This window comes from Barbus barbus, assembly GCF_936440315.1.
Source record: "Barbus barbus genome assembly, chromosome: 34".
Classification (NCBI taxonomy): Eukaryota; Metazoa; Chordata; class Actinopteri; order Cypriniformes; family Cyprinidae; genus Barbus; species Barbus barbus.
In genome coordinates, this window is record NC_136762.1 from 19251715 (window position 1) to 19395893 (window position 144179).

The following is a 144179-nucleotide window of genomic DNA, read 5'->3' on the forward strand; positions in this document are numbered from 1 at the left end:
ATGGTCCAGAAGCGCCGTTGTGTCTTATGGGCCAAGGCTCATTTAAAATGGACTGTGGAAAAGTGTTCTATGGTCAGTTGAGTCCAAATTTGATATTGTTGTTGGAAATCATGGACACCGTGTCCTCCGAGCTAAAGAGGAGGGAGACCTTCCAGCGTGTTATCAGCATTCAGTTCAAAAGCAAGCATCTCTGATGGTATGGGGGTGCATACATGCATACATCATGGGCAGCTTGCATGTTTTGGAAGGCACAATGAATGCTGAAAGGTATATAAAGGTTTTAGAGCAACATATGCTCCCCTCCAGACGACGTGTATTTCAGCAGGACAATGCAAAACCACATACTGCAGCTATTACAACAGCATGGTTTTGTAGTAGAAGATTCCGGGTGGTGAATTGGCCAGCCTGCAGTCCAGATATTTCACCTATAGAGAACATTTGGCGCATCATTAAACAAAATACATCAAAGACGACCACAAACTCTTCAGCAGCTGGAAACATATATCAGGAAAGAATGGGACCAAATTCCAACACCAAAACTCCAGAAACTCATAATGTCGATGCCCAGATGTCTTCAAACTGTTTTGAAAAGAAGAGGAGATGCTACACCATGGTAAACATGCCCCGTCCCAATTATTTTGAGACCTGTAGCAGGCATCAAATTTGAAATGAGCTCATTTTGTGCATAAAATTGTAACATTTCTCAGTTTAAACATTTGTTATTGGCTCAATTTTATTCAAATTTAAAAAAACATCCCAACATTTCCGGAATTTGGGTTGTATTAATAAACGTATGTAATTTAACTATATATAGGCTTATAAGCTTACATTGTCGCATCTCATGCAAAATATGTTACTTTAACAATATAATATCACATTATTATGGTAAAATCATATTGTTTAATGACAATCTCGACAATCTCATTATTACTTGAAAATGTATTGTTTTGTAACAAGGAATAAAAATACAGATGTTTTAACAACATAACGAGATTCTTTTTTCCAATATATTTTCTCATAATAACTGTCACGGTGCACACAACGGAGAAGAACGAGGAACACGAGACGAGGATAAACTCAAAATAACAGTCTTTAATGTAGACAAGGCAGGGCAGACACACAGGAACACGAGTAGAGTAACGAGTAGACCAGAAAAAAACTAACTGAACAGACAGGACTATAAATACACAGGATAATATTAGATAAATACTAAAACACAGCTGAACAGAATTAACTAATAATCACACTTAACAAGGGCAGGAAACAAACCAAATATGGAAACATGAGGGCGGGAAACACAAGACACACGACACAAGGCTGACAATAACAAGATTCTGTCATTAAAACATGTTTTGTTTTTATTGTCAAAACAATGCATTTCATCATAAATTGAAATGCTATGTTGTAAAAAAAAAAAAAAAAAAAAAAACACAAACAAACAAAAACAAACTTGTTACAGCAATATATTGTCTCATAATAATGCTATTATGATAAAATAACATAATTGAGAAAATGTTAAGATATATAATTTTATTATTATGAGAACGTACAGTATATTGTTTAACTGATAGCGTACTCTATGGCCTACTCATTGGCTATTTGTATTCCAAAATTTTTTTATTTCTATCACATAATGTTATCAAACACAGTACATAATTTGACATATATGGTGGAAATTACATTTGTATATTTAGAAACAAATTACAAAAATAATAATTTTCCTGTGACTGTATGTCTAGAGGACGTTATATATAAGATAGTGAGAGTGTGAAAATCTGTTTTAAGATTATTTTGTCCACAGGGCCAAAAGTGGCCATAGTTGAAGAAACACCCAGTAATAGAAATAGTTATTCAAGGAACAAAATGTGCACACCATCGTGTCTGCACAAAATCATACGATATCTGAGTAAGATGATTTTTTGACTTGGCTTTCTTCCCAGTAAGGGACATACATGTCTAATTCAGAAGTTCTAATTAGGTTCATGGAGTGGAGAGATCATTGGGGTGGGAAAACAAGAGTAGGAGAGAGAGAGAGAGAGAGAGAGAGAGAGAGGACCTGCAAATCTTATTGCATATATTAAGAAAAACCTTTAGCCATAATTCCAAACAGCCACAATAGCCCTTTTATTTTTGTTTTATATTTTTTAATAATTAATCATTGCCTTCAGACTAAACAGTATTTTGACAAAACTGCACATTTTAAAAACCACCTGGAAGCATTTGACAGCTTAACATGAAACTTGTGAAGTTGTGAAGTAGGAAGTTAAATGGATAGTTCACCCAGAAATAATAATTAAAAAAAAAAAAAAAAACAATATATAAAAAATATTGAAAATTAACTCACCCTTGAGCCATCTGGTGTGTAGATGAGTTTGTTTATTCATCAAAATGGGTTTGGAGAAAGTTAGCATTACATCACTTGCTCACTAATGGATCCTCTGCAGTGAATGGGTGCCGTCAGAATGAGAGACCAAACAGCTGCTAAATACATTACAATAATTCAAAAGTAATTCTAGTCCATCAATTAACATCACAATGGATTTGTTTCTTACAAACAGGCAGATATTTACTTCAGAAGACATTAGCTAATGGTTTGGAGTCATGTGGATTACTTGTGGATCATTGTGATGTTTTTATCAGCTGTTGGACTCTCATTCTAACGGCACCCATTCATTGCAGAGGATCCATTGGTGAGCAAGTTAATGATACATGTATGTATGTACGTATATATATATATATATATATATATATATATATAGTTTTGCATTCTGACATTATTTCCATGACAAATTATCACAAATTATAAATTGTCATTTGAAAATGCTGTTACATTTGAGTCATCAGATTTTTTGCCATTATATTTAATGAAAATTTTCATGAAAATAGTCACAATGCAAAAAAAATCTTAATGGTCCTAAAATATTATTCATATTTTTGTTGTGGGAATCAAACACAAGCTCAACAAGCACCAGCTCAGTTTGCATAACTCCTACAGCATGTTCACTCTGAAAGAAGTAATTAAAATGGTGCAATCGACAGAAAAACCTTGTGCTGGTTTAAGCTAAATTTGTTTGTGCAGTGGCATGAATTTAGAGAATAAAAAGAAAAAACTGTAATTGTTCCAACTGTCCAGTGGGACAGCTATAACCACCAGCAATGCAAGAGGCAGACAACTGTAAAACAAACACTTGAAATAATAACAAGGATTTGTTTCCAAAGAGAATGGAGCTAAATGTATTGCGTATGGCAGTTATTATCAAGAGTGATGGTAGGAGCGTTCAAACAGCGTGACACTTCTGGGTCGTTATTAATGTCCTCGCTCTTGCCGCATTCCATTTTCTTTTTCATTTCATTTGTTTTGTGATGTGAAAAAAAGGGGTGCAAATTCGCTGTCTAGCTCTTGTTTTTGTCCTGGAAATGCATTGGCCTTCTTGTCCCAAGAGGCGAAAAATCCAGACAGACATGCTTTGTGTCTCGTGTAAATGTCCCTCCTCCCTTTCTCCTTTCACAGGTGGATGGAGCTCCAAAATCTGCAGCACTGTCAGTCGTGGCTCTGAGTGCCAGATACTCTCATGTTCCTCGGCCAATGCCTCGAGTATCTGCTCTCTGCCAGCCTGTCCACATGTAGCAGCCCGAGTCTACAGCTATCCTCAGCGCTAACGCCGCCAGTGGAGCCTTCATGAGCATCTCCAGCCATTCTACGCTTCTCAGATAGAGGTACATTTCAAATCACACTGCAGTGAGGAGTTCAAGGAATAACGCACCCAAAATGATCTTATCATTTACTCACAAACCAACAGGAGATATTCGGCACTGTTTTTTTTTAATTGAAAGTGAATGGTGACCACAGGCTGTCGAGTATCAAAAAGCACCATAACAATACATTGCTGGTCAAAGTTTGGAATAATTAGAATGTTTAATTTTTTTGAAGAAGCCTCTCAAAATAGAATAAAAACAGCAATACTGTGGGATATTATTACAATTTAGAATAAGTGTTTTATATTTTAATACATTGAAATTAATTTATTCATGTGAGTTGAATTTTCAACAGTCATATATCTTATGCGATTTATTTTAAGTTTTCTGAAACTAAACAACCAATATTTCACGAGTTTGTGTGCCCAAATAATCAGAATAAGTGGTAAATGGATTTAGCTTGATGTCTGAAATGGAGGGCTCAGAAAGACTATTCTACTCGAGCTCCGATAGCCCCCCATAGACAGATAAATTAAATAAATATGCATAAAGGAGGAGATGGGGAGGTGGAGGGATGCCGAAAGAACAACAACGGAAGTGGTAAGAGGCTGTTTTTATACTCCAATATTATTTGGAAGATTAGATGGGCGTACTCCTCCCGAAATTACGTTAATAACTTCACTTAAAAATGTTCCTTTGCACTTATTTGAATATACAAAATATACTGCAAATTAGATTTGAAAGCTGCACTTTAGATTATTAGTGTGAATAATTACATTTTTGTTCTTTTTCTCTAACAAATCCATCAAATGGTGTCCAGTGTTGGGAAGGTTCCTTTGGAAATGTAATAGGTTACAGATTACAAGTTACCTTATTAAAAATTAAATAAGTAGTGTAACTATTTCAGTTACTTTACTGTAACTGATTACATTCGACTAGTATACTTTTTTTAATTTCTATCGAATTTTCTCACTTGTATTCAACACTGATTACTGTCCGACTTTCAAAATCCTTCATCACTTGAATTAACATTATAATAATTGAATTTTAAAGCACAGCCAGCAGAAAATAAGACTTTAGACCCCCCCCCCCCCCCATATCTTTTTAAATACAGATTTTAAATCATAACAATAAAGTTTGCTAGATATTGTTTTTGAAATCAAATATTTGCATAGCTATGACAAGAAACACTAAATAAATAAATAAAAAACAGTTCATCTTAAAAAAAAAATAAAGCATATAGATAAAACCATATAAGAAATAAAACAGTTATCGAATAAGCACATGTCCTATTCTGTGTCCTAAAGTCCTGAAATACTGGTGTCTCATATTTTAGAGCTGTCAATCAAAAACAGGCAAAGTAACAATTTAATATTATTCAACTGTAGCTTTTTACAGAAAATATTCATCTGTAACCTTTGTAATCATTAACATTTTCAAAAGTAACTGTAAATTCCACATTGTTTTATTTATTTATTTTGTTACTGTAACGGATTAGTTGCATTTATTTTGGGTAACACTTTATTGTTATTATGCTTTATAACAATAAATTATGCATAATTAGACATACCCTAATCCTAACCATATGTAGTTAATTAATATTACTTAATACTGAAATGTTTAATTACCCTGTAACAAGTACACCTTAAAATAAAGGGTTACACAGGGTTACATGTAACTACATATAACAACACTGATGGTTTCAAAAGACATTAAAATATAGCGCATTAATCATGGGGATCACTTTTATTGTGCTTTTTCCGCTTATTGATAGTCCCTAGTACCCATCCACTTTCACTGTACAGTAGCAACCTGAGCATTATTTCTTTTGTGGTCTGTGGAAGAAAGAAAAAGTCATATGGGTTTGGAAATACATGACTGTATTTTCATTCTTAGGTGAAATATCCCACATTGTCCTATATATGGAATTTCACACCTAAAATGACAAAGCAGCACAGATGTTGATGTTGGCAGCTGCCATGCCCTAACTTGATGAGACTCTGAGTGAGGTATCTTTGTGAACATTCTTTGAGACATTTAGGTTTTATTCAGGCAAACAACAAAATTAGATTTTTTTTTCTGTCTCTCTGTTTTTGACGTATTTGACTCAAACCCTTTAAGCAGTTCATAGTTTTTTATAGTTACAGCACAAACTTTGGGGTAAGGTTTTTTTTTTTTTTTTTTTTTTTCAGCAGTCAGTTAATAAGTGACATTTAATAAGTGACATTTATAATGTTATAAAATATTTATATTTCAAATAAATGCTGTTCTTTTGAACTTTCTATTCATCAAAGAATGCTGAACAAAATCTGAGCAAATGTTTTCAACACTAATAAGAAATGTTTCTTGAGCAGCAAATCAGAATATTAGAATTATTTCTGAAGAACCATGCGACACTGAAGACAATGATGCTGAAAATTCAGCTTTGAATCACAAGCACAGGAATAAAGTGCCTATAATATATATTACAATAGAAAGCTGTCATTTTATTTCAGAATACTACAGTTTTTACTGTATTAAATGAGAACTAGTACTCTCCTTTTTTTTTGAACATTGTGGTCAGTCTAGATTTGTATAGGACAGAAGTAGTTTTTTTTTTTTTTTTATGGGTGCAACGTCATACACAAATGTCATAAATTGCAAAATGAAGCAGTCATTAAATGGAAAGCATGTACTGTATCGGATATTGACTACACCGTCTGAACAAACCCATCTGATTTCACTACTTGCGACATGACAATGCAGATATAGCCAGTCCTAAAGATCAAAAATGTTTTTCTCATAATGTATTACTTCATATCTGAAAATGACAGATTTGTGGTTCAAAACACATCAATGTCAAACACTGCTTCCTACTGTCTAATCATCTGGATATGATGTGTTTACATAATCAAGTTTTAAGGCGCACCAAGCTCTCCACACATGATTAAATTTAGATTTCATGCAGAGTGTAATGTTGTTTTTGAGTGGGAATATAATGTAAAAAAGACTAAGATATGCTGTTAGAGTTTACTTTTTCATTAAAATAAGAATCTTGTAAGTTAATAATAATAATAATAATAATAAAATCCTCCTCAGCTCATATTCTTGTACTTAATGGTTTTCATTTTTTTTTTTTTTTTTTTTTTTTATATATTTGCATGTTATAGAACAGTCATGTATTATATTCAACTCAAAGTGCTAGATAATTTTCATATTTTTGTTATTTAATATCCTCCCACAGTTGTTTCTGACTGTTATTGTGCCACAGTCATTAGTCATACTTAGTAGCACAAAGACACATATTTTTTGGCTGTCATAGTCTCATAAGAAAAATATAAAACTGTAAACAGACCACAGTTGCTGGCTGTCCAGCGTGCGTGAAAAAGATCCATTCAGCACAGCAAAGTCACAGCTATGGGCAGAGGTCAACTAAAGGAGAAAAATTAAATACAGCAGAAGTATGCATGTTCCTTCTGGAAAACAGGCCTGCCACAGACTAGCGCATACCCTACCTGGCCTAATTCAAGGTGAAGGGTACTTTAAAGCTCCAGAAACATGATGCTTTCAGAGCTGACTGCTGAGGCCCTCTGGGTAATAGCCTTAGTCCAAAGCATTTCAGTGGGAGCTGACTCTAAATGTCACATCATTAGTCAGAAACATAATTTTTCTTTGGGAATGATGAATTTTCACCGACACACATGAAGCCGATGCTGGTGCTTTTAATGCATTGGGTGAATGACAGAACTTAAATGTTATTCTGTTAATGTCCCTACAAAGCATGTTCTTGTGATTGCATATTCTTAAATGGTCATGTAAAGGACAGAAATTGAAATGAAACTCCCTGATGTTTTGTGAGTTATAGTGCTGTACTTTTTTGGTACAGTGCTCAGCATTGTTTTGTGCATTTATTCCTTAAGGGGTGGAATACATAACTGTGACAATACAAGTGGGTATATACTGTATAATAGGGCTGTGATATTATTAAATTATATAAAACAAGTTATATTTCCCATAGTATAGGTTAATATTATATAATATAAATACAGTGCCTTGCGAAAGTTTCCAAACCCCTTCATTTTTTTCTTGTTTTGCTATGTTGCAGCCTTATGTTAAACTGCTTTAAATTACTCTCTCCCCACCCCACGTCAATCTACACTCTAATGACAAAGTAAATAACAGGTATTTTAACATCTTTCCAAATGTATTAAAGATAAAAAAACTTAAATGATTCCATTGCATCTTGGACAATTTAAATTTAGCTCAGGAGCATTCATTTGCTTGTAAATTTTACCACACATTGAGTGACGTTAACCTGCAGCAAATTCAATTGAATGGGTATAATTTGGAAAGGCACACGTCTTAATAAAAGGTCTAACAGCTTAAAATGCATATTAGAGCAAAGACCAAGCCCTGGGGTAAAAAAAATAAAAAATAAAAAGCACTGCCTGTATAGCTCAGAGACAGGATTGCATCAAACCACACATCTGGGGAAGAGTTCAGAAAAAAAAAAAAAAAAGCTGCATTGAAGGTTCACAGAAGCATGCCTCCATTATCCATAATGGAAGACGTTTGGAACAACCAGGACTCTTCCTAGAGCTGGCCTCCTGGTAAAACTGAGCAATTGATGGAGAAGGGCTTTGCTTAGAGTGGTGACCAGCAACCTGATAGTCACTCTAGTTGAGCTCTATGATCATATGTGGAGATGGGAGAAACCTACAGAAGGACAAACATCACTGCAACACTCTACCGATCTGGGCTTTATGGCGGTGTGGCTAGACTCAATCCTCTCATCAGTGAAGACACATGAAAACACACTTGGAATTTGCAAAACAGCATCTAAAGGACCCTCAGACTCTGAGAAACAAGATTATCTGGTCTGATGAACCTCAATTCTAAGCATCATGTTTGAAGGAAAGCAACTCTGCTCATCACCTGCAGAGTACCATCCCAAAAGTAAAGTGTGCTGGTAGCAGCCTCATGCTGTGGGGCTGTTTTTCACCGGCAGGGACTTAGGGACTCATCAGAGTAGAAGACAAGCTCAATGCACCAAAATATAGAGATAATCTTAATGAAATCCCAGTCCAGAGCATTCAGAACCTCAGACTGGGCAGAATGTTTACCTTCCAACAGGACAAGGACCCTAAGCACACAGCAAGAGTGGCTTATAGACAACTCTGTGAATGTCCTTGAGTTGCCCAGCCAGAGCCTGGGATTGAACCCAATCAAATATTTCTGGAGAAACCTGAAAATGTGCGTCTGCCCCCATCCAACCTGACAGAGCTTGTCGCATCATATACAAAAATATTTGAGGCTGTAAAGGTGATCCAGCTAAGTACTGAGTTACAAAACTTATGCAATATACTTATATCAGTTTTTTTCTTTTTTTTTTTTACAAAGTTGTGACAGTTCTGTCTTTACTTTGTCAATATGGTGTATGGAGTGTAGATTGATGTGAAAAAAAAAAGTAATTTAAAGCAGTTTAACATAAGGCTGCAATATAAAACATATAAAAATAAAAAATTTATGTTGCATTTTGCTTTATTTTGTTTGGTTGTTTTGTTTTGCTTTGTTTTGATATATAAATTGTGTTTTGTTTTTATGTTGATTTTCTATGTTTTGTTCAGTTTTATATGTTGCTTTGTTTTGTCATTTTTTTTTCTTCTTTTCTTTGCATTGTGTTATTTTGCTCTGCTCTTTTTTTTGTGCTCTTTGTCCAGTATTATTGATCGATTGATTTTTTTGTTTGTTTTTTTACTTTTTTCTGCTTAGTTTATGTTGCTGTATTGTTCTGTTACTTTGTTTTGTTTTGTATTTTGCTTTGTAGCGCTTTTTTGTTCACACACACACATATAGGAGCATAATGTGTGACAAGTAAGAGTGGCAACAGGGGCTTTATCACAGTGTGGGCAGCGGATGAATAGCAGTGGGGGTCTGAAAGGTTGTCTATGCTAACCAACGGTAATGTGTCAAGACCACATCTGTCTGGCTGACCTCATTCAGCAGTGGAGCTTCACACACTCGTCCAGACACTACGGTAGAGGGTAGATGATGACAGTATCTGGAGAGGGTGGGTGGCAGAGCGATTCAGGGTCATTTAGGCTGTAGAGGCTGACTGATATTATATGTTCGCTGACTGAGAGAGGTTATCTCACAACTGAGCAAGAATCAAACCAGTCGCTCCTCGGCCAAATTTATTTTCCTCAGGGTATCCATGCGGCGCTGCACTAATTAAGGCAAACATCAGCAGAACGCCCAGCAGAATTTTGTCATTTAAGGGCACAGAATTCTTATTCGCAGGTTACGTTTTCCTTATGTTGAATCTCACTACAAAAATACCATGTCATGAGTAGTTAGACAAACCGAGAGGACGAATGAACACTGAGTATGTTGGTAGGGCAGGATTAAGCATTTTATGATGGATTATTGACTTGAAAAATACATCTTGAGTTCAAGACCTAGAAAAATGAATCACACAAACTGGGTCAGATTAAATTATCTCAGCATTTTTGATGAAGCCGTTGTGTTGATATAATTATCATTCCGTATAGAGGCTTGTTGTCTGAGCACACTTATATAAGTGATCAATCATAGCAATGATGCGCTTCATGCAGTGATTTTCTAACTGCGCAAAACCTCTTGAACTCATTTGACAGTGATTTCGAAATGAAGTTTGAATAGACAATAGGTTTTGATTCAGATGCATTAGTATAAATCACTGTGGCTAAAACACACGTCCCATTCAGCCATACATATTTAGATGAGTCTGTTGTGTCTGTGCAACAAAAAAAATAAAAACCCTCATTTCAGTTTGGAAAGTACTTTTGAAAGGCATTAATGGACTAAATGGATTGGTGTTTATTCAGGGGCATAGCACACTTTTTTTAGCAAATGTCTGTGCCAGTCCTGCATCACTTGGTGTACATTACAAGACTTCATAATAATTTATATAAGCTACTACTACTACAACCACTACTACTACTACTAATAATAATATCAGCCAATGATCAGAGCAGATTATAACCCTTTACTTAAAAAGGCCATGAAAAAAGTGTCAGACTTCAAATGTCTCAATATAGGGCTGCTATAAGTGATTCAATGCAATAATAATAATAATAATCATCATCATCATCATCATCATCTCAGGTTCTGTTTGACCCTATACATTATCCTGTAGATAGGGTTGTCAGGTCTGCAGTTTTCCTTCACTTAATATTATTTGTACAACACCAAAGTCACAGCTCTCGTATAATGTCCATTTTATCGCAAAATTCAAGCAATAAATGATAACGTCTCTAGGTTACGTATGTAACCCTAGTTTCTCGAGGGAATGAGACGCTGCGTCCGAAAAACGCTAGAGGAACGCCTTCAGCGTGAGCAGCTCTGAATATCGTGTGCAACCTATCCAATGGATGGGTGAGACGGCACGGATGGGGTGACGTAATGACCAGCTGGTATAAAAGCATGTGCGGTGAAACCGGCGTCAGCTTCTAGGAATGAAGCAAGCACTGGCAGGGATGCCAGAAATGTGGCCTCGAAACGCAACGTCACGTTCCCTCGAGGAACTAGGGTTACATACGTAACCTAGAGACGTTCCTATTCAGGAACTCGAGCTGCGTCCAAAAACGCTAGGGGAACGAGATACCCACGCTGCCAGACTTTCAAATCCCTGCCCAGTGTGTATCCCTGCGGAGCACATCTAGGGCAAGAGGACGGAAGAGCCTGGAGTGGCCCGTTTGTCAAGGCCATAAAACCTGACAAAGGTCAGGGGCGTAGACCAACCCACAGTGTTGCAGATGTCCTGTATTGGGACACCTGCGAGAAAGGCCTTGGAGGCCACCACACTTCGTGTCGAATGAGCTCTGACTCCCACACTGTAAAAAAAAAAGTTGACCTAACTCACAAAAATAAGGCAACCTATCACATTCAACTTTTTAAGTTAACTCAACAAGCAACCGACAACTTAAAAACTTTAGTTCATCTAATGAATAAAAGTCAGTTTACTGAGTGTTAAAAGATCTGTTAGAGCAACTAAAGATGTTTTAGCATTTAACAATGCTAATCTTTTTTAACAATCCTCTTTCTTTTAAATATATGTTTGTTTTCAAAGCCTTCTACATAATATGGGTAGCATTTGTCTCTTAATACTAAAGGCAAACATGTATGTTAATAGACAAATATAATTAACAAGTTGCAATGAGATGCACATATACATATACATATACCTCAGCACACGATTCTCAACCATGGTGAGGATCAACAAATTTTAAATCAGTAAAATAAGAACTCTAATCCACATGACAGCTAACTGACAGTGACAACAGCAGCAGGAGCATAAATTAAGCCAGTAAAATGTAAAACAATTATAATATTTTAGTAATAATTAACATAAAATGTTTTCAAGCTGCAATGCATGCTGGGAACTTGTGCAATGTTGTTCAATGTAAAAGTGTTTGTTCAGATGACTCAATTTGAAAAGTTGGGAGAACATTTGGATATGTTGTGAATACTTACAACAAATACTTGAGTATCTAAGTAAGGTAAACAAAACAACTTTTGTTAGCGACATGCTTAGAGTATTTTTGTTCAGTTCACACAAAAAATTAAACTGACTTCTACTAAAAATTATTTGTTCAGGCTACTTTTTTACATTGGTTAGTAGAACTTTTCGAAAGTTGGATTTTTTACAGTGCATCGGTGAGGGGAGCTGAGAGAACTCATAGGCAGTATTGATAGCATCCACAATCCACCGACTGAGGGTTTGCTTTGTAGCAGGCAGACCCCTCTTAGGGGGACCGTAGCAAACTAGCAATTGGCCTCAGCGGCAGCGGGACCAGCACCGCTGGGAATACTAGTGAGGGCTCCACTCTTATCAAAGAGAGCCTTCCGGGAGCGAAGCATGTGCTTTGGAAAAAAAAAAGATCGCAATGCGGACAGCTGGCGTTTTTTTTTTTTTTTTTTTCGCCGAGCGCCGACTGTGCGTGCTCCGCTCCCAAGCAGGACGCATACAAGCTGTGTGTGTCACATGCAGCCACACTGCTTGTACTGCGAGCTACTCTCACCATTATCTCGCGGATATCTGCTTGACATACCTAATAGCTGTATGCAAGGAGACATCAGGGAGCTTATACAGTAGTTTTGGACAAACAACACTAAATAACATTTCACTGCTGTTTATACTCTGTATAATTGTGTATGTGACGAATAAAAATCTTGAATCTTGAATAATACTCACAACAGATAAATATCAGACAGATACATTCAGAGCGCTTTGCTGAATGACAGAAAGCTGATGCCGGTTTCACCGCACATGCTTTTATACCAGCTGGTCATTTCGTCACCCTGTCCGTGACGTCTCGCCCATCCATTGGATATGTTGCACACAATATTCAGAGCCGCTCACACTGAAGGATTTCCCCTAGCGTTTTCGGACGCAGCTCGAGTTCCTGAAGAGGAACTGCTGTTTTGTCGCTCTTTAATGAAGCATGATTGCTTGTAGTGCCTCAGTTATAGCAATTGCAGTCAGTTATATTCATACAAGTTATAGCGCGGAATAAACTTGCATGAACATTATGATAAAGTACAACTTATAAAAACTGATGTCTCATGTCTCATTTTAATCACTCAATAAGTGTTTCAGCTGCAGAAAGATGATGTGATAAATATGTAACTTACCTATTACCAGTATTTAGAGCAATTAACTCAGTAAAGCTATTCAGTGTTCACAGCTGGTTAGTTTGCTATAAAACATTACTATTATTATTATTATTGATAATTAATTAATTATTTTTTAATTGGAAGATGTTTATTTCCTTAAGAATAGATAATTATCAGCATCGGTAGAAGTCATTATTATTATTATTGTTGTTGTTGTTGTTTATAATAATCTACATTTTGAATAATAGTTAATAGTATTCGTCCACTTCTAACGGCACATGAGGTTTCATTCATTCATTTATTCATTCTTACAATTTGTTATATCTAAAATGAGTAATATAATTGTAATAGTAATAATACATACTGTATTCTGTTTTAAACTTCTTTGGATATTGCTTTATGTCTCTTCTGATGATGTAATGTCCTGTTTACTGTAAATATCAATGATTTGGTAACCGTTGTTTAGGAAAAGATTAGTGCGCTGGAAGAGGAAGTTCTTGGGCTTTAAATCAGCGTGCGCTGTGGAGTGTTGAATTACTGTCTCAAGAGCTGATAAGATCTTATTTGTGTGTTTGTGTGTGCAATGAAGTTTGACCTCCATTTTTAATGGCTGAACGAATGCATGACTCTTTAATAGTTTAGTTTTAAATGCTAACAGTAACACTATATCTACACCATCATGCCCATGGTCAGAATGCATTAATAGACTTCATTACATTAACATAATTTGTAATCACATGCTTTTCCCCAAAATAAGCACTTATACTCCATATTTTGTGTGCAAAAAAAAGTCTGACCTTATATAACATGTAGGAGCTGCTTTATTTCACTGTTTCATGTTTATGTATCAGGTTTATTTAACAATGATGGATTTGCAGAGCACATGGTTACAGCATTTATTGTTTAGTTGAAAACAATGAAAGTTAGTCCATTATGGAATTGTATAATTTAGATTAGATTAGATTAGATTCAACTTTATTGTCATTTATGCAGAGTACAAGTACAGAGCTAATGAAATGCAGTTAGCATCTAACAACAACAAAAAAAAAAATCATCTGGAGGACTGAATAAGATGTGACAGCTGCAGCGAACAGGCAAACTTCCTTTCTAAATATGATTTTTGCTGAGGTTTGTTTGCAGCTCATGATGTCAAATTATGAATCTTGTGTTTATGGCAGTTTTAGGTTTGTTTCTAGTCTAAATAGGCCTCTGTCTTTAGTTTGCTATTCAGAATAGTGAGCTGAGGGAACAAGTTAGACATCAATGACAAAAAATGAGGGCACACGAAATGTGCATTAAACAGGATGTTGAATATCACTCCAAAACAACCATATTTCAGGCAGGCCGAGTTCATTTGTATTAGCAAGTTGCATTTGTAAGTTTGTCTTCAAAAAGTGCTTTAGAATTTTCGCAAGGCCATGGGGAAGGAATTTGCAAAATCTTACATATTAAAAAGCTTGAATTATGGAAATATTTGCACAGTTAACACATGTGGGAATATATGTTTAGGGCCTGAGGCAGTAGGTTTGGCAATCAATGAATGCAGCTGCTAATGAAACCTACAGTACAGAACGCTATACGGTCACATGAGCATTCTGCAGGGAAGGCCATTATGCTCAAGCATAACAAAAAAAATGGATTTGCTTTAGAATGTTAATTAAAACTGCCTCATATTTTGGGAACTTTCTAAGGAAAGCCTTTATAATGGCTTAATAAACTTGGGGCATTTAGTAGAAACTCTTTTTCAGAGAGTTTTATTTAAAGAGCAGGTAGTGGTTTTAATTGGCAAATCAGTCTAGGAGATATGCAAGAGATAGATTAAATCATAAATTGGTCAGAAATATTATTATTATTACTATTATCATTATTATTATTCAGTAACTGGTAAAATTTTGTAAGGTATACATTAATATTTATTTGTGTTATGAGGATGAACAAGCAGGCATAGGCGAGGATCTAAGTGCAGGGAGTGTTTAATGAAGAACAGTGTTGGGAGTAGCGCGTTACAAAAGTAATGCATTACAGTAACGGATTACTTTTTGCTGTAACGCAGTAGTGTAAGGCATTACTAATCAATTTTCAGTAATATTTTACTCGGTACATGTTCAGTAATGCTTGAGTTACAACACACTTTTAGCCCAATTTATTATTTTTTTTATTTAAAGTCGGGCTCCGACTTTTTTTATGTCCCTAGGCCCGAGCTTCGGGCCAATATTCACGTCATAGTTCAGACGCGGGCCTGTTTTAGGCTTCTCCTTATCTTTATATTTTAGACATCCATCAATTATTGATGAAACAAAAATTGCCGCGCTGGTGGAAATAACATGAGTCTGTGCTTCCGCGACTGTCAAGAGCGGCTCGACGGTGTTTAGCCATCAGCACAGCTGAAGAGTTCTGCTTCAAATACACACAATAAAGCAAAATCCACAGCAAAAGTAATTACCATGAATGTGTCCGGGGAAAATAGTAAGGATTCGTCATCTCCTCGTTAGACGCGCCTTTAGAGAGAAGTGCATCTTCACGGATAACGATTATATTAAATAATTTTTGTTTTAGTTTTTATTTATTTCGTTAAGTATTAATTTAAAGCTTTCTATAGATATATTTATCATGTCTGTGAGGCATGTATTCGCTGACTTTCGGTTAATTTTTGTGAAGCACTCCTGTTCAAGATAAAAGCACGACGTTTTGTTGACATTGTGAGTGCACACAAATAAAAGTAGACCCTTTACAGTTCAGAATGATGTATTACTCTTACTTTTATGAGCAAAAATTACGGTTTAAATAGTTTCCACTGAAAAAATATTGCAACTGATTGTGCTGGTGCCTCCATGTCCTGCGCTTTAGCTTCCACTCTCCGCACAAACTGGATGCAGCTCACATTTATCTAGGTTTAACGTTTAAACATTGTTATATGCTTGAACTGTTTTAGTATATCTATAGATTTTATTTTAGGCAAGTCGTGATGATTTGAGAAGGCTAAATTGATCAAACATAAGCTATGATCAGCCTGCCGGTCTGCTGCTTGGTCGTTACTTTAAGAAAGAAAAAACTTATTTAATGAACAAAAAATGCTCCAAATGTTTTTTTCTAAATGAACTTAATAAAAAGCCGGAACGAAATATAAACACTTTGCCATTAGGGCAGGGCTCTAGTACATTTTGTCATTTTAGAATGTTAAGTTCTACTTCTGTAGTTATTTTGGTGAAAGTAACTCAAAAGTAATACAGGAGTCATGTAACGCATTACAATTCTGAGACAGTAATATTGTAATGTAGGGGATTACTTTTAAATAACAGTAACAAGTAATCTGTAATGCATTACAGTTTGGAAGTAACTTACACAACACTGATGAAGAAACGGCAAAACATACAGGAGACTAGGAGCTGACGAATGAACACGAACACAAACAACGACTGACAAACCACGAGTGGAGGCGTGGTAAATGGGAAACACCTGTGGAACCTAATCACAAGCAACCAGTATGCGAATGGACTACAAACAGATTACAAAAAAGGCACAGGAAACAATTCAACATAAAAGTCCAGACAGAGCACAGAGAAGATGTAACAATTTGTAGATAGTTGCAAAAGGAGGAGTTTGTGTATGTATACATACATCAGTAATATATTTTAGATTATTTTTGCTCTGAAACACACAAGTGAAACTCAAAAAGTATCAACTGTTATATTATTATATTATATGCATGTATGTATGTATGTATGTATTTATGTATTTATTACTATTCTTATTATTAAAACTATAATATTACAGCTTTTGCCCTCTCCATTAGGGCTGCCTACCCCCCCCCCCCCCCCCCCACACACACACACACACACACACACACACACACACACACATCCCCCTAAACCCAGACGCTTACAGTATCTTACAGTCACTGAGAAAAAAAAACAGAAAAAAAAAGCAACAGGAATATTTCCAAATGCATACGGAAAGCTATCTTCAAAAGGCAGCGTATATCTTTAAATATTTTTTCTTATCACATCAAAGAATGTGGCCTAGAGGGACAGCTGCATGCAGGGCTGCTGAATAGAAGCCTGTCTCACAGAGTACGGCGATGCTTTTCATGTCTCCTTGAAACCGCTCTTTTGAAGAGCTGCCCAGTTCTGCGGGAGCCCTGCGCAAAGGTCACGGCCAATTATGTGTTTCTGTATGTGTTGTTGTTTGTGTGTTTTCTCTTCCTGCAGCACTTTGCGTATTAAAGAGCTCTTTAAGAATGCCCTCTGTAATTCACATTGGGTCATCAAACCAAACTGCCACTTTTCCTTTTTTGACCAAGCTTTACATTTCCATGTGGGATTTGACATCTGTGAATTAATGGAGCTGAATTCAGAAAACTGCCATTACTGCAATATTTGACAAATAGTTCAATAGCCAACAGTTTTATATAGGCTGTAGCTGGTATGTTAATTCTTACAATCAAAGCAAAATATGTATCTTAGATATGTATTAATTGGCTAGACAGCAAAGGTGATGGATTTTGCCTGTAAGCATGCAACATGTAATTATCTTCTCAAATTTGATTTTCTTTTGAATATATAACATTGATAGATTCGTTAGTAATATAGACATAGAATAGTAATAAGGTTGCTCTTAAGGGAAATAAATAAATAAATAAATTTAATCAGGAAATCTCTTGGTGCTTTTAGCATAATTTTACTAATCAGGATCCCAACAGGAAGTAAAGATGCTTCAATTTAAAAAGTGTTTAGGTTTTACCTCCTTCTACCATTTAAAATCGCAGTGTTTATGTGCACCTGCTTCCGTGTTCATTTATTCAGTGTCCTGCAGAGTGACCTTTAACAATCACAAAGTATACCGATTGTCAGCATTAATAAGCAAAAAGTAGGTTAGAATTGTACTTATGTGTGTGGACATTAGCATATGAGCCCATAAGTGTTGGCAACAACATGTCAGAATAGCTTAGAGTGACAGCAGTGTCCTGCAGTGCAGTACTTGCAACATCTGCAATAATCCAATTAGAACTGCTTTAAACCACAGTTTTATTATTATTATTATTATTAGCAGCAGCAGCAACAACAACAACAATAACACTACTACTACTACTAATAATAATAATTATTATTATTAATGTTTTATTATTATGCATGCAATTTTATGTACTAATATATAAGAACATAGAATAATTTTCAGACTTGAATGCTTATACTTGTGAACATTTATTTATCAGTGTTAATCTCAGCAAAATGTAGGTATATACCCAATATTTTGGTATATTTATATTATATATTTATATTTTAATTGACTCATTTTTCACATATTTTTGTCTAATCCAATGCTCTACCTTTTAGCATTGATTGATTGATTGACATTCTAATTTTAGACCATCTGATTGGACAAAAAATATAGTGCAAAATGATTCTTCAATGAGATCTCACTATAATAATTTACGATTACAATGTTCAATTACTTTTTAAATGTTTAAGATTTCATTTGCATATAAATGGAGCATTTAATGTTTTATGAACCATTTGTGAATAGTCCCATTACTTATTAAATTCATTTCTATGGATTCATTTCTATGGTTAACTACACCTTGAGCTCATGCTATCGATTACCACAAATTAAACAAATGAAAACTGTTTTTCTATAAAGGAGCTGTGAAATCAGACAGGTTAACTGATATTGACTAATTGCATCTCATTAAATAAAATACTTTGAGCACTTTACAGACCACTAAAACAAAAATGTTATCACATTTGAAACAAGTTTCAAAGATATTCAGGGCATCGTCTCCCTCTGAGACTTAACACCGAACAACAATAAACAGCTCATCCTGCATCAGTCTGTGATTAAAACATCTCAATTTTCTTAGTGAGGAAACGCTCACAGTGTGAATATATGAATCCACTGCATTTCATTTGAATACTCAAGCCATGTTAAATGGACCAGTGAACATCTGCAGTCAAATAACTAGGAGGATTGTGATAGGTACACAGGCCTCGAAACGGCTAACTGCTGTTTTTTTAATACATCTGCAAAAGCATCTGTTTTGGCCCAGAAAAATGCCTATTTTTACACACACACACACACACACACACACATAACATTACATAATAATGTTAAATATAACATAATTGCTAAGCATTGGATTCTCTGCAGTGAATGGGTGCCGTCAGAATGATGGTCTAAACAGTTGTTAAAAACATAGAAGTAACCCACAAGTAACCAAAACAACAGTTTATAATTTAACATCCTGTGAAGTAAAAAGCTGCATATTTATAAGAAACAAATTAAGATAATTTGAATTCAAACCGTTGCTCCAGGACAAAATTCAATTTTTTTTTTGTTTTTTTTTAATACTGCTTTCAGTAGTGAAATTATTGTCTCGCCTGAATCAGGAGAGAAATATGTGCAGATCAAGCACTGTTTACAAGCAAAAACAGTTCTAAACAAATATGTTGTTTAGTTTTGATGTGAGAGGACAACAGGAGATGGATGCACTCGAGGTTAAAATGCTTTAATGATGGATTTGTTTCTTTGAAACAAACAGCTTTTTTACTGCAAAAGACATTCATTAATGGATGCTTTTTTCAGCTGTTTGGACTCTCATTCTGACGGCACCCATTCACTGAAGAGGATCCATTGGTGAGCTAGTAATGTAATGCTAAATCTCTCCAAATATGTTTCAATGGAGAAACAAACTCATCTACATCTCGGATTTGTTGGGGTGAATTATTCTTTTAAGTGAAAATTTCACTTACTAGTTTGGTTTAACAATTTATTTAAATGGACCAGGGAACATCTGCAGTAAAATGAGGCCTACAGTAACTAGGGGAATTGTAATGGATTTGGAGGCCTTGGAAAGAATAGAAATGGACAACTGCTGATATTTGAATATATTATGTATTTGAAGCATCTGTTTTGTCTCAGAAAAAAAAAATTAAAAAATCACTATTTCTGCGGATTGTCACTGTGTTGATATAATTCAGATCAGTGTTCAATACTGAGAAGCAAACCACAGGCCCACTGTTAAGATAAAATGCATGATAATGGGATGTGATTAATGCACTCTCTGTTTTGGATTGTCATAGCAACATGAACTAATGGGCATAATTTTACCCGAGATGAATGAGTGCTGGAGACAGCTGATATCCAGGGTAAAAAGCTTGGGGTTTGTGTTTCAACTGGTCTCTGAGTTTAATTTTTAGGTTTTTTACTCTGTTTCTCAAGCCAATTTGTTGTGCCCCAAAGGGGTCTCCATCTTTGATGACACCCGACTGGGCCTCCATTGTGCCGAATTAAATCCATTGTGAATTTTTAATTGAAAAGCTCAGAACAGTCGCTTTCATTCAGTTCATAATTCTGCGCATACTGTGAGTGACAGACAAGTATGACATCCGCCCTGCGGGTCACGTCTCAAATCCCAAGGCAGCATATGATTACTGTGATTGCTTGATTCTAGAGCTCTCCACTGGATGACATTGATTGAAGCACAAAGGGGTTTGAGTCACATGATGATGCACAACAATGCATTGCAGCAAAGTAGTTGCAACTAATATGCAGCCTCTTTGAATAGACGGACAAAAACAAAACAAACAAGCAAAATAACGGAGCAGCTAGTCGGAGTTCTTCAAAAAAAGGATGTGTGAGGTAGCTATTTTTTGTTTGTTTTTTTCAATTCCTTCCAGGAAAAGGAAGTTCAGATCGATTTACCACGCTTTTACCTCACAGGGCCCATGGGCACTCTGGTAGAAAGCAGACATGGACGTGGTAATCCATCTCCATTGCGTCAGAGCTCTCCGGGCCAGGAATTCTGTCAGTTGCAGAGGCACGAAACGGTAGAAAATCACTTACTGCCTCTCACTGGCATCAGGGTAAAGTGGAAGAGAGTCACTCTCTCCTTCTACTTCAGGTGGTTTTATCCACCAGTCAGTCTTAAAACGTAAGCTTCTTACAGATGGAGAGGTTTAAGGAGAAGGATCGGCTACTGTTCTGAAGGGTATTTGGGTTTGTATCTGAGTATTGCCATGAACTAATCTTTCACTAATTCCCAGTGGAAAGTTATATATACTGTATATGATGTGGCTATAGCTTAGTTCAGTGACTGAAGAATCAGCAGCATTATATGTTATTTCTTGATGTTTAAATACTTTCTTCTTAGTTCAATGCGCAGATTCAACTGTGAGTCTGTTATTTGTAGGTCTCCCTAAAAATGTACTTTTTCACATTTAGTTTTACGGTTTTCTGCTTGTTTGTCAGATTCATGACAAATATATAAGTTTTAAAACATAATTCAATTTTAATTGCTAATATGCTAATAGACTCTACCAGTTTGGGGTAAGTATTTATTTAATACAATTTACAAGTAGTATTATGAAATATTATTACAGTTTAAAATAAGTTTTCTTGCATATATTTTAAATTGTAATTTATATATGTGATGCAAAGCAGAATTTCCAGCATCATTCAGTCTTCAGTGTCACATCATCCTTCAGAATTATATTATTCTGAGTTATTTGCAGCTCAAAAAAAACATTTTGTTTTATTATCAATGTTAAAAACATTGCAAATGCGTATTTATTTATTTATTTTATTTTCATTGTTGCCAATCAATCAATCAATCAATCAATCAATCAATCAATAACCTGCCTCCAAATTCTAAACAGAAGTATAAATTGTGGCTTTTATACACTGTTTATAAAAGCAGGTATTGAAACCTGTTAGTTAAATAAAGCTGCTTTTGTTCAGGTTTGGGCTTACAGACATGTTGCTATGACAGCAACTCCGAGATGAGCTTTGAAGAACAAAACAATCCAGACTCATGTCAAATCATCAACAATTAAACAACGATAAAATAGCAATAAAGTACAAAGAACAGCAAGTTGTTTGGTGAAGCCAGTGGTACAGAAAAAACTAAAATTTTACTGGATGTCAGATCAGATGGATACATCAGAGATAACTTTCTATGAATTTGATATTAAGAGCAGTCTTTAAACAAACCTCATGAGAGTATTTGTCTGATTATCCCCTTTTTTGGTACTTTTTTTTACATGGCTGTGTTGTGATGAAATGCAAATCCTTTGGCTCGCTCAAGGCAATTACAATCAAGTTACTAGTCCATGGATACAGTGGATTCAGTCTTTGTTCCTTTCTAAATACCAAATAAATAGAAAACATGGGTATTACATCACATTCTTCAAAATGTTATTACATACAGTGGCATGGCTTTTCATACTATTTATTTTTTCCAAATTCACATACTAAAAACATTTAATGGCCTATAATGAGTCTCACGTAGATCATTATGTAGTAAAGCCAATGGCCAGAGCAGCAGAAATTACGTCATAAATAGGCCTATTGTCAACCAGAGGGGCAGCTTTATGATGACATTGCATAACCACACAATAACAGCTATAAATCTATTAAAGAGTTCATCAGATGCATCTCAGCAAAACAAAGACTTTGCCACAGTTTTGTTTAAGCAGGACAGATTTGTTTCTGTGATGTTGTTGTTTAAATTCTGTTGGCATCCTAATATACACAAATATTAATCTCTATTTTATCTCAAGACCTGCTGAGATGCACTCATTTCATGAAGAACAGATACTTTAAAACAAACCTTATCTGTAATATGGGAATTGGTTTTATTGTGATTGACGAAATCGGAATACAGTATTTAAGAATTGTTTGTACTGATCTCTTTTTTTTTCTCAGAGGTCTCTAGTTTGATTTTGAAAACATGCAGTATATGTATTGTTGCAGTGTGGATATTTAATGCAGTTTCAAGAGGTTACATATTTCTGCCATCTTACATTGTCTGCATACAAACTTACTTATAATGAGTTGATTCTACATTACCATGTAACCGTAACAAGGAAAAGCCACATTTTCTGTTACCGTTGTACAGGATTCTTACTTTTTGTTATCAGTGTATCTAGTAAGCTGTGATGCAGTGATACAAAAAAGGCGGTTACACTTTATTTCGATAGTCCACTTTAGACATGCTACTAACTATAAATAACTTTTTAACTACATGTCGACTAATTCTCATTAAATTGCAACTACATATCTACTAACTCTCAGAGTAGACTGTTAGGGTTGGTTTAGGGTTAGTAGAATAAGTTGACGTATACTTGCAAAGTTTCTGATAGTTAGTATATTGTATGTTGTGGACCCATAAAAATAAAGTGTTAGAAGATATTAAACAGACAGTCTACAAATACTCTAATGACTGCTAGTTGACATGTAGTTGCAAAGTTACTTACTGTTAGTAGAATGTCTAAAGTGGACTATCGAAAATAAAGTGTTACCAAAAAGGCATTTTTAAATAACTACATTTCCATCAAATGCTTCTAATATCACTCTCTGACCTAGTCAAAGCCCAGAGTGAGTATCTTGTTAATAGCGAGAATTGGACCTTCAAATAAAGTGTGACTGATTTCTCTAAGACCCCAAATGATATAACATGTATTATGCAGTACAGCTGAACCTTGAAATTTAGTTTTTAATCAATTCACATAAGATTACAAAAAGTCATGAAGTATCAACCAGATACTTCGATGTTAGGCATATTTTCCAAGGTATTAAATGAACCTTGGAATTTCAAAGACCACAAACAGAACATGAGAGTTGAGTGTGGATTTATATACGGAGCCCAAGAGCGACTTAAAATACTTTACAAACTACTGTCCTTACACTAGGCCACTGTCAACAACATGATGTTGTTTATGCTATCCATCCAATACAGTGTGCATTTTTCAAAGTCATTGGCTTTGAACGTTCAAGTGGAGAGTGCATTTACATGTCATCACATTGGTACACTGTGTTTGCTTGTTTGCAGTTCCCCTGAGAGATGGAGTGGCTGATCTTCTCCCTGCTGGTGTTGGCTGTGTCTGTGTCAGGACAGCTGTGCCCCAAGCGTTGCATGTGCCAGAACCTGTCGCCATCTCTAGCCATCCTCTGTGCCAAGACCGGCCTGCTTTTTGTGCCAACAGTCATTGACCGGCGTACAGTAGAGCTGCGCCTCACCGAGAACTTCATCACGGTGGTAAGGAGGAGGGACTTCGCAAACATGACCAGTCTCCTGCACCTGACACTGTCCCGCAATACCATCAGCCAGATTATGCCTTACACTTTTGCCGATCTTAAGCGGCTGCGTGCACTGCACCTAGACAGTAACCGCCTGAGCGTCATCGCGGATGACCACTTCCGAGGACTAACCAACCTTCGGCACCTTATCCTTGCCAACAATCAACTTCACAACATCTCCCCACATGCGTTTGATGACTTTTTGGGGACTCTTGAGGACCTGGATCTCTCGTACAATAACCTGGTGGACTTCCCGTGGGAGACAATAGGACGCCTCACCAATGTGAACACTCTCAACATGGACCATAACCTCATAGAGAACGTCCCTCTAGGAGTATTTTCGAACCTTCACAAACTAGCCCGTTTGGATATGACATCCAACAAGCTAAAGAAAATACCCCCTGATCCCTTGTTCCTTAGGATACCGGTTTATGCCAAGTCAAAAGGGTCACCCCTTTCCTCCCTTGTCCTAAGTTTTGGAGGGAACCCACTACATTGTAACTGTGAGCTACTCTGGCTCAGGAGGCTTACGAGGGAGGATGACCTGGAGACTTGCGCCTCACCTCCCGACCTTACGGCAAAGTACTTTTGGACCATCCCAGAAGAAGAGTTTATATGTGATCCCCCTGTGATAACAAGGAAATCTCCCAAAACCTTCGCCATGGAGGGCCAGCCCACCAGTCTGAAATGCAAGGCCAATGGAGACCCAGACCCAGATGTTCACTGGATCTCCCCAGAAGGCCGTCTAATTTCCAACACCTCCCGTACTTTAAGCTTTAGCAATGGAAGCTTGGAGATCAACATCACTTCATTGAAGGATACAGGAGTCTTCACCTGCATTGCATCTAATGCCGCGGGGGAGTCTACAGGCACGGTAGAGGTGGTGGTCAACCCACTACCGCACTTAGCTAACAGCACTAACCGAATCCGAGAATCTGATCCAGGACCATCTGATATTTTAACCTCTGCAAAGTCGACTTCATCCGTAAGCAATGAGACTAGGTCTCAGGAGAGGAAGGTGATACTTGCTGAGCTTACGGCAAATTCTGCACTCATCAGGTGGCCTTCGCAACAAAATTTCCCTGGAATCAGGATGTATCAGATTCAGTACAACAGCTCGGCAGATGACACTTTGGTCTACAGGTAAGAAGCCTCATTGTTTTGTGAATTGAAAATCGAATTACATTTATAGTAGTACAACTGGTTGTGCTAGCGTAGCAAGGTTCTTATGGTGCAATTGCATATCCAAGAACAAATCCAGCCTCCTATATGTTTGTTATAATGATATGTTGTGCATGTTGTTAAATATAAATCTCTATTGATTTTACTGATTGGACTTACTCTAAATATTGCTTCTGTATACTGCTGATTATTTACTCAATTATTTAATGCAATAATCAACGGCCTTCATCTCTATGGACCTGTTTTATGCTTCAGGTTTCAGAATGACAAAAAAAATAATAATGGAGTAACTTCCGCTGTATTCCACCACAGGATGCCTTTGTCGTGACAAAAGAGAAAATCTTTGCTTCATCTGTCAGAAGTTGAACTGTTTATGGGTCATGTATTCCCAGAGCACTTTCTAAAGCTGTGGGATATCCACAATTCAAAGTGTTTGTGCACAATGTTCTTTTGAGCCTCAGAAATCCCATTCATGAAAGAAGACAGAAACATCAGAGATGATGACTCTATGGTCACGCTAACAGATGATTCTTTTTGACATGAACGAGCAAAAACAAAATCTGTGCTGGGAGAGGTGGGCACAAACCAGGCAAATTTGTCTTTGCTAATGGTTAGAGTCCACACGTGATATCTACTCATTCACAGATGTTTGGTATGTTTAATTAGTCTGGGTGCTGGGGACGACTGTGAATTAGTATCCATCTCACACCCTTGGGTGGTCGATGGTTGTTTTACATTTAGTTAGAAAATTAAACGTCTCGAGAGTGGAAAAAAAAAAAGTTAAAAGAGTAACACCTCAAACAGCCTCTCCAAAAGAACAGACAAATAGAGACAGACATTCAGTATCAAAATAGGTTCCTGTTTCTTTTCACACTAGAGGACAGCTGGAGGGGACAAGAACTCTCTGAACCAGAAAACTTGTCTTTAGGCATTGTTATCCCCTAAATGAAAGGCTGTCTATAAGACTTTACTGTAGGTGTGCAAGTATGAATATGAATATGATGAAAAGGCAACACAGAGCCTGATATCTGATTTCCTGTAATACACTGTAAGGTAAACTGCACTTTAGTAATGTGTTAAATGCATTACCAGGTTTAAATGTGTTTAGTGTTTACCAAGGTTTTGCATCATTCACTGAACTGACGTCATGCCTTTAGAATTTAAATTCAGTTAAAGCAATTGAATAAAAAATGACAGTAGAATGTTATAAAAAAAATAAAAAAAAATTTGAATGTTGCAAAGTCAAGTTTTAATAGCCTTGAAGTTGAATGGACGGAGAGAGGGAGGGAGGGATGGATGAACAGACATGCAGGTGGATGGATGGAGGGATCGATAGATAGATGGATGGACAAACAGGAAGGAAGGGTAGATGATGGATGGATGGACATACAGATGTATTGATGGATGGACAAAATGGATTGATTTATGGGTGGACACATGGATGGATGGGTGGGTGGATGGATATTTTGATTACATAGATAGGTGGAAGTATGGATGGACAGACAGACAGAAACATAGATGATGGATAGATGGAAGATGGAACATGGATGGACAGTTGGATATATAGATGAAGGTTGGGTGGGTGAATGGATGGATGGATGGATGGATGGATGGATGGATGGATGGAATGAAGGAAGGAATGAAGGATAGATGATGGATGGACGAATGCATAGACAAATCATGGATGGACAAGATGGATTAATGTATGGGTGGACACATAGATAATGGATGGAAGGAAGGAAGGAAGGATAGATGATGGATGGACGAATGGACAGATACATGATGGATGGACAACATAAATGGACACAGATGATAGATGGGCAGACATACAGACAGAGAGATGGATGGATGGATGGATGGATGGATGGATGGATGGATGGATGGACGCATGTACAGAAAGATGATGGATGGACACAGATGATGGATGGATGCGTTTTTTGTTTACATCAGAGGTGGGTAGAGTACTCAAAAACTGTACTCAAGTAAAAGTACTTCTAGAAATATTTACTCAAGTAAAAGTAAAAGTAATCGTCTGAATAGTTACTTGAGTAAGAGTAAAAAAGCATCAGATAAAAAACTACTCAAGTAGTTAGTTACTAGTTACTTTGGATCATATAGGTACTGAATATAGTCTATTTTTATTTAGATATATAGATTACATTTATGTAATGTGTGTGTGCCGTTCAAAATATTTTTATTTTTGTTCTATTTTTTAATGTAATTTATTTCAGTGATGCAGATCAGAATTTTCATCAGCCTTTTTCGCCAGTCTTCAGTGTCACATGATCCTTCAGAAATCATTCCAATATGTTGATTTATTATCAATGCTGCTCTTTTTTCAGCTTTTATTCATCAAAGAATCCTGAACAAAATGTCACAGGTTCCAAAAAATATTAAACAGCAAAACTGTTTCCAACACTGGTAATAAATCAATATATTATAATGATTTCTGAAGGATCATATGACTCCGAAAACTGGAGTAACAGCTGATGAAAATTCTGATTTGCATCACTGAATTAAATTATATTTTAAAGTAAATTAATTATGTATTATTCTATAATCTCTGACACTGAAACCTCTGAAAACTCCTCACATGACTGCTCTGATCACAATGAAACAAATGCATATTGACGGATCTTCTGTTCTGCAAAATGTAAACAAATGTAGCCTATATTTTTGCAAGCGTAAATATTGTAAAAATGTGAATATTAATTGTGTATAGAACAGGCCGCGCGCCGCTGCGCAGAGCTATCGCGGGTTCCGCGGGTGTTCATGTCATACTCTGTGACAGCTTAATGTATAAATTATACATTGTATTTAATGTAAGGTACATGTACAACAAACTGGTAATGTCATAGTGGTATCGTGGCCTATACCTGTGCAACAGTAGACAGCACACGCGGTGTTCATCTAATAAAGATCTTTATATAGCTCTAGCAAACAAGCCTTTGCAGATTTGCTTTCAACTGACTGTAGATCCAAAGCCACGTCTTCAGCGCTCTTGATGTTCTTAAACTCTCTGTTATCTGAGTGAGAACCGCTTCAGAGACTCAGCGCGTGCGGCAGGGAACTGAACGAATCATTCAAACTGATTCGCGAACCGATTTACTGGTTTGCCAACTGGTTTGATAAAGCCTTTAAACAGAATCGACTCAAAAGAATGAATCATTCGCGAATGGGCATCGTTCATCGCCCAGAGAAAAGTAGACGGTGCGTTTGGAATAAACGGAAGCATTTTTAACTTGTATTTCATTAAGATACAGTAACGAGAGGAGAGTCGCCCACAGTAACGAAGTAAAAGTACCGTTTTTTCACTAAAAATATACTTGAGTAAGAGTAAAAGTACCCATTTTAAAATATACTCTAAAAGTATTAGTTACCCAAAAAATGTACTCAAGTAAATGTAACGAAGTAAATGTAACTCGTTACTACCCACCTCTGGTTTACATACATAGGAAGAATGGATGGATGGACAGACGGACATATGGATGATGGATGGGTGGATGGATAGATGGACAAATTGACACAGATAGATGGATGAATGGACAGATGCACAATGATGGATGGATAATAGATATTTTTTGATGAGATAGATAGTCATTAGATATTCATCCAGGCCAGTAGGTGTCAGTAAAATATCCAGGAATGTTTGAACAAAGTAGACACTGCAAAATTTGAACAAAAGCATACTGAATTCACATTTAAGTAGGCTCTTGTCTAGGTAATCCAAGTCATATTCAAAGCTATCTTTCAATAAAACGTAACATTTTGTGCTAGTACAGCGATAAACTAATGTGTACAGGAGATTAATTAAACCTGCTGGAAGAATAATGCAAATGTGCTGTAATTGTCATTGAAAAGCATCTGCTAGAAAGGACTGATTAAGTGGCTTTGCTTATAGATGTGTCTTTTGGGAAGAAAGCGTTCACATCTATCAGCGAGTGCAAATTAAGTTCAGTTGCAATTTTTCATTGTGGCAAAAGAATGCGCTGAGCAGCAGCATGTGCCTGGCTTTGTATTTAAAGCACATCTTGTGAGGGTGATACTTTTATTCTGTGAGTGTTTTATTCTGAGGAAGAAAAGAGCACAGCTGTGTTCCTTAAATAAAGATCCTTAAGAAAGCCTAGTGTACGACTGCAGAAAATAAGCTTGGTAGCGCATGGTAAAAGTGGTTAAAAGCAACTCCTCATAAATCAGAAGCTTTTTTTTTTTTTTTTTTTTTTTTTCTGTTTCCATTCCATCTTGTAAATTCTACTCAAAGCACTCTTCAGACAAGATACATTTTTCAAACTTTGGAAAAGGATTAATTTACAATTAGCATGAGATGCCCGCAGAACTAGATCCACCAATTATTTAAAAGAGTTAAAATATCTAATGAAGGTGCACCAAGTAGTGAAATGCTAAATTTAGCTTTAGTTACACACTTGAGGAAAGTGAAAATATATTAAAAGTGAAGGAAAACAGACATGTTCACTTCTGACTGGATTAAATGGGATTTTATGCAAAACACCAAAGTCCTGAGCATAGGGCTAAATACAGTGTGACAGAAGAATACATTGAATGACGTGTTACAATTCACAGGTGGGGCGGGTCACAGCTGCATAAGTGTTATGGGTATGTTCACGTGCAATATTGGTTATTTCTACACCACCGGATGAATAGATGATGGATTTTCAGTATGTTTAGTGATATGTTAAATTAGATAAAGAAGCAAAGTGATTTCAAATTACACCAACTACATGTGTGTTTTGAATGAAATAAGTACCTATCAAAATTGTGTTTTTTTGTATTTTTTATCAAATATAAATAAAATAATTAATACAGTTAATGAAAATAACTCTTCTAAAGAAAAATAGAAATGTCTAGGCAAACAACTGATAGAATAAATGTAAATTTAAGCTAAAACTAAAATACAAAACAATGTATTATGAATATTAAAATTAAAAAATGACAAAAGCACATAAAATTACTAAAACTTAAAGAAAAATACAATATTGTATATAAATAACATCAAAATAATACTGCCTGTAAATATTATAACTAAACAACTAAATCCAAATAGCTGCTTGTTGAGTGGGGGTAAAAAAGCTCCTTGTTACTAGCAAGACTGAAGCTACTACTTTAAAAACAGCTGAGTAATTTCATGCGACTCGATATAAGTAGCGTTGCTACTTTTAATTAGTTACCACCCAACACAGGGACAGATGGGTGTTCTGCTAATACAAATGGCAGTAAGGTTTTACTCTTATAGCAATCTGCTAATTGCTTTCCTAATTAATATTAAGCCAGCGTCAATCAATTCAGGGTTTTATTTTCACTGGGCCCGCAGTCAGATGCTTTTAAAGAAACAGCAATTATCCACTTCACAGCCAGACAAAAGCAAAGTCCAGAGCTTCCCTGATATCTTAATTAGATCAGATATTGTGTGCTTTAAAAGCAGGCAATGTAAATTGTGCCTTTGGATGAAAAAGGTGGATTTGCTTGTTATTCAAACAGTGGGACAGATGGTTGGTGCAACCTGCCCATCTCGTACCCCCTTGTGTTAAATAGCTGCGTGATTGTACCACCTAAAACCTCTTTTATGACACTTTTACTCCAGGTATATTTTTCATGAACCCACCATTAACAGGAGTGTGTTTTCCCCAAAATGAGCTCAATTATTAGTAATACGGGGACTGAATTATTGAAATTAAAATGTCCCGTCTAAAACTAGCATATGCAGATATTTGACTGGACCCAGATGTCCTGGTTGTTCTAAAATCATTGAGCACACCTGCAGCAGCATCTGCACTGATCGCACGAGTAGCATGTTATATAACCTCCACTGTTTAAAGACCATGCACCTGGTATATGAATATATACAGTTTCTCTCAGTCACTTTGGTGCATTTCTCAGATCAGAAATTAAATTCTCAAAACTACTTGTTCAACCTCCACATCATATAGTCACTTGTGCACATCATTCTTTTGAACAAGTTGCGATTGCTTTGGTACATACATGCAACTGATTATGTACATTTGTCTGCAGTTTCCAAAATTATCAGTTGCTATTGTCATGTTGCTCAAAATGTATTATATACAGTTCTCTGTGCAATACCCCTCAAAACATCTAGTCATTAGTCCATCGTATGAGTCATTAAATGCAAAATGGTTGATCTAGTTGTCATAAACTGTCAAGCATGTGTTCTATACATTTCTATTAGACTTTTTTGTAAATTTGCCATTAATTTTAGAGGTGAACCTTGACTTTCACTAATGAAGAGAACGTAGATCAACCAATGATAAACCAGTTGTCTGAAATAGCTCAAAGGTACATCTAATGAACCTCCAATTGGAAAGCAGATAGACAGAGGACAACACAAGAGTTACAAAGTCTGACAATGGATGAACATCCAGGAAACAATCAGAGTCGAGAGAAAAAAGAGGAGTAAGGATGCATGGTGGAAGGGTACAGAGACAAAACAGAGGAAAAGGCAGAAGAGGCCAAGGACTTAGACGCATCTCAGATGAAATAGGGGCCACTGTTGTGGATCATGTTGTCAATCATGGCTTACAATGGCTGAGGTGGGTTTCCTGTGTCTAATTTTGTATTTTCACCTTTGTGCCCATATTCTTTTTCTTTTCTATATCACAATGACGTTGCACTGTGAATCTTATCCAGTCTCAGTAAATTTGTACTTTTGAAATGGATATATGGCACACATAAGAAGTGCAGCCTTCTGCATTTCAATACACTAACTGTCATCCAAACAGTTGCCATAGTTTATCTTAGGTAATACTAACAGAGTGCACTGTTATATTGACATCATGAGATGGCAGAGCAAGTATTTTGTCAGAAGACTAAGAAACTACTAGTATAAGAAATAAGGATATTACCAATATTGTAATGCAACTTGGCAGAGGATGCTGTATTTATTTATTTACAGTAACTGACAGTATATTCCAGTGTGTTTACTGTATTTTCTGTTGCTTGGTTTTTAAACTTTTCTCTTCCAGTGCTTTTCATCTGCTGTAAGATCACTTTACAGTAGTGTAATGAAAGTAAACGTTTTTTAAAAAAAGTTTCTTGCTGAATTTTACTGTATTTGCACCCCTCGATCTATGCTGCATACTGTAACAGACATTGGCTAGCAAAAGGATAACTGTTTCCCGAAAGGAGGTTTTTGTAACAGTGTTTTGAATTGATCTCACTAGTGTTCTCTAAGCAGGGAAATAGCCTGTGTTTTTGTCAGGTTTGTGTGTCATCTGAGGCCAAAGTTTGAGTCTGACAAAAGAAAATGTGTTTTTGACTAAAATGTTTGACTTTCACCCGGAAGTTTGAAGTTTGCACAAGTTGTTGTGTAGTTTTGAAATTGTGTTTATAGTTGTGAGAAAATGGTGAATTGTGTCATGATTTGTGTGATTAGCAGACGAGAAAAACTGTAAGAGATGAACTAAAGATTTTGAGAAAGTTACAGGCTTTAGCAGGTAATCTATTGTGTGGGGCTGTTTGTATAAATTGTTTTGAGAAATGCACATGCTTGCACCAAAGCAACTGAGAAAAACTGATTTACTCGATTCTAATTGGTTGGCAGGTATGCAATAATACTGTTTAATGCACAGGTAGTTTCAAGTCAGTTTAATCACGCTCTATATGCACACAACACTGTGATTTTGTTACAGTAACAGAGAGCCCTGTTATATTGACAATATGACTAAGCATTTTGACTATCTTGTTTGTGAACAATAACACAAGGACTTTTCATTCTGATGGGACTGATATTTTCATTGACGTAAATACTTTTGAGAGATGAACTATGGATTTTGTAGAGGTAAGAGAAAAAAATGAATTCACCTAACTATTGCGATTCTAATTAAAACAATATAAAAATCGATTGGTTTATCTCAGAATCGATTTATATTTAATTATTTTTACTTTTCCTAAGAGGTGGTGGGGAGAAGTTACCGCTTTTATTCCAACAGAGGGCGAAATGTATAGGTGTGTTTGACTTGAAACAGCACCGCGCAAACCGATGGCGTATGACATCAAAGTAACGCGAGAGCGATTCGAAAGCATGCAGAGATGTCTGTTCTCTGTAGCTCTCGCGGTGCTTTGATGTCATACAACAATCGTTCTGCCTGCGCAGTAGGGGTGAGCGCGAATAGTCAAGGATTCGATGCTTCGATAGGAGGAGCCTGATTCGACTCCTAATCTCACAGTAGAATATTCGCCAGGTGTTATTTTGGCTATATGGGGGTGCTGAAATGTCTGATTTCACATAGAACTACCGGTTTTCTCCCAAAAAGTTAATATACAGCCTATTAAGATAATGCTGTAAATAAGAATCTGAAAAGAATGAAGCTTTAAATAAATATTTAATGTGCATGAATAAATCCAACCACCCCTATAGATTTAAGTTTCACATTCCATAATCGTGAACAACAGAGGAGCATCTTCGCGGCAGGGATTTAAATCTTAAATTCAAGACTAAATATTTTTGTATCTGTGAGGCGTCCGATACACATTTTCCCTGTGTGTTAACGTCAGTAATTATGATTGTCGAATGTCTGACTTGACTCTTGGTAATGTATTTTGCCCGACCCCCAAACATATGATTCGACTGCCAGTCAACTATCGGCAAGATTCGAAAATTCAGATTCGACTACGAAAATCCTTAGTCGGGGACACCCCTTGTTCATAGTAGATGCATTAGATGTAGGTGCATTTGATGACGTTGTTTACGTTTCAAGCCGGCATGAGAAAGCAAAACCATAACGGAGGCAGAGAATTAAACCTCTTCGAGAATTCTTTCTGCACCTTCACGTTTTAAATCTGAAGTGGGGGAACAATTTGGATTTTACACACTGCTGGTAAAACATGACTAAACATAACTAAAACAGTATGCAAAGTAACATAGCACTTTATTTTGTTTCAGAAAGTATTTTATTTTTATGCTTATACTCATTTGAACATTTGATTGTTAAATCCATGTGCGAGTTCAGGGTTTTGCGTCTTGAAAGTTTCATGGTTCAAGGTATTTAATATATTTAAAATATACACTGTGTATGTGTATCCTGCTGAAATAAAAGTTCAGAAAGATGTGATACATTGTTTTGTTAATATGACTCATCATATCTCTTTAACGTATGATCAAGTATTTTTCATTGTCTAGTCTTTAATAAGCAAACAAAAATCACAATAAATTGTAATATTGAATCTACACAATTAGGTGTTGGGTTAGGGTAAGGGTATAGAACATACATTTTTTACAGAATAAAACAAAAACAAAAACAAATAAAAGGTAACACTTTATATCGATAGTCCACTTTAGATATTCTACTAACAGTAAGTAACTTTGCAACTACACGTCAACTAGCAGTCATTAGAGTATTAGTAGACTGTCTGATTCATATCTTCTAAAACTTTATTTTGATGGGTCCACAACATACAACATACTGACTATGAGAAACTTTGCAAGTATATGTCAACTTATTCTACTAACCCTAAACCTACCCTACTGAGAGTTAGTAGACATGTAGTTGCAAATTAATGAGAATTAGTTGACATGTAGTTATATAAAGTTACTTCTAGTTAGTCGAATGTCTAAAGTGGACTATCGAAATAAAGTGTAACCAAATAAAAAAATAAAATACACCTATGGAGAGTCCATGGAACATGGGAACCAATGTGTGTGCGTTGTTAGATTTGAAGCAGTTAATCAAATTACACAATTTATTTTTTAACTCTCTCTCTCTACACTGGAATAGTGTTGCATGCTAAAACCATACCATGTCCAGCTCAGATCTATTAAGAAATATTGACTGAAAACAAAGACTACCAGAGAGGCTTAACCCAGCTTCTCCGGTTTATGCACAAGGATGACGTTCCTTCCATTTTTTTGTTCACTCATTCAGTCAATTGACAGTCAATGCTAACTGCAGAGCTGCATCATTTGTTGTGCTCTGAATGCAGCATAGGACGTTTCCATTGGGTTTATTATTTTAACCAGATTGCACATGCAAACAAACACAGCCCACATAGCCTACTGATAATGACTGATGACTGCTGTGTTGGAAAAGTACATTCAGGAGGAACATATACATTGCAGTCATGTTTCCCTGGATGAATTTAAGAGTAGTAGTGCCCAATCAATCCTGATTAGCAGATGGTTAATGTGTGAACTGGGAAGTGGAGAAGGACTAATGTTCCATTCATCATGAATGACTGATGAGCTGATTAAATGACTCTCAGCAAGGGCATCTCTGGCCTGCAGTAGTAAAGAGCATGAAGTCTGCGTTATCTGCACCATTTCTTCTCTTGTACATGCCAGGTTCTCTTTATGCTGCTATGGAAGTGCGAAACCACTGCTTGGTTGTGACGAAAGACCATTATCAGTGTAGATTACAGGCCGTAATCTAGATTACTGCTGGTTTACAAATCCCCATCCAAATACTGCATTTGTGCATACAAGATCAGCAACTTGTCAGTGATCTAGTCATGCAATTATTTTATTGCCATTGTTTCTGGTAGTGCTATTACATACTGTAACAATTAGAAGTGTGCACATTTATTGATTGATTGATTTATTCATTCATTCATAGAACATTAGAGTGAAATGTTTGACGTTCAAATATGAGATTTATGAAGTGTTTATAAATCCGACTGAAAGTTTTCTGAAAAGTTTCCTCCAAATTCACATGTTTCATGAATGAGGCGATTATTGCTAAATATATTACAAATAACTGACAAATGATTGAATATGTTCATGATATAATCCTAATCTTTTTTTTTTTTTTTTAGGAACTGTAATACAGTTTCATGTTAAACACATTCTAATTTGTTAAATAGCATGTCATTAGACTAGTTTCATAAAACATTTCTGGTCGCAAATGTATAATGTATATATATTTTTTTTCTTTCTTTCTTTCTTTTGAACTGTTTTAAGTGTCTATTCATCAAAGAATCATGAGGGGAAAAAATATAAAAAAAATATTATGTAGCACAACTGTTTTCATATTTTATCATAAGAAGAAATGTTTATTGAGCAGAAAATCAGCATATTTATTTCTGATTTCTGAAGAATCATGTGAAACTGAGTACTGGAGTAATGATGATGAAAATTCAGTTCTGTATTATAGGAATAAATTAGTTTTTAAAATATATTCAAATAGAAAACTATTACTTGAAATGTGTAATAATATTACAATATTATTTAGATTTTTGATCAAACAAAAGCAGCACAATAGTCTTCTATCAGTATTATAAAAAACAAAAAACAAAAAAACAAATACAGACTCCAAACTTTTGAACAATAGTGTATGTGTGAAAAACAATGCATAAAACATGCATTGATTTTTTTTTTTTTTTTTAATTATCCAGATTTTACTGTTTCTGGAATGGAATCCATACCCTTATATGGGACCCAAAGCTGCATACTGTCAAAATGTTGAGTTTGCATTTCGATCAACCATATCTCCTCCTCCCTCCTCTCAGGATTTCATCCTTCCTGCAGTGCCCCAGATCAATTTTTAATTATGGACGTCACTATGACTCCCCTCCCTCTACCGGAGAGAGACAACACGCTTTAATTAAAACGACGTGCCACAGCCCTGCAGATAAAACAGCTCTCCTGGCCTAGATAGTGATTTTAATGACAGCCGACAACAGGTAGCCTTAAAGAAAAGATGCTAATCTAGCAAAACAAAAGAAATTGGAATCACTGTTATGAAAGAGAAGAATTCTCCATGCCTCAGACCATATTGTCGTCTTGAATACAAAGTGGTTTAATAATTTAAAAGTGAAATTTGTAATTTCAGCGCTACTGCAAAAGTAATAATAATAATAACTGTTTTCAAACCAGGAAGGTCAGTGATACCTGCAGAAAGCTGCTATTTTAAATATAGATGTTACTTTTAATGGCTACTCTATTTGGTGCCTGATTAGAATTGAAAAAAATATTTCTAGTATTTTATATAACATTATATTTCTAAAGTGTTTAGTAAAGTTAAAACATTTCTCTTTCTTTGTGTTTTTGATGGCATCACTGAATGTTTCAGAGGGAAATTAACTAATGAAAGAAATGAAAGGTGTACTAATTGTTGTCTGTCCTCATTAAGTTGAGAAAGGAAAAGGTATTTTAACATCGAAGCAATTACACACTTCACCTTGCAGTTAAACATTAAACATTGCTGCACGTCTTCTTTATATATTGCATTTAGTTTACATTTCTGGAGCATTAGCCATTTATTAAAGATGCCTTTGCTTCGTTTTTCATGTCTTTTTCATCCTCTATACCACAGTCATTCTAAACGAAGCATAAAATGAATTTTCCTTGTGGGGGTGTAATTAGCATGTATTAGTAAGCTGTGACACTGGGGATGTATTCTATATTGGGTGTGCAGTGTTCTGAGAGAATGTATTTAACCCCTATTTTCTGTTTGGCATTTTTTTTTTTTTCTGTTTGTAATTTTTTGGGGCTTTTATGCCTTTTTTATTGTGCATAGGACAGTAGAGTGGCAACAGGAAAGCATTGTGTGGAGAGAGGGGAGCAGGATCGGCAAAGGATCTCGAGACAAGAATCAAACACGGATCGCTGTGAGCCCAGTTGCGCTGTATGTCAAAGCACTAACCACAAAGCTATTGTCGCTGCTGTTTGCCATTTTTAAATCATAAATAAAGAAAAATGTTACTTTTTTTTCTTTGTTTTCTAAAATGATTTGGCCCAATTGTGCAGCATTACAAATAGCCACAACAAAATTATTATTATTATCAAGTATCAAATTAAATCACATTTTAATTGTATTCACGGATTTTATTATGAAAAAAAAAACCTTAAAGTAATGCAGCCCTAGCAGTTACCTTTCTAAAGGTATTCTGGGAAAATTGAGGGATACAGCTACAATAAAATCTGTCTCTCTTTGATTAGGTCAGACGAACATCTAAAATAAATTGAAGGCAAAATAACAGGTTACTTTCAAAATAACCATTATATGGGGTCCGGAACCTCAAACAAAACCATAAAATTAATTTTAACAACATAAGGGGTAAACATATTTGCTTGAGTGGTCCATTTCAAACACGATTTTCCATAAATAAGCAAGGTTGCGTCACGGGGGTCTCGATATCAAAGCTTTCCAATTCATAGTGCAGCTCAACGATCAAAAGAGCACCATGTAGGCCGAAATGCATCTGTTGTAATGTAAGCACACCCCCTCCCTTAAGCTAAACAGCAAAGCCCTTTAGCTAGCATGTGTGACTGAGGTTTCACTTTAATGCAATAAAGGCATTTTCTGAGCCAGACCATCTCCTCCTAGAGCTACTTAAAGTCCCTGTGCTTACAGTGAAACCAGGCAGATTTGAAGAAGTGACTAGCACCACCATATTTTTCCCCGTTTATCAAATCAATCGATCCTTAGAAGGAAAGAGGAGAGATTTATGAGGCCATGCTCTTCTGTTGAACCAGCTTTTTGCTCTCTGCTCTCTATCTCTCTCTCGATATATTTCTTTTTTATTTCAGAATTTAGTTTATTGTGCAACTTTGGCCAGCAAATCTTTTCCACTTCTTTTTTATGAAGATGTGGTGAAAGAAAAGCCTTCAGCGCTCTGAAGAAGAAGAAGAGTGAGTGAGTTTCTTTTGAGGACATTCACATAGAAATATTCAAGGTGACTGGGAATCTTCTTTCGGACCGGAACTGATGGATTATCCAGGCAGTTTGCGAATGAGCCTAGTTTGTTGAGCGTTTGAGCTTGACCTAAATCCAATTGGCCATTCATTTTCACTATTCTGTGTAAAATTATAGCTATTGCTTTGGCAGATATGACTATAAAACAGTAAACCATCCTGTGTTGCCCACCTGAGGCCTACACAAGGTCTGCCAGTTGAAAAGACATATTGTGAAACTTAACGAGTTGTTTGTCGGACACCGGCTTTGCTACAAAAAGCCCTATCTCTCCATAACACTGACATTGGAAGCTGTTTAGCCGACAATGTGAAACACAATTCAATCCGCCTCCCCTCCAGTCTGTCAGGCAGTTACCACAAACCATTTCCTCCTCTGGCTAAGCACAAGATAGCATTCAGAAATGCAGCTAGGAGTCGGCAGGACAGTTTAAGCTTGCACCGATTTAATTGCAGGAATGCATCTTTCCCAGCGTGGCCTGATCGCCCATGGCATTTACACGGAAAGATGAGAAGCTGCGGTGTGGCTCCCTGTGTTCTCTGGGCTTTCTGCTTCTGGTATATTTTCCAATTTTGTGTTTCTTACAATTAAGACTAGCTCAAATGTCCATGGCTGATAGGAAAAAAAGAGACCTATTCGATTCTGCTGCTGAGACGTGAAATACAGTAAATTTGAACCGCTAATATTCAATTAAGGCTTATACATGGGATTTAAAATACATTTTATTAAATAAGAGGAAACCTCAGTTGGATGTTTAGCCCTCTGGTGAGGATTTCTTTGCATTCTGGGTAATGTTGGAATGAAGTTACATTTGAGGATGTAAGATTTATATGATTTACATCAATAAACACACACACACATGTTGGTTTTTGTGGTTTATGGGGACTCTCCATAGGCTAATGGTTTTTATACTGAACAAACTGTGTGTGCTATTGCCCTACACCGACCCTTCACCTAAACTTAGCCCTCACAGGAAACTTTGTGCATTTTTAGATTTTCAAAAAAACACCATTTAGTATGTTTTTTAAGCCTTTTGAATTATGGGGACATAGGCGGTGTCCTCATAAACCACCTTCATATTGTAATACCTCTGTCATACCCATGTCATTATACAAATTTGTGTCCTCATAAACCACATAAACATGCACACCCATACACACACACACATACATTCAGTATATAACAGTACATATATTTCTTCTTTGTTTTATTTTTATTTATTATGTAAGGTTATTACATATAATATTAATACGTAATTTAAACAAATAGTTTAATTTAGCTCAAAGGGAATCATTTATGATTTTATAGGGATTTGAACAGAATCAGTGTTACGGCGATTCACTGAACGAGCCGTATGACAAACTCTGTACTGGATATTAAAATCCAAAATATAGTGAAAACACTATTAAATAGCACAGTAACGAAATCGACAGATTAAGGCATTAACTTGTGAGCAGAAAACACAAGATACTTCTCTTTTAAAATATAAATCAGATTTTATTTATATAAACCTAAGACATAAACTAATCTAACACATGAACACAAGCATTCACACGTTGCAGAAAGAGAGAAAGTAAGGAAAGGATGAGTTTAAGAGAATGAAAATGTGAAATCCCAAGTTTACAGCAATATGTGCTATTGCATAGACCTGAACAACCATCAATCACTTATTTAACCCTCGCTTTGAGTTTCTCAATGAGGCTAAAATTTATATTAAATACACCAATTAGAACCTGTTAGAATCTGGAGGTGTGTTGCTTGTTTTGCCTGTGTAACGGGGTTGTGTCCTCGTTGCAGACAGGGGGGGTTCCCCGAAGTGTCTGATTGGCTGGAAGTTCAGTAGTCTTTGAAGTGATGTCTCTTGGGCGTTGTCTGAGGATGCGGAGTTCTTTCTGGTTGAAGTTTGAAGCGGGTCGGAGCTGGACTTACAAACTTACATTAACACACGAAACTCCACGGAAAGAAAAGAAACTGAAGTAAAATAATACAAATAAAATGATGTAACGAGACTAAGTTGTTTTCTTTCTCATTATGGCACGTGGGCCAGGGCACGCTCAAAGAGCAGCACGCACGCGGTGAGAGGGACGAGGGTACGAGAGTCAGAGAGCGAGAGAAGAAGTAAGAGAGCGTATTTTACGATGTCCTGAGGTTTTAAACTCAGCTTCTGGACCGTCCCATCTGGACGGTCCTGACCAATTAGAAACTGTCCTTGCTTAGCTAGGGTGTGTTCTTCACATCATAAATCAGCTTGTTATCAGTCACATGGTCCAAACTCTACAGGCCTTGGCAAAGCATACCTTTCTGAACATGATTTCATAATAAGACTATGATGCACTTGACAAAGAACTGATTGGAAGAAACATTCACATCATGGATTTTCAAGCTCATACATACTAAATATGCAATACTTATCTTTAAGGCTCGAGCTATTCAATACTTATTAAAAAGACATACATATTATTTGATTAAAACATGATATGTGGGTACAACATAAAAATGTCCTTTTAGGATGATTTTATGTGCATATGGAGAAGAAAGTTTTTGTATAGTTCTAAGGAGAACGAATGCATGTTCTTTAGAGAAGGAATGTTGGTTTGGACGGTCTTTTATGTGTGGAGACACGCCCGAAAGAGTCTGTAGCTAATGATTTTCTATCACAGGTTTACGTGTGAACATCAGTCTTGATTACTTGCAACAAATTTGACAGTCTCCTTCTTGAATTGGAATTATCAATAAGTGTTTCTTTTTTTCTCAGTGTTGCAAGTTGTTTGGTGAAAGAGAGCTTGCTAGTTGGGATTTGCTTGCTTCCAACTAGATTTATGACGTCCTGTTCCTTAAGGCCTCTCTGCATTCCAGCTCCTCAGGTTTCAATGTTATGCTGCATCTTAAAATTGTCTGATTCAGTCTCTGATATCCTACAATTATATATATCTTTCTATAATTTTGTAGTAATGTGTGATGTTGAAATAATTGTCATTTAAAAAAAAAAAAAAAAAAACTATAGAATAGAATGGAATAGATTGGAATAGAACAGAATTAATTGGTCAGGCGCTGATGAAAATGATGTGTCTTTAGACGTTTTATGAAAATGTTTATAAAGACTCAGCTGCTCAAATTGAAATAGGCAGGTCGTGCCACCAACTGGGAACAGTCCATGAAAATCTTCAGGACCCGGCCGTTGTAGCACTACGGTCTGTGAAACTTAACCGACCACTCCAAGGTTCCTGGCTGTCCTGGGATGAGTTATGGTTGACAAACCTAGCTGTATAGAGAAGTTGTGATGAAGTGCTGAGTTGACTGAGACCACAAGCAGTTCTGTCTTAGTAAGGTTGAGTTGAAGGTGTTGGTTCTTCATCCAGCCAGAAATGTTTGTCAGACAGGCTGCAATGTGAAAATCTACTGTCAGATCATCTGGTTGGAATGAGAAGAAGAGTTGAATGTCATCAGCGTAGCAGTGATAGGAAAAGATGTGTTTCTGAATGACAGATCCTAATTATGACATATATATTGTGAAGAGAAGTGATCCAAGCACTGAGCCCAGAGGAACCCCAGAAGTTGTTACGTATGGCGCTTTTCCACTGCATGGTACAGCACGGTACGGCTCACTTTTGGGGGGTTTTCCACTGGGTACAGTACCTGGTACTTTTTTTAGTACCACCTCGGCCGAGGTTCCAAGGGAGCCGTACCGTTACCAAACGTGACGTGTAAACTGCTGATCACTGAATGGCCGGAGAAAATCGTCACTGCCTGCATCATTGAACTTGCGGCGCGAGACACAACAGACCCACCACATTTAAATCAGCACAGCCAGCGAAGGATCGAACGCAATTGTTTTGAATGAGCGCACCTTTCTTTTAACAACAAAAAAATGTCTGTGCCGTTGTCTGTTGAGTAAGTACCAACCGTGCCGAGCTGAGTCGTACAACGCAGTGGAAAACCGCCATTAGAAACCTCACCCCTCCTGCAGAACCTACCTGAGGGGTAAGACTTGAACCACTGGAGTGTGGTTCCTGATATGCCCATATTCATAAGGGTTGACAGAAGGATCTGGTGATTAACTGTGTCAAAAGCAGCAGGCAGATCCAGCAAGATGAGTACTGAGAATTTGGAAACTGCTCTTGCCAGTATTAGGGCTTCAGTATTCATTTAATTTAATGAAAAACTAATGAATGTTTAGAATTTAAAAAATAAATAAATAAATAAAGGTAATGAAATTGTTTCTACTATATTTACTTAATATAATATAAATTATGCGGAATTTACATTTACATTAATTCATTCAGAAGACAGTTTTATCCAAATCGACTTACAATTGAGGAATACAACAAGTGATTAATCATAAAAACGCTAATAAATATAGGAAGTGTAGCATAACATTTGTCAGTGATTTAGCATTTCAGATGGGGGTGGGAAGATCATTCCACCAGCTAGGATTACATTTTTTTGAAAAGTTAATTTTTGTGCCTATCTTAAAAGTGAGTTGAAGTAGGAGGGTTCTGAGCCTGTGACTGCTCTATATGCAAGCATCAAGGTCTTGAACTTCATGCTAACCACAACTGGTAGCCAGTGCTGGTAGATAAAGAGAGGTGTGACATGGACACTTTTGGGCTTGTTGAAGACCAGTTGTGCTGCTGTATTCTGAATCATTTGTAGAGTTTTGATTGTACATGAAGGAAGTCCAGCCAAAAGAGCTTTTTAATTAGTCCAGCCTAGGAATGACAAGTGCCTGCACAAGAAGTTGCATAGCATGCTCCGTTAGGAAGGGCCTGATTTCCTGATGCTGTGTAATGCAAACCTGAAACATCAAGCGTTTTTTGCAATGTGGTCTTTGAAAGTCAGCTGGTCATCAAAGATTGCACCCATGATTTCTGACTGAACTTGATGGGGTAATTGTTGATGAACCTAGCTGGATGGTGAAATCATGCTGTAGAGTCAGAGTGGCAGGGAAGACGAGAAGCTCAGTCTTTGCCAGGTTGAGCTGTAGGTGATGTTTATTCATCCATGCCAATATGTTTGCCAGGCAGCCTGAGCCTCCGTGCAGCTACTGTTGGATCATTTGGTTGAAATGAAAGATAGAGCTGTGTGTCATAAGAATAACAAAGGTAAGAGAAACCATATTCCTTTATGATGGATTGCTGTTATATTAAAGGGATAGTTCACCCAAAAATTTAAATTCTGTCATTAATTACTCACCCTCATGTCGTTCCAAACTCGTAAGACCTCCGTTCATCTTCAGAGCAGAAATTAAGATATTTTGATGAATTTTGAGAGCTCTCTGACCCTCCCATATACAGCAATGTAATTTCCACGATCAAGGTCCAGAAATGTAGCAAGGACATTGGTAAAATTATCCATGTGACATCAGGGGTTCAATCGTAATATTACGAAGCTATGAGATTGCTTTTTGTGCGCAAAGAAAAAAAAAACAACAACTTTATTCAACAATTCGTCTCCTCCGCATCACCCTGGCACCATTTTGAAGGGTATCACATAAGTAAACAGCGCATGCTGTTCTGGGTCAGATGCACCACGTATACACGTATGTCTCTAAAGGAATAGTATCTTGCATGACAGTGGTACAAACATGATTACTTACTGGTTGAGGACAAGTTACATTATTATATTAGGGATGTTGTCATACTCGTTCTACAAAAGATTGTAAATGCCTCTGCAAAGATGAATGAAACAGTTTATCTGATCATCTTGCAAGGAGCATTTAGAAAATTAAACAGACTCAAGCACAAATGTGGCAGTTTAGTTTTGAGACCTGCCAGATTAATAAAGCAGAATTCAATGTTTCTCGTTTTCTTGGCCCACTCGTTGATGACATCTTGGGTCTGTCGACTCCCATTTTGCCATGCTTTATTAGGCCCAGCTCACTTCACAGCACATTAGCTGAGAGACGGGCCAAACTCACACCAGCGTGGGCAGAGCCCAGAGTATTGTGGGTCATGTGAGGACGCAATTGGCATTCCTCACAGGAAAGCATTGACATGTATCCGCCTCCTTACTCACTGGCACACCTAAATGCAATTTCAGCCGCATTTCCATGTCAATATAGAGATATTCTCTGTGACTGAATGTAATCATAGTCCAATCAGACATATCTCTGAGCACGGGCTGCCGTTACACCTTCATTTGCAGTGATTATTTGACTCCGGGCCAACTGTCCGACTGATGTCACACAAGCCGCTGTTTACCTGCAGGAAACAAGCAGTCTTTGTTTTTCCTAATTAGTTGATCTTATTCAGACGACTGGAAAGGAAGAACAATTTACCACTCCTGTTCACTGAGGTGAGCTAGTTTCAGTTTGCCACAAATAAAGCTTTGTATATGCCACTGAATGCCTTATATTTAGATACAACTGAGCTTTTATGTTGTAACACTACCACTAAATAAAAATTAAACATTTGCGATGGAAATTGGTCTTATGTATGTTTTTAAATGTTTAACTTACTGTGCCAAGTAATTTTGTGGTAGCACCTCTTGTCATGGTTAAAGTACTAATCACTTAATTTAAATCTAAACTGCTAAGATTACCTCAGATTACCTCATGTGAGAAAACATTAGTGAATAATATTGCAATAATAACACCTTCCATTCTCACTCATTCTGCAATAGAATAATGGAATGCGCTGAGGACATTAACAGTTTGCTGAGGTATGCAAAAACATACATTGACAAACAGGTAGGACAACCTATCATAGCCCTCGAACCTAAAATGGATATTTTAGGGTCCTACACCATCCACAGATGATAAATTAATATAAATACATTTAATAATTATTTTTGGGCAAACTATTCTTGTAAATTCACATGTGAACTTTGACAGCTCTAAAATTGTGTTTTGTAAAATATTATTTTTTATATCCCTAGATTTCAGTATGGAAATGATGTAGACTAAGCCTGGGAAAATGTGTGGGAAGAAATCCATGTATAAATGCATGTTTTCCAAGCAAATGCAGCCTGTAAACCCTGTAATTCCAGAACATCCAACATTATAATCCATATTTAATTGGAAGGTTGAGTTCAGGTAGAATCTCAATAACAATTTACATGACTGTAAATGGCAATTCTCAAGGACAGCCATGTGTTTGATTGTGTTTATGCATGGATTTGCACACACATGCTGCAGACATTTCACAGTTCACTGTGTGGCCATTCAGCCTTCTGCTAAAACCAACACAAGCCATTCATTCAACAGCAGCTGAGAGTGAAGTAGCGGTGTCTTTTTACAAGCAAAAGAGTGTCCGAGCAAAGTGGAAATGCATTGCATCAATTATTAACATTCCCACCAACAATCACTTTTTTTTTTCCTTTTTTTTTTACCCTCTAAACTAAATGTTTGCATGCATTGGGTTTGTAACCTTGTGAAAAAGAGGTAGACTAGCATATTTTTTTTAAGAATAATATACTTTGAAATGACATATATTTACAGGAATATCACACCTAAAATTAAACTTTGATGAAAATCACAATAACTCCAAGATGTAGATGAGTTTCAAAATCATAACAGATTTGGAGAAATTAGCATTACATCACTTGCTCACCAATGGATCCTCTTCAGTAAATGGGTGCCATCAGAATGAGAGTCCAAACAGCTGATAAAAACATCATAATAATCCACAAGTAATCCACACTTCTCCAGATCATGAATTAACATCCTGTTAAATGAAAAACTGCATGCTTAAGAAACAAATTCATCAAGGTGTTTTAACTTCAAACCGTCGCGTTTGGCCAAATATGATTACAAAATATACAATAATGCTTTCTCCTGAGAAAAATAGTATCCCCTGTTATCCTCTCACATCAACATCCACTGATGTGTTTGTTTAGAACAGTTTTGGGCTATTTCAATTTTTATTATTCGTATTTTTATTATTTTGAGCTAATTTCAAATTAAAATGTCTTAAAGGGGTCATTGGATGCAAAATTCACTTTACAAGTTGTTTGAACATAAATGTGTGTTGGAAGTGTGTGTACACGTCCATTCTATAATGATAAAAATCTTTTTTTTTTATTATTTTTTTTTTTTATCCCTATTTTAAAATCCTCAAATTCTCAAATCAGGCTTTTCTGAGGTTCCTGTCAGAATGACGTAGTTCTGTACAGATTTCTCCCATGATAGTTGATTGACAAGGCCATCTTACCTTAGACCCGCCCTGAGTGAGCTGAGAGCTGGTGTGTCCACTCCAGTGCAGGGGAAGACAAGAATGTAACCGATTAAGTGATTGAGGTTCTTTGTTGTTGGATGTAATAATGAATATAGCAGTCGTCATTTACTCACGACATCTGAGCCGCTGAAGACACAGAGGATAAATGTTACTTTCGTTTTGAAGGGAATGCGTCTATCCTGATCTGTCTAAATGTTCATGCTAATCATTCGTGATCCAGCCTCACCTACAGAAGAAGTGAATATGTTTTTTTATGAATATTTGCAAATTGCCTTTTCCTAATAATGTGCTAGTTGGCCTGTTTCTCTGCTGAAGTTTACAGTCTGCTTGTCACTCCATAAAAGAGAGGGACGGGGTCAGCAGAGCTCATTAGCATATAAAGCAACACGGACTAGAATGGCTTACTGAAAACAGAGCTGATTGTGACAGGCCAAAAAAAGTTTTTTTTTTTTTACACTACCATTGAGAAATTTTAACCAAAGTATGTTATAGACTTTTAATTAAGACCCAAATGTATTTATTTTTTTTTTTTTTTTCACTGGAGTCATGAGGATTACTTATGGATTATTGTGATGTTTTTTATCAGCTGTTTGGACTCTCATTCTGATGGCACCCATTCATTGCAGAGGATCCATTGGTGTGCAATGCTAAATTTCTCCAAATGTGTTCTAGTTAAGAAACAAACTCATGTACATCTTGGATGGCCTGAGGGTGAGTTCATTTTCAGCAAATTTTCACTTTTGGGTGAACTTTTTAGTGGCCTTGTTTGCAAGTATATGGTTTTTAAAATGTACTTTTAAGATTTAAAGTAAACTACAAATGCACATTTGATACAGTAAAGCACCCTTCTTTTTAACAAAACTAGGTAAGAGGAGCTGTGCTTTTTAGGTCAGCCCATTTCTCAGGCTATTCCGGTTAAGAGACATCAAGAATCAATATTCAAGGGACCTCCAACCCAAAGCGTAGACTGCTATTACTAAAATCATGTTTGCTAGGTACAGACCTCCGAGGTGAGCTTATGAATAAGAGATAAGGGAATATTTTAGGCCCGGTTACGCTTGGTGTCCCAGTACAGAAGAAGAGGGACATTGAGGGCTTGGAGACAGGGGTTGTATTTGCCGCCCACCGGCTAACCTCTGCAAAGCTTTTTAGAAACTCACCGCACATCAATAATGCAAGTCCTGGCACAATGCATGAGGCAGTCGCAGACAAACAGAGCCTCGCCGTGGTGTAATGTGCATTTGGGACGGAGGGCAGTGGCTCGACATTAGCATGCGTTTGTAATGAGGAAGCTGTTATGCAACTGCATACAATTAATATTGTGCAATTCAAATAGGATCCAATGGTAATGAAGTATCATGAAATGGGTTGAAGCCTGGAGAATTCATTATCTAGTGGCTCTGTGGATGTCTTCATTTTTTGAAAGTCGTATTTGTACATCACTCGGCTCCGAGGGATTTTCTGGGAATGTGAGACTTGCAAATGCATTGTGACTCTGCCTGTCACATGCGAACTGGAAACAGACCTGCTGTATATAGGAGGAGCTGGGAAAGGAGATAGAGAACATCTTGAGTTGCCTGAGGCTCATGTTCTCCTTGGCTCTCTTCTGGGAATGAGGAATGGGCCAAACCCCTATCCTTCCCTCCTTCCCTCCTTCCCCCTTTCTCCACAGGCCTGCCAGCCGTGTGACAAGCCAACGTCAATTGCTTATGAATATCTCTGATGAAGGGCAGCTCCATGTGACATGAAGTTTCATAGTATGGTTTGACTTTTGTTGTCCTCTAACTTTTACTACACTGATTTTACTAAATGTTTGGGGTAATAAATAAAAAGTGACAGTAAATACTAGCATGTTACACAAGATGGCAGTTTCAAAAATGCTGTTCTTTTGAACTTTCTATTCATAAAAGAATCCTAAAAAAAACTGTTATTTTAAATTGTAATAATATTTCACAATATTACTATTTTAACTTTGTTGATTAAATAAATGTCGCCATGGTGAGCATAATACTTCAAAAACAAAACAAAAAAACTAAAACAAAAAAATCTTAAAATTAGGTAAGATTTTGAAGGCAACATACACTTTTAATACATATTCCTAGTCTTATTGTGTACAGTTTATCAAAACACATAATTTCAAAGGGAAGAAATACAACTTTTTGTCCTCATTATCCATCATAATACAATAACTATCAGTTTCATAAAAAAATCGGCATGTCTAGTAGTTATTTTTTATTTTTTATTTATTTAGGGCTCCTGCAATGGGTAGGGGGGTGTCCCGTCCCTATGCGTTGAGCCGATCAGATGAACCAGTTGTTTCCAGTGCTGCCGGTCTTGTGCCAGCTGCTCTGCATCCTCCACAGCAACTCCATGTTGTTGGAGGTCACCCGCAATGACGTTGAGCCATCGGGTGCGGGGTTTACCTCGTGGTCGTCTCCAGCCTGCGGCCCTCGGGTCAAACTGGAGAATGGCTCTCGTCGGATGGTCAGGAGGAAGGCGGAGGACATGGCCAAACCAGCGGGTGCGGCGTTGTGCAGCCAGGCAGGATTCTCTAGGCTGGCATGTGCGGGCTCCACCTGATGTTCTCGATGGTTCTGAGAGCCCTGCTATCAAAGCCATCTAATCTTGCAGCCAGAGTCTTGTTTAAGGGCCAAGTCTCCGAGCCGTAAAGCAGTATGGAGAGTACTGCTAAGTTGTAAATCCGGAGCTTCGTCTTGCGTGAGATGGTCTGGTGCCACCAGAGTGGTTTCCAGAGAGACTGCAAGGCTGATGCATCCAGGGCTCTTCTGCGGATAATCTCTGGTTTTAGGTCCCCGTTGTCTGTCACTATGGATCCCAGATACACAAAGTTCTTGACAGGCTCTACAATGTCATTACCAAGCCGCAGGGGAGGTGGATCGGGTCCGTCACCGACATATATGAACTTGGTTTTCGTCCAGCTCACCTGGAGGCCAAGCTTCTCAGCCTCTTCGCTGTATATGCCCAGAGCGTCTCTCAGCTGGCTGTAGGACGTGCTGAACAGGATGGTGTCGTCAGCGTACTCCAGGTCCGTCAGGTGGTAGCTGCCGAAGGACACTCCAGGGACCCGCTCACAAACCCTGGACATCAGATGGTCAATGATGCAGTTGAAGAGGTCAGGAGCAGCCACGCAGCCCTGGCGAACGCCACTGGAGATGGGAAACCAGTCTGAGTCTCTGCCGTTGCTACGGACACAGCTCTGAGCGTTGCTATAAAGCAGCTTGAACAGGGCAACGATCTTGGGTGGTGCTCCAAGGGCGTGTAGAATACTCCACAGTGAAGCGTGGCAGACGGTGTCAAAGGCAGCCTTCAGATCTATGAACCCGATGTAAAGATGGCGATCTTTACGGAATTCGTAGGTCTTCTCTATCAACAAACGAACGGCGGAGATTTGATCTGTTGTGGAGCGGTTAGGCATGAAGCCAGCCTGCTGGGGACGGCGGCTGCTTCTGATGGCTGGGAGAGCATGAGTGAGCAAGATCCTGGTAAAGAGCTTGCCGGGGATGGAGAGAAGGGTAATGCCTCTGTGGTTGCCACAGACTAGCCTGTCACCCTTACGTTTCCAGAAGGGCAGGATGACTCCTCTGGTCCAGTCGCTAAGAACCTCTGTCTCCCACGCCTCATTGAATACGTGGGTAAACCACTCGACAATTCTTTCACCGCCTGATTTTTGCATCTCAGCGGTTATTGCACAGATGCCGGGGAGTTTCCTGTTGTTAAGTTTTTTCAGAGCGGCTCTGACTTCCTCAGGTGTGACAGGGTCTGTACTGCAGGCAACACTAGGGGCTGCAGCGTTAGCGGCCGATGATATGGTGGGATCAGCCGGCAAGGTACCATGCTGCAGAAGGAGGCTGAAGTGCTCTTTCCAGCGTTCGAGGCAGTTTGCTTCAGTTGCTATAAGGTTGCCATCAGAATCTTTCACCAGGGCTGTCTTGATGCGTGGGCCATTACGGGCTTGGCGCAGCAGACTGAAGACATGGCTCATGTTGTTATTATTGACTCTAGGTGTTTAGCCTCTGCTTGCCAGAACTTCTCCCTATCCTCGGCTATAGCCACATTGCGCTGGCGGTTCAGTCGCCGATACTCCGTCAGGCCACCTCGGAGCCGGGCCTAACGCTGCCGGTCGATGATGTGTCCTCTCCGATATCCAAGGCTTTTTCGGGGAAGGTCGAGAGCATCCAAAGACATTGTGAACTGACTGGATGACACTTTCCTTGAAGGTCTGCCAGTCGTTCACCTTGTCAGTAGCCAGGTTATCGAAGGTGCGGCAGATTGCGCAACTGAAGTCTGTGGCGATGTTTGGATCACTGAGTAGGGAGGAGTCCAGGCGAGGCTGAGTCTTGGTGTGCTGGTTGGCTCGCAGCTTTAGCTTGAGCTGGGCCACCAGCAGACGATGGTCTGTGTTGCCAAGCTCTGCTCCTCGGTACACACGGCAGTTGGTGACAAACGACTTCCAGCGACGAGAGATGAGGATGTGGTTCAGCGCTTTCCTGGTTCTGGTTCGACAGGTAAGCCTGTGGACCGATCGCTGCTAGACAGAGTGGCGTTGGCATCGGTGAGGATGATGGTGATGTTGTGTGGTGGGTCTTGGCCAACAGCCTGATGGAGTTGGTCAAAGAAGGCATCCTTCGCATCCTCATCAGCGACATCGGTTGGGGCATAAGCAACGATTACTGTCATCTTGCCGTGTTGGTGAAGAAAGCGGGCCGACTGTAATCTGTCGCTCAGGGGTGTCCAGCTGATGAGGGACTTACTGAGGGCCTTCGGGATGGCAAGTGCCATGCCATAAAGGCCTGTCCGTCTCTCGGGGCCACTCCAGAAGTAGCAATGGTCGCCTGCTGTTGTTTCGCCATTGCCTTGCCATCGGACTTCACAGAGCCCTGCCAGGGTGATGTTATAGCAGCAGAGCTCTCGGGACAGCAGGGTGGCAGCTCCGGGGCGAAGGAGTGTCAGGACATTCCATGTGGCGACTCGGGTCCTGCGACGAAGGTTGATCCGTACTCGTTGGTCGGGGGCAGGCTGGGGTCCGTTACCGTGTTGGGCAGTCCAGCTTCTTTCTCTGATCGGTTTCATAACAAAAGGATTTCTCTTGGGTGGGTTGTTAGCCCAAAAACAGGATAGTCGGTTGGTGGGGCGGACACCTTACAGCGTACCGACACGCTGGGGTCTTAGTTTGTCTGGAACCTACCCTGGAGACCGGCCCGCCAAGGGTGACCCTACCAGGAGCAAGCTCCCGACGGTATCACTCTCCAGGGTCACTGGAACGCACAAGCCCCCTCGCCACGTCAAGGCCAGACCCGAGAGAGAGAATCAAATTAATCACAAATAATCACACATCAACATTTGCTGAGAAATTGAATGTAATTAAAAAATATATATATATTATTTTGGCGGACAAGTAGGATTAAATAAACATTTAATAAAAAGTGGCTTCCTATATCAATATATTGTTTGTTTTATCTATTTACATCTTAATTTTAACTAGTAGCCAACTACTGTAGCTGTTCAGGCCTTGTTTTAGGCTGATGTTATAGATATGTGGCCTTTCTAAGACTATGCGAATAATCTACAGTAGTAATTTAATGCTGGTTAACCTTCATGTAATAAAGGTTACAGTAATAATAGCCATAATAACATATTTTTAAAAAGAAGCGTCACCATTGGAATATGTCAAGATGCTCTCGAGGGTAAACTTGACCTTCAGCCTCTACCTTCTGGACAAATGCTTCCTAAAATGTGGTTGTCAAAGATGTTTCAGAATGGTTTCTGGTGTTTAACACTCATATTTCACAATCCAATCAGTTTTTTTCAAAGATATATGTCATCTTATTAAAATTAAAATTGGTTGTGAATGCTGTTTTATGTGGACTTTAAATGAAATATTATTATATCCAGCTGAGTTTATGGTCTAGATGTCTTTGTGTGCTTCCACAGTCTGAATCAGATATCAGCTAGCACACAGATACTATTCAGTGTAACCTGTGACATTTAAGTCAGACTTAATTCAGACAAGTGGACACTGTAATCAATCCACCAGTCACATTGAAACATATCTTAGTTAATTCAGCAGCCTATAATCTTTATCTCTTTAACATGTTGCTAACAATGCATGTTACAATAACAAACAGTGTTAATAAGGTTCCTGTTTTATCTTAATAGAATATGTCCATTACAATTAATTCATGTAGATCAATACATACTGTACATAACCATTTTTACAAGTGTTTAAGCAGAAAATGGATCTGAAGGTTTGTGTAAATGTAAAAAACAAAACAAAAAAAACATTGGTTTATTTTGTATACATAGTGTAAAATTGTTTGTTTTGAATGAATAAAGCATAAAGCATAAAGTTTGTAAGGGTGTAAGATACTTCCTGAAACAAATTATCTGGTTCTTTTCAGCGAATCAAAAATATATAGGCCCGGTTTCACAGACAGGGCTTAGACTAAACGAGGATTAGGCCATAGTTCAATTAGGACATTTAAGTCATTTTTATTAACATGCCTTAGAAAAAAACATTACTGGTGTGCATCTTGAACATAGGCACTGATATGTTTTAAGACCATTCAGTGCAAGTTTTTCTCAGTTGAAACAGCTCAGAATTACATTTTAGTCTAGGACTAGGCTTAAGCCTTGTCTGTGAAACCGGGGGATAGCATAACCAATGTGGTTTAGTCTCATTCATCAAAAAAAAAAAAAAAAAAAAAAAAAGTTTAATCATAAATGTGCTGCATGACCAAAGTATCTTAATTTTTTTTTTTGTGAGTCAGTTATTTGTAATGATTCAAAACCATCCAGCACTGCCCATGTCGTTTATAGTGATTCACAAACAAATGACTCTTATGGATCATGACCAGAATTGTCAAATGCACATTCAAATGATTCATATAAGTCAGCTTCTTTTTAATGAATTCAAAAACATAGAGCACGACCAATGTGGCATAGTCTGATTCACAAACAAATGACTCTTTTTAGCGAATTAAAATGTGCAGCTCAACCACAGTAGTCCAATTCCCAAACAAATGATTCACATGAGTTGGTTCTTTGTAGCGTGACCAATGTAGCCCAATTCCCAAAACAACAACATCATCCTAATTGAGATTTATGGATTTGCTATTTGAAATTAAATGTTTGGATAGTTTTCATAGTTAATTGCCTATTGTTAGTAGCATGTAGAGTAACTAACTACATTTCAAAAGATTAGCTTGACTATTTAATTACATTTAATGACTAGCTTAGTTTTTTTTTTTTTTGGTGTGTTTTGACCAGGCAACTGACTCCAGGTATCATTTTAAGAGCTTGATTATTATTGATGCAATAAGAACAAGACATTTTATAACAAATAGCTTTTCAACGGCTAGTTAACAGGCGTGCTTTTAGCCCAAGCCTGATATGAGATAAATTGGTGAAATAAATTGGTCCCTGAAACTGAGCAGCATTGAGATCATAACCTGTGAGAGCTAATCTTGCTGTGGCAGGACTCTGCTCGCACGTACAGAAAGATTGAACTCAGCAATGCTCCCCCAGCGCACCCTTGTTAACACACCGGTCAGGTACGCAAGAGACTACAACACTGATAATTTTACCAATAAATAAGCTTAGTGGATGCTAACGTCTGACAAAACTGCTCCTGTGCAAGAAAAATCTGCAATGTGTGCAGTGTAGTCAAGTTTTTGGGTCACTACACTCTACTGTAGAGTGGGTGTGATTGTTCTGTTACACAGTCAAGAGCACAGATGGGATTTTACGCTAGAACATAGGGTGGCATGAGATCTTGATGTATGTGCATGTGGCAGTTTTTTATTTATTTCATTTAGTCTCTAGAGGATGAAAAAGCAGTCTTTTTTTGGATACCCATGGCACTCAAAAAATGTACAAACATTCTGTGTGATGACTCACTTGGCTTGTATCTAGGAAGTATACTCTGCTTTATAAATAAGGCACACAATTCATGCAAAAATTCCTAGAAAACCTTGAAACTGACCTGAAATGTCAGGTGAAATGAAAATATTTTGTTCCAGTTGGTTGAGTACTAGAAAACATAGTGGCATAATTGGGGTGACCATACGTGCCATTTTTTCCTGGACGCGTCCTGGACAGGATTTCTATATTGCTTTGATTGAAAGTACCTCGAGAGCGTTTCGAAAACATAAGGAACCGATGTCATACACCGATCAGTCTGCACACGCAAACAAAGACAAATCCTAGATATTTTAGGCAATATAGAGATCCTGGCCAAGATGCGTTCGGGAAAAATGGCACGTATGGTCACCCTAATATAATGTACAAAACCATTGCCTAAAATAATTAAATTTTTCTTTAATGAATCAAAAACAGAGCTCAAATCCTGAAACAAATTAGTCTTAATAGCTGATTCTAGTAGTAATCTAGTAGACAGTTATTTTTAGTGAATCAAAAACCTGCAGTGTGATTAATGATATGTAGTCTGATTTACAAACAGACTCGTATGAGTTTCTTCTTCTTCTTCGTTGTTTTTTTTTTTATTTTAAGTAAATCAAAAACATACAGTGCAACCAGAGTAGCCCAAATCCGAAACAAATGAATTGATTATTTTTGATGAATCAGAAACATACAGTTTGACCAGAGTTGCCTTAATTACTAAACAAATTACTCTTGGGAGTTGATTATTTTTAATGAATCAAAAACATATATCAAAAATGTGATGTAGTGTGATTCACAATTAAATGATTTATATGAGTTGGATCTTTTTAGTCAAAAGCCTACAGTGTGATAAGTTCAAGTTCAAGTTAATTTTATTTGTATAGCACATTTACAACAGCCACCAGGCTGACCAAAGTGCTTTACAGATTATACCACATACACAGAAAAAAATGTAATACAACCCGTTTAAAAATGAAAAATGGCCACATCACAGTAGTCAATACACTAAGGAAAACAAATACGTTTTTGTCAGGGACTTAAAAACAGACAGCGAATGGGCCATTCTAATCTCTAGAGGCAGGGTATTCCAAAGTCGAGGCCCTGCCACTGCAAATGCACGCTCACCTCTACGCTTAAGCCTAACGTGAGGGACTACCAACAAAGCCTGGTCATGGGATCGTAGGCTTCTGGACGGAGTGTAGTGATGAAGAAGTTCAGAGAGGTAGACAGGGGCTAGGTTGTGTAGGGATTTATATACAAAGAGGATAATTTTAAGTCTATTCTCTGACAAACCGGCAACCAGTGTAAGGATTTAAGAACTGGGGTGATGTGTTCATGTTTACGACACTTTAAAAGAAGTCTGACCGCAGCATTTTGAACAAGCTGAAGACGTGCAATTTGACACTTAGATATACCGCAGTATAAAGAATTGCAGTTTGGAGTGAGAAAATATTTAATGTTAGACAGTAAGCGAAGCTGATAAAAACTGGATCCGATTACAGAAGAGATATGTTTATCAAATTTTAAATGCTGGTCAACAAGAACTCCTAGGTTCCGAACCCGTGAGGATCTAAAAACGGATAAACTTTCTAACTGAGGGCTTATACACAGAGTTCTCATTGGGTCCGAAAACAATTACCTCGGTCTTGTCTTCATTTAGGAAGAGGAAATTTTGGGCTAGCCATGATTTAACCTCCTCTAGACATTGCCGAAGAGAAGTAATCAAAGTGGAATTGTTTCTTTTGATTGGTAAATAGATCTGAGTATCATCTGCGTAGAAATGAAAAGACCATGTTTACGCAGAATAGAGCCGAGAGGTAGCATGTAGAGAGAAAATAGAGAGGGAGCTAAAATAGAGCCTTGTGGAAGGCCACAGGTCAGAGGTGCAGGGGAAGAGATAAAATTACCCAGTCACTAAAAACTTTCTGTCAGACAGGTATGACTGAAACCATTTCAGGACGTTAGCTTTTAGACCTACCCAAGACTCCAATCTATATAATAGTGAGGAGTGGTCTACAGTATCAAAAGCGGCCGATATATCTAGAAGAATAAGAACCACAGAGTGGGAGCAGTTGCATTTGCTACCTTAAGCCAGGCAGAATTCATGAAGCTAAGATGTTGATCAGTGAAGTGAAGTGACATTCAGCCAAGTATGGTGACCCATACTCGGAATTCGTGCTCTGCATTTAACCCATCCACTGTGCACACACACAGCAGTGAACACACACACACCGTGAACACACACCCGGAGCAGTGGGCAGCCATTTTATGCTGCAGCGCCCGGTGAGCAGTTGGGGGTTCGGTGCCTTGCTCAAGGGCACCTCAGTCGTGGTATTGAGGGTGGAGAGAGCACTGGACACTCACTCCCCCCACCTACAATTCCTGCCGGCCGGAGACTCGAACCCGCAACCTTTGGATCACGAGTCCAACTCTCTAATCATTAGGCCACGACTTCCCCATCCAAGTCAGATAATGGTTGATCCAAGTGCAACCAGAATCACAGTGTGATAAATATGATGTAGTCTGATTTACAAACAACAACTCTACAACTCAACTAGTTTCTTTTTAGTGAATAAAAACATGAAGCTTGACCAGAGTAGCCTGATTCCTGAAACAAATTGGGCTTATCGTGTGAGTTGATTCTTATGATGAAACAGCACAGTAGTCTTATTCACAAACAAATATTTGCACGAGTTAGTTAGCAGATCAAAACAATGCAGCTTGACCAGAGTAGCCCAAATCCTAAAACAAAAACTGACTCTTGTGAGTCGGTTCGTTTTAATGAATCAAAAACACACTGCATGACCAATGTTGCATAGGCTGATTCACAAACAAATCACTCTTATGAGATGGTTCTTCTGGTGAATCAAAAACACAGAGCACAATCAGTTTACTGGATGTAGTCTGATTCACAAGCAAATGGCTCTCCTTGTGCCTCTCTTATGAGGCAATTATTTTAGTGAATCAAAAACATGCATGAGTCCCAAACAAATGATTATGAGCCAGTTCTTTTAAATGAATCAAAAACCCACCTGTACTAGCCAGATTCTCGAAAAAAATTACTCTTTAAAAGATAAGTTACCAGTTTGAAACCATTTGAAACACCGCCCTGTTTACAATTTTAGCTGAGAAGAGAAAACAAAATTTGTTACAACTGAAATGTTCTCAAATTAACCAGAATTAAAAACAAACTGGGAAATACGTATTGATAACCAACCCCAAAAATCATCACTTAGGCTACCATTTGATATTACATACTTGCTTCATTATTTTATATTGCCTCATAAAAGCTTATTGAGGCTGCATTGAAAAACAGGTTTGCAGCACATTTTGTTCAGTGTTTTATTTTATTTTTTCAGCCCAAACTGCTATATATGTGTGTTTATGAATAAGTAGCATTATATGTATCATTTGTCTATAAGCTCATGACAAACAAGACACTTCCTTGCTAGCATTTCTAGGCTTTACATTGCTTAAGGTTCAATTTTTTATGATAATGTTTTGCTTCGCCAATAAAACAAAAAGCTTTTTCCCTACGGCATTTTGGTGTGATTTGTCTTTGAGAGCATCTCTTTTCTTATATTTTCTTTGCGGTGAAGATATTAAATGACTGACTGGTTTGTGGCAGGTGTGCGCTAACTGTGTTAGCAAGCTTAGCATCCGTGTTATTTAAATTACAGTATACATACTGCAGTGTTTTATTGCTCTTGGATTAGAGTATGTGGTTCCCTTAAGGGCATCATTTTAATAGCTTGTTTTGAAACGTGTATTTATCAGCATTAGGAAGAAGACTCACTTCATAAACAAGGTGTGTTTTAAAACGTCGCTGTTTAGCGCTAAACTGCAATTGATACAGTTGTCCTTCATTTCCAGACAAGTACTGTTGAAATTTCAACAGAATTTAATATGACAACTATAAACCGCATTGCAAAAATGGAGACCGGCTTTGATTTGTGTGGCACCAGAGAGAAAAGGATTCTCAGTTGTTCACTAAATTATGGGTCTTTAATTTGAACGTGTTTTTTTTTTTTTTTGTACCCAGCTGCACAAAGCCCTCTATTGTGTTATCTTTGTGTTTCTTTATTAGCTGCTCTTTTCTCCTGAAAGCTATTTATTGAGGGTCTTTGATGGTCTGGAATACCTCTGTAATAACTCCAGACTTCACTGGTGGCCCTAATATCATACAAAAAGAAAAGGCCCTCCACGGCATGCAAATGAAGCGAGCATGTGTGAAGTGTGTTTGAGTAATGAATTAAGGTGCAGAGGGATCTGACGCATGTCATCTTCAGTGGGGAACAACAAAAGAAAAAAGATGTGGTTTCTTGTTGAATGAACAGAAGGCAGGACACAAATGAGAACACTTCAAAGATGGCTTTAAAGTCAATAACCAGAAGTTGCAACCGTCTCTTTTTCCGCATTGTAACATGATGAAGAGATTTCTCAATTTATTTATTTTTAATGAAATCTGACATAGGCTTTAATGTGATAGTTCACCCAAACATGAAGAATTCTGTTATTTATTCACCTTCATGTTCATGGTTTTTTCTATGGAATACAAACTGATAAGTGTTACGCTACACCAAACACTGACAGAATATTGTGACCAGTGTCTGTCAAGCTCAAAAAAAAAAAGACAGGAAACGCCATACAAGCACCACAGAATGTTCTATGACTTGAATTGTTGGCCTTTTTCTCTCATAAAGCTATCATATGACTTGGAATATAGTGTATATGGACAATTTATATGATGCTTTTTGGCTTGTTTGGAGCTTTTATGGCAGGAACTGTGTAACATTTGCTTTTGTGTTCCAGAGGGGGAAAAAATAACAGCATAGAGGTTTGAAAAAATCATGAGGTTTGCTTTACTGCATGACCCATATGTGTAACACCACCATATTTTTAATGAAAAAGGTATGGAAGCAAAAAAAAAACATCTTCCAGTCTGACTTTCCAGTGACCTCTGTGGAATTAAAGGCTGGATATTTTTTCTGCTCTCTGGTTCAACAGTTCAAATTGTGCATGCTTGCCAAGTTCAAAACCTTTTTTTTTTTTTTTTTTATACCAGTAGATTTCCAGTGTTTTATGACCAGCACATCTATATTTTTCATTTTAGCACTCATAAAAGCAAGTGTTTTTGTTGGTGTTGTTGTTGTTTTTTTACAAGTAGTACTGTAACCCTAACCTAATCCTAAATAATCTGCCATAAAAGTTTACATTTAATACTACAATTACATTTGAAATACTTTGCACATTAAATGTAGAAACGCAGTGTATACGAATGTTATATTAATATCTATGCATTTACACTGAGATTACTATGCTTAAACTAATGGATAGTCTGCATGATGCTCAGTCATGATATGCAGGGTTATTATGTACAGTATTAGTTTGTGGAAAATGCACAGATTAAAAAGAACCATGCTTTTTTTCGAAACTGAAGCTTATGAGTGTTGATTTCTGCATTATGAGTACCATAGTTCTGGAAAACTCTCTCATCATTGTAGTCGAGATGTTCACAAAAGTGTTTGGTTTGACAAATGGTCAGTTTTCAGTTACACTTAGTGACTTTTCTAATGGTCATTTGAAGCAATAGAATAGTTAATGCAGATTTAATTGCAGCAAGATACCATTTGCCATTTGCCTAAAGGAAAATCACTTCTTCCTCATTGTCAACTCTCAGGATAATGTTGCATATTAATTATAGTCTTTTGATCATTGTAAATTTGGAAAGTACAACATAATAGCCATGTGTTTACTTCATATATAGAAAATGAAGGTGTGGATGAGATCAATTTACGCCTCAAAATAATGTTTTTTCCATGTTGCCCCAGTAATTGCACAAGTAATAATACAATTGCAAACAAGTTATTTATTGTGATCTCAAGGCAGTGGCTGATAAACTTAAATTGAATAAAATAAAATATGTGCTGATAAAATGTGTGATTCAATAAAACAATATTTTAAAAAAAGTTAAATAAATATAGATATATTCGTATTAATCGTGTCATACTACTATCACTACTACTATCATGACTACTATTACTACTATCACTACTACTATTACTACTATCACTACTACTACTACTACTATCATGACTACTATTACTACTATCACTACTACTACTATCACTACTACTATTACTACTATCACTACTACTACTAGTACTACTACTATCATTACTACTATTACTACTACTATTACTACTATCACTACTACTACTATTACTACTAATACTACTACTAATACTAATACTATTACTACTATCACTACTACTACTATTACTACTACTATTACTACTATCACTACTACTAATACTACTACTATTACTACTACTACTACTAATACTATTACTACTATCACTACTACTACTATTACTACTATTACTACCACTACTACTACTACTACTATCACTACTACTACTACTACTACTACTACTACTACCACTATCACTACTACTATCACTACTATCGCTACTACTACTACTATTGCTACTACTACTACTACTACTATTAATATTACTACTACTACTACTACTACTATTACTACTACTACTACTAATATCACTACTACTACTACTATTACTACTACTATTACCACTATCACTACTACTATCACTACTACTACTACTATTACTACTACTACTATTACCACTATCACTACTACTATCACTACTACTACTACTACTACTATTGCTACTACTACTACTACTACTACTGCTGCTGCTGCTGCTACTAATACTACCGCTACTAATAATTCAAAATATGTTTGGTAACACTTTACCAACACATTTTCACTATTAATTAAGAGCCTTCCCTCAATAAACTCCTAATTTTCTGCTTATTAATAGTTAGTAATGTGGTTGTTAAGTTTAGGAATGGGGAGGATTATGAGATCTAAAATATGGTAATGCAGAATAAGCCATTAATATGTGCTTTATAAGAACTAATAATCAGCCAAAATGCTAGCAATATGCATGTTAATAAGCAGCTAGTTACTAATACTAAGAATTGGTCCTTAAAATAAAGTGCTACCATCTATATTTTTTAATTAATTAATTTATTTATTTATGGTGCTACAATAAACAAAAAGTGCTACAATAAATTAAATAAGTAAATTTAAATTGTATTCCTATTTAATATTATCCTATAATAATAATAATAATAATAATAATAATAATGCTTGCATTTTTAAAATATATATATTTTTAAATAAGCTGATGAATGTGTTAAAAGTGTAAAACAAATACAAATGCATTTCAAATAAAGAAATATTTAACACAATATATAAAAATGGTATTAAAATATATTTTCTACTCTAACATCACTAAAATATGCATTTACTATACTCTACTTCACTGTTTATAACACTTCACCCATTGCACTTTCAGCACACCTTATTCATGTTGTAAATTTCACTAGAAATCAATAATGTCTTGTGTATTGATTTTGACATTGGTTATTTTGATGGAGCCTTATAATAAAGACTACATTTTTGCCTGGACTTTTTTTTTCATGATGGGAAATAATTTTCCAATGGTTAGAAATTACATTGTAGTATGTTATATATTAAATTAATTAATCAGAATTAACATAATGTCCATGATATTCAGAATTATAATTAAATAGATTTTTGTACAGTGATCATGTGGCCATAGATAATACATGCACATGCCGGCTGAGTGTAATCTTAATTATATTCATGTATTATCAGAGGAATACATGATAACGTTCAACTCTGCCCTGCCTGTCTTGCAGAATGATTTCCTCCACGAGTTATGATTTCCTGGTGCGAGATCTTGTATCCGGACGGGAGTACGACCTGTGCGTTCTGGCCGTCTACGATGATGGCATGACCTCGCTGATCGCTACGCGCCAGGTGGGCTGCGTCTCGTTCGTCACGGAGACGGAGTACAGCCAGTGCCAGTCGCTCCACAGCCACTTCCTGGGCGGCACCATGATCATCATCATCGGAGGAATCATCGTGGCCTCCGTCCTCGTTTTCATCATCATCCTCATGATCCGGTATAAAGTCTACAGCCATCATGGGGCAGATCCCGGAAAGGGGACAGCTATGACAAACGTGCGTTCGCAGACCAATGGGGGGCAAGCGGCGGGGCAGGTCCCGCGCTCCAGCTCCAAAATCGTGGAGGGCCAGGAGGCCATGGGAGCGGGTTTAGGGGGGGCCACCGGGGCCGCCGCTAGTTTAAAAGACTCCACTGCCATGGTGCTGGTCACAGATTCTGAGACAACTGTACAGATATCAGAGATGATCTCCGAGGACATAATCTCCCCCACACAAAAGCACCATCCCAGGACTTGTATAGAGCTCAAGAGAAGGCCTTCTCTGTCCTCTAAAGAGGGTACAAGCACAGACACACCAGGAGGTATGTACACTCACAAAAACATTTTTTTATTATTTATTTTTTTTGTTTTTTTGTTGTTGCTGAAGTTTAAAAAAAAAAGATAATTGGAATATGTTTGTAAATGTTATTAGCAAATTCTGAGTTAAAATTATTTCTACATTTTTTTTTTTTTCTTGGTGTTGTCTTTAATGAAAACCCAAAAATAAAAAATGCTGAAAATTTACTCACCCTTACGCCATCCAAGATGTAGATGAGGTTGTTTCTTCATGGGAACAGATTTGGAGAAATGTTGCATTACATCACTTGCTCTCCAATGGATCCTATGTAGTGAATGGGTGCCATTAGAATCCAAATATCTGCTAAAAACATTGAAATAATCCACAAGTAATCTACACAACAAGTCCATCAATAAACACAATATGAAGCAAAAAAAGCTGCATATTTGTAAGAAACAAATCCTTTGATATGTGCATATTTATCTACTGATTCAGATGTGACAACTTTTTCACTCAGGAAAGCAATATTATGGTTTATGTACTTGTATTCTTGCTGGAAGGAACGGTTTGAAAAAAAAAGTCTTAATAATAGATTAGTTTCTTATCAACACACATCTTTTTGCTTCACAAGACATTAACTAATGGACTGAAATTGGATTACTTGTATATTATTGTGATGTTTTTATCAGCTGTTTGGACTCTCATTCTGACGGCACCCATTCACTGCAGAGGATCAGTTGGTGAACAACTGATGTATTACTAAATTTCTCCAAATCTGTTCTGATGAAGAAAATAACTCATCTACATCTTGAATGGCCCAAAGGTGAGTATAATTCAGCAAATTTTCACTTTTGGGTAAACGGTAATGGAAAGTACATGCATTTGGGACTCATGTGACTCATGTTTTCACTGTAAAATACAGCTAAAAAGAAAATGTTAAGCAAGTACAAAAAAGGCAAAGGCAAATCACTTGTGTGATTTAAAACGCTTAAGGTTGCTTGCAGGCAATTGCACATTCACATACCCTTTTGACAGTAGGCTTTTAACAATACCTGGGCACCTTACAGCTGCTCCGAGTGCATCTATATATACTCTTGTAATTGCCAGGAATAGAGCTATTCATCTGATTCAATGGGCCAGATATTCCTTAAAGAGCTTTTCCTTTGTGGAATTTGGATTTATAGGTCCAATCAGGTAATTGCAGTTTCTAGATGAATGCTCATGAAATTCAAGAAGACCTCATCCTTAAATCATTAAATCGATAAAGTCCATTCAGTCAAGAGCTGCTGATGCAGAAGGGTGAACTTCCATGATTCTCCTGATCCCGTCAGTCACCCAGGCACCTAATGGCCGTGAACTAAAAGTAATCATTAGTCAACTAAGTTAGCAAAGGATGTGAATTAAATAGTATTATATCTGAAGGAGCATGATGGCTTAGACATGAACTTTTTCAGGACCTAAAATAGAGTCTTTTCTTTTCAGTTAATGGCCAGTGAAAAGAGAGACATAACTCTCATAAAATGTTCATTGGGAACCTCAGTAGGTAAAACATTTTTTTTGTGTATATGAGCTGGTTTATATATATATATATATATATTAGTGCTGTCAAACGATTAAAAATATGTTATGTTTATATATTAAATATATTTATTAGGGCCGGGTCTTTAACGCGTTAATTTAGATTAATTAATTACACAAAAATAACGCGTTAAAAAATTTTAACGCATTTTAATCGCACTTATTTTTGCACCGCGGAACGTTTCTCACTGGATGAGTTTCGGCGGACCGATTATACTGGAGCACCAACTTGCGTTGGAGACCGGTCTTGCCAAGCTTCCTTGGAAGAACGAACTCGGAAGGACGCGAGAACACAGAACGCACACTTATGAGAACTGAGATGTACTGCATTCCTGCTTAACTGACCGCAAAGTGACGGGGGGGCGATCAGTGCGCTGGATCTGATGCTAGCCGACAGCTCGCCGCTCCCGTGTGTTGTGACAGCTGTGCCTGAACCACCAAAGAGGTTCACCAACAAGACTCATGCTTATTCTGATTGACAGGAAGATGTTGAGGATGTCCATCATCTTTACTTAATCTGTTCTTCTATTTAAATCAGCGGTTAACTCATAGTGGGTACATTGACTATTGTGCTTCTCAGCATAAGAAACGGCCAATGAACAATAAATATTACAAAATGTCATAACTTATTAAAACATTTCATACCATTATAGATATTACTTTCATATAATTGTATTGTTTTATTTTACAGCGTTATATGTTTTACTGTTAAGATTCATTTTAATATGCCAATAAAAATGCAGACTTTCTCCGGGTCTTATAACTTTATTAAAATTAACCAAAACAAAACGATAAATGTTTACTTTCAACTTGAAGAGCCGTTAAGTATTTGTGAGAGCGACTTTAAAGCTTACAGGCTTCCGTACACCGGCCACCCACAGCGTTTTCTGGGATTTCTAACGGCTCGATTCTCTCAAGTCTGCACTCGATGCATCCTCAGTTTCAAGAACATATCCAGGCACTTTCATGCATTCTCTGTACTTGCCTTCTTGAGAATTGGAACTGAACTTCGACGCTTAATGATGACGTAGAACGAGAACACAAGGACGCAAGATCGCTGAAGAACGCATACTGAGAAACAGCCAAAAACAAACCACAGTGAACATGGACAAAGAAGCTGATGAGACCGCTTTGGTTGGCCCTGTGGATGGGAAATGTGAAAATCCATATAAAAAAAAAAACTTACTTCTCACTGTTCTCAGGTCAAATATTTATATGCGATTAAAATGCGATTAATTTCGATTAATTAATTACAAAGCCTATAATTAATTAGATTCATTTTTTTAATCGAGTCCCGGCCCTAATATTTATATAAAATATAAAATATAATAATAAAAATATACACTTAAATAATAAAATATACAATAAAATATTTACATGCATGTGTGTGTATTTATATATACATAATAAATATACACAGTTCACATACATATGTAAACAAAAACTTTTATTTTGGATTCATTGCGAGTAATCATTTGAAAGCACTAATATATACACTATCTCACAGAAGTGAGTACACCCCTCACATTTTTGTAAATATTTTATTATATCTTTTCATGTGACAACACTGAAAAAATGACACTTTGCTACAATGTAAAGTAGTGAGTGTACAGCTTGTATAACAGTGTAAATTTACTGTCCCCTCAAAATAACTCAACACACAGCCATTAATGTCTAAACCGCTGGCCACAAAAGTGAGTACACCCCTAAGTCAAAATGTCCAAATTGGGTCCAAAGTTTCAATATTTTGTGTGGCCAGCATTATTGTCCAGCACTGCCTTAACCCTCTTGGGCATGTAGTTCACCAGAGCTTCACAGGTTGCCACTGGAGTCCTCTTCCACTCCTCCATGACGACATCACAGAGCTGGTGGATGTTAGAGACCTTGCACTCCTCCACCTTCCGTTTGAGGATGCCCCACAAATGCTCAATAGGGATTAGGTCTGGAGACATGCTTGGCCAGTCCATCACCTTTACCCTCAGCTTCTTTAGCAAGGCAGTGGTAGTCTTGGAGGTGTGTTTGAGGTCGTTATCATGTTGGAATACTGCCCTGTGGTCCAGTTTCTTCTTCAGTATGTCACAGTACATGTTAGTATTCATGGTTCCCTCAATGGACTGTAGCTCCCCAGAGCCGGCAGCACTCATGCAGCCCCAGACCATGACACTCCCACCACCATGCTTGACTGTAGACAAGACACACTTGTCTTTGTACTCGTCACATGGTTGCCGCCACACACGCTTGACACCATCTGAACCAAATAAGTTTGTCTTGGTCTCATCAGACCACATGACATGGTTCCAGTAATCCATGTCCTTAGTCTGCTTGTCTTCAGCAAACAGTTTGCGGGCTTTCTTGTGCATCATCTTTAGAAGAAGGTTCCTTCTGGGACGACAGCCATGCAGACCAATTTGATGCAGTGTGCGGCGTATGCTCTGAGCACTGACAGGCTGACCCCTTCAACCTCTGCAGCAATACTGGCAGCACTCATACGTCTATTTCCCAAACTCAACCTCTGGATATGACGCTGAGCACATGCACTCAACTTCTTTGGTCGACCATGGCGAGGCCTTTTCTGAGTGGAACCTGTCCTGTTAAACCGCTGTATGGTCTTGGCCACCGTGCTGCAGCTCAGTTTCAGGGTCTTGGCAATCTTCTTATAGCCTACGTCATCTTTATGTAGAGCAACAATTCTTTTTTTCAGATCCTCAGAGAGTTCTTTGCCACGAGGTGCCATGTTGAACTTCCAGTGACCAGTATGAGAGTGAGAGCGATAACACCAAATGTAACACACCTGCTCCCCATTCACACCTGAGACCTTGTAACACTAACGAGTCACATGACACCGGGGAGAGAAAATGGCTAATTGGGCCCAATTTGGACATTTTCACTTAGGGGTATTATTTTGATATATATATATATAATGACAATACTCTGTTAAACAAAATCTAAATCTAAAGGTTTTCACAGACAGCAAACAAACAATGGATTCATGAAAAGTGCCAACAATTTCCTCACAGGATTGTATTTCTGTATAGCTACCCATCCAAAAATGGCATCCCACCAACACACTGTCGATAATCAACATGTAGTCATAAGAAATGGCTTTGTATATTACATAATACATCAGAGGAATCTGTGTATAGAATAGTATGTTGTATTTATTCCTCATGTGCAACAAACAGTTTGCTGATTAGTTGAACAGCTACAGTACTGTCAGATCTTGAAATCTGAAAGACATTTGCTTGTTGTAAATCAAAAGGCTTTGTACCAGCACAGAATGTGTTTTCCTTTGCCACTGCATAAGAGTCAGGATTACACGGCTCTCTGGAATACTTCATCATGATTGGTCAATTGCAGCATCGTGGAGTGAAATTCTGTTCTATATAATGACTATTATGCAGTATATTTGACCTGTGTTCCTGTATTGTGCTAGTCTCATTTATTTTATCAAAGTGATAACCTGCAGTTGTTAACTTAAAGAGCCACTTCTACCTGATTCAACCCATACAAATAGTTTTGTTTGGTATAAATTGATGTATATAGGTTAGTTCAGATGGTAAATAATATTTATGACTTAAAATGAAACTAATCAACCTTGAATCAGTGTTTCCCTGAATATTAGTATTATCAAAAGTATTCATTACTGAAAAATATAATAATAATAATAATAATATTAATGATGATGATGATGATAATATAACACTTCAATGCAAACTGGGTGTAATGTTTCTATACATAAATTGTATGACACTTGCAATTAAATTAAAGTGCATTATAGTGTAAATTTATATTAAATTTAATTATACAAAATTGAGTGTTTTTTTACCAACTTAAGTGGCACTTAAGTACATCTTTAAATGTAATTTTATAATAATTATCTCTATATCTTTGAAATGTGGTTAAAGACAAGCATTTGTGGTAAACTAAAATACTGCCAATGTCTTTTCTATTGAAATTTGCATGACATGTATTTAAATATATTTGTAATTACACATTTGTAATAAAGTTTTTTTTTAGTTTTTTTTTCATATAAATATACGTAACAAATATAACATTGAATAACACACTGAAAAAAATAAATATATAAAGTTTCCTTTTCTTTCATATTTTATTACATGCAAGTATATTTTTTATAATTTTTAAGATTTGAAGTGCACATTCAATACAGTTAAGCATACTTTTTTTTCTCAATAGTCTGGTCTATTTATATATTTAGTTATTATTTGCTAAGTAGCTATTGAATAAATGCGATAAAAATGAAATTTCGATCGGTATCGGTATGAACTAATTTTCATGTCAGACAGGCTGCTGTCCATCAACTCCGCCAGCACACTGCCCTCGGTGCTGTCACTAACACAGTCCAACCCATCCCTCACTGCTGTTTTTCTTCCTTCACTAGACACGGCAAGCCCGCAGGTCAGCGATGAGAAGAAGGTTCAACGAGATTGGAGCGACTTTAAAATTTGATGACTCCTTCCGCTGTCCCGCAAGAGACAGCCATCAGCACTAAAGAGTAATGTCATCTCTCTTTTTCATTCTTCTGAAGTCATCTGTTGTGTGGGATTTTATGTAGTTTTAGCGATTTTTTTTTTAAATTATCATTTAGATTTTTTTTATTAACCAAATTGAACTTAATTGTAAAAATTATAATCAATTAATTTACATTTGCTTTAGTATGTTAGTCAACACGTCAAAATAAGTGTACGTTTTAAAAGCACAATGACATGTTATTAAAACATGCTTTAACACTCTGGTGCTCTTAGGACCGAAAACAAAAAACACTAATGGGCAGAATTTTTCATTGAAACAGAATATTTTTAATGTAATTGAAATTAAATAAATCGATCAATCAATAATGCGAGAAAAAGGTACTTTTACTTTCCATTTGACATTATTACAAATACAATATTTTGAAAAATGTAAGCAAAGAGTTGCTAGTCCCCATTGACTTCAACAGTGATTTTTAATGGGGTCTATTAACTGTTAAGTTTTCCAAATATCTTCTTTTACGTTTGGCAGAAGAAAGAAATTAATGTTTTGGGTGAATAAATGATGAGACAATTTTTATTTTTGGGTTACTATCCCTTAAGTGCATTGAGAAGCATAATCTTGAAAATATACTCTAAATACAGTGTTTTAAGTTTTCAGTTGTTTCATTAATATTATATTACCTGCAAGTTTTCAAGAATTTCACTGTTCATGTAATGTATTTTGTAATTTATTTATTGTGTAAATTATCATTTTTAACTTATCTTTAAAAAAGTAAATAAATAAATATTTGTATGGGAAAAGAAAGCACCCTGAGATGAAAGTGTAAGACTGGGTTGTTGTCCAAATACAAAACAAAGCTTTTTTTTTAAAACACTGGTACTGTTGTAGTTTCGGCAGTCCTGTCTGGTGCATATGACAGCTCTGTTTCATCTCAGTTCTGTGTAGTGTGACAGATGCACTTGTTTTCTATTCGGGTTTGTATTTCCAAAAAATCTGCACTACCAGCTGAGACATCTGCACTTCATTTGGGTTTTGAGAGTTTGTTTATCATTGGCCTCTCTCTCTCTCTCTCTGTTTTCAACCCATCCCAGAGCTGGCCAGGTCATCTGATTATGGGGAGGAATATGGAATAATTTGTCTGAACCCCTACTGGACTTTCTCCCCTGAGCATTCACTCTTCACACTGTATTCCAAGGACTATCCAACCGTTTCCTACCCCGCACAAATTTGAGGACTCAATCCACTACTGCAACCAATGGAAACGGAGCACAATAATTGTTCTCCATCGCTGGCTTTTAGAACATATTGCCTTTTACATCCCCATGGCCGGGACTGTCTATGCGTTTGCTGCCGACTACAGTATGCATTGTTTACTGGACGGTCTGGGTTGAAGAATAATACTTCGCTGAAGGGGTGAGTATACACCTGCTTTATAGAGCACCACTCACCTTGATGTGTCTCTACCTGCTAAAGCAAACTGAAACATTAGTTATTTTTTTCTTAAACTTTCAAACTGGGTAGTATTATAACATTCTATCAAGATGCAATAAGTCAAAATGCAAACAGTCTGATTGTTTTAAAAAGGTTTTGTCATTGAAATTATATAGAAAATTATTCTCAATAAATGCTTTTGTACTTGACATCGGCCTCATCTTACATAAACATAATAGCATTTAAATGTATTGTAATTCTTCCAATTACATCATGTTTGTATGTGCATATATACCAATAGTATAGTGCAGTTCACTTTTAACTGTATGAAAGTGTATCGGTGTTTTTAAACATTATATTGTGTTTGTTAATATATATACGCACACAGCATATTATATTATAATATTATATTATATTATATTATATTATATTATATTATATTGATAAAAAAAATGGCTTTGCCATCACAGGAATGAATTGCACTTTAAAATATATTAAAACAGAAATTGGTTACTTTTAATTAAAACAATACTCTTTTGAAATATTATTACACTGTATTTGTCTTGCTGAGAAAAAATAAACAAACACACAAAGACACAGATCAATCATTCAATCAGTCAATCGATAATTAAATAAATAAATAATTAAATAAATAAATAAATTAATAAATAAATAAATAGATGGTAGATGCATGGATAAATAAATTAATAAATAAATGTTGGTGCTTTCAATAAATTGAAAAATAAATGAGTATAAAATAATTATTCTGTGATTAAAATATTGAATAAAATAATTGTTCTGTAATTAATAACAATTAATCACACCTAACATGACAATTTGTAATCATAAATATATTTTCACACTGAATCTCCAAATTAACATATTAACAACATAAAGTTGGCATATTTTACATATGTTTTAATTACTTATTTCTTACTAAGATTATTATTTTTAATTTGTATGAATTTATTTTTATTTTTACTTTTTAATTATTTTTACTTTATGAAGGCAAGTATATACCATAAAATTAGTGTAACACAAAGTTGTATATTATATTATATTATCTATGTATCAATTTTTTTGTACTTTGCTGACCAGAAACGTTCCTAAACATATTTTATGAAACAGTCAATATCGCATAAGATGTTCAGAAATAGGCTTGCTAACTCAAATGAGATGATAATCAGTGATTAGCAAGCGCTCGGCTCTTATGTTGACATTTCTGTGTCTGTCCTGAGGTTATCAGCTAATGTCTTGCAGCTCAGCCTCATGTATCAGACGCTCCACTCCCGATCACTCATGTAGAAATATAATTAACTTGGCTGTGTTGCAAAACCAGTACCTTTCATCTCTAAGTATCACCTCAGACTGCAAACAAATGCCGACATAAGGCAATAGTAAATGCCAAGTATGTAAGTTTCCCCCGTTCGAGGCTAGACGTCAAGCAGAGGTTATAATGGAGCCATGCACAATTTACACTACAAGGTGACTAAACAGTATAGTTGTTACACAGTGGATATGTGGACTGTATTCAAGCTCAGAAACAGCAACTTTCTCATGGATAACTGATCACACTGATATTTTTTTCTGTGGTTTTAACTGTTGCTAAAAATTCCCCCACAGTGCCTTGTGACATAAGAAGAGAGGGATGACATAGCATGTCAAAGAAATGAACAGGCTGTTGCACGCAAAGCAATCCACTAGGGAATGTTACGCACACACACAAGTAGCACATAAACGAAGATATGGATGTTCCCCGAGGCGCATTCGTTGTTTTATTTCTAGTATTTGTTGTCAGAGAATAAACAGCTCTCTAAAACTTAAGCAATCAATTAAGTTGCAACTTGCTTGATGAAATATTGATCGAATTTGTGTGTGACCGGGGTGTCTGTGACCCCAGAAAAGTGTTTGATGCCGACATCATATGCAATCAGTGGAAGTCCGTTCAAAAATCTGCCAGTTAAAGGAGCTGACAAGGAAAAATTGACACGCCAACGATTGGTGCTTCACGCAGCTATTGATCCCAAAATCAAAGCTTCTGCTTTCCACGACTTTGAGAAATGAGAGCAGTTAAATATTCGACGGGGCAAAGTGAAATGCAAAGTTAAGATGGATTGAGTTGTTTATTCTCCTGTTTCAATGCTTGAAGCTGTGAATCAAATCCAGCTGTCAGGTGTCATCCTGACATTTGTCTCTGTGATACTAAGCAGGTGTAAGCAGACCACAGACTAACATATCAACCAGGGACGTGCACAGGAATTTTGAGGGGCAGTTGCTCTGACCTGAAAAAAGGGCACCCCCCCCCATTATCATTATTATTGTAATGCCCACTAGTGGTATTTATGTTCTGCTCAGGCAAGATCTTTTAAATGACCTCTAAAATAGCCTGTGTTTTTTTAGATTACAATTATTTAGCATGCAGCTCTTTAACCCTATACTTTCTAGCATGGTCCTCTCATCTCATATTTGGTGATCATCACTTAGGCCTACCTGCCCTATGTGCCTCCTCCCGGTCCACATTTTCCTCACATAGTCTGGAGGCTTGTGACTGCTCCTCCTCATCTTAAATGTAATGTAATTATTAAACATTGCCATTAGTAGGCTAACATATGAGTCTGATTAATTAATCAATTGTGACCCTGCACCACAACATTTTTTAATTTATACATTATCTGAAAGCTGAATACATAATATTTCTATTGATATATGGTTTGTTAGGATAGGACAATATTTGGCCGAGATACAACTATTTGGAAATCTGGAATCTGAGGGTACAGAAAAATCAAAATATTGAGAAAATCGCCTTTAAAGTTGTCCATTTCTATTGGCGATAGTGCTGCATCCATTCACAAAAAATACATGTTTTATAAGGTGGGAAATTTACTAAATATCTTCATGAAACATGATCTTTACTTAATATCCTAATGATTTTTGGCATAAAATAAAAATCTATAATTTTGACCCATACAATGTTTTGTTGGCTATTGCCACAAATATACCCGTGCAACATAAGACTGGTTTTGTGTTCCAGGGTCACAATTCGCCTACACAGTGTCATGTCATCTCATCTTTATTACGTGCAAAGTCTCTGTCTCACCTGCTGGTTGGCTTTTTCGCAGCCAACCCTGCAGTGATGTGGTGCCCTTTGCTGCCTCCCTTAATTGTCTCTCCCTCTCCTGAATCCGCCTCTTTTCAGTGGGCATCTTGGCTTCAAAACAATACCCAAAATGTGATAGGATTTAGGCATTTAACCATTTTGAATAAAATAATTAATGTGATACATTACTGCCATCATTCATTCTTCTTGCTAAAACGAAATATGAGAAACTAACTATTAGACATGTAGCTTAGTTTGCCTAATGCCTACCAAACAAATAGTAGCCTAACTAGGTACTAAGCTAGCTATCCGTCTGATTATTTAGGCTAAACGGCAAACGCAGCCTGGATTTATGAAGATTTTAATTAATTTCATAAAACTTGATGATGATGATGATCATTCGTTTGTTATACATCACAAACTCACCTTTTCCGACAACATTGAGACGCCTCACCCGACAACCGCGACAATCTCGCGCCCGCTCATGCAGGCTCAGCTCAGGTGCCCATCACGTGCAGCGCTGCAGCAGCCACGTAAACAGAGTTTGCCCTTCCCCTACTGACTTTCACTTTCGGTGCCCGAATAGAAGTGAATGAGGCTTTTCGATTTTTTTTTAATTATTATTATTAATCTAGGCCTACGTGAAAATCTGCATCCATTGTACGATGTTGTTTTTTTTTTTCCTCGGAAGGGCAACGTGAGTCGAAAAGGGCATATGGGCAGTTGCCAGGGCAACCTGAGCAACCCCCCTGTGCACGTCCCTGATATCAACATTACGTTGTTATAAAAAAATGTTTTAAATTTTCTATATTTCTATATATTGTCTATAACTCAAAGAATACCAAAGAAAAATGTGTATATATATATATATATATATATATATATATATATATTTTTTTTTTTTTTTAAATCAAATTAACACTACAATAAATTAGAATGACTATATACCTTATACCGAAAGTTTGGGGTTTGTACTTATATATATATATATATATATATATATAGTTCTGTACAGTGTGTGTGTGTGTGTGTGTACTTGTTTATGCTACATTGTGGGGACCAAATGTCCTCACAAGGATAGTAAAAACCTGAAACTTTTGACAATGACAACATTTACATGGACATCAGTAATCTAATTATTTATATATTATGATTAAGGTGTTTACATGATTTGCTTTTAGAATAATCCTTTAATGTTCCTGTTTTACATGTTATATTACATAGATCGATTAATGGCATGCGCCATTATGTCATGACACAACGCAATCCGACGTTCCCTCCAGAATTTCATGTGTAAACATATACACTCAGCTAAAGGATTATTAGGAACACCATACTAATACTATGTTTGACCCCCTTGCGCCTTCAGAACTGCCTTAATTCTACGTGACATTGATTCAACAAGGTGCTGAAAGCATTCTTTAGAAATGTTGGCCCATATTGATAGGATAGCATCTTGCAGTTGATGGAGATTTGTGGGATGCACATCCAGGGCACGAAGCTCCCGTTCCACCACATCCCAAAGATGCTCTATTGGGTTTAGATTTGGTGACTGTGGGGGCCATTTTAGTACAGTGAACTCATTGTCATGTTCAAGAAACAAATTTGAAATGATTCGAGCTTTGTGACATGGTGCATTATCCTGCTGGAAGTAGCCATCAGAGGATGGGTACATGGTGGTCATAAAGGGATGGACATGGTCAGAAACAATGCTCAGGTAGGCCGTGGCATTTAAACGATGCCCAATTGGCACTAAGGGGCCTAAAGTGTGCCAAGAAAACATCCCCCACACCATTACACCACCACCACCAGCCTGCACAGTGGTAACAAGGCATGATGGATCCATCTTCTCATTCTGTTTACGCCAAATTCTGACTCTACCATCTGAATGTCTCAACAGAAATCGAGACTCATCAGACCAGGCAACATTTTTCCAGTCTTCAACCGTCCAATTTTGGTGAGCTCGTGCAAATTGTAGCCTCTTTTTCCTATTTGTAGTGGAGATGAGTGGTACCCGGTGGGGTCTTCTGCTGTTGTAGCCCATCCGCCTCAAGGTTGTGCGTGTTGTGGCTTCACAAATGCTTTGCTGCATACCTCGGTTGTAATGAGTGGTTATTTCAGTCAAAGTTGCTCTTCTATCAGCTTGAATCAGTCGGCCCATTCTCCTCTGACCTCTAGCATCAACAAGGCATTTTCGCCCACAGGACTGCCGCATACTGGATGTTTTTCCCTTTTCACACCATTCTTTGTAAACCCTAGAAATGTTTGTGCGTGAAAATCCCAGTAACTGAGCAGATTGTGAAATACTCAGCCCGGCCCGTCTGGCACCAACAACCATGCCACGCTCAAAATTGCTTAAATCACCTTTTTTTCCCATTCTGACATTCAGTTTGGAGTTCAGGAGATTGTCTTGGCCAGGACCACACCCCTAAATGCATTGAAGCAACTGCCATGTGATTGGTTGATTAGATAATTGCATTAATGAGAAATTGAACAGGCGTTCCTAATAATCCTTTAGGTGAGTGTAGTTAGTCTTTGTGATGATGCCATATACAGTTTTGGGTGTTTAATTTTTAATTTTATGAAAGTTTCAAGTGCAGTTAATTATTTGTACATGCATACAGACGACGGTGGTGTTGAAGCTCTTTTATTTTCCGTCAAACAGTTGAGCACTGCCGTGTGTGTATCCTGTCGCAAAATGTGGTGAAAATCTTACACGACGGTAATGGTTTGATTAAGGTGTTTACATGTCTATACTGCACTTCAATAATGCGACTAAAATAGGAATACTCCACCCCCCGGTTTCACAGACGAGGCTTAAGCCTAGTCCTAGACTAAAATTTAAGTCTTAACTGTTTCAACTGAAATAAACTTGTACTGATTGATCTTAAAATAAATCAATGCCTTTGTTTTGTCTCAAGATGCACCCCAGTAATGTTTTTTTTTCTAAACATGTTTATAAAAATGACTTAAATATCCTAACTGATCTATGGCCTAATCCTGGTTTACTCTAAGCCCTGTCTGTGAAACCGGGCCCACATGTCTTAATTCGATTTGTGTTTACTTCGATTATGACTTTAACTGGATTAAGGTAATCAGAAATCTCTGTTTACATGGTAGACTCTTAATCAGAGTATTGTCTTAATCGTATTAAAATCTGAGTATTGATGTCCAAGTAAACGTAGTCATTGTGGGGACCGGCTTGCGGGGAAACAATTATTAAAAACAGTAAATTATGTTTATCTGAAAGTGTAACAATGCAAACAGGTTTTCGCTAATGAATAGGTTTGGGGTTAGGGGATAGCAAATATAGTTTGATCAGTATAAAAGTAGAAGTAGAAGTGTGTATACATCATATAGTTGACAATGCAATTTAATAACACTTAAAGACAGCTTTTATTTTCTAAAAATGGCACCTTTAGAAAATGGAAAAGGCACTACTTTCATTATGTCTCAGTTACTGATTGCATTAATTAATTTATTCCAGACATTTTGAAAGAGGGGAATGACTATAAAGATCCCCACTCTGAGCACAGACAACTTTTGGCTCTATTAAACGATGACTGAGCTTTCCAACACTCTTATTTCAGACTTTCTTCTCTCGGTGGTGCATCTAAGTTGTTATAATTTTAAAAATAGTCCAACTGAACTGCACTTACACAGTATTTTAGTTGTTGGCACCCCTTCGCCACACTTAGCATTTTGTTTTGACTTGTCAAGCCTCATTTCTTTGCTAATTAAAAAATCATTACGTGACTAATCACTTATCCACGCCGATGACACAGCAATAAACTCACTGAACACATTTTGCTGCCACAGATGCTCGTGCAGGTTGTCCGTTTTGATTGCTTATTTGCCATTTTAATCACAGAAATGCCATTAAAACAGAAATGACATTAACAAAATATTGATACATAATGATTAACTTTATAAGGATGATGAATGCATTATTCTCAGATTTGGTTTGACTTGTTACCTCAAGGCAAAGACCTTGAAATGTCCTTGGGAAATTAGTGTGTCTGCACTGATATCTGATTATTTACAACAATATTTAGCAGATACTGATTTAAATGTAAAAAGTATATTTTATAGACAACAGCATGCTTTTTTTCTGCAGGTTTAATGAGCTGTTCTTGTGATTGTTGTTGTTTTGTCTGTGAACGTGGTGTTGAAAGAGTCTGTGGCGATGTTATCTGGCCTCTGTCTGCTCACCAGAGGCAATGTTTGTTGAAACCTTAATTCTTTGTTCCACCTTCCACCTCTTTGAGATAAGTACTCTCTAATTAGTAATTACCACATCATTGTTAATCACGTAGTACAGTCGCGCTCCTCGAAATTAACGGTTCGGTGCTGGTTTTGTTGCTAATGTTTTGTTTCTTGGAGACCTGTTAGTGTGCACTTTCTGGCAAATTGAATTTGGGAATGAAACATATAATGACATAAAATGCTTTCCTTACAGGGTCAGAGAAAATGTGAATGTGCTTACTGCTTAGATTAACCAGATGGATTTCAATGGTCGCCCACACTGATGTCTCCAAATGCATCTTATTTTCTTCGGGGGTGGTCACACTGGATTTTAAGGTTGTAAAATTATTTCAGAATTAGCAACATGATATAATGCCCACACTGCATTGCTTCTGCTTAGCTCTGAAAAAATAAAATTAAATAAATTATAAAAAAAAATAAAAACATATATACGTACACATACCTATATACACATACCTATACACAAATATACATATACATACATACCACATACATACATACATACACATACATATATATATATATATAATAAAAATAACAATAATTACATTTCACATAAGATAGATGGTTTGTTAAATGGATGGATTATTCAAAATGATGATATCTAATAGATTTATACATTGGTTCAGATTTCAGTAACAGTGTACCTTATTTCCTTTACTGACGTTTGCATTGGGTTTACTTGTGCTTATTCACCAAAATTAGATTTTCTTCCATGTTTGATTTGAATGCAACAGGTTTTTATATGATATTGGTTAAAAATCTTTTCACTATGTGAATTTGAAGATGAGATTTCACGAAATTTTAACTTCAGTGCACAATCAAATAAAATAAAATAAAAATTTAATTTAATTATTTTATTAAACAAACAAAAAAAAAAATGTGTAGTATAGAACTGGTTGCCAGAAATATATAAATATATATATATATATATATATATATATATATATATATATATATATATATATATATATATATATATAAACATGCACACATGGTCATAAAACAAAGACACCGGGTAACACACATGACATAAATAAAATAATGAAATAAACATTAACAAAACACCCTGATGTACATTACTGGTAACAAAATATTGTTTAAATCATCTAAATATAATATGGTGTGTCACACAGGGATGTCTGGGATAGTAATTTTACTATTTTTCACTGTAATCATTCAGTAATTATTTTACAGTAAAATTGCAATGCATATAGTAACTAACAGTTAAGCAAGGTTTTTCATTTTTTATATTTCTATCATTTAAAAATTACAAAAAGTGTATGCAGTACAAAATATAATACTATGCACATACATGCTCTTTCATGCACAAATGCATAAATGCATCAAATAAATGTATTGGTGTTATAAAGTGATTATAGTTCATAAAGAGTTTACCTGTCTCTTTCTCTCTTTTGGAAAGTGATGTGGCCGTCATTCCCCAGTGCGTAATTTGCATGACAGACTGCTGTTTTATTAAAGAGCCTCTGTGATTTACGCCTGACTGTCATTCACCGTTTGCCACTGGGTTTGCACAAAATCCATTGAAAGACTCCTTTATTTGATATCTAATGGTCAGGCTTGATTTAATTGCATAATCAATAGTGCTGACGAGAAACAAGGTGTGGTGATATAACTCATAATGAAAGCTATAATGGCAGCCAAACCAAGTAATATGATTCTCTGAGTGCTGAAAGCCATCCTCGGTTTCTCATATAGAAGATTGAATGTGTTTACGCTAAAGATTTCATCTAAGGATTCAGTGTAGAACTTCAGTTTAATTTATGCATGGAATAGTCTTGCAAAAGTCCTGTCGATTGGCTTCGTTTTAGAGATGTTTTTGGAAATATCTTATGGTCACCAAAGCTGCATTTTTTGAGTACAGTCAACAGTACATTACAATTATTATTATTATTAAGACCAATAATGAAAATAGCCATAATAAAAAGAATAGTCATAGTGATAATAATTAATATGGTATTATTATAATAATTATTATTTAAAATAACTGTTCTTTATATTAATATATTTAAAATGTAATTTATTTATTTTGTTTAAATAATTTTCTGCAGCCAATATTTAATTTAATTTTATATAAACATGATTTATTTATTTATCTTTGATGATTTAGAAAATAACTACATTAAATAAAGAATAATTTATTCTTATTATTATTATTATTATTAATGCATTTCCTGTCACTTTTGATCAATTTATTGCATCTTTACTCAATAATATACATGTATTATATTACTGACCTCACACTTTTGAACAATACATATTTGAATACACTGGTATTAACATTTTTAAAAGTAGGAGAAGCTTCAGGGCAAATGAAAATAACAAATCGTGACTTAATTGTCATGAATTATAAACAGATTTTGGGGCGAGCGTTTGTATGGCTGAAAGATCAGACTTTTATGACACAATGGAATTTTAGTTTGAGGTTTATCTATCTTATTTCTTTACTTGAAATAGTCCTCTCACCGGAACAAAAGGCACATCTTTTCTCTTTGTTTTTATTCCCATATTTTAATTAGTTTGTTTACGTCACCACACTCAAAACTGAAAACATTAATTTTTCACCTAACAAGATTAAACGCCGGAACAATTATGCTTTTCAGGCCTATGAGAGGAGAAAACATCTGAGATTAAAAACAGATACTTCACTTAATATGCAAATGCCTAGAGCTATTGATCTTAGCTGTGTTTGGATGATTTTGGTTGTGTGTTCAGTGTACTGTCATGTCTTCACTGTCATTTAGAGCCGCGAGGCTCCAGACAGATCCATCTCGGAGCCCACATGCGGTGAGAGACATCCAGTATCTGTCTCATTGCTTGGCTGGAGCATATGGCCGCTCTAGAGGCCAAATCCATGTCGATGCATTTTCTTTTGTCAGGAACGAGCTAAAAATAAATCAGTTGTGACATATTTAGATCAATATTGATGGCCGTTCATTTAGGTTTTGATGGGAAACTGATTGTGGTGTTTGCTGAAACAGGACGAGGATGGAGGTCTTTGTCCAGGTGTTGAAGGTGGACTGTGCGAACGCATTATCTGACGATAGTAGAACAGGGACGGGGTCGAGTCACTGGCAGACGTGTTGTCTAATCCCGGCTGCGTTCATGGTCTCTTAAGCTATCCAGAGCTTGGCGGCACCATTTGCTGCTCCTGCCAACAAATTAACATTTATATCAGCTGTTCTCCCATCCAAAGGGTCCAGAAGTCCAAAGAGAAGACCACCATCATAGATTTGAGAGGATGCCAGCACTGCTGTTCATTCCTTTTGTTCCTTTATGCATATAAGATCAAAGTAATGTTAGATGTCACAATCACCACTTATGAAAGCCAATTTCACTCATTCCCTCTGGTCTTTGAACATTTCAGGCTATGAAGGAACACACCGGGTTGAGTGTAAAGTAAACTCAGTACACAGCACTTGTGGCAGATGTTGACCATCGCATAACATTTTTAGACTATGCCCTTTAATTTTAGCATATTTATTTTGTAGTTGTTAAAGTAAATGGGACAGCCACAGTAATCCACAATGCATTTTAATCTAATTTTAGACTTTGCAGCAAACTTAACTTCTGAACACGAAACTCAACGGAAAATAAATTAAAGTAAAAGGATGTAACGAGACAAGGTGGTTTTCTTCTCATCGTGGTGTTAAGTAGCTACTGACATGTAAGCCAGAGCATTTTGATGGTGTCCTGAGTTTTTAAACTCCGCTTTTGGACACATTTCAACTGGTATCTTGACCAATTAGATACCATCTTAGCTTGGGGTGCTGCTCTGTTTCTCCTCCCAATAAATAAATCACATTATCTTATCAGTCCGAACTTTACATGCTCTTGCAAAGTATACTTTTGTACATGATTTCTATAACCGGAATATGAGACATTTGACAAAGTATTGATTGGAAGAAACGCTTAAAGCATGATTTTTCAAACTCATACATACCAAACATGAATATTAACCATTAAGCTATTCAATAGTTATTAAAAAGGCATACACAATGAGGGATTAGAACATGATAGTCAAAAGTGTGGGTTACATATATAATATGGAGTTATGCATAGAAATCGTTAGTTGCTCATAAGTCCTTTTAAGATGATTTTGGTGCAGAAAAGACAGATTCTGTGCCATTCTGTGGATGTGAGAATGTGTTCTGAGGAACACCGGTAAAAAAGGTTTTGTAAGGAATTTCAGTCTGGTCTTTGTCCTGCTAGTTGACCCAACAAAGTCTCTATTAATGACTTTGCTCATGTGATGGTCATGATGTTCTGTGTCTTTGACCATCAATCCTGGTTACTTGCTCCAAATTTGACAATCTCCTTCCTGAGTTGGAATTGTCAATAAGTGTTCTTTTGTTTTAATGCTGTGAGATGCTCAAAGCTGCTAGTTGGTGGACTTGCTTCACACTAGTGGCGCCAGGATCTGGACAGATTTATGACATTGTCTTGTGGTCCTGTTTGTGGAATTCGGCTCCTCGTGTTTCAACCATGTTCTGATCGAATCTTAAATTGTCTGATTCGTTCTGATCCTACAGAATGATAGATGGAAGAACAATGGAATGATAGATGGATACACAATAATAGATGGATAGTTAGAACAATATAAAATTATAGAATGATAGATGGATAGATAGAACGATAGACAGGACACCGACCCTCCATGAATTGTTCTATATACTTCTGTACAAGTAAATTCACACTAGTAGTCATAATGCCACAAACGCTGTCAACAAAGCTTAAATTGTATTGAACCGGATCATTCTTGTGAATTGTATGTTAGCTCCTCGATGACTAGGCAGGACCTGCAGTCTTTTCTTATCTCTTCAGAAGCGTCACGCCTTCTGCCAAAGAGTCTGATCTTGTTTCTGTCTCTTGTTTTCTCTAGATATTCATCATCCTCCACCCATTCAATCATGCAAACTGCACCAGTGAGCGGAAACTCAGATGGGACAAAGTAAACAGCATGTCTGTGCTTTCTGCACTTTCATCAATCTGCCCTTCTGCGTCTCCTCCTGCATCTCCTCCGGCTTTACAGTCTCAGTCGTGACCATGTCGTCCAGTGAGAACTGAAACCTAAAGGACCCAAAGGAACAAACATACAGCAGCAGCAACAGTCCCGAATGGGAGCACAAGTATAAATGTTAATTTGATTTGTTTGGTCACTTTTTTATTTTGCCATTTTATTTTGTAACTGTACATAAATCAATTTAAGATCTTATAGTTTTGTACATGTAATTTTTATGGTGTGTGATTTTTTTAATAAAATAAAAGACTGGCTCAATTCTAATGGGTTTGTTTTCGCTTGTCAAGTTCCTTTTTGGAATTTCTAGATAATTGATTTTCACTCCCGACAGGTTGTTTCTTTTCACTTTATAAACAAAAAAGTTGCAGACAGTATAATTATCACCATGCACACAATAATTATTTTCACATGGGCTAAATTTGTCAAAGCAGTATCTTATTTTAAGAAAATTATTCGTCAGCATTCCCATTCATAATAATGAGAATTTCTGGCATGCCCCCACCAGAGGTACATGACCTGTTTGCTACCATGCTTCTAGACACTCCGTTTGAGACCCAATTATCAGCTGAGCCATAAATGTCATAAAACTAATAACTAATTATACTGACAGAAAAATATCTATTAAAAGATCCATTACATGTATTTTTTATATATATTTAAAATTACTTTATTAAAAATATTTTATTACATTAAAATATTATTAAATACAAATTTTACACACACATTTAAATATATGATGAATATATAAAATGATATATATTTAATCTTATGATATATAGTACTATTATATAATGAACACATTAAAATAAAGATTAAAACAGATTATACTTTATTATTATAAAACAAAGCCACACATATTTTTTATTAAATATAAAAAATAAACATTATATTACTATATGATAATATTGTTAAATAAAAAATAAAATATTTGTAAATTAAAAAAAATAAAACCTTGAAAATATTGAATGTGTAAATAAATTATATATAATTAACAAAAACATTTGTAAATATATAATGCAAATATATAATACATATACCAATTATGTGTTTATTATATATTATGATATTATATGGCAAAATATGTTAATAAATTATATTTTACTGTATTATTTTATATTTACCTACATATAAATATTCATATTCATATTATTATTATTATTTTGTACACACACACTAATAATGCCTACACACCCACAGTAATACAGTCATGGCAAAAAAAATATCGCTCCCTTGCAATTCTGTCAGCAAATGCAACCCTTCTCTCAGAAAATTGTTGCAATTGCAAATGTTTTGGTACTCACATGTTTATTTTTTAATTTTTTTTCGATTGGAACACAAAAAACTGAGAAGAAAAGTCAAATCTGATACAACTCCACACAGAACCCCCAAAAATGCACTAGACAAAATTATTGGCACCCCCTTTAGAAAAAAATAACTGAAATCAATTGCTTCCTGTAACCACGAATGAGTTTCTTATACCTCTCTACTGGAATATTTGACCACTCTTCTTTTGCAAACTGCTCCAGGTCATTCAGATTTGAAGGATGCCTTCTCCCAACTGCTGTTTTGAGATCTCTCCACAGGTGTTCTATGGGATTCAGATCTGGATTCATTGCTGGCCATTTCAGAACTCTCCAGCGCTTTGTTTGCAACCATTTCAGAGTGCTTTTTGAAGAGTGTTTTGAGTCATTGTCCTGCTGGAGGACCCATGACCTCTGGTGGAGACGCAGCTTTCTGACACTGGCCACTACGTTGCGCCTCAAAATTCTTTGGTAATCATCAGATTTCATGATACCGTTCACACAGTCAAGGCATCCAGTGCCAGAAGCAGCAAAGCAACCCCAAAACATCTTTGAACCTCCACCGTGTTTGACTGTAGGGACTGTGTTCTTTTCTTTGAAGGCCTCATTTCTTTTTCTGTAAACAGTGCCATGATGTCCTTTATCAAAAAGTTCTAGTTTTGGCAAACTCCAGTCTTGCTTTGTATGCCTTTGTGTCAGCAGTGGTGTCCTCCTGGGTCTCCTACCATAGCGTACCTTTTCATTCAGATGGCGACGGATAGTGTGTGCTGACACTGTTGTACCCTGTGTCTGCAGATCAGCTTGAATTTGTTTGGAAGTTAATTGGAGTTCTTTATCCACCATTCGAATAATCCTTCATTGTAATTTTTCATTAATTTTGCTCTTCCATCCACATCCAGGGAGGTTAGCCACAGTGCCATGGGCTGTAAAATCTCTTGAGGATATTGTGCACAATGTACACAGGAACATTAAGATCTCTGGAGATGGACTTGTAGCCTTGAGATTGTCCATGTTTTTCCACATTTTCTCTCTCAAATCCACAGACAACACTTTACACTTCTTTCTTTTCTCCATGCTCAGTGTGACACACAACGCAAAGGTTGAGTCAACTTTTCTCGATTTTAACTGGTTGCCAGTGTGATTACTGTATTGCCCACACCTGTTACTTGCCACAGGTGTGTCTAAATACAAATTACAGGAGCATCACATGCTTGAAAAACAATAATTTATTGTTTGATAAGATGCCAATAATATTTTGTGCGCAATTTTATCATTTGAATTTTTTATTTTTTTGTGTGGGTGTTGTTGCAGTGCAAACAAAAACAGTAAGCATGTGAATACCAAAACATTTGCAATTGGAGCAATTTTCTGAGAGAAGGGTTGCATTTTCTGACAGAATTGCAAGGGTGCCGATATTTTTGGCCATGACTGTATATTGATATTTTAATATAACATTAAAATTATATTTTTATTGTCTGAATTTTATCTTCTGAATACATAGCTACATTTGAATTATTGACATCAACAAAGAAATGAAGTCTGCGGGTGGAAATGTCCAGCTTGCCCAACTTCTAAGGTTCTTCCAGAGAGTTTCAGAAAGATCTCCATTTCTCGCTTTCACCTAAACACAGCATTGTGATGTCATAAGTTTGGCCCTTCCAAGGATCCCGCTGAACACCGCCCTTCTTTTGTTGAATGATTTCATCTACATTATGCCATAGTTAATATTTTATCTCTGATTGTTACGGGGCAAACAAGACGTGAGACATGCGGATCCATTTGCGAGGCTTTATTAAAAGGCAAGGTCACAAAACAAGCAAGGTTCATACAATGGCAAACAGGAACATCACAGGCAAGACAGAGTAATCCTAGAGCAAGCGTGGATCGACGATCGGCAAACAATATCCAACAGAGCAAGGCAGAGAGATAATCCAGGTACACGAGCAGTAGTCCAAGAGAGGTGCAAACAGAGTCCGAATGGCAAGGCTAAGGGTTAATCCAGGAAACACGGGCAAGAATCAAAACACTAGAAAACACAAAAGGCAAGACTACGATAACTGAGTGGCTCCATAGAGTAGCTATTGCTAGGAGAGTGATATACACTATACAATACTCGGCCGAGAGGAGGAAGTCCATGGTTTATGTAGGGTGTGTGATCAGTGCAATCAGATTTGTGTGTCGTCAGTGCAATGGATGATGGAAATTGTAGTCTGAGGTGGCGTGCAACAGTTAGTGTAGTACAAGAGTCCCTGTGGTGAGTTAGTGACCTCTGGTGGTGAGTTTAACGGAAGTTTGTAGGCCAGATTCATGACACTGATGCAAGTGGTGGCTATTTTTTTTTTCTCTTCTCAATACACCTAGAGAGATAAATGGTAAAAGTGAGAGGCCATCTTGCCACAGTAAGGGCTGCCTTGGTTGTATAATATCTTGGGTTCTGGGACGCCCACCATCAACAGGCGTGCTGCATTCATTACATCCAATTTCCCTTAACTCAGACATAGACATTTTAGTCTTAAACGTCAATTCTTTCTTCCAACAAAACTTGCACCTTAGAGTTCAGACTCATCGATTTTAGTCTACCTGACATATATTGTCCATTAGCGACTGAGTGGCTGAATATGGTCAACCTTATGCACCCCTGTCTCCGTGCGTCTGGAAATCTCACTCCATTTGTATTTCTTGGCACAAAATCTAGAGACGTGTAATGTCACAACCTACTCGAAGGTGTTTCTGCAAAACATCCTCACACTCCTACGCCGCACAATCACTCAGGGGAAACCTCACTTTGTCAAACCATATGGCCAATTTCCAGGGCAGTGTTTCCAGACCCAGTCACGGATTAAACTCCACAGCCGAGGAATATTCTACTGTGAAAAACTGCATCTAATCTGTGTCCAGGACACATTACGCAGAATAATTATTCTATGTTCCTTACAGAAAATGACCATGATGAACCGTTTGTTTATTTCATATAGCGGTCAAGTCAATGGCTTTGTTCCAATTCCTACTGAGCCGCCTTGCTGTCTGCCAGTACATACTGTAGGCTGCTGCATAAACCTTTGTGTGTCAGACTGTTAACTCCTCTTCAGTTAACCTGTTAACCTTCACCTCCATTTGTGGCCTCGCAAGGCAAGGCAAGGCAAGGCAAGGCAAGGCAAGGCAAGGCAAGGCAAGGCAAGGCAAGGCAAGGCAAGGCAAGGCAAGGCAAGGCAAGGCAAGGCAAGGCAAGTTTATTTATATAGCACATTTCATACACAGTGGTAATTCAAAGTGCTTTACATAAAAGAAAGTGAAATAGACATTAAAATCAATAAAAACATGGAAATAAGAATAATAAAAACAAGGAATTTTAAAATGATATAGAAAATGATTTAAAATAAATTTAAAGAAAATGATTATACATAAAATGTATTGCAGTCAGTTCGGACATACAGCACAGTGCTCATTCAAATGCACAGTTAAACAGGTGAGTTTTGAGTCTTGATTTAAATGTTGCTAATGTTTTAGCACATCTGATCTCTTCTGGAAGCTGGTTCCAGCTGCGGGCCGCATAATAGCTAAAAGCAGACTCCCCTTGTTTTGTGTGAACCCTTGGTATTTCTAACTGACTCGATCCTAATGATCTGAGTGGTCTGTTTGGTTTATATTCAGTGAGCATATCAGCAATATATTTAGGTCCTAGGCCATTGAGTGACTTATAAACGAGTAAAAGTACTTTAAAATCAATCCTAAATGTAACTGGAAGCCAGTGTAAGGACCTGAGGACTGGTGTGATATGCTCAGATTTTCTGGTTCTAGTCAGAATCCTGGCAGCAGCGTTCTGGATGAGCTGCAGTTGTCTAATGGTCTTCTTGGGAAGGCCGGTGAGGAGACCATTACAGTAATCCACCCTGCTGGTGATAAAGGCATGAACAAGTTTCTCCAAGTCTTGATTGGAGACAAAACATCTAATTCTTGCAATATTTTTGAGATGATAGTATGCTGATTTAGTTATTGCTTTGACATGACTACTGAAACTAAGGTCTGTCTCCAGAATCACCCCAAGATTTCTGACTTGATTTTTAGTTGTTTGACCCCTAGAGTCAAGGTATGCATTCACCTTGAGAACTTCATCTTTGTGGTTCTCGCAGGTGAAAATAACCTACCTAAATTAAAATGGTAACAGTTTGTGACAAAGTGTGCTTACACAAACAAATTGGGTATCTTTGGAAAGAAGACACTCTGGGCTTTACTATCTATCATCCAGAGTTGATAATGCTCAAAAAGATAAAAAGTTATAGGCACTGACGTGCCTTGAAAAATATTTTCCACACTGAATGTTTTTTTATTTCATATACAAATACATGAAATAAGTCCTGGAGCAATCCAGAAAAGTAATGGATCGAAAGCCATGTGTTTCATGAGTTCATATTTCAAATTTGAAGAAGATACCATGAAAAATGAGATTCCTGCAATATTTTTTCTGAAACTATTTATAGTACCCCCCACCCCCCCTGTTTGAGGAAAAATAACCACCAAATGGATTGCAGAATTATACAAGCTATTTTAGTCATTATACATGTTCCTGCATAGTTTTTCGATTATAAAATAATAGACAGATTTATTTGAGCACTAAAAAATACAAAAATAATTATTTGAGTAATAAAAAAGGAAAAAAAATAGAAAAAAAATGCTTTGTATATAGTATGTATACTGAAGTATTCTTCGTTATTCGTTATTACAATGATAAATATCACTGCCAGACGTGAAGTGATATTGCCAGACATGGTCATAGAGTCAGTAAACACACGCTGATGTGCTTCCATTCAGATTATGGAAATGGCAATCGAGTTTAAATACATGACAGTTTCAATATGAATGGCATTAAAGTATATTTTAGTTTTCTAGAAGTGCCTGTCAGTGCACTGGCAGTAGTATATTTCAATTGTAATAATAGTAATTATGACATGTACAGTATTACATATAAAGTCCTCCTTAAGTAGGTCAAAACAAAACCTTGAAAATTCATATAACTGAATTTAATATTAATTTTAAATTATAATACAGTTTAATAAAAAAAAAAAAAAATCATATTTATTTGAATGTCTAAAATCATTACATTGAGTTCACATTTAAGGATTATTTTCAAGTATTATTTCCATAATAAGCTTGCTAAAGTGTAATTATTTTCCAAAAGGTTCTGTGAAGGCAAAATCAGCGAGGCAGCTCACCTTCTTAAAATAAAATAAATAAAAGCCAATATATTTTATAAAATTTAATCTACCTATGACACTACCTACAATCTCTTGACATAATCATATTACATAATCAGATGTTTTATGACATTCATAATAAAATGTTTTACTTGTAATTATATATTAAAATGTTCATATACAGTTAAAGTTCAGATACATTTACTTTTTTATGGATTACATGATAAATAATTAATACACTGAAAAAAACAAACAAAAAAAAAAACAGTAAATGGTTGCAAACAATTTCATTTAGACACATTTAAATAAATACATTAAGTTCACTCATTTTACAAAAGTTAACGTTAATAACACATTTACGCAAATTCATTTTAACGGCACTAATTATATTAACGCACGATTAACGAGCGTGTATTTTCTGTTTGACTCGTGGCAAAGCCCGTAGTTGGAGAAATGGAGATGCACAGTATTGCCAACTTAGCGAATTTGCAGACCCGATTTAGCTGCATTAAAATACAGTGTGTGGGCACAGAGAGAGAGGCAAACAAATATAATAATAAATGATAAATGTACATTTTGCATCTTCAGAAGAAGTGAGCTGCCCTGTCCTGCGAAAATGTAAACAGGTTTGTGTAAGTAAATTGCTCAGTGCAAAGAAAGAGAAGTAATGGGAACCTGGTGTTTATTTTTTCATGTCTAATAGACATGAACAAGTTCTTTGAAAAACATCTATGACCTTTGAAACTTGTTTACTCTTCATGCTCTGTTGAGTATGGTTCCAATAATAATAAACATACATTTGCATCAAGCATCCATATTTGTCCATGCCCATGTTGATTAGAGTATTACAAACTAATTTAAGGTACATTTAGAGGAAATAAAAATGTGCTATTAAGTTGTGATTAATCGCGAGTTAACTCATGACAATCATGTGATTAATCACAATTAAATATTTGAATCGATTGTCAGCCCTAGTTTATTTACATGTAGCTAAAATAAATTGATTGCAACCACTTACTGTCAAGTTGCGCTGGGAGGAAGGAGACGAGGAGAACAATCAACATTCCTTTTAATGCTGCTCACACCAGGAGACATCGAGCACAAGGGTAAGACAAACAATACCAGACCAGAGACCATGGAACGGAACACACTTGAAATATTCAACATAACTAGGAACTCAATGGGAAACACCTGGAATCAATGAACAAAATGGGAATAGGAAACAGGAAAAACCATATATGGACATAAGAGGGAGGGAAACACTGGACACAGGGACACAAGTCTGACACTTAACTTATTTTATTTATTTATTTATTTATTTATTTTTTTTTGTAAATTCAATTAATCTTTTTTTTTTGTTTCAGTGTACAATGGCAGTAAACCTTAAAACCTGTAAGACTTTAACCATGTCATTTAATGTTTGAAGTCCTCCTAAGACTAAAGTTAATATTTCAATCATTTAATGACACATTTGTCTGTATACAGTTCTCTAATACTCATTAATGGTCACATTGATATACAGGTAAACAAAAAAAAATATTTCAAATGGAAAAAAAAAATATATATATATATATATATATAAAAAGGACCATGAGTTAGGTCATATATAGTCCAAAAATATTCCAAATGTAGTCAGAATACATCTATCTAAAATCTAAATTGCATGAGTAAAATTTTCATCATGCAATTTGTAATCAGTAACAGATTAGAATTTGTAAGCCTGCCTCTTGGAAGGAAGGTTTTATGTGTGGATTGTCTCAATCAAGATGTTTTTGCACCTAAAACTTATTATTTTCTTTTCTAACTAAAATTAGCCTGTCTAGGTTCTGGATATTAGGTTATATAAATATTTAAATCATTAATGTAGCACTGTCTACATGTAGGTTTTTCGAGAACCCAGTCTACTTATTCACCCAATAAAAAGTGAAATAAAAATAACAAAAAGCGAATAGGGGCAAAGGAAGATGCAGGGCAGAGGAAATCCATAATTTAAGAGGCTGAGAAGCATCCATAAACAGCCCTGCCTGTCCCAGTGCATTTGTCCATGAAAAATTGCTGGAATAATCACACCTCATAAGCCAAGATCAAAGAGGAGACTGATGCAAACCAGACAAATGCATATCAATAATTAGTGCTGGTCGGGAAGACCAGCCGAGACAGACCAGGACACTGCTTTTATCTAGCAGCAGGAGGAGGGGCACTAAAATGATAGTCATGGCTTTGTGACACGCACAGCATACTGAATCATTTGAACAGTATGGAAGGGTAGATATGAATGGTATAATATACAGTATAGAAGGGAAGAGAGGGAAATAGTGTGAGAAAAATGTGAGATTGTCAGGTTAATTTAGTGTGATTATTAAATAAAATAATAATAAAAAAAAAAAATAAAAAAAAAAAATATATATATATATATATATATATATATATATATATATAGAGTGGTGTGAAAAAGTGTTAGCCCCCTTCCTGATTTTTTTTTTTTTTTTTGCATGTTTGTCACACTTTAATGTTTCAGGTCATCAAACTAATTTAAATATTAATCAAAGATAACACAAGTAAACACAACATGCACTTTTTAAATGAAGGGTTTTTTTTTTATGAAGGGAAAACAAAATCAGAATCAGAAATCAGAATCAGAATGAGCTTTATTGGCCAAGTATGTTTACACATACAAGGAATTTGTTATAGTGACAGAAGCTCCACAGTGCAACAGAAAGACAGTAACAGGACAGGACACAGGTAATGAAACAAAATAACAGGAAATAGCCAATAACCAATGTACAAAGCAGCAAAAAAAAAAAAAAAAATACACAATATATAATATAGGCGACTATGTATGTACAGGTCAAGTATGTGCAAATTAGAAATGAGAAAATAAAATAAAATAAGTGAGTGTGGTGAATGGATAATGTATTAGTTGTGTGTTCTACGTTTATTTATTGAGTGTTCATGAGATGTATTGACTGAGGGAAGAAACTGTTCCTGTGTCTGGTCGTTCTGGTGCTCAGAGCTCTGTAGCGTCGACCAGATGGTAACAGTTCAAAGAGGTTGTGTGCTGGATGTGAGGGGTCCAGAGTGATTTTACCAGCCTTTTTGCTCACTCTGGATAAGTACAGTTCTTGGAGAGTGGGGAGGGTTGTACCAATGATTCGCTCAGCAGTCCGGACTACCCTCCGTAGTCTTCTGAGGTCAGATTTGGTAGCTGAGCTGAACCAGACAGTTATTGAGGTGCAGAGGATGGATTCAATGATGGCAGAGTAGAACTGTTTCAGCAAGTCCTGTGGCAGGTTGAACTTCCTCAGCTGGCGAAGAAAGTACAACCTCTGCTGGGCCTTCCTGACAATGGAGTCAATGTGAATATCCCACTTCAGGTCCTGAGAGATGGTGGTGCCCAGGAATCTGAATGACTCCACTGCAGTCAAATCCAAACCCACATGGCCCTGTTTGAAAAGTTGCTGTGGCATGACCTTAAAAAGGCGGTTCGTGCTCGAAAACCCTCCAATGTGGCTGAAAAACAACAATTCTGCCAAGATGAGTGGACCAAAATTCCTCCACAGCGCTGTAACAGACTCATTGCAAGTTATCGCAAACGCTTGATTGCAGTTGTTGCTGCTAAGGGTGGCCCAACCAGTTATTAGGTTTAGGGGGAAAGCACTTTTTCACACAGGGTCATGTGGGTTTGGATTTTGTTTTCCCTTCATAATAAAAAACTTCATTAAAAAACTGCATGTTGGGTTTACATGTGTTATCTTTGATTAATATTTAAATGTGTTTGATGATCTGAAACATTAAAGTGTGACAAACATGCAAAATAAAAAAAAAATCAGGAAGGGGGACAACACTTTTTCACACCACTGTATATATATATATATATATATATATATATATATATATATATATATATATATATAAATAAATAACATTTATAACATATACATTTATTGTGATTGCATTTTAATTAAAAATCCAATAATTATATGTGTTTATTTGTCTATATTACTTTATTTATTCATATAAATCTGTGAACAGTAATATACAGTATGGAATGGCAGAAAGGGATTATTTATTGATTTATTCATTCATTCATTCATTCCTATATACATACATGAATTATGGAAGGAAAGAGAGGGAGAGAGCGGAAGATACAAAATATATATAAAGTTGTCATTTTAAAACATATATTTTGAAAATAATAATACATTTCGTATGATTGCATTTTTAATTAAAATGTGTATTTCATTTTATATTTATTCTAAAAGCATTGTATTTGTTTTAAAAAATGATCTGTTTGCTTGTTCGTAAGTTTGTTTGTTTGTTTATATATAGCATATGAACAGAATGATATACAATATGGAAGGGAAGAGAAAAAAGGGGTTAGAAAGAAGAAAATAAAAGGTTGTCAGATTAATTTAGTGTGATTAAAATATATACACGACACACACACACACACACATACACACACGATTAGTTTTTTTTCCAGAATATATTGATGTATGCTGTTAATTATTATTCATTTGGTTACTTAATCACCATATCATATAATTAATTCAGTTGGGCTTTTCCAGTTAATTCAGTTGTAGCCACAAAAAGCCACACATTGTGGGATATCTCTGCTGCTTATATTTTGGCTCATCTCCCACAGTGCTTGCACACAACAAAAAACATGCTAACTCCATCTTGTGAAGCATGAATGCTGCTGACAAAATCTTTCTGCTGAAAGGAGAATTTCTCTTTTTCCATCCTCCGTTTCATCCTCTTTTCCCATATTCTGCCCTTCTAAGCCTACCCTTGGGTCTCAGTCACAGCAAACTGACATTAAAGCCCAATGTCCACACTTGGGGAAAAAATCCAAGCCATGGTCTGTGAAAGCAGAAGCCTGTCTTTGGATCCAGGACTGATTGCTAGCATCACCAGAGTAACTGGACCAGCACAGAGAGAACGAGAGGCTTTGATCTGTCATCCGAACGGTTCCAGGAGACTCAGCCACTGTAAAGAACATGGATAATGTGGTTACCAAAACCCCTTCTAGACACCTCTCCCTCACAAGCTGACACCAGGATCAGGGACAAAATGTGTTGTGAAGGCAAACAGACAACAGGATTTTCTTTTCTGAATGTGTCAACAGCAGCCAGATATGGGAGGGCTTTAGAATCGTATTCTTGGAGAAATTACTAATTAATTACAAAAATGTAATCAGCAACCCAATCCAAATATCACAAATAAAGCCCATTTCACACTCACCGCATGCATAAGCAACACATACAGTAAGTGGCGCTGCAGCGAAACTGCAACAGCAGGCTTGTGTTGAGCTTTCACATTGTTTATTCTTCATATAGATCTGCAGGAAATTAAAGCGTTCTAGGTGACTATTTTTATGTTAATGTAACCAAACCCCAAAGTGGAGCTAAAATTTGCTCTTTTTTTTTTTTTTGCGAATCTGACAGTGTTTTTCTATTTGAAAAAAACAGTAGACAAAAAGTACCCAGATGACCTACTGCTTCTGCTGAGATTCTGGAGTGCACATTTAATGGACACTTTACTATCCCATAAGACGAGAGGAACAGTAGTAAAGCAACTGAACCAATGCTGGCAGTTCTTATGACAATAACAACAAGAAAAATGTAGTCTGAATTTCATTCAAACTTTCCTTATAGAATGTGTATTTTTGATGGTCATGAAGTAAACTGAAATGCAAATGTAGTACCTGGAATGTAGAACATGGAAATGTAGAACACTGGACCTAACACTAGACTATTCACATAAATTATTATTACAGGGCAAATACTGATTAATAAAAGTGTATTTTTGCACAGTTTCTTTGCATAATACTATGTTATAACCTCAAAACACTTTTACCATAGTGTGTGATTTGTAAACTAATACATTTTAACATTTGCATTGCATAATTCGCTCCATTTGTATGGCTTTACTGACATAGTAAACTTGCTCGATAGCTCACCTGATACAGTGTTGCTCTTGCGATGCACAGTGCTTTGGTATGAATTATGTGAAACTTGGAAGAACAAAAGAACTCAAAGACTTGTAGAAGCAAGTCTTTTGGGTTTAGTGTTGGTGGTGAGTTAATTTCAAATGCAACATTTGTTTTCTGAACATGCCATGATACCTAAAACAAACAAAGTAATAAAACGTTGCCACAGTAACATTTGACTTGTCTGAGAAAACGGAGCATTCTATTTAACTCCAGACACTGGACATTTCACTTATAAGCAACACAATATCATTCTGCGACCATTTAACATCGACATCCACTGCGATGTATAATTATGAAGCCCCACACATGACATATGGGGGGGGGTAAATTGTGCTCGATATAATAATTTGTTCCTTCATTTTAAGTAAATTATGCACAAGATATAATAATTTGTTCCCTCTCTTTAATAAATCACGTGCACAAAATAATCATTTGTGCCCTCATTTTTGTGTGCATATTTCATTGTACTTCCTGTCTGTGTTCCCATAAACTGATGTAGATTCTATACAACACAGCAAGGCTTTTGAGAATGTCTTTATAATTAATTCCCAATGCAAAATAAAACCTAATTAAAGTGTCTTTTACTTTAACTTGTTGCAACACAACACAACACAACATAACATAACATGAATTAATCTGAATTAATTAATCTGCAAAATTTACTTAAGCGAGGTAATTAATAATTATATTGAGGGCACGATTTACTTAAACCGAAAGACCGAATTAGTAAATTATGTGCACTAAATTTACTTTTTTCCCCTTCATATTTAATAAAACCTGCATCTGCAATGAAGAAAAAAAGTCACCCAAACTGTGCAGCAAAAGAGAAAAAGAGTCACTCTTTTCTAATGAGCCTGGTTTGCTTTATGCAGTACCTCACAGTTCACTGAACTATACGGTGTCTGGTGTTTTTGCATTCCAGTGTGCTGCTTTTCCATTGTTTTGCTTTGTAACAATGTGTTAAATGAAATGAGAAAAAAAGGTGTTTTTAAAAGTTCTTGACACAATCTTCTAATAACTCTGCACTCATTTGCTGAAAAAAAAAAACAAGATGCTGTGCAACAGTCAAAGACTATTTTTTTTTAAGGGAGGTAAAATCTTAACTTAGTGCAATATTATGCATATTTTATGCTTTTATGATTGATAGTATGAATGTAAATCTGCATTTTAAATCAGTAATGTTGCAGTGGTATCACTTGACTTTGCTGTGTTCTTGTTACAGTGTAATTATACATTTAGTACTGAGTAATATTAAAGGGTTAGTTCACCCCAAAATGAAAATTATGTCATTAATTACTCACCCTCATGTCGTACCAAACCTGTAAGACCTTCGTTCATCTTCGGAACACAAATTAAGATATTTTTTGATGAAATCGGAGAGCTATCTGGCCCTCCATAGACAGCAATGCAATGTTCCCAGGTCCAGAAACGTAGTAAATACATTGGTAAAACAGTCCATGTGACATCAGTGGCTCAACTTCAGTTTTGCGTTGCTACAAGAATACTTTTTTTGTGCAAAGAAAACAAAAATAACAATTTACTCAACCATTCTACTCCCCCGAGTTACGTCGTCCACCATTTCAGAGAGTATCACAATGCATACGCTCACTTTCGCCTAAGCGTAAACAATGCTTATTACGCAGCTTTCCTTCATGCGTGTGCTTTCCCCCCGAACGTAAACAACGCTGATTACTTCAAATACGTTCTTGGGTACTCTCCAGAAGACGTAACTTGAGGGAGAAGAATAGTTTAACTTTAGTCCTATGATAATAGCAGTGATCTGTTTTTGTATGTCATTGTATGCAATAGATATTTGTATCCTGATTATACAATATGATGTGTTCTTTTGCATACAGGTGCATCTCAAAAAATTGGAATATCATGAAAAAGTTCATTTTGTCTTGTAACTTATTTCAAAAAGTGAAACTTTCATATATTTTAGATTAATTACATGTAAAGTAAAACATTTCAAAAGTTTTTTTGTTTTAATTTTGATGATTAGAGCTTACAGCTCATGAAAGTCAAAAATCAGTATCTCAAAATATTAGAATATTTATATTTGTGTTTCATTTAATGACCATCCCTACAGTATAAATTCTGGGTATCTCTTGTTCTTTGAAACCACAATAATGGAGAAGACTGCTGACTTGGCAATGGTCCAGAAGACGAACATTGACACCCTCCAAGAAGAGGGTAAGTCACAGAGGGCCATTACTTCATTTGCATTTTACATATCAAATACAAATTTGACTGGAAGGAAGAATTTGGGTAGGAAAAGGTGCACAAGCAACAGGGATGACCGCAAGCTTGAGAATACCATCAAGCAAAGCTGATTCAAACACTTGGGAGAGCTTCACAAGGAGTGAACTGAGGCTGGAGTCAGTGCATCAAGAGTCACCACGCTCAGACGTCTTCAGGAAAAGGGCTACCAAGCCACTTCTGAACCAAAGACAACGTCAGAAGCATCTTAGTCGTGACGTATTGTATTGTCAAGTATGGTGACCCATACTCGAAATTGGTGCTCTGCGTTTAACCCATCCAAGTGCACACACACAGCAGTGAGTAGTGAACAAATGCACACACACACACACACACACACACCGTGAACACACACCCGGAGCAGTGGGCAGCCATTTATGCTGCGGCGCCCGGGGAGCAGTTGTGGGTTCGGTGCCTTGCTCAAGGGCACCTCAGTCGTGGTATTGAGGGTGGAGAGAGCGCTGGACATTCACTCCCCCCACCTACAATCCCTGCCGGCCCGAGACTCGAACCCGCAACCTTTCGATTACGAGTCCGACTCTCTAACCATTAGGCCACGTCTTCCCACAACTTTAGTCTTACCTGGGTTTACCCATCTTACCTGGGCTGTGGAGAAAAAGAACTGGACTGTTGCTCAGTGGTCCAAAGTCCTCTTTTCAGATGAAAGTAAATTTTGCATTTCATTTGGAAATCAAGGTCCCAGAGTCTGGAGGAAGATTGGAGAGGCACAGAATCCATGTTGCTTGAAGTCCAGTGTGAAGTTTCCACAGTCAGTGATGATTTGGGCTGCCATGTCATCTGCTGGTGTTGGTCCACTGTGTTTTCTGAAGTCCACAGTCAACGCAGCCATGTACCAGGAAATTTTAGAGCACTTCATGCTTCCTTCTGCTGATAAACTTTATGGAGATGCTGATTTAATTTTCCAGCAGGACTTGGCACCTGCCAATACTGCCAAAGTGTACCAAAAGCTGGTTCAATGACCATGGTGTTACTGTGCTTGATTGGCCAGCAAACTCGCCTGACCTGACCCCCATAGAGAATCTATGGGGTATTGTCAAGAGGAAGATGAGAGACACCAGACCCAACAATGCAAATGACTTGAAGGCCGCTATCAAAGCAACCTGGGCTTCCATTACACCTGAGCAGGGCCACAGGCTGATTGCTTCCATGCCACGCCGCATTGATGCAGTAATTCATGCAAAAGGAGGCCCAACCAAGCATTGTTATATATATCTTATGTAATATTCTAATTGTCTGAGACACTGAATTTGGGGTTTTCATTATCTGTAAGCCATAATCATCAACATTTCAAACAATAAAGGCTTGACATATTTAACTCTATGTGTAATTAATCTATATAATATATGGGTTTCACTTTCTGAAATTAGTGATAAAAAATATTGAACTTTTTCATGATATTCAAATTTTTTGAGATGTACCTGTACACTACACATATTTCCTACACACTCAATACCTGATTTTTATAACCTATGTTCTGTATATAAGAGGAATTACTTTCCTGTTTTCCCTGATTAGTGCTTTATTAAATAATTGTATTTTAATGTTGCCATGGACATATCTGTTTTGAAACACAGTATCCTCCTTCAGCCCTCATATCACTGTGGCTCATTCGCTACTCAGTTTCACATGATGCATTATCATTGAAACACTGGACCGCACAGATGTCTGCTGATGGAGAATGATTCATTCATACTTCAACTGGGACATAATGCAAAGAGCACTTCCTTGATTATACGGCCATCAGGGAACACATCCCAGCACAGGCTGGTGGCTAATGCAGCCCAGCTGTATTATTGAATCAATTGCATATGCTGGTTCGAGAGAATCTAATGGCGTCCTCTTGGAAATGTGGGTAGCGATCCACTTTTCCACAAACAGATATGTTGTGTGAACTTGCTCAAGAACAAGTGCCTGTTTTATGTGATCTAAATGAGACAGGAAGCATCCTCATTTAAAAAAAAACCTCAACTGATTAATTGAAAAGAACACATTTGTTTGTCCATGAATCAGACTTCTCCTCAGCTCAGTGCCTGCATAATTTTATATTAAAGCCATTAAAGCGCGAATGAAACTAGAAGCATGCATACCAGATCTGCGTCATGTTCAGCAGTGGCAGCTCTTAAAGTAATAGCAGCCAAATAGCCTAATATCCCAGCTGCTGTGAAGTCTGTTAATCCAAAAAATAAAAAAATAAAATAAATATAAATAAAGAGGAAATCAATTTGTGTAGCTTGAATGATTTATCTATATTTAATTAAAATTTAGTGTTTGATAACTTCTGTATATTTCCAATTTGCTGAAGGGCACAGCTGAATATGACATTTATTATAATGTGTTTGTGTGAAGACTGTTTTAAGTTCACTTAAATTAGAAGTTATGGCCCCACTTTATATTAGGTGGCCTTAATTACTTACATATAAATTAATCATTTGATACAATGCACTTATTGTGTACATACATGTCTTTACATTGTACTTATATTTTTAAAAATGCCATTATGTAGTTACATCTGTAATTTATTTCTGTAATTACATTCATGATTAAACTGTTGACCCATCAGTTACACCTTAACCCACTGTTACGGGGCTGACGAAACGTGAGACGTGCGGATCCATATGCAAAGCTTTATTATAAAACATGGTCAAAAACAAGCAGGTTCAGACAGTGGCAAACTGGTATGGTGGAGGCAAGACAAAGCAATCCGTGGAGCAAGCGTGGGTCGACGATCGGCGAACAGTATCCAAAGGGGCAAGGCAGAGAGATAATCCAGAAACGAAAGCAATAATCCAAACGGGGAGCAAACAGGGTCCAAACGGCAAGGCGAAGGGTTAATCCAGGAAACACGGGCAGGGTCAGACACGGCAAGATAAACAAGGCAAGACTAGGACTAGAACAATGGCTCTGTAAAGTCGCTATCGCTGGGTGAGTGATAAACGCAAACAATTACAGAAACTGAACAGAAACACGGAAGGCACGGTAAAGCAGCTAGCGCTAGCAGAGCACTAAATGCAGACAATACTCGGCCCTGATGCTGAGGAAGTCCATGGCTAAAATAGTGTGTGTGATAGGGTGATCAGTGAAATCAGATGTGTAATCAGTGACAGCTGTGTGTATCGTCAGTGCAATGTATTGTGGGAACTGTAGTCCAGTGTGCTGTGTGGTGTACGAGTCCATGTGGTGAGTGAGTGACATCTGGTGGCGAGTTAACGGAAGAGCATGGCCAGGATTCGTGACACCCACCTTTAAACCTACCCATACCTCCAAACCTGTCCCTATCCTTACCCGTATCCTACTGCAATAGCAGCAAAAGTGTTTTGCAATGCAATATGACCACAATATGTACACTGTACTTATTTGTTTTATATAAGTACATAGTAGTTAAGGCTACCTAATATAAACTTTAATGTTATTAATGTTGAATATATATAGTCAGTGATTAAATATTATGTAAAAATGAACAATTTCTTAGAGTTAACAGTAGTGTTTGTATCAGTGATACTTCAGTTATAAAAATGACATTAAACAAATATTTAAAATATGTTTTAATATAAAAACATTATTAAATTATATGAAATATTAAATTATTGCAATATAATTTTTTTTTTTTTTTTTACTTTGATGTTAAATGGAATTAAACGCAATTAATTAATTTGTCATTTTTAATCAATTGACAGCAGTAGTTATGATATATTGTTACCTGAACCTTGCCTTGTCATTAAACTGAATAAAAAAACCAAACACAAAATAAATAAAAAAACATCTTGACACCTTGCATTTTTCCCATTCTACTGCTCCATGTCTTACATTTTTAAATGCAAAAATGAGTTTTAATTGTTTGAACATGTAATCATACTAGACTGATGTGATTGTCCATTGTACTCGTGTCTGACAAATTTTGAAATGTCATGACATGCCAGTCTAAAAATGCTACATGCGAGTTAAAAGTTTAACTTAAAAAAAGTTGTTTAATTAATACATTAATTTACTTACTTTATTTAACTTTATTTTTATTCTGACCTGCATATTTTAAACACAAAAACATCTGTTTGAATACAGTCTAAGAATTTGCAAATTCATCACATGACCTATTTTTATGGTGTGTTTTGTCCTTGTTGGTCATTATTGTTTAAAAAAGAAAATATATACAGTAAACAGCACGTTTCTGAGAACAAAATAACAGTCAACACCACAAGCATGCATTAATAGGGATTAAATCATTTTTCTTTTTTTTTGAGATTGATCCTTGAAAGAACAACCTCAGGATAAGTACTGACACATTTTATAGCATATGGTATCTCATAAGGCTACACAATACAGCAGCAGCCAGGATTTAATCAATAAAACAATGAATACATAAAGTATTGTGCACTTTGCTGCCTCACAATGCCTGACACATTTTTTTATTTTATTTTTTCTATCCATTGATTGACTTGGCTGCCCTCTGTGTTTAAACACGCGGTGACCCACACCATGACCTCCATCATTTGTCTACCTGCTGACCCAAGACAGCAGACACAGACACAGATGTCCGCACTCTTAGGCAGACGTCCTCCGTCCTTATTCACAGTCATGGAACAAGGTTGACTGTAGGCAAGAAAGAGATGTTTTAACCTTCATGGCTGGGTGAGCAGGGAGGCTATCACCGCGAGACTCCGTTTATTTCCAGGCACGTGTCCCTGTCCTGTTGCTGCGCCCTCCAAACACGCCCCAGATAAGCCAGCAGGAGCTTGGCGATGACAGAGAGAGACCTAATCCAATTCAACAACAGGGTGGTGAGCAGGTTGCTCTGGGAGTTCATTGTGGTGCTGGCAAGTTACATGAGCATCTTCAAATGGACAAGAGGGAGAGCTGGAGTGAAGGATGTTTGTATATGCATCACTTGCATTTGCACTTGGTTCGCAGACAAAGGGAGCTCTATCCACACCATATGCAAACAAAAATGCAATAAGAAAAAAAAGGCATATTCACACCATGACTCCTGTACAATAGATGGAGCTAATTAACAAATTGACTACAGTACAACAGATTATATAAACACCTTTCAGGGACTATTGATGCATTTAATGTTGCAGAATAGTCTATTCGGGATGATTTATTTAGAATTAAATAGCCATAATCATTAAAATGGTGCATCTCTAAGTTAAAAATTTAATGAATTAATGAATTAATAATTACATATAATTGTAAATTACTTGTTGATAAAATTGTATGTATATATATATATATATATATATATATATATATATATATATATATATATATATATATATATATAATATAATTGTATTTTTGAATGTATTTCAATAATTATTTAAATTATTTATTATTTTGTTTCTATTTATTGGTATATTAAAAAATCTATATTTTTATATATTATTTTATTCAATAATTCAAAGTAATTTATTTATAATTATTTAATAAAATCCCAAATAGTGCCTTTCAAGAAAGTGAAAATTAATGTATATACTACAGTTATTCATTGTTGTGTGTGTATGTGTATCTCTCTCTCGCTCTCTCTCTCTCTATAATATATATATGGACTTGCATATTTACTAAAAGTTGTTTTTTATGTTCACACATAAAACAATAACAACAAAAACAATAAATATATTATATTTTGCAAATAACATTCACAAGAAAATATATTTAGTCTTCGTGTAAATTAGGCCATATCTAGCCAGGACTAGGCCCTTTCATTAGTGTATATTAATTCAGTTTAAGGAATTAACTGTAATTCAGGTCAAGTGTTATCATTATTCTGGGTTTATAATATTTTCATTTCATTCAAGCAATGAATTAAATTATTTCATTGTATTTGGTGATGTAAAAGCCATTCAGCCATTACTGTGCAGTATAAATTAACCGAGCAGAAGAGTGAACCTCAGTGCTACACTAAATCTAACTCAACTCCTTCCTCAGCTCAAAAAAACCTCATTTAAAATCGATATTTCTGTGCAAACGTATTAGCAAATATGCTTTGAAAAAGATGAAACCAAGGCAGTATATAACCATTTTCAATTTATGATTTATAGTTTATTAAATATGACAATGACACATGGCATTTTTTATATATAAATAATAAAATAAAAACAAACAATAAAAGTAAAATGCCCTGAAACTAAAACTGTCTTTTAAAGTGCTTTTTGGCTGTGTTCAACAATGGTAGATTGCTTTCAAATGTTTACACGAATTAGTTATTGCCACATTTTTATGCTTTTCTCATGTTGAGCATCAATCAAAGAAAACAAAATCTAGTGGACATGTAATGTTTGATTGCACACCAGCGGCAGTACGGAAGGATGGGAGGAGGTAATTAAGAATGCTATGAGAAAAGTAATTACGAACTCAGACTTAATCTATGTGTTCAGGAAATGAACAACTGAGCGGCACTGACAAAAGGACCTGTGACGCAAAGCTGAATCTTCAGCATCATTACTCCAGTCTTCAGTGTCATCCTTCAGAAATCATTCTAATATGCTGATTTGCTGCTCAGTTATTATCAATTATTACTGGTGTTCAGTCATTTATAATGGTTCTTATCAGTATTGATAATTTCTGAATGGTAGTGTATTGTGGTTTCCACAAAAACAGTACAGTTTACAACAGGGGTAGGCAACGTCAGTCCTGGAGTGCCGATATCCTGCAGAGTTTAGCTCCAAACCTGAAAAAAACCTCACCTTCTGAAGACCTTGATTAGCAGGTGTGTTTGATTAGGGTTGGAGCTAAACTATACAGGCTAGCGGCACTCCAGGACCGACGTTGCCTACCCCTGGTTTACAACATTGATAATAACAAGAAATGTTATCGGGCAGCAAATCAGCAGGATCTGAAGGATCATGTGACACTGGAGACTGGGGTAATGATGCTGAAAATAATATTTCATAATATTACTGTGGTTTATCTCAAATAAATGCAGCCTTGGTGTGCATAAGAGACTACAGTGTAGCTTACGTTCACTTGACATTTTGAGAACCTCTGCAGTGAGGAATGTCCAGTATCTCTGAACTAATAATAATATAGTTTCTCACGCTATTCCCCTGGGAATCGAAAAACTCAGATTGTTTATGACGAGAAGGAAAAGCATCATGTTGCTGATTGAGGAAATCTTGAAAACATGCCAATGGTAAACACACAACCTGAAGGAGGCAGAGTTAACAGTAGCAGATGTGTGGGCGGCAGTGGAAGGCCTCCTGATGAACAGAAATAAAGCAAACGTATTTTCTTGTGTGTGGATCATTTTGGAGATGCCGTAAATGTACTGTTGGGGAAGAAACTACACTGTGGTCGCCATGCCAACAGGTTAAGAGAAGCACCTGCTACCTGCGGTCGCCGTTGAAATCCCTGCAGACCCAGGCTATAATTTTCAGCCTGCCTTTCCCATTTGATTAAAGGCTGTTATGGGCCTAACACTGCACGCCTTGCATCTCCCTCTTGTTGTGGTTGCGAAATTACCCCGGACTTCATTAAGAGGCTCATTACCTGCTGTCAAAGCTATCAGAGAGCCGGATTCTGTTCCAGTCTATTTTCCTTTCTCTTTCCAGCCTAATCAGATGCTTCACATGACAGGAACTCCTGCTCGGCCTGGCTCTGTGGATGTTGTGTAGGACACCTGGATGGTTGGAGTCATGCTAAAGCCACAAAAAAATAAACACACAAGTGAAAAACACTATCTATGTGTGGAAGTCCATTTCTGCCACAAGATGGAAACACGCAATTGAGAGTCAGAATTGACCCTTCGCAGGGAGTTTGATTGACAGACGATCTGAACAATCATTACTCGAAGCTGCCATTTTGTCCGACTAACAATTCAGAAAGGAGAGTAGATTAACTTCGGTGGACTTCAACTTCACAACAAAAAGGTTGTGTGTTGATATCTTTTTGAGGTTTAAACAAGATACCTTCTGATGTTTATTCATGTTTATTTTGTGTTATAACTAGTACAGATGAAGAATCGATCAATTCACTTGTGGCTACAATGATCTGTCATAATACATTATTGAGCCATAAAACGGTATTTATATATTGATTTTCTTTAAAAATGGCAAAATTGTGGATTTGATTAATTTTGTGACGGTCTGTGGTATTGGCGAATATTACCATTGTATTACACTCTATAAAATGACAGAAATATACTAATGGCAAAACAAATTATCATCATTATTATTATTATTTTATTGATTGGTTATTATTTTTATTGTTTTTATGAGTTCAATCATTCACTAAGCAGTGGCTAAATATACATCTTCATTTCCATGTTTATTTATTTTTTATTTTTGCAATTTGTATGCAATCAAGTTATAATTAATAAAGTTTAAGTGCCTGGGTTTAACAAGAGCATATATTCCTGAAGGTCTGGTTCACCCTTTAGAAGTATAATTAAATTAAAACACATGCATATTTGCATTGAGATTATCACACTCAGCAGCATAATAGAAGTGACTTAAACAAGATTGCTTAACCTCAGAATTGAATTTATTAGTAACAACTGTTCAGTTTACAGTCAGATTCCATTTACTCAGCATGACTAGTTTTCCTTTCTGACTGTCCTTTCTGACAGATAACAGTGACAGTGGAGTTATGTGAAATGGATTTGCAAGTGTATTCTTTGTTAGTGAAAGACCTAGAATTGTGTGCTATATTGAACTTTGTGCTGTAACCCTAAATTAGAAATATATATACACGAGCCTATGTCTATTAAGTGGTCTTCATATTTGTTTTTTTTTTTGTTTTTTTATAATGCAATGCATCTTATAGACCATATATGGAACATATCCCAATTGTAGAACAAAATGCCTCAACAAGATTGAGGTCCCCCCCCCTCCATAATTTCAACACTACTCCCATGCAGTCCCATCAGATTCCATCTTGTCAGTCTTCTTCGATGGTACGGTGATTTGGAGACACTGATGCATGGAAAAAAATCAGATCTACACAGGCAGTTTTGACATGTTGTGTATGTTTAGGCAGGTGCACAAAGACCAGAAGTCTTTGTGTGAGCACTCTGTTCTTGTATTCAAAATCAAGATTTACTTTTAAATACTAAGAAGCTCTGAACTACCAAAAGGGAGGTATGAAGTATAGTTTGGCCAAAACAGCAATATACCCTAGGGGCAAAACTCCCTTAAATGAATGTAACTAGCCAGACTTTCACTGGGCTATCTTGAGCACTGTTCCAACACACAGTTATCATGGGAGAGCATAAGGAGGCAACTTTCCTAGCCTGCAGCTATTTTCCAGTCTCACATTCAAACACAGCATTCTGTGCAAACTCAGATCTTTCACTGGTGCTTGGAAAGAGTTTAAAGTCTGCACACATGCTTCCTGCAGAGCCAACACTTAAACATAAAAAAATAAATGTTAAGCTTATCATTGGTGTATTGCACCTAAAGATAAGGTGGCGCTTCGTTTGTGGAATTGATTGGTTAGACGGCAGAATCTGAATGACTCTGCCCACGGATAATATTACATGCGTTTTGCAACACAGCAGTTTTTGCAGGGTGGTAAAAAGGCCTGACATCATGCCTGTTGGTTGTATCTAAACCTTTACATAGAATATTTCCACAGTATTAAAGATAAAACTCGAGGAAGAAATGCTAAAAAATGCCTTCTTTTTGTGAGGACTCGAGTCTCAGTTAGGTTTTATTAGAGCTAATATAATTGCCTCAGCTGGTGCACTCAAATTAATACTTGGTAACAAACATATTAACAGACCGTACACTCTTTACATTGTAAAATATTGTAGTATTCTAGCTGTTCTTTAAAGAGTGCAACAGTCGGGTTGTGGAAGTAAACATCCCATTTATTTTCTCCACTGGGGAATTGGATTTGAAAATAACTTAGAAACTGTTAAAGACAGAGCTTATGTGAGCTACAAGGTTGTTAAAAGGATAGTTCACCCAAAAATGTAAAAGTTGCTGATATTTTACTCACCCTCAGACAGAGTTGGAAAGTAACGAATTACATTTACTCGCGTTACTGTAACTGAGTAGCTTTTTTTGTGTCTACTTTTTAAAGTAATTTTCTAAATCTGTAATTTTACTTTTACTTTTATTTTGTTTGAAGTATTGTACTTCGCCACATTTTAAAACACTAATTACGTAGTAAAAAAAAAAAAAAAATCGCTCCCTCGAAACTTGAGGAACGTCTCGCTGCAGCCCACAAGATCCAGGGGGCGTGGTTGGATCCAGATCCAACTCCTCCCACCTTACATATACCTAAACCTACCCTTCTTCACCCCCTGATCCCTAAACCCACCCATCTCCACCCCGAAACCTACCAATCTCCTCCCCCTAGATGTGGATCCAAACCCCCCCCAAGATAAGACGACAAGATAAGTGTTAATGGTGCAGACCCAGCTGAAAACCAAACCCGTCGTATTCTGCTGAAGTTGAACTCGAAGGAAATGAAGTGAACCCCTGGCCATGTTTATGCTCTATTATGCAGTGTAAGCTGTGTTTGCCTAGGGAGACCAAACTAGCAGCTTATACAATCTCGACATTGCCCCTTCGCCAGCATGTAGAGGTAAGTTAAATACATCGTTGCATTGGTGGTTAAAATGAAACTTTGGCAGTTCAGCAAAAGGTTTTGCGCAAATTTGCCAAAAAGACAGTGGTGCAGGGTCTGCGATATATATTGTCTGCGATAATATCGTAATTGTTGTTTTTACGATGTGCGATTTGACATTATCGGTATTTAGCCAAAAACCAAACAAAACACTCTGACAGAGTGCTGTGAAGTCTAGCAGATAAGACTAGTGCGTGCACGTATTTAGAGTGTCTTCTTATACTGCATGATTCAGTCTGTTAAAATGCTTTTAAAATTATCACAAAATTGAAGATATAGGGGCAGAAAATGTATATTTATATAATTTCATATAGTAAATCAATATCACACTGAGAGTGCCGTTTTTCTCCAAAAATCAGCATGATTACATATAGATTTTTGTTTTTTACAACAGTTCAATAAACAAGAAGTTAATTAAGAGACTTGCATTTTAGACACCACATTGCCTGTTTTTGCTCTATTTTGACAAAAATAATTCCAAACACAGCCACAGCACTGTTTTGCGTCTCTGAGCAACATGACTGTGTTTCATTCCTGAATGAATCAACTGTTTAAATAATTCGGTTCATTCGCAATGACTCACTTATTAACAGTGACTTGGTGACACCTATTGGCGGTTTTAATTTCACATTTAAAGTATCTTTAGAAAGTATCTTATTTCAAGTGAGTATTCAACATTTTATGTTTTATATATGAAAACATTATTTCTGCATTTGTAACTGCAGGTTAAATGCATTCATATCCTGCATTAAGCAGTGTTTAAATACATCTAAATTCCATTTCAGATGAAGCTTCTGTGTTTCCTTTGCATTTCAAAGATGAATTTTGTTGATATTGATTTAATTTGCTTAGTAACAGCCCAAGTGTCTTATTATTCTAAATAACTGATTCCTTTATTTAAAAACAACTAGTTTTAGATATACAGGCCTATCCCAGGGGTGTCAAACTCAGTTCCTGGAGAGCCGCAGCCCTACAGAGTTTAGTTCCAACCCTGCTTCAACACACATACCATGTAGTTTTCAAATAAGCCTAAATGATTAGATTATCTGGATCAGATGTGTTTAATTAGGGTTATATCTATACTGTGTAGGGCTGTGGCCCTCCAGGACCCGAGTTTGACACCCTTGGCCTATCCCATTTTTGCCTAAGTAATTTTTACTTTGAGTAAATTTTAAATGAGCTACTTTTTACTTTTACTTAAGTAGATTTTTAGACTGGTACTTCTACTTGCAGTTAAGTAAAATTTAATTAATGTACTTTTACTTGAGTAAAATATGTTCGTACTCTTTCCACCTCTGCCCCCAGGCCATCCAAGATGTGGTTGGCTTTTTTCTTCAACAGAACAGCAAAGAAGATTTAAGCTGAAACCCTGGTCCTTGGTGATTCACATAATGCAAGTCAACAGCTGTACGTTAAAAAACAAAACATACAAAGGAACACTAAATGAATGCCCATGGCTCCTGATGATATATTGAGGTCTTGTGAAGTGAAACAATCAGTGTGTGCAAGAAACACAACATCATTATCTCTAATTCATAGCCTCATGCAAGCGTTCCGGAGTGATGTCCAGTTCTCAAACGAATCATTCTTTTGAACTGTTTTTTTATAGAACAAGTGAACACAGATCTACAAGTTACTCAATCAAATCTCACTTTTGAACATGACTGATAGTCTCTCTGACTCAAAATGAGCCAAAATATCAAAAGAATATGATCCCATGATGCTGGTTTTTGCCAACTCATTCAGTGCTCAAGCTATTCCAACAGTCACTGAACCGAGGAAACAGTTCAGACTCGGACCGAAGACCAATGAGCCGGTGATATGCACATGCGGGAACCGAGCACTAAAATGAAAGGGCAAAATTAAAGTTTATGTTTTCTCTTTATGTAAAATGTTGAGCTGATGAAAACAAGATTATTCACTTTATATGCTCAACAACCATGTTTCACACCATTATTGAGTGCTTTAATAATACAGTACATTTTGTCATTGCGTGATTATGTAAAGAAACTAGTGAACTGAACCAGTTGAACCATTGAAATGAACTGTCAGAAAGAACCAGTTTGTGGAAAATAATTATATTTCCGTGTTGCCTGAGGTTACGGATTGCAGGTAAAAATGTAAATAATGTTTACTTTCTTGCACAAACCAATCACTTTGCTTCATAAGACCTTAATTGAGGTATTAATTTTGTATTCCTCGATTAAAAACAGAAAAGCTTTTCCTTCGCATTTTTGATTTTTTTTTTTAAAGGTTACACGTGGAGAAGACAACGTTGTCACAACAATCTTCTTTCACATGTTGCTTTGATTCAAAGTACCTCGAAAGCGTTTCGAAAACATAAGGAACTGATGTCAAACACTGATCGGTCTGCACACGCAAACAAAGCCAAGTCCTAGATATTTTAGGCAATATAGAAATCCTGGCCAGGACGCGTCCGGGAAAAACGGCACGTATGGTCACCCTATGTATAATGCCTGCTAGGCCAGTAGATAGCAATGTCACTTTGTAAAGAAACATGCTCCTGTGAACACACCTATTGTAACGATATGTCGTTCCAGGAAACACAGGATGAGAGAATATATCAAAAGTGAGATTTAGTAACAAAGAGCAGTGAAACAACGTTTCTAAATAACAGAAAGTTATATTTAGACTAGACAAAAAGACTCTGGAACTCAAGGCTTATAAAGACCACAAACTAATGAGCAAACGAGATGATTAACACAAGACAGGTGAACTGAAAGATAATTAACTAAACGAGGACAGGAAATGCCAAATAAGGACAAAACGGAAACTGAGGAAAAACACACGTAACACCTATACACAGGACATGTAATACAAATGCCCATGACATCACCGTTGCCACAAATTTACATTTTTGAACTCTACAAAGATACGAATAGTATCATTTTCAGAAACTTGCACTTTTGATTTGCATTTTCAAGCACACAAAACTGTATTGTTTAACAGCCAAAACACATAAAACGTTTTCCATTTTTAATTGAAAACAGTGTCTTGTAAATGCCCCCTTGACTAGAAACTTCTTCTGAATAAATAGTCTCGTGTAGCCAGACCTTCAGACTGATGGCTGAAGGTCTGGAATCAATGGCATCTTTTATTGGCCAATGTCCGCCCATGAGACCTTTTGACCAACATATCAAACAACCAATCACAATTCGTTTTGTTTAGTGTCACGTTTTGGGGCGTGGATATGTCACTACAATAACAGACATATTTTAAAGATTCTATGCCGCAAACTTTAAATATTACAAATACTGGAAAATCCAGTGTTTAGTTGATCCTGATAAGCACTTGTCGTCACAGTTATAAACATGCCAGCTTTCTTCTTTCGTGAGGGGGTTTGGCATCACGGCATCTTTGTTTCCAAGCGGAACGTTAAAGAACACGACACACACGTCTCCGGGAAACCCTGTATAATTCAACCAATCCGATGACGACTTTGAAACTCCTGAGGTGTTTCCACTTTTGTGTGCCATATGCATCAGACGTTCAACCAGCGGTCCGTGGGAGCGACGTCTGAGGCTGAGACTACTGAATAAGTAATTACTTTGCAACCACTAAAAAAGTCGATTTTATATTGTATGAACGTATGTAGTATAAATGTAACTCAGGCTCCATTTTTGCAGCATTTGTCTTGTTGCAGAGCTAAGTGTTTTGTAAGTTTTTGGAACATTATTTTAGCAGAATGATAATATACAGCTAAGATTATGAAATAATTAACCTCATCAATATTTTTTGTCTACTTATTTATTTGGCGAGTAGCCGTATAATAAGTGGGATAATGCAAATTCTATTCTGCGTTGAGTGCCTCATAACCCTGTCTGAGTTTATTTTGCGTTAATTACCATACATTATCTTTTACACATAGTCTAAATATTCAAGAACGACAAAATATAGGTTTGTTTTTCTGTTGCATATCACAGTCAGCTAGTTTAACATTAAAGCATTAAAACCCACATGAGGTTCTCACATTGTAGAATCTGACAGATGAACAATAGTGATGAGGGGATGCTGCGCATTAGAAAACAAATTATGGTGTTTAAGTGCCTTTAAAATGCCAGCCCTCTGACAGAGTCTGTCATTATATTATGTCAGGAAATATTGTGACATATGCATACATCTAAACAATGATTGTAACAAAACAGAAATTAGATACTTTCTTACGTACTTCAGCTAGTTCTTAATCAGTTTATGACCAAATATTGAAACTCAGTTTTAATGTATCACCATATTTAAAATAATCTGACAGTCCTGCATGAACAGTTATCATATCAAGGGTACATTACATGATTTTGCGAATGCTATTTGCATAATCTACATGAGCAGTGAACTGTAAAGCGCAGTACTGGCACAGAGGTGAAATATTATCCACAATGTTTGGATCTTTTGCTGTCAAATAAGAACCTTTTAGTCTTCTTGATTACACCTATTAGCAGACCGCAACAGTGCAAGAACTCGCTTGCTGCAACTAATTTGTTCGGTTCAGTCCTTTTATTCCAGCTTTTGCATTTCTCCTAATGCCATATAATCAATGGACTATAAAATGCTGTTGTAGACCTACAATATGTTAACTGTTAATTGGGTCCAATAACATAACCAGTGCCAGAATTGGCACATATGTATTGCTTTGAGGAAAGGCTAGCCCTGCCATCCTAGCAAGAGGTATATTTTAAATAGCTTAGACACAGCTCCCAAAATCATACGTTAAGATTTTACCTCGACTTTTCCAGCTGAATTTTGTGCAGATTGAGGCAGATTTTAGTCATAGACTCTCTGCGTCTCTGCTGTTCTAGTATCTGATTAGGTTAATAGCTTTTACTGATTATATTGACTGTCTCTGGATATTACTCATTCATACCCCAAAGTCACTGGTGGGTGTTTTCAAAATGATAGAACATTTTTTTACAGCTCTTTATTTGGAGTCCCAAAAGGATCCTGAGAGAATTCTGTTGGAATTGTGTCTCGTCAGCTCTGAAGGAATGGATTATAAATGTATAATTCTGAGTAAGGCTATAAATGAACCGCTCAGTCTGAAAAAAATATTACATAAATCCACATAAAATGTTGGAGGATATACAGTAGTGAGTGTACTTAGGGTAAAATGCTTTTATAGTCCGAAAACTGTCCATTTAATTTGATTTAGAATACATTAGGCTGTAAAATCCTGGCATTGATAAATCTTAAAATTATGATTACAGAGCCATTAAAAAAAAACAATAAGCAACTAGATTATACATTTGTTCCAGTGCAGTTTATCCCATAATCAGAGGTGAGTTAATGATGTTGTGAATTTGTTATTAACTGGAGTATCATGCATAAGCAACAGTACTTTAGGAGTAAAAGTTTACTTGAAAACGTTTCTGTGTGCTCATTTAACATCAGCTATCAATATCACTGGATAACTAGTTGCTAATGTTTTTGTAACCACAGCTAGTTACTAGATTGCTAACTAGATGGGGCACTGATAATGGCAACCAGCTGCACCACAGGAAAAACTGCTGAAAAACACAGCTTATTTGACTAATGTGTAATCACATTCATTTTAAAGTCATTTTATGTTAACATTTAAAATGAAACTTTGTCTGTTTTGACACTTTATAGCACTGTTAATATTGTTGATAATGTGATTCAAGACATGTTTCAAATTTTTCATCAAGTCTACGTTCTGCTAAATTAATACATGTAAATGCATTCAAAATGTTACTCTTACTTCTCACCAAAATAAATAAATGACTAAATGGTTTTCCTCGAAAAAGTGCCGATATTTCACAAATGTTTGGCACAGATTTGACTACTGTACAGATATGACAGGCATTTTACAAGGTCGGCAATATCGCCTTTTCCCACGAGGCTTATAGGACTTTAAATTGGTGGTTTTAATGATTTTCTAAAGTTTGCAACACATCTTTTGACCTTGTCAATAAAACACTCTAGTTTGACAGTATGTATTTTGTTTTATTTATTTTATATTTTTAGCTAAATTGGCTCTCATTTTCACCTGTGACCAACCCTGCAAGTGCATTGGCATTCTTTACTGACTCTACTATGGTCTGAATAACAAACTAATATTGTTGAATTCACACAGGCAATCAGAAGTGATAGGCATGTGGTAACTTAAGGCCTAGTCTGATGTCAGAGAGCTCTGGCATGAGTCACAGGGATTAATTGTTTGCCGCGTTGTTATTCTACATGACCGACAACTTCATTCTGAATGGCATGTGATTAAGAGCAATTACTCATCATGCAACTCAATAAGATCAACCTCAACGTCTGCTGGCCTGAATAGATAACAAATTGCAATGACTGATGCGAACTGGAATGATTATTAATTTATTTATTTTTTCCTGATCATTTTTTTTCTTCTTTTGTTTTCAATAAAAAAATTAAGAAAATAATAATTTTAAAAAATTCAAAAAATTGTCAAAGAATTTCTGAGAAAATCATGTCATTATTCTATATTCAGTTTATGAGACAACCTCAGCAGAGGTATATATATATATATATATATATATATATATATATATATATATATATATATTTTTTTTTTTTTTTTTTTGTCATCCAAACTCCTTAGACATAAAATATATACTTGAAAACCTCCTGAGTTTTTAGGTTAATATTTAATATTTTCATAAAAATATTTAGAATATTAAAAATATTTTTATAAAACTATTTGATTTAATATTTTATATAAATGGTCTCGTACTGTATTGCGTATCTTGTCAGTGCGTGCACTTGCTTGGCCATTTTTAGTTGATAAACAGGAAAGTGGGTCCAGCTGAATTGAAATGGTGATTTGTTGGATTGGTATAAAAAAGGTTATTATACCGCGGCAGCGGTCGCGGCAGTCGTCGTGTGAAGCCCTCTTAGTGTGAAGACCAAAGAGTGTAAAGACCATCAACTCTACCGTGCGACTCCACCGGGCAGGGACACCGGTAAGGGATAGAAGTATTGCTTTTTATTTTAGTTTATTCATTTATATATTTATTATTGAAATGTTGTTATATGCATGTGCCAATTTTATTTATTTATTTTTTTTTCTTAAATATGTGGGTATATAGTATTTATAGAGTTGTAACTTTTAGTTTTAGTTACTTTTTGTTATTTGTAAGTCGCTTTGGACAAAAGCGTCTGCTAAATGACAAAAGTAAGTAAGTAAGTAAAGTAATATTTAATTTAATATACACAATAACATTTCTGTGATGTTAGTTAATGCTTACATGACTTGTGAGTAAACAGATTAAATATTTAATTTAAATGTTTTATTTTGATAGTTTATATTTTATTGTGTTTCAAAGGCTAGTTATTGCATCAGAAAATTGGCCAATACCACCAAAATAGAAAGTGTTTTTGTCCATCATGTGAGCCACACTTATTAAAATGTTTGGATGTTTCACCATGACAGTCAAACATGGACATTATTGTTATATACAAAGTTCATGCATATTCTGCATTTGTTTTATTACACTGACTGCTTACTGTACTATACAAAATGTAACAGTAGGTAAAGATTTACTGGGAAGATTTATTTTATATATATATATATATTTATTTTATAGAAATGTGTAACATGTAAAATGAAAATTTGCAACATTTTTATTTTTTCACTTTAAATTTCAATTTTAAACATTTTGTACATTAAAGTAAACAGTGAACAGTAATGTATATATATAAAATAAAAACATTATTATTTTTGACATCCTGTGACTCCGGCCAAATATTTTAATCAAAAACTAAATAAATAAACTAAAAATAATAAAAATGAAAATAATATTATAATAATAAAAATCTCGAGTGGCACACACCCCCTGCAATGATCAACTGTGATGTCCTTGCAGGCAGCATTCATGGCTTCTAACAGAAACATCTGATTTTGTGATTTATGGTCGTATACTTTCCACCTCAATGCTGAAAAAGACTCTTCTATGGGATCCAGGAATGGGGAGTATGGTGGAGGGAACTCCAGTATTATCATTTCATGTGAAGTATGAACCATTCCCTTAAATGTTGGTTTGGAGGAAGCTGGCATTATCCCAGACAATAACATAAACTAACCGATCTGGTCTAACTAAACCTCTCTCTTGTTTTGGTATTAGGTCACATTAAAGTGTGCTTAGGAAGGCCAAAATAAGTTAGGTGTTATAGGGCCCAATGTATTTATATTTATATTTATTCATTTAGCTGACGCTTTTATCCAAAGCGACTTACAATTGCTATATATGTCAGAGGTCGCACGCCTCTGGAGCAACTAGGGGTTAAGTGTCTTGCTCAGGGACACATTGGTGTCTCACAGTGGATTCGAACCCGGGTCTCTCACACCAAAGGCATGTGTCTTATCCACTGCGCCATCACCACCCCACCACTCCACAATGTGTGGAATATGTGTGCTTACACCATTCTCTGAAATAGCAGTAATAGTGGCCCCACGTTGACCTGGTGTGCCAATAGTGGCACGTTGCCCAATGACATTGCGGCCACATCTCCTGACTTTGGTCAGATTAAACCCAGCCTTGTCCACAAAAACAAGAATGCGGGTTGTTTAGTGTCCTTCAAGCTCCATTATTCTCAATGAAGTAAAACAGAAACAAAATTTGCTATAGCTTATTATAGACAGATTTCTAAATCGTTTCTCCTCTTATGGGTATGACTGGTTTAGGACTGGACTTTGGCTTTTGAAATAAATGACTGTTATTGAGGTTGGATATGGGTGAAGTTAGGGGCAGGTTTGATTACTTTTAAGAAGTAGAGGTAGGCTCAAAAGTGCACGTATAGATGTAGCTACAGAAATTAATTACACATAATTACAAGATGGTATTTTAAAATCTAAGTACAATGTAAAAACATAAGAAGTGCATTGTAAGAAATGATTAACTGATTAATTTAAAAGCAAGTACATAGTAAAGGATAATTTGCACTCCACTCTAAACCTGCCGAGCTTCATTGGATTCTTTGATGCTTACGGACGATCCGTGTCAATAAAGTGTCACCTTTGAAGTGGGCTATAGTTTGTTTTGGCACGACGGCACTCAATCTTCTGCAGTGGCTGGACTCTTTGATTTGGCTATGCTATTTACCACCTTTTCAAACATGTGGGCAGTGGCAGAAGAAATATTCCGTTGCTCTGATGAAATCCCTGAAAAGTCCAGTTTCCACAAGCTGCCAATAAAAGCAATACATCATGGTAACTGGTAGATATTAAAGTGGCTTTAAGGAAAGAGAAATCATCTTGCAGGAAAAGTCGGGCAATCAAAAGGGGACCAATTTTCCTCGGTTCAAATGTTGTTTGTTGTTGCTCATTTCTTCATCAAAGGGGGGTTGTAAATTAAAAATAACATTATGTATTCATTTTAGGAAAAATATTTTTACGAGTATTGCAGATCACCAACATATGTTGCATTTGACTTCTAGTGTTCCAACAAGAGCTCTTATAAGGACTGTTCACTCAAAAAACAAACAAAAATGTGTTTTGTTTAGTTCCTGTATGTGGAAGAAATAATTAAACATGATGAATGAAAGCTTACTTTGTTCATACAGTGATCGTCAATAAGTCCATTGTGGAAAATAAATAAACTTTAGCATACTTTTTTTTCCTTTTTTTTTTTGTCATGCAGATAATATATTGAAAGCTAAATGAATAAATGTAAATGTGAAAGTAATGAATTGTGAACTGAATATAATATGTTTTCGATACTTAATTGCATGTAATTGCAATTAGCCTAAATAAAAATTCAAGTAAAACTTCTTTATATATGATTTCATAATTATTTCTGTCGTCTCTAAATGTGTATTGTGTGTAAAAGTGTAGTGTTAAATGTACTGACAAGCATTTATGTTAAAGCAAACATACTACAATTTCAATTCCATTGAAACCTGCATGTTATGTATTAAAATACAGTACATATATAATTACACATTTAATTAAAAATATAATATATATATTATCTATAAAATATATACATTTACAACGATGTTGCAAATTAGTGAAATTTATTGCAATTTAGAATATATTTTTAAATATATTAACTTTAATTGTAATATCAAATTACAGTTAATATTATAATTAAGTACTCTACATGTGCTTTAGTATGGTAGTCAGCACATCAAAATAAAGTGAAGAAGTGACGTGACGATGTATGGTTACCCGTACTCGGAATTTGTGTTCTGCATTTAACCCATCCTAAGTGCACACACACCGTGAACACACACCTGGAGCAGTGGGCAGCCAATGCTGCGGTGCCCGGGGAGCAGTTGGGGGTTCGGTGCCTAGCTCAAGGGCACCTCAGTCGTGGTATTGAAGGTGGAGAAAGCACTGTACATGCACTCCCCCCACCTACAATTCCAGCCGGACCTGAGACTCGAACTTGCATCCTTTGAGTTACGAGTCCGACTCTCTAACCATTAGGCCATGACTGTAATCCAGACAGTCCAAGTATTCTGAGACATTATGCTCACTTTCATAAACAAAATGCAAAAAAAAAAAATTAATGTGGCTATTGACTTTCAAATCACATATAATGATGCAACAACTCATGTATGCAGAGTGCAAATCAAATATGGTGACATATCAAAAATGCCAATCCTAATTTGGAGATTTAGATTACACTACTGGATGTTTAGATTATTTAAATGCTACCTTTATGTCCTTTTAGAAGTTTCAAACGGTTGGACCCCATTTGCACTGCATGAACAAAAACAGCTGAAACTTTCAATATCATCTTTTATAGTGAACATAATTTTTGAATGAACTATTCCTTTAACTGTTTTAACCAGCATGCTTCTGCTCGCTACACCAGCACCGAAACAAACTCAAGGTCTTTTATCAGAAGCAACATCAGGTCTCCTGTAAGGTAAAATGTCTTAAAATGACTCCATGTTGAACTTGTCATTTGCAGGATGTTTTTCACCCAATGCTTGCCTCTTCCCTGCATTCCCTGGTCACTTATTTATTTATTTTTTATTTATTATTTTATTTTTTTATGCAAATCCAAGCATTTCTGCACTCGGGTGCTCTGTCACATTCCCAGCCCAAGGAGAAGGGAGAAAGTTCTATCACCCTGCTTTAATGGTGCTTTTATCTTCAGTGAGCCACAAATAACCTCAGCCTTAACCGATAATGTCTGCACAGTGACACTTGTGTTACATTACCCTCTCAATATCTCCTCGCAATGCCATTATCATTTATCTGACATTTTTCATCCCCTGACTTGATTTAGGCACATTTCTATGGGCTGCAAGCGATGCACGATTCACAAGTACTACGAAGGTTAGAGTCTCAATGATTAAAAGTACACACTGTTTGTGTCGCGGCACTGCGATCAGTCAATAACCAGTACTACATCAAACCACAGCGATGGAAACGCCTCTTTTTGGCCCATCCAACTGGCGACATTAATCATGACCGAACGTTTGATATCAATTTCTTATCCTATCAACGGACAACAATTTCTGAGTAATTGGATTCTCCTTAGCAACATATATATCCATCTTTAGAGGTGTGGAGTGCTGAGCAATTCATCAGATGCCAATTCTAATCAAAGTGCCTCGTAATCACATTATTTGCTTGCATCTCTGTTTTGTGCTGAGATTAATGCTAAAATGGGATCATCCAGGATTTGATTTCTGTTTTCGGAGCGCACCTTTCTTCCCTTTTTGCGGACTGTCAACATTTCCCATCATCACAAAACCGCTTGCCGTGTAAATGATGAGAGACGTATAAATGGAACAGAAGTGCGTTGTACCTTTGGGCCAGTAATTATTCCAGTGTGATGTGGAACTCTGGGAGGGACTAAACGGTTGTATTTTCGGGAAGACACATTGAGGGCATGTGAAGGTGGTCTACAGAGCTCCTTCAGGCTGAGATTAGGCTGCTGGGGAGGCACAGATTGCTTTAGGAATAAGCAGCATGCACAGCAGGGCGACAGGAAAGAGAGGCAATGAGTTTCTGAGGCCCTAATAGGTTCTGCCGTCATTATTAATAGCTTTTTTCTGTTTCTTTGGCATGGGGTACAGTACACCATGGCTCTTTTTACACTTTAATGGTTTTGTATTTTCAGGTGTCAGATTTATTATTACAGATCATTCAAACCTGCTGAAATTGTAATTTCAGGAGTTATACAAATTCAGTGATGGACTGCATTTGGACAGTAAATTAGGATGTTTATATTTGATTATTAAAATGTATTATGTAGATTAAGATCTTGCCTTTTTTGTTTTAAAAAAAAAAAAACGTTATATAGTTTAAATGCATGATATATGGGGTATTGTAATATATGGGATATTTATTTATTTATTTATTTTATTTTTTAACAGAATGCATATTATTCATACTGTATATGATAAAGTTGTTATGCCCAAATTCACTAAAATCACCAATTAAAATTAAGCATTTTGGATATGTTGTTTAATATTTATTTATTTAGACAAAATAGTATAAAATTATAATATTGACAATTTATCAATTATTGGCCATAACATATTATACACTATTGTTCAAAATTTGGGGTTGGTAAGAATTGATTGATTGATTGATTGAAGTAGAAGACGAAGAAGTTCTTTTTTAAAGTTTTTATTTTTTTTTAAGTAAATTCAACTTATCTGGGTTTAAAGTGAAGAAGAGGAGGAGGAAGAAGGACAAGAAGAAGAGGAAGAGGAAGAAGAGGAAGAGGGAGAGGAAGAAGAGGAAGAGGGAGAGGAAGAAGAGGAAGAGGGAGAGGAAGAAGAGGAAGGATAAGAAGAAGAAGAAGAATACTGTAAGCCTGGATTTTGTATCAAATTAAACAATTTAACAACGGGACATTTCTCATCCGTTAGCTAGCTGGTTTTCTCACTCGTCTGCAGCGGACACATAGACTGTAAAGAAAAATGGACGTAGTATCCGTGATGTCACCTGTAGGTTTCTGAAGAGCATTTCTGAAGCTCAAAATTTGCGGAGCTGGCCATCGCCATCTTGGGAGCGCATCACTCGCGGATAATCGAAAATGGGCAAAAAGGCGGGACGTGGGTGGAGCTGGTTGCTGAAACCACGCCCGCCTAGCCCGACGGTGTTGACAGCAGCGACAATCCACCTGTCACTCAAGTGGCCACGCCCTTAATTATGCAGATCTTTAAGGCTTAATATAATTTAAACAAATTATATAAAAAAAATAAAAATCCCACCCCTCACAGTTGTCATGAAGGGCAAAATTATCTAAATAGACCCACATCATTTTTTGAACCAGGCTGTAAAAGGTTTTTTTTTCTGCTGCAAAGTTGGGCATTTCAACATGGGGAGTCTATGGGATTGACTCCCTTTGGCAGCCAGGCTCTAGTGGCCAGTTGATGAATTACAGTTTAAGTCACTTCTGTGTTGGTTTCACGAGAGAGACCGGAAGGTTGCCGCTTGAGCGGACATAACTGCGCTTGAACCCCTGACCAGTGAGGGACTTTGGTTCGACTGACATTTTTCTGCTTCTTCCTTTCTTTGGTGAGTGCAATAATTTATCACATTTAATTTAAACATGGCTATTGTTTGAAAGAGTAAGTTTAAGTCAATTAACTGTATAAATACAAACATGGATGAATATACTTCTGTTTTACCTAGGTTCAGAGCCCTCTGAACAATCTTGTTTTGGAAGGAAGAAGAAATTAAAGAGATGCTTTGGAAGTATAAGTATGGCCCTCATAACTGTGATAAGAGAGCACATCTATTTAAACATTATCCCCCTGTTTCACAGAAGAGGCTTAAGGCTAGTCCCAGACTAAAATGCATGTGTATGCTGTCTTAACTGAAAAGACCTTGTACTAACATCTTAAAATATGTCAGTGCCATTGTCTTTTCTCAAGAAGCACACCAGTAAAGTTCTTTAAGCATTTTTATTAAAAAAAACTATTTAAATATCTAATTTAACTTAGGCCTTGTCCTGACTTCACTAAATTAAGCTCTGTCCGTGAAACCACGTCTCTGTTCAAACATGGAAGATATACCAGAATGGAACAATGTCCATGTTCACATCAGCCATGCACATACATTTAAATCACTTTATGCACAAAAAAATGTACACATGCCTCCTTCACACCAAAACTCCAGATCAGCTGTGTCATGTGGGTTAACTGAAACCTGTTCTGAGGATGATGATCACTTTATTGAATGCCACACTGCACAATTAAGTGTAAACCCTAAAGTCAGATTCCCTTATAAAGACTGTAACTTTAATGTTTGCTCTTCACAGAAAAGTTTTCAACAACAAGCCTGATATCACCCAGATGATACTTCAGAGGCCAGCTCTTTTTACAGTAAACCAGGTATGTGTAAGTGCATTCATCCCATTTTGTAATTTATTGTAACTACAAGATTCCACCTTGGAAATAACATTTATGTCCCTGTAGAACTCATAATTACCGACTGTAAACTGGGAATTTTCTGAGAGCTCATACTTTTACCACATGCCCACTGTACCTGACTGCTGCAGATTAATGTAGGCGTTGATAGTGTTGCCATACAAAGGAACAATTCCAGGTCCAAGGGTACGAACAGCTCCAAGTAGAACGTCACAAAGTTGTCCTCTCAGAATTACTGTAACTATGACATGGTGTGAACGCAGCATATGACTTGGAGAATTTGACAACAGCATTATTTAACTGACTTATTGATCTGTTTCTTCTTCTGTAAGGATGAAGCTGACAAGATGGACTCCACCAAAACTCCTCAGCTTTGATCAAGAAAATCCACAGCTAAACACATGGGTGGGAATCATCTTGGAAGAAAGTTTGCCAATGGATGAACTGACCGATCTCAGGCCTTCTGTATCCATTTTTTTTCCCCTGACTGATTTATGCCCTGCAACTGGACCCTAATGGCGCTTTTCCACTGCTTAGTACGGCACGGTACAGTTCAGTACGGCACACTTTTGGGGGTTTTCCACTGGGTACAGTACCTGGTACCTGGTACCTGGTACTTTTTTTAGTACCACCTATAGGCCGAGGTTCCAAGCGAGCCGTACGTTACCAAAACGTGACGTGTAAACTCTGCTTATCACTGATTGGCCGGAGAGAATCGTCACTGCCTGCGTCATTGAACTTGCAGCACGAGACACATCAGACCCGCTAGATTTAAATCGGTACAGCCAGCGAAGGATCAAACACAACTGTTTGAATGAGCACACCTTTTTTAAACAACCAAAAAATAGCTGTTTCGTTGTCTGTTGAGGAAGTACAGACGTTCCTCTCCTTGATAGCCGAGGAACAGATCCAGCGAGAGCTTAATGGAGTGACGCAGAATTAAAAAGTTTTTCACTGCTATAATGACACGTGAATAAAGCCCACTCTAAAGCGGTACTAAACTACAGTGGAAACGCAAACCGAGCCGAACTAAGCCCTGCCTTTCTGAACCGAGCCAAGCCGAGTCAAAAAAAAAGCGCCATTAGTGTATGAAAAGCACTTTATATTTATTCAGCAGGTAATGCTGAACCTTGGAAAAGGTGAGTTAGCACCTACAATTCAGTACTGCCAATTATGTGAGCTCAGAAGTGTGAAAAAAAAATTGTGATTCTGAGATGAACTGTTTTAAGTCCTTAACAATAAATTAATTAAATCATATGTAAATCTAGCTTTTTCATGTTTTATGTGGAAATGTTTTCAGGATTTGAAAAATTCAAGTTTTGTTTTGTTTTCAAAACTAACATTCCGAATTGAATTAAAATAAAACAGAAATGCATGAATGTTCCTTTGTGTGCTTTTTTCTAAATGTTCTAGTTCAACAAATTGTAAAACTAAAACTGATATATTCAACTTGGAAATTAGTACATTAAACTTAAATATACTAGGTGTAATAACTGCAAATTCATTGATATTACAAAACATTTTACTAAACTTCGTAATTGACATTACAAAAACAAAATTAAATATAAAGTTCACATTACATTTTTTAGGACAACCAGTTTCCTCAAGTTTCTTTTTTTTTTAAGTAAATTCAACTTATCCGGGTTTAAAGTGAAGAAGAGGAGGAGGAAGAAGGACAGGAAGGAGAGGAGGAGGAGGAAGAGGAAGAAGAGGGACAGGAATAATAATAAAAATAATAATAATAATAAGGAGAAGAATAATAATGTGGGGAAGTCGTGGCCTAATGGTTAGAGAGTTGGACTCGTGATCCAAAGGTTGCGGGTTCGAGTCTCTGGCCGGCAGGAATTGTAGGTGGGGGGAGTGAATGTCCAGCACTCTCTCCACCCTCAATACCACGACTGAGGTGCCCTTGAGCAAGGCACCGAACCCCCAACTGCTCCCCGGGCGCCGCAGCATAAATGGCTGCCCACTGCTCCGGGTGTGTGTTCACGGTGTGTGTGTGTTCACTGCTGTGTGTGTGCACGATGGATGGGTTAAATGCAGAGCACGAATTCCGAGTATGGGTCACCATACTTGGCTGAATGTCACTTCACTTCACTAATAAAGAAGAAGAAGATGAGGAGGAGAAAGGAGGAGGAAGAGGGACAGGAAGAAGAAGAACGCAAATGGGCAGCTGTGTAGCTGGGAACATACAGAATCCAAAGAAGCCGAAGAACAGGGAACTCGAACACAGCAGGAACACCAAACTATCTGACAACACAGGATAGAATGCACAGGTCTTAAATAGCAGAGCTGATCAGCAACAGCTGGCGCTGATCAGCCCATCAGCAGCAATCACAGACATATATTTAAAGTGAAAACTTTTTTTTTTTTTTTTGAAATAATGTCATATATAGGCTACTGTTATATTCAAATAAATAGAATCAGAATCAGCTTTATTTGCCAAGTGTGAGCAAACACGAGGAATTTGTGACTTTGCTCTTACATACATACATACATATCTGACATGAGAACAGAAACATTTAAATAAGACTTAATAATAAATAATAATGTGTATGAATCTGTAACAGAAGATTTATGTACAGATTTGTGCATTATTTACTCTATATATTCAGCTGTATAGAAAATATGCATATGTATTTACATCGTACTTGAGAGGTAATACATACAGGCTTGATGTGCATAAGAGTACATGCTTATATCCCCCATTATTACATCTACAGTAGATTTTGTTTGCCATCATATAACATAAATCTAAAATGTATCTTTAAAAACACTAATAATTCAATAACGATGAAATGTAATCTTTAGCAAATCTCAAAATGAATATCCATTTTCTTCATTATCATTTCGCTATGTCTATTCACTTGTAGCATATAAATAATGATTTTAGTTCTAGTGTGTTATATTTAATTTATTTAGAGGAATAGTATAGAATTGTAATATTGGCCCTGATTAGTCATAACTTAAAAATAATGCTAATTATTTTTAAAAACGAATCAGTTATCCCATATTTTAGTATGCTTCCTTATATTTAGGCCTTAAGTAGATAATACTTAACACAGGTATCTTGTATTAAAAATTAAAAATGGTGTTTTTATTTTGGGGTTAACTACCCTTTTAATGTGTCACTAGACATGCCATGTCATAAAATGCCCACTGTTCCTGTACCTGTTTTTATTGATGAAGATCATGTCAGTAGCACATTTGTGCTTAAAACCTGAAGCTTCCTAAAACATCTATAATCTTATCTCATCAAGTCTTCTGTCCATTATTAATACCTCCTAATAGAGCATCTGTCCTCACCTTGGCTAGTCAAACACAGATTTTGATCAAAACTGAGCTGGGATTTTTGGATTTGCGGAATCTTCTTTTTCATTAAAAAGGAGAGGAGATTCCTGTGAGATGTCATGTTTTGAGGTAAAGCCAGCTGTGTGGATAAGTGTTGGGCCAGTCTGTGCCGGTCGTTGCCATGAAGGAGTTGTTTGACTGAGAGCAGCTTTGATGGGCTACAGCGTGCCTAACTCAGAGCAGGCTGATTATTGGATTTCCTTCAGTGTGGTCTGTGAAAAACCCCCTGGGGCACGGTCACACATAAAAACACCAGTCTTCAACCACTTTCTCCAGCTCTCGCGCTTTCCTTGCTTTCCTCTATGTCTATCCTGAAAACTAATCTATAGTTTGCAATGGACCACAACACACCATGCTGTGAACAGTTTCCCCTCAAGAAATCTTTGACTTCTTTGATGGCAAGTCGCTTCCTGTCCTTTCCTCTTATGTCTGTTCATGCTGATTGTATCGCTGGAGGTCATCGGGTCACCTTATCAATGGTCATAGTAGGTGTTCCTGCAGCTAAATGAGACATATTGTTGGTAAAAAATAAGATGGTCATTCAATTTTGGACAAGAAAACAGTCTGAACAGTCCAGTGTTAGTATGTATATTGAAGCTGTATATAATGAACAAGATGAACAATTTTTAATCCATGAATCAAACCAGGGCATTGTTGCTTGTATCGCCAGAATCACCAATACTATTCATGAATTTATGGTTGCTTTATGCTGTGTTCCATTCTATACATCTGGATATCTCCAATCTCAATAAAGGTGTTCCTTTGCGTGATGCTACAAATAAGTTGTACAAGAAAACAAAATGGCAGTACTACCCATTGGCTTTGCAGGTGTTTCAATGCCAACACATAAAAAAAGAAAAAAAAGACCATAAATAATTTTGGTACAATATGTTTTAAATATATATTTACACAAATATACTTTTTCTATATATATATTTACATAAATATATTTCACACTCCGTATGTCAAAAACACATTTAATAAGAAAATACATTCACATTTGAAGAAAAATTCATGGTTTCGTCACATGCCCAGAGCATCAACTGTTACATAAAACTACAACTTGGTTGTGAGTATTTTTCCTAATGACACTGAATTGCAGAGAATGAATCCAATACCAGCTGTTTTGAGACTGTTTGGGACTCTTGTATTTGGTGTCATTGTGAAAACAAAAATTCCTTTATTTTCTGTGACAAGCGAAATTTGCACAGCACTTTGTGTACCGGAGTAAACAGGGTATTTCTGATTTTCTATCAGCACCACCTACTGTCAGAGAGTGAATCTGCATTTGGCCTGGTCTGAACAGATATTCTCAGAATTACATTTTATGCACGTGACATGCAATGCCTTTTTCAAAGTAGGAATTTGGACATTGTGACTTTTGGGGTAGACTGGAATGCAGGATAAGTGAAAGCATGGGCTATCACTGATAGATGATGAACTTCAGTCTTATCTCATCAAGATGCTGAATTTTCAGCTGAATGGTAAAATCTCAGTGCAGTATTAAGGGTCAAAAAAAGAAAGAGAACTGCAGAGCTTTTACAGTTATGGTTAGAGGCTAGAGTGATTAATTTCTAACTCCGCTGCACTCCGCATTTACAGCAGCTAATTCTCTTCTGGAGTGAAATGCAAATTAACATCTCAAAAGTGCACGACTCATAAAAAGCTCACCAGTCTATTAGCGTTCAGAATGCAAGAATGAGGTCAAACAATAAAATGAACTCAACAGGGACTTCAGGTCCGACTGAGTGAAGCCTCCCTGTAATATAAACAGCATTTTTGCAGCATATTCAAAAGATAACTCTCACCGCCTGTGATGTGTAGCGCTCCAGGACACACGTGAAACATGGAAATTAGAGGTGGGATTGAGGGTTTTCTATCCTAAGCTGTCCCTTTTATGTCCAGCTTTCAGAAATAACACCACTGAGGATTCAACGACGTCATCTTAACATATCATTTCACATTGTGAGTTGCTGTGTAATGGGTAGTAAAGCATAATGGGTACGATTCTGGGCTGAAGGTTGTCAATTCAGATTTATCTGTAGAAACATCACAGCTGTGCATTTGGCCGAGACACTTCAGTTAAGGTTACTCCAGGGTTACGGTGCCTGAAATAAGTGTACTTTAAAGACGTGCTCACTTATGTTGTGTTGATGGTTTTTGTTTTTACAAAACCTCTGCAAGGTTTTTGTTTAAATGTTTTATTTTTTCCACTCATACTCATTCTGTTTGATCTGCCTGGAGGATTGTACATGTGCTGAGCCATACATCCCTTTGATCATTGCTGTTGACTCAACATCTGTTGTTATGTTGAGTCTAATATGTATATTATGTCTGGTATTCTTTTGTTTGGGTGTATATATAGCGGTCTGGTATTCTTTTGTTTGGGTGGCTTGTTTTGTTCAGTTGTACTTTTGTGTGTATGTGTTTTGTAAAATACCTTGACTTGGCTACAGAGCTTTACAAAGTAAACAGTTTGTGAGAATAGAATTAGTAGTAGTAGCATGTGTAACATGACTGGCCATGTGACCTCAAAATGGCGGCACCCAAGGGCGACCCACCTCATGGTGAATAAAACCGTTTTTCTATTAGACTGATAAATTAAATTTCTCAAAACCACTTTTTTGTGCATTTTAATTATAGTACAAAATTACTGAGTGCACCTTAAGCTAAAAGCATTAGCTAAATTGCTAATTAGTAGATTACAGTAACACTCTTTTAATCTTGGAACGCAAAGCTAACTTCCCCTCTAGACAGCATACATGTGATACAGGATACAATTAGATAAGTATTCTTTATCACAAATTTTGTTTTGTGAACAATATGTAAATAAATTGTAGTGATATTATGGGTTATGTGCGCTAGCAATAACCTTAGGTTATTCCAAGGGGACTTCACTGTAATAACAATACGGTAAAAACATATGGATAAAAGCATCAGCTAAATGCAATCTTGCTATTTGCTTTCTTAATCAATGTAAACCTGAATATGATATTTGACATTGTCTATATGCAACTGTGGATAATGAATGAATGAATGAATGAAGAGTTCTCTTGTATTGCTATTTGACTTTAAGGTACAGTTTGGATGCATAATCATGTAAATATGCAGGACTCAAAAGCAGAGGTGCAAAGTAGCGAATTACATTTACTCACTTTATTGTAATTGAGTAGCTTTTTAGTATACTTCTACTTTTTAAAGTAATTTTTAAAATCTGAAATTTTACTTTTAATTAAGTATATTTAGTTTGAAGTATTGTACTTTGCTACATTTTAAAACACATTAATTAACTACTGCAGTAAATAATGGGCAGGAAAACAAATTGGCTCTAAAATCACAAGAAAGATATAGACGGACAAGACAGGCGTTTTGGTGCAGACCCAGTTTAAAATGAAACCCCGCCGTATTCTGCTGAAGTTGAACTCGAAAGAAATGCTCTATTATGCAGTGTAAGCTGTGTTTGCCTAGGGAGACCAAACTAGCAGCTTATAAAATCTCAACATCAACCCTTCGCAAGCATGTAGAGGTAAGGTACTTGCATTGTTGCATTGGTGGTTAAAATTAAGCTTTGACAGTTTAGCAAAAGTTTCTGCACAAATTAGCTTTACATATAATTTTTTTTTTTCTACAACATTTCAATAAACAAGAAGTTAATTAAGAGTCTTGCATTTTAGACACCATATTGCCTGTTTTTGCTCTATTTCGACAACAATAATAATTCCAAACACAGTCACCATTGCACAGTTTTGCATCTCTCAGTAATGATGGTGGCTGTTTCTCAAATGGAAGGCTGCATCCTCCGGAGGTCGTATTTGCAGGCTGCATCCGTCATCAAGCCTTGTTTATTTCAGTTAAAGGGTTAGTTCACCCCAAAATGAAAATGCTGTCATTAATTACTCACCTTCATGTCGTTCCAAACCCGTAAGACCTTTGTTCATCTTCGGAACACGGTAAAACAGTCCACGTGACATCAGTGGCTCAACTTCAGTTTTGCGACGCTACGAGAATCCTTTTTTTTTGGGGCAAAGAAAACAAAAAATCTCTGAAATGGCGGAAGACATAACTGGAGGGAGAAGAATGGTTGAGTAAATGATGATTTTTTTTTTTTTTCGCAAAGAAATAAAAAATAAGGATTCTAGTAGCATCGCAAAACTGAAGTTGAGCCACTGATGTCACATGGACTGTTTTACCGATGTATTTACTACATTCCTGGACCTAGGAACATTTCAGTTGTATTGCTGTCTATGGAGGGTCAGATAGCTCTCCGATTTCAATTTGTGTTGCGAAGATGAACGGAGGTCTTAAGGGTTTGGAATGACATAAGGGTGAGTAATTAATGACAGAATTTTAATTTTGGGGTGAACTAACCCCTTAACTGAGCATTACATTCGCGAGTCATAAGCATATTACAACAAATTACGCTTAACTAAGAAAAATTGTCAAATTTATAACTGTTAATATTCTAAAACAAGATCTTCTTTGTGACATATGCACCCTACAAATGCGACCTCTGGAGGATGCAGCCTTCCGTTTGATCAACGGACGATATTTCGTTCCTGAATAAAACATTTAAATTAGGGCCGGGACTCGATTAAAAAAAATAATCTAATTAATTAGAGGCTTTGTAATTAATTAATCAAAATTAATCGCATTTTAATCGCATATAAATATTTGACCTGAGAACAGTGAGAAGTACGTTTTTTTTCATATGGATTTTTAAATTTCCCATCCACAGGGCCAACCAAAGCGGTCTCATCAGCTTCTTTGTCCATGTTCACTGTGGTTTGTTTTTGGCCGTTTCTCAATATGCGTACTTGTCTGTACTTGTGTTCTTGTGGACTTGTGAAACGTCATCAGTCGCTGCCGAAGTACTGTTCCAATTCAAAGTTCACATCTAGCCAAGTCCAGTTCAAATCCCCGGATGTGTTCTTGATCCGCCCCTTTTACCGAGGATGCATCGAGAGGTGACTTGTGCGGACTTGATACGGGCCATAACCCAGAATTCAGTTCATCCTCCCGTCCTCGAGAGTTCGTTCTTCTGAGTTGAACTTGGCAAGTCCAAACTCGAAAGGACGGAAGTCCAGACTCTGCGAACTTGGTATTGAGAAACGGCCGTCTGAACGCTAGTTGGTGCTCCAGTATAATCGGTCCGCCGAAACTCATCCAGTGAGAAACGTTCCGCGGTGCAAAAATAAGTGCGATTAAAATGCGTTAAAAAAATTTAACGCGTTATGTTTGTGTAATTAATTAATCTAAATTAATGCGTTAAAGTCCCGGCCCTAATTTAAATACATTTTTTTAAATTATTTGGTTCAATCGCAATGACTCACTTATTAACAGTGACTTGCTGACACCTACTGGCAGTTTTAATTTGACATTTAAAGTATCTTCTGATTTTTTTTATTTATTTTTTATAATTTCAAATGAGTATTTAACATTTTATGTCTTATATATCAAAATATTATTTCTGAATTTGTAACTGCAGGTTAAATGCATCCATCTCCTGCATTAAACAGTTTGTAAATAAATCCAAATGCCCCTTCAGATGAAGCTTCTGTGTTTCCTCTGCATGGCAAAGATGAATTTTGTTGATACTGATTTAAATTTACCTGGTAACAGCCCAAATGTCTTATTATTCTAAATAACTGATTCCTTTAATTACAAACAACTAGTTTGAGATTTATAGGCCTATCCCAGGGGTGTCAAACTGAATGTACCGTTTATTCCTGGAGGGCAGCAGCCCTGCAGAGTTTAGTTCCAATCCTGCTCTAACACACATGCCATGTAGTTTTCAAATAAGCCTAAATGATTAGATTAGCTGGATCAGATGCGTTTAATTAGGGTTATATCTAAACTGTACAGGGCTGTGGCCCTCCAGGAACTGAGTTTGACACCCTTGGCGTATCCCATTTTTGCCTCACTCCCACTGTTATAATGTAACTAAGTAATTCTTGCTCTGAGTAAATTTTAAATAAGCTACTTTTACTTTCTCTTGAGAAGATTTTTAGACTGGTACTTTTACTTGTACTTAAGTAAAATGTCATTAATATAATGGTACTTTTACTTGAGTAGAATATTTTCGTACTCTTTCCACCTCTGCTCAAAAGACTGTCCTCACCACCAATGCCACCTCTAAAAAAGCCACAAAACACCATTATGTCAATATCATGCTAAGGTAGTTCTGCTGTGTGTTACAATGTCTACAGTAGCTGTCAGTAGGTCCTTGGATAAGACCCCGAGTCAAGTGAGCATGCTAACGCGATAAGAGGGCTCTTTCAAGCAGAAAATTGTTACAGATAATGGGAGAAAAGATATGCGGCTCAAAAGGCGATTGAAAACCCACTCAGTCCCATCCTGATGTAGAACATATGTTTTACATACGTAATGAAGACATTTTCAAGAAGATACGATTGTCGTCGCATAGACTAAATTAACAATGACATGCTAAACAGCAGGTGAAATGTGTGCAAATTAACAGCTATCAGGGCAAGCTGAGAAGCACTAGCTAAAATACAACAGATTAGTGTCCTTTAATACACAGTGCTAGCGAAATCTCACTTACATTTGCAACATAGGCTCACTGGAAATACGTTCCTCTACATATTTTCTGCAAAACTCAAAAAAACATACCTATACACACAAATCGCTGCAGTTTCCAGTTGAAATGAACACTAGAGGCAGTAGAACTCCAATAACCTTTATTCCTTTTCACACAAAATATGATTTGCAGGTCCAGAGTTTTGATTAATAAAGATTATTTTTTTGCATATTACTTGAGGAATATTATGTTATGAATTCAAAACAATTGTCACATGCTGAGAGATTTCAAAACTGATCCTTTTGAGCGTGTCGTCACATATCCAGCTTCGTATGCATCAGTTTTCTAATTTAGTAGGTTTGCCCGGTAGCTTACGCGATGCGGTGTTGCACTTCAGTGATGAAGGGCTCCGGTACAAACCCTTGAAAACGTGATTTGACAAAACAGCTCAAATCCACGTAAGAAAGATAAAATAGCACGGCTGTATCAACAAATGTGTTTTTATATCAGTTTTGCATTTGTTAACACTATCGGGTAGGTTTAGGGTTGGGTTTGGTGTAGGGGATATTTCCAACATGATAGAGCATTAACTTTTAGCGACACTCATCGGATATTTTAATTATGAACCACGGCAATACGCACCTGAAGCAACATAATACAAACACAACAATAAGTGCCTATAGCAACATAACAAAATGTGCCAGGGTCACAGATTTAACCCGCATTTTAGCACCACTTACTGGACGTTTCACTTTGAAACTGCCATGAAACATGTAGTAAGATACGTAATAACGGTGCTGCAGAAATATATTAAGAGGCATGTATTTCGAATGACCCTGGGTTGCACATTTTCCACTCTGTCACAAACATATGCACATATCTTCACTGTATATTCTATACTTCTGTCAGGACCACTATAGTCAAAGATGATTGAAAATTAGCATACAGTTTGGATTGGCGGTATGGTTCTGTTCTGGGCAAGAACTCCCTGCGCATCCATGAATGCCTACCTCCCCAGGTTAAGCATAACAGAACCAACATAAATGAATTGCAAATATTGTTAAAGTTCAGTAATTGTATGCACACATTTTATAATTAATCTGATTCAAACGAGAATCAGAATGCTGAGTCCAGACTGACAGGGGAGGAGTTGGGGATGGAGGAGGGTAATTAGCTGTTGAGCAGTGCGAAAACGGCTGATAATACTGAAGGACGTTATATATGGATGCTTAGATAGGTGTTGTATTCTTATAGGTAGACGTGGATCAGCTGAGACTCAGCAGATGCGAGCTTGACTAACCTGACCTGCCAGAACTAACGCTACACTTGATTACAATCACAATATATAATATTTAGTAAATAGTATTGCTTTTATGACATTATTGTATGCAATTTTTATTACGTGTTTTATTATTACATTAAAAAAAATGTAACCTTTATTTTTTATATAATATATAAGGTGTTTTTTGTTTGTTTGTTTGTTTGTTTGCTTGCTTTTAGGAACACTCTTCCAGATCATATGACCCAATTTTGCTTATTTGACATTGCGAAAAAGCTAGACTTCCCTGATTATTCGTAACAAAGCAGTGTTGCAATGCTTACAAAGTAGACAGTTTCACTGATTCTTATAGGACAGTCTATTTAGTTGTGTCACGCCACACGTTTCCAGGTCTCAGACATCCATGCCAACACCAAAATTCTTGGATGAGCCATTTATCTATACCCAGCCCAAAATTATTCCATCTAAAAAGCACACCTCTCACCTAATTTATTATGTGAGTAAATGTAGTTACGGTAATAACAGTTTTGGAGCCGGCACTTTTGAACTTAGCACTGACAGCCAAATAATTGAATACAGCTTGAAATGTGGTACTTCAGATGTAATTATGGAGCCGGTTTCTCTCTTCCTCTCTCACTACGACACTCTAGGCTATGACAGGAAACCCATTAATGGGTTGAAAGAACTGCAAACGCTATTACTCCCTTTGCAGTGTTTCAAACCAACTTGACAGAAGCTGAATAGACACTGTTTGTTCTTCTTTGATAAACTGGAGCGTTCTGAATGTTAGTGAGTTCTGCAAACGAGACCACGCTCCATTTTACTGTGAATGTGAATTAAGCCTTATCACAGTCTAAAGGGGATGGAATGAATAAATGAATAAGGGATAGGAACTGGGAGAAAAAGCGATCATTTCTAGTTTAGTTAACCACTGGCTTACAAATGCAGAGTGACATCAAAATGTCATTAGTGCGGTATATTGCTGTGAAACCACATGGCACTTCACTTGGGAAAGAGAGGGAGAAGTTTTGGCAAAGGCAAAGCGGTACATTCAAAAAACATAAAACTCTCAGAATGGCACAGGCTGATGGAGTGTGAAAATATATAATGCTTACTGAATGTTAAGAGGATTTTTTCTCCTCAGGGAGAGCAATTAATAACAGCAGTCTGCTGCCTCACTGTTAATCCTGTCAGTTTGGCCCAAGAGGGGATGAAAAGATACCTCCGTGATGAGAGATCAGCACTGGTTATGGTGGCAATAGGCTGAGGTGAAGCATGGGTATCACACAGTCGCTAATTGCCCTGTAGCACCATGTTGTGTCTTATGCGTGTAAAAGACTTATTGCACTGAAAAAAAGAGATTAAAACAGTGAAAAATATTTTTTTCTTGCTTTATTGCTTTTGAATGCTTATTTTAATACTTAAAAAATGTCACGAATCCTGGCCATGAACTTCCATTCGTTCACCACCAGAGGTCACCCGCTCACCACATGGACTATTGCACTACACTACACTACTGGCACTTCACCATTGGACTACAGTTCCCATCATCCATTGCACTGACGACACACACAGCTGATTTCACTGATCACACAATCACACACGCTTTATAAGCCTTGGACTTCCTCTCTGTCATGGCCGAGTATTGTATAGCGCATATCCTAGCGATAGCTACTCTACGGAGACAACTCAGTTGTTCTAGTCTTGCCTTGCCTATTTCCTTGTGTTTTGATATCTGCCCACGTTTCCTGGATTAACCCTTTGCCTTACCGTTCAGACTCTGTTTGCACCTCGTTTGGATTATTGCTTGTGTACCTGGATTATCTCTCTACCTTGCCGTATTGGATATTGTTCGCCGATCGTCGACCCACGCTTGCCCTAGGATCACTCTTGTGTCTTGCCCGTGCCATATCAGTTTGCCGTTGTTTGACCCTGCCTGTGTATCGACTATGTTTATAAATAAAATCTTGCACATGGATCCGCATGCCTCACGTCTTGTTCGCCCCGTAACAAAATATATATTTTTTTTACATAAAGACTGTATATAATAAATATGTTTATGGAGTTTGGAGTCAGTGAGATTTGTTTTAAATAAATTAATAATTGTATTATCGATTAAAGAATTAATATCATTAATGTTACGGAAGGGGACTCAACACAAGAGAGATGGTAAAAAGGTAAGATTTATTAAAGCTGATGAGCGGTGATAGATGACTGACTAGGTGAGTTCAGATAGCAGATACTTTGAGATGACTGGATACTTGAATGACTGGTCTTGGTGTCTTGACAGGAGCTCATGGATATCAATGGTGCCACACACCTCACTTCTGGCTGGACAGAGACTCGGGAGAACAATCTGGATCTTGGACACGGATGACGACAACACTTGGAGGAAACACAAGAGGTAAGTACACAGGTTGGTAACAGGTCGATAGCTGAGATAGCATACGTGAGTCCACTTCATCTGAACGAGACCGGACGTCTGACGGTTGTGAGGTGTGTGGTTTTATAGTGGCTGGTGATGAGGTGAAGATTCAGTGCAGGTGTGCTCATTAGTACTCTGGTGAGGGTGCTCGCTGTGATTGGGTGGACTGAGAGCCTGGTCGATCTGTGACATTACCCCCCTCTCCACCCCATTAGAAAACCCCGACAACGTGGTGGTCTTCCTCTTCCTCTGGGGTCTGGTCGAGTCGGATGAGTGGTATGGAACTCCTCTAGTAGAGAAGGGTCCAGGATGGCATCTCTAGGGACTCAAGACCTCTCTTCCGGGCCGTAGTCCTCCTATTCCACTAGATATTCCAGCTGACCACCACGGTGCTGGGAGTCCAGGATTTCCTTCACTCTGTAGATGGCTCCGTCTTCCAGGATTAGCGGGAGAGGGGGCTCGATGTTTGGACCAGGCTCTGTGGAGGGAGAGACAGGTGAGTGGTAGGGTTTCAAGAGTGACACGTGAAAGGTTGAATTAATCCGGTACTGTGAGGGTAACTGTAATTGAAAAGTGACCGGGTTGACCTGTCTCAGGATGGTGAAGGGACCAACATATCTGGGACTTAGCTTTTTGCAGGGCAGGTGCCTCCTGATGTCTCTGGTGGACAGCCAGACCTTCTGTTGTGCTGGTACTGCGGACCTTCGGATCTACGAAGGTCGGCTGTCATCTTGCGCCTGCACACTGCCCGTTGGAGCTGATGGTGTGCATCATCCCAGACCCTCTCGCTCTCCCGGAACCAGTAGTCTACCGCAGGTACTTCTGACGGTTCTCCAGACCAGGGGAAGAGTGGTGGCTGGTACCTGAGTACGCACTGGAAGGGAGTGAGTCCAGTAGAGGCCTGACGCAAGGAATTCTGGGCGTACTCGACCCAGCCAATAAACTGATTCCAGGATTCCTGGTGGCCATGGCAGGAGGTTCGCAGGAAGCGGCCGATTTCTTGGATCTTCCTGTCCGTCTGCCCGTTGGTCTGAGGATGGTAGCCGGATGATAGACTCACGGTCACATCTAGGAGTTTAAAAAATCCTCTCCATACTCTGGAGATGAATTGAGGACCTCAATCGGATACGATGTCTTCAGGGATACCGAAGTAACGAAATACATGGTTGAATAGTTGTTCCGCCATTTCCATGGCAGTATGTAAACCCTTGAGGGGTAGAAGTCGGCAGGATTTAGAAAAACGGTCCACGATTACCAAGATGCAGGTGTTTCCATCGGATACTGGCAGGTCTGTGATGAAGTCCACTCCTAGATGTGACCATGGCCGGTGGGGAACGGGCAGCGGGAGGAGTTTGCCTGCTGGTAGATGGCGAGGACTTTTGGACATGGCGCATTCAGCGCAACCCTGGACGAACCTTCTCACGTCCCTGGCCATACTGGGCCACCAGTAGCGATCTTTCAGCAGCGAGAGGATGCTGTTTGTCCCTGGGTGGCCAGTGCCCAAAGAATCGTGAACGGAGCTTATGGTGGGGATGCGTTGGGATCGGGTGACATACTGTTTACCAGGTGGGCAGCCCGGCAGAGTGGCTATGGAGGCATTGGCAGAGGTCTCAGGTTCCGGATTCCACTGAATGGGACAGGTGATGATACTTTCTGGGATAACGGATTCAGGATCTGGATTCTCTTTTTTACGGGGCATGGAGACGTTCCTCTTCCTTCCTCCATTCCTCTAGGGCGAGCTTTATAGCTAGGAGTTCCCGATTGTCGACGTCATAATTCTTCTCCGCCGGGCTTAACTTCTTGGAGAAGAAGGCACATGGATGGAGTTTGGCTGGATTACCCTGCTGCTGGGATAGTACGGCTCCTACTCCCGAAGTTGAGGCATCCACCTCCACCACGAAGGGCCTCTGAGGATCGGGATGAACGAGGATAGGAGCATGGGTGAAGGCTTCCTTCAACTTCTCGAAAGCTTCCATGGCCGCTGGTGTCCAGGACAGAGACTTGGGCTTGTTCCTCAGAAGGTTAGTGAGAGGACTGGTTATGGCACTGTAACCCTGGATGAACCTTCTATAGAAGTTTGCAAAGCCTAAGAATCGCTGGAGTTCCTTGATATTGGTCGGTTCTGGCCAGGTCCGGATGGCATCCACCTTCCCCTCGTCCATTCGGATGCCACCACTATCAATAATGTAGCAGAGGAATTATACTGAAGGCTGATGAAACGAACACTTCTCGGCTTTGAGGAATAGATGGAACTCCTGCAGACGCTTTAAGACCTCCGCAACGTGCTGGCGATGTTCGGCCAAGCTCCGGGAGTAGATGAGGATGTCATCGATGTATACCAGGACAAACCTGTGGAGATACTCCCGGAGCACCTCATGCTTGAAGTCCTGGAATACGGAGGGGGCGTTGACAAGGCCGTACGGCATGACGAGGTATTCATAGTGGCCGGTTGGTGTCGCAAAGGCAATCTTCCATTCTTCCCCCTCACGGATCCGGATGAGGTTGTACGCGCTGCGGAGGTCTAGCTTCGTGAAAATGGTTGCTCCGCGGAGATGTTCCAGAGCCGCTGGGACGAGAGGAAGGGGGTAGCGAAACTTCACGGTGATGTTGTTCAGTGCCCGGTAGTCTATACAAGGCCGCAAGCCTCCGTCCTTCTTGGCCACGAAGAAAAAGCTCAAAGCAGCAGGGGAAGTAGAAGGGCGGATGTAACCTTGTTCCAGAGCCTCGTTGATATACTCCTCCATGGCCTTCTGTTCCGGGAGTGAGAGAGGGTAGATCCTACACTTGGGCACTGGCTCACCTGGTAGGAGATCGATCGCACAGTCCCGTGGCCGATGAGGAGGGAGTTTGGAGGCCTTCTTAAGGCTGAACACGTCTCTGAAGGGGGCATAACATGGTGGAATTGATACAGATTGCTTCTCGACAGGGCTATGGAAGTGGAATTGAGGGGAATACTTTGAACTGGTTGCTCGGGTGGTTGCGGGATGTTGGGAAAGCAACCTGGGAAACAGTGTATGCCCCACTTCAGGACCTCCCCGGTGCGCCAGTAGACCTGGGGTTCATGCTGTACGAACCAAGGGCGCCCGAGAATGATGTCAGTGTGAGCTCCCTCCAGAAACAATAGGGTGATGTTCTCCTCGTGCAACTGACCAAATCTAATGTGGACGGGCCCAGTGCTGTACCGGACGGTGGTCCTTCCGATGGGCTTGCCAGTTATCGAGTGGATTTGGTAGATGGTCGGGTTGGTAACTTTCGGGAGGTTGAGCTGGCGGCAGAGGTTGCCGGAGATGAAGTTACCGGCGGAACCGGTATCAAGGAGGGCTTGTACTGGAAAGGAGACATTAGAAGCAGTAAGCAAGACTTCGACTGTGTATTCATATTCATATTTTGATTGATAGGTTGGAGGGCACTCACCAAGAGTTGAGTGCCCTCCAATCTAGGGCACTCACCAAGAGTTGAGGCGGACGGACTGGGCATGTGGATCGGATATGCCCGCTCTGACCACAGTATAAGCATAAGTATAAGTCCCTCCCTGAGTCGCCTCTGCCACTTGAAATCCGTTAGGTGGGTTCGGGTCAGTTTGCATGGGCTCCTGGCTGGGTTCTGGAGGGAGACTGAGCGCTGGGTGGCGGAGAGATGGAGAGCAACGGGCTAAGGAGGGTTGTTCCGCAAGGCAGGATTGCATGCGAGTGGCACAACGAACAGACTGCTGGATGAAGCTCTCCAAGCCGGAGGTGTCATCCAGGCTGGCCAGTTGCAAACGCAGTCTGGGTTCTAATCATTGCCGGTAAGTGGTGAGTAGAGCTCTTTCATTCCATCCGCTGGCCGCCGCCAGGGTTCGTAACTGGAGAGCATATTCGAAGATGGTACTGGAACCCTGGTGGAGATGATACAGCTGATCGCTGATTGAGGGATCTCCATCTACTCATCCAAACACCTCGCGGAAATGTGTGGTGAAACTGCTATAGGATTGAGTCACAGGACCAGACTGCGAGAAAATGGTTTCAGCCCACTGGGGTACTGAAAGCGGATCTGAGGTACTGGTGGTGGTGTCGGAACAAGAACTCGTCGGATGTGATCCATGAGCTCCTGAAACGGATCGGGACCGCTCATCTTGCTGTTCGGTGTGGTCCGGTCTTCTGTTACGGAAGGGGACACAACACAAGAGAGATGGTAAAAAGGTAAGATTTATTAAAGCTGATGAGCGGTGATAGATGACTGACAAGGTGAGTTCAGATAGCAGATACTTTGAGATGACTCGATACTTGAATGACTGGTCTTGGTGTCTTGACAGGAACTTGTGGATATCGATGGTGCCACACACCTCACTTCTGGCTGGACAGAGACTCGGGAGATGGATCTGGATCCTGGACACGGATGACGACAACACTTGGAGGAAATACAAGGGGTAAGTACACACACAGGTTGGTAACAGGTCGATAGCTGAGATGGCATACGTGAGTTCACTTCGTCTGAACGAGACCGGACGTCTGACGGTTGTGAGGTGTGTGGTTTTATAGTGGCTGGTGATGAGGTGACGATTCAGTGCAGGTGTGCTCATTAGTACTCTGGTGAGGGTGCTCGCTGTGATTGGGTGGACTGAGAGCCTGGTCGATCTGTGACAATTAATTAATTAGTATTAAATAGTTATACTGTTATCAATGTAAGTATGCATTAAAGCAATGGTACACAGTGTAATGTATTTTTGTGACTGTGGAGCCCCATACAGGCGAGTGGACAAAGTCAAGAAAAAGACACAAATAGACGTGGATTTGCACCAGGCGATGCGAATGATGTGAATCGGGTAACTTGCACGATATTCACCTCAGTCAAATCTTCTGTGCAAGTAAAAAAAAAATCAACTTGAGCAGAAAATTCACGACATGAGTGCACAAGCCAATCAGTGAAGAGCTTATCGACACGTCTGGTTTGACACATCGGTTGTATCAGAAAATAGTTTTAATTTTTTTTTATTTGCTAGAGTGATGCGAAAAAAACAAACAAAAAAACATCCTGTGAGTAACGTGATGCAAATAATCACTTCGCTTTTGGTGTAAACACACCATTAAATAATCCAAGAACATTATTAGAACGCCTTTTTAGAAGTCAGTGTGTACCAAAAGAAGAAAGGGGACCTATTATGCCCCTTTTTACAAGATGTAAAATAAGTCTCTGATGTCCCCAGAGCGTATATGTGAGGTTTTAGTTCAAAATACCCCACAGATAACTTTTTATAGCTTGTTAAATTTGCCACTTTTAGGGTATGAGCCAAAACGTGCTGAATTTGAGTATGTTGCTTTAAATGCAATTAAGCTGTTGCTCCTAGAGAAGATGGCGGAGCTTCGAGAGCTTAAGATCCCGCATTAGCAGTACTAGCCTTTGCAAATACACATTCCACTCTTAGTACAAGCCTGTTATCTTTACAGAAAACATAAAATTCAGTTTCAAAGTCAGTCATCTGATTATACTCTGCATAATAAATTTGCATTTATGAATTACACAGACGGGGAGCACGGCGGGATAAAAATAACAACATAGCTGAACTCATGCTATCACAAAATTTATAAGTCCCACTTCTGATCATGAGCTCGACAACTTCAAGCAATCAACTCACATTGCTTTCATATGCAACTTTTAACTACCACATTCCTATTCGTGATAATTCTAATAGCACTTGAAGGCAGCATCAGTGGAAACAGGCAGAGACAATGATAGCTTTAGCAATTAGCCTTACAGAGTGCCAAGAAGCTCTTTCAGAAACGCAATTTTGAAAACAAATGTGTTATACTTGCTTTATTTGGAGTTGACGTTTGCGCAAGAAGCGTTGGTTTTGATTCCTAAACATTTAGGGGACGTTACCGGTTTTTTCTGGGATATTTCCTTCGAAAATTTCATTTAACCACAGTGTCCTCGGCTCAGATAAGGGGAGATCATGGCGACTCCTGTTCATTAGTGCATCCCAAAACACAATGCTTGTAATGCCTCTTTGGTGCTGACATTGTATATATCTCCAGTAATAGTGGGCTGCAGCTTCTCACTCAGGGCTGTGTTTATGCTAATAGGGCAGAGAGAGTCACAAATGGGCGGGACTTTTTCCCCTCTGTGACGTGAACATAGGGGGAATCTGAAACAGACTGTTCATGATTTATTGGTTTAAAAAAAAAAAAAAAAAAAAAAGAGAGTTTGGTGGATTGTTAACATCATAGGCTGGTTGTTGGTTGAACAGTTGCTTTTTAAAGTTAAAGTTGCTTTACATTTGTCAATTTATTTCAAGATTCTATTTCAAGATCTAGTTCTAGATCAAGTCAGCATGCTAGAATTCTTTAAAAAAAGGAGTAATATATTACAGGAATAAATTATTTTTTAATGCAAAACATGTAATTAACAAAATAACGTTGCTTTTGTAATGTTTTGGTTGATTTTCTGTTTGCATTTCAAAAGACACTTAGGGTTACGCAACAATTATAAAGCAGTAAAGCTTTTCCTTTGTGTTTTTGAAAAGTTGTGTATGGACAACAACGTTGTCAAAACTATTCTTGTTTACACTGATCCTATTATAATAAAAGGACTAAAAGACTGTGTGCAAGCCAGTAGGTGACAATGAAACTTTTAAACTCACTCTCATGCCTAAAGACTGAACACGTAATGCCTAAAGACATGATGTCACCGTTTTTTTACGAATTCACATTTTTATTGTTTACCTAGAGACTATAACAACATAATTTTTAAAAACTTGCACTTTGATACCCGTTTTTTTTTTTTTTTAAATGCCCCCAATTACCCCATTATTCACCATTATCATGAAAATAATCGGCCAAAACGCATCAAAAGTTTTCTGTTTTTAGTTGCAAACAGTGTTGTGTAAATGCCTTAGTTTGTAAGTTTCTGTTTCTTGTTTCCCCCATGTTGTTTTTGTTTTTTCCCATGGTCATCAATCATGATCAACTGTGTCTTTTTCAGTTTCACATTATCCTGTTTGGTTCAGTTCAAGGTTCTTTATTGTTTACTAATATTTGTAAAGCTGGTACGTTCTCTCCTGTGATTTAGTTTGAATAATTGTTAGATCGCCTTCTTTGTTTTTGTTTATAAATAAAGTTAAACTGCTTCTATTAAGATCCACCTCTTCTTCTCATCTTCCTTCACCAAAAAAAAAAATCTTTCAATTACACATCAATGTGTAATGTAAGTAAATCATATTATTTCTTTGTATGCTTCTGGTTATGCTTATTAGCTGCTTGTCTCCAGATAATTTGCATTCAGAGACAGCTCACATTCTTCACATCTCTCGCAATGCATCTGTGGCAGAGGGACACAAT

At 37.1% G+C, this 144179-nt stretch overlaps 1 protein-coding gene across 1 annotated transcript; it reads left to right on the plus strand.

The window, feature by feature from the left end:
• Nucleotides 1–24169: 24169 nt before the first annotated feature.
• Nucleotides 24170–83511, plus strand: LOC306853843 (leucine-rich repeat and fibronectin type III domain-containing protein 1-like protein; the record flags this gene model as incomplete). The annotated part of the gene is made up of 3 exons (XM_079391495.1): nucleotides 24170–25548; nucleotides 63095–63723; nucleotides 83465–83511. 3 exons carry the CDS (start codon nucleotides 24170–24172, stop codon nucleotides 83509–83511), a joined length of 2055 nt encoding a protein of 684 aa, XP_079247621.1.
• Between the last annotated feature and the right edge of the window lie 60668 nt (nucleotides 83512–144179).